The sequence below is a fragment of the Panthera leo genome, chromosome D4 (genome assembly GCF_018350215.1).
Source record: "Panthera leo isolate Ple1 chromosome D4, P.leo_Ple1_pat1.1, whole genome shotgun sequence".
Classification (NCBI taxonomy): domain Eukaryota; kingdom Metazoa; phylum Chordata; class Mammalia; order Carnivora; family Felidae; genus Panthera; species Panthera leo.
In genome coordinates, this window is record NC_056691.1 from 4998413 (window position 1) to 5112500 (window position 114088).

A 114088-nucleotide genomic window follows, 5' to 3' on the forward strand; every position below is an offset into this window, starting at 1 on the left:
CACCTGGGGAGACCATGAGGCTGGACTCTTCCCAAAAGGCAACTGATAGGAGTTACAACTCGGATGGAATGCATGGGAGGCCTGGTGAAGTCCGCGTGTCTGCATTTTGATGCAGGAACTTTTACACGCTTGCTGCTTGGTGGTACGTCCCTTAGAGGTGGCACCCCTCTGTGAGTCCCAAATGAGAAAGAAGGAGTTAGAATCCGATGCCATCACTGTGCGTCATCTCTGACTCTGACGTGAATGAGAGAGGCAGAGGCTCCGCCTGCAGGTCAGGCTTGTGGACACACACCTGCCTCTTTGTCTACTTGTCTCGGGAGGGGCGGGTGGTCGCTCTTTCTGTGAAGCCATTCAAGGAAAGGAACCTCACCAGAGATATATCTGATTATTATTTAACGTGAGTGGAAAAATGAAATGAACGTGGCTGGAAAAAATTTTTATTGAAAATGTTTGTTTATTTTTGAGAGAGACAGAGCACAAGCTGGGGACGGGTACAGAGAGGGAGAGACACAGAACCCAAAGCAGGCTCCAGGCTCCGAGCTGTCAGCACAGAATCCAACTCGGGGCTTGAACCCACCAACCACTAGATCATGACGCCCAATGTGGGGCTCGAACTCATGAACCGTGAGATCATGACCTGAGCCAAAGTTGGACAGTTAATTGACTGAGCCACCCAGGGGCCACGTGAAAAATTCTTTTGACAAAAATTCTTTTGATTATATTTCTTATAATCTTTAAGAACAGTCAAAATGGGGGATACTTCCACAAGGCTAAAGGAAACCCCCAAATAAGAATTTTCTAGCCTCTAGTGGCCAAATATGAGATGACTTCATGAGCCTGAAATGAATGAAATGGAAAATGATTCCAAGCTTACCCACAACTGTAGGGAAAAAAAAGTTTTAAGAATTCAGAGGCACACCAGCACAAAACGCACATCAGATGAACTGCCTTTGAAGAATCCTTGTGTTTCTGGGCTACCACTTAATTTGCAGTGTTTAATTTTATTTAAAAATTTTACAAACAGTAAGTCAATTTTCTCTTGGATATACAGTCGTAGGAGTCTTAACACATGTACAGATTACCCTATAAATGCAATCATACAGCACGTAACATTTTGAGATTGGCTTTTTGCAGTCGGTAATGTGTCAAACTTTATCAAGTTCATGATAAATGATCAGCATGTGATTACAACGATTTATGAAGAGAGCTGCTACAAACATTTGTACAAAGCAGTGAAAGTCACTGCTTTCACTTACCTAGACGGAATGCATGGAATTGGGATTGATGGGTCCAGTGGCGTGTGTGTGTATTTAACTTCTCGAACTTGCCAAGTTATTTTCCAGAGTGGCTGTCTCATTTTCCATTCTTACCAACAATGTGCGAGAGTTCTAGGTACGCTGTACCCTTGCCAGACATGGTGCTGACTTTTTAAAAAAGATTTAAGCCATTCTGATAGATGCGAAATTATGTCTCCTTGTAATTTAATTTGCATTTCCCAAATATCTCAGAGATTTGTCCGTGCGGTAATATTTTCTTTCTCTTCACTGTGGTTTCTCATTTGAATATATCACACTTATAAAAATGTTTTCTGCTTTTGGTCGATGTCTGGATTGTTTCTAGTTGGGGGCTGTTATGAAAGAATTTGCTATGAACATCTGTGCCCGTGTTTTGTCTCCAGACCCCGATATTTATATAAGAGGAGGCCTTGCTGGATCACAAGCTTTGTGTACGTTCAGCTTCAGAAGATTCTGCTCAAGAGTGTACCAAAGTAGTTTTATCTACACTCTCACTAACAGTGTGTGAAAGCTCCAAATCTTTCATGTCCTCGCCAACTCTTGGCAGGTCATGTCTTTTTAAATTTAGCCATTTTGGTGATTTTGTAGTGGTTTCGCACCATGGTTCCCATTTGTATTTCTCTGACGCGTATAAAGTCGATGTTGTGTTGTGTCGTGTCGTCTGCCTTTTTCCGTCGACTCTACACACACACACGCGCGTGCACACACAATTTATATTATATATAAAATGCACAGAACTGATATAGGTGCATAGAGATCGGAGGTATGTATTAGAGATCGGATAGGAGACCTCGGACAGACACATCGGTTACTAGTATCTTCCCCCATGCTGAGGCTTGCCTCTTGGCTCTCGTCTTGGTGTCCTTGGACAGACAGCAATCCTTAGTTTGAACATGGTCCGACTTAACCATGTTTTTCTTTACAGTTGCCATTTTCTGTGTCTCATCTGGGGACACTTTGCCCACCGCAAATGAGTCATCATAATTTCGTAATTTTAAGTGTTTCACTGTTTTACATTTCACATTTAGGCTTATAATCTGTACGAGTTTTAGAATTTATTGACAGTGTGAGGACCTTGAAACACCAACTCCATTTAACCCCTTCCTGCCGCTCCCGGCACTGTCATTTATTTTACTTCCCCATGTATTTTAAAGCCCATATGAGTGTTGCTGTTTAAACAGCCAAGGTTTACTTAGATTTACCCACAGGTGATCCTTTCTGCTTCTCTTCTTTCTTTCCTGCATTAATTACCATATTCCCCTTACGACTCGCAAATTCCCTTTAGCATTTCTCTTATTTTTTTCATTCTTATTTTTTAATTCATTTTAGCTATTTGTCTTTGGGAGAATGCGAGCGGGGCAGGGTACAGAGAGAGAGGGCGAGAGGATCTGAGGTGGGCCCTGCGCTGACAATCTGAGAGCAGCGAGCCCGACGTGGGGCTCGAACTCACAAACCGCGAGATCATCGCCTGAGCCGAAGTCGGATGCTCAACCCACGGATCCACCCAGGTGCCCCTGGCATTTCTTTTAGTATGGATCCGTGGAAATAAATTCTCTGATTTTTTTTGTCTGAGGGAAACATCTCGCCACCGTCAGTTCCCCCCCCCCCCCCAGTTTTATTTAGAACTGACACGCAGTGCCGTAGGGATCTCAGGGGTGCAGCACGAGGACCTGACTTCCATGCGTTGTGAAGTGATGTCTACAGCACGTTCAGTTAACACATCACCTGTTTCTTCCTTGTCACGAGAACCGTTAGGGTCTGGTCTCCTGACAACTTTCTAATCACCACCCAGCAGTGGCACACGATCATCCGGCCTCACTCTGGTCCCCAGTATGACCGCCTTCGTTTCTCAAGTATGTCCTTTACCGGGTGGGTGTGGAATGCTCACCGGGCACTCTGAAGACGTTCCATTATTTTCTCAATTCCGTCACTGTTGGGAAAAATCCTACTGTTACTCCTCTGAAAGCAAAACGTCTCCCCGCCCTCTTTGTCAGGGACTTAGTGAATGGTGTGTCGATGTCGAATTTCCAGGTTATTATCCTTGTACTGTGGTTACACAGGAAGTGTCCTTATTCTTAAATATTTTGTGTCTGCAACTTATTTTCACGTGGTTCAGAAAACACATGTATGTATTATATGTATGGAGAGAGAGGTAAGGGAAATGGGGCAAAATGTTTAAAATGGTAATTTTGATAAAGAATTTATAGGAGCTCTTTGTCCATTCTTAAACTTTTCTGCAAGTTTGAAATTATGTCAAAATTAAAGGGCACCAAAAGAAAATACCTGAATAAAACAAAAAACTTATTAAAAACTTATGATTCCTCTTCTCCTATATACATATATGTGTATATATGTATATATACATATACACATACGCACACATATTCATATATATGGACATGTATTGGGATATACAGATTCATATACATCTGAAGGTTCACAATTCAAAGGCTGTGTTGAACAGTCCACTATCTCAATGTCATCACCCGAGTGCCCTCCCTGATTTCTCCCACCCCATCACCCAGGGAAGGATGTCCTCCTTCCCCGTGGCCTACACCATTACACGTGGACGCCCCTCAAGTCCGCACAGTGGAGCCTTCATGTGTAACTGCCGCTGGGGCAGGAGCCGGCCTTGGGACCCTGGGGCAGGACCCTTCCGGCCCCCCGGCAGCAGCAGTTGGCCTGTGGGTAGCGGTTTTTTTGGGCTGCTGGGAGCGCTAGGAGCTAGGCTTCAGGACCCCCTGCTCCAGCGAGATCTCCAGGAGGGGAAGTCCTGGGGGTGCATGCATCGCTATGAGCGAAGAGAGAGCTCCCTCGGTTTAGAGACCCCCGCAGAATGCCTCAGGAAGGTACGCAGTCCTACGACTGCACTTCTTTCCCTGTTAATTCACCGCCAAGAACCCAAGCACCCTTTCTTATATATCTAATAAATAGTGCCTGCACTCAGCTGAATATCAGGGCTTCTGTCTTCAACTGCATGTTTCTCTTTTTGAGATAAATTTCGATTTGCTTCTCTTAACAAATTCTAACAGGAAATCGTGCTTGGAAATACAGGTACTCCTATGTTTAAAATACATCATGAAATTAATGAATTTGGAAATCAACTGAATTTATAATTCCTAAACATTCTTCAGTTCGCTTTCCTGATTCATCAAGTCTAAGGTTTTGACTAAGGTTTAAAAGTATTAAGATTTCTGTAAGCTATCTCTTTTTAGGTCTGTATTTAACAATACAGAGTAAAAAGCTGTGTGTCCCAATGTGCAGGCATCAGAAGGCATCTATATCTATTTATATCTATCTATATCTATATCCCGTTGTACACACACACACACACTATATATATATATATATATATATATATATATATATATATGTATGTATATATATACACACACACACACATATGTAGGATGTGTATGTATATATATAACACACACACTATATATATATATATACACACACACACACACACACACACACACACATATGTAGGATGTAGGATGTGTATGTATATATATAACACACACACTATATATATGTATATATATATATACACACAGATATATATATATATATACTTCTAATAATATATATACATATACATATAGGATACTTCTAGTAACAATGCCCATCATATGTGCATTAACACCCCATTTCAGCGTTTAGGTCTGAGATGTTTTGGACCATGTCTAGGCTCTAACTCCTTGGGGCTCGACCCAGTTGGTGCTCAGGTCTACATGACCTAATGCCTGCACTATTTTCGCTATTATGTTTCTTACCTGCACAGACCTTGGTTTGTGTCTGAATTGTCTAACCTCTTATAATTGTGATTTGTTCATGGGCACTTATTTCCTTTTAATTCCCCCAAGAATTTGGTCATGTGTTGTGCCCAGTTTGATTCTCTGATTATTAACGCACAGGAAAGCCTACACCAGGAAGAATTTTCTCTCTTAAGAGCCCTTCATATCATGTATCACACGTAAGTATATTTGAGATGCAGCCGTATTTCAACAAGTTTCAATTTAATTACACGTTGAGCCCAACAAAGTCTCCGTAGATGAGATTTGAAGAAATGTATTTTCCAAGCACATCAAGTTCCATTATACGAGAAGCTGTGACATTTCCTTTTACGGTAAGGGTACGAGATGCTCGTGTTCTCATCAGTAATAAAGATCTTCAAAATTGGGTATCTGGTTTCCATCGGGCACATCTTCTTTAGGAGGCTCGAGAAATGTGCTTATTTCCAGCTGGGTGCTGATTGTGATGTTGAAGCAGCACTGATCTGTGAAAACTGCTACCTTCACAGAAATCACGCGGCCGCCGCAGATGTTGAGAACAGGCTGTATTCGACCTGTGTTTGCTCGAGAACTCTGACAGTTCCACTCCAGCCCTAGTGTTGGGACTTTTTGCGGTGTCAGATCCAGATAATTATTCACTGACAGTATTTTAGACTCAACGTAAGTTACTCGTTAGGCTGCCACCATTCTTGGGTCCTTTGTTTTCTTCTTTTTTTTCTTTAATGTTTACTTATTTATTTTGGGAGAGGGTGTGCACACACGCACATGCGTACAAGTGGGGGAGAGGCAGAGGAGAGAGAGAGAGAGAGAGAGAGAGAGAGAGAGAGAGAGAATCCCAAGCAGGCTCTCCACCATCAACACAGAGCCCGACGTGGGGCTCGAACCCATTAACCATGAGATCATGACCTGAGCCATGAGACAGACGCTTAACCAACTGAGCCACTCAGGAGCCCCTGTTTGCTGCTTTCTTGAATCTGGTTGTTTTGCACTCAAGAGCCTCCTGGAGGAATTTCAGGAAAGTCTGTGTGTAGTAAACTTTCTGTCTCTTTCCATGTCCAAAGTGTCTTTAGTTTTTTTCACACCCGAATTGTCACATGACAGGCTCAGAACTTGCCATGGAGTGATGGGACCAGCCAGTGACTGGGCCATCATTCTGGGACTGAGAGGCTTAATGCTGTGACCTTACCAAGTTGAGTGAACTGTATATACTGCTTAGAGGTAAACTTTCACAGATGGGCATACTGTAGAATTTCAATGCCTACACTAACAGTTAAGCTGATATCGAAGAATAAAAAGTTTGGAATACTGACCTTTCTTAATCTGGTCAGTAAAACCGTCTTTGCCTTGAAAGAATGAATGGTTTCTCCAACCACACGATCTGAGCCCAGGAAGTAGTCTGCTTCTGCCCAGTGTGTCTTAAGTTGACGTGGCCACCTCACCTCCTGAGAGCTCTGTCAAAATCCACGGCTCTACATTTGTATTGGTAGCATCTCTAGGTTTTTCCTCTTTTTCATTGGTAATGAAAAAGTCCTTTATGACTCCTTCAACAGTGTTATGTTAGAATTTACTGTCGTGTATCTTTTCTCATACACTTATCTATGCTGATTTTCTTTTTTCACGTTAGCATTTTGTATCTTTTATTTTCCACATTCCAGCATCAGAGATGAAAGGGATGCTCAGGGCTTGACCTTAGAAATAACCGAACAAGTGGAGTCTAAGAAATTCCAAGTCGGTCACAGGAGAGAGGGTGGGTGTTACTCACGGCCCAGCAAGGCTCCCAGGGTGGAAAAGAGCAAAGCTGGAAACCACGATGTTGAAGTTGCTGAACTACATTGAGATGTGCAGATCTCAACCTACAAAAAGCCTTTTCATATGAAATCTGCCCTGTTCTTTGCTGGGGGCGGGGGGGTGGCGCAGGGAGGGGGCAGGTACTGTGGTGATAAGTATGAAAATGAGACTGTTCATAGAGAGAGAGTGGGCGTGAGTGAGTGGGGGAGGGACAGAGGGAGAGAGAGAGAGAGAGAGAGAGAGAGAGAGAATCTCAAGCAGGCTCCGTCCAGAGCTGGGCAGGGGTCTCCAACTCACGAACTTCGAGACTATGACCTGAGCCAAAACCGAGAGCCAGACGCCTAACTTACTGAGCCACCCAGGTGCCCCTATGAATCTTTAATCCCATGCCCAAACTATGCCCCCAAATAGTATATTTTAATAATCACATTAAATAATGTAATTTATAAAGTTATATGTAATTTAAACGTAAAGTTATATGTAAAGTTAAATGGAGTTTAATAATAAGCCATTTTCCTGTTTACTATTCAAGGAAAGCAATAGTTCTGAGCGCCTTCTCAATTTACTCTGCAAATAGTAAATTTACTCTAGTAAATAGAGGAGACGGAAATGGAAACCTACTCACCTGACTTTGCAGGAAACGCCAGGGCGATGCAGCGATTCGATGCACTGGACGTGGCGGCCGTGCTTACGTCGGAGTCGGCTCTGGACGGGGAGCGAGCTTCCAACAGGCGCTCCCGGGGGCGGGGGGGCGGGGGGGGTCCTGGCACCCGAGACTGGGAAGCCTGACTGTGCTGTTCTCAGAACAATGTGTGGTCTGGTTTGCAAAGTCCTTACAGCCAAGTCCCATGTTCAGCCTCTTCCTATGATATAAAGTTCATTTAAAAAAAGAAAGCACAGATTTCTTCTACGCAATGAAAAGTTATGAAAACTTTGAAAGCGGTTAGGTACTTTGAACAAACGTGCTCGCAACAGGCTTTCGTTGATTCCGGCATCTCCGCAAAATCCTCTCAGCACTGCTGAAGACAGACACATTTGTGAATGAGGTTTCTGTTGGTTTTTTCCCCCTTATTTGGAAGATTTCCTTAATTCACAAGCACCCAAATCCTCTTGCAACAATACCGTGTATATGTAGAAAAATATTTTGCGGTGAAAATAGAACGAAGGCAACTACAAATTGTTGCGTATTTCCCAGAGATCTTTAGCTTGGGAAGGGCCCAGTGATGTCGGTTTCCACATATTTTTAATTATAGCTTATAATTTACCTTGTGTATTGTCACCTGTGTGTGTGTTTTTAAAAGATGCCTCTCCCCATCCTGTCTGCTGGTTAGTGGAGAATTTTGTTCCATTCCTCTCACAAAAATAGGGCAAATGAAACTCCAACACGGTGAATGATAACACAATAATCCTACAAATAGACATAGTTGTAGCTAATGATACATCAGCGTAGGTGAGACAGTGTAATAGTGCAGAGTAAAGGAAAAAAATTCAAGCCACTGTAAAAATATAAGTATGGCATCTGTTGCCTACATAAACGTGCTCTAAGGGGATCGTGTAGCGGGCTGAGAAGACATCCTGGCTCTGAGGGCCATCTTTTGTGCCTAAAACCCTTATGCACCTGACTGGAGTCATTAACATTTGGATCAACTTCAATGCCAGAAGTAGGCAGGACCTACGGCACTTCCCTCCCACGGGCCCAGGTGGCCACATGAGAGCCAGCTTAACGCTCAGGCAGGAGAACAGTAGCCTGAAACCCAAGGATAGTGTGTGTGTGTGTGTGTGTGTGTGTGTGTGTGTGTGTGTCTACTCTTGATAAAATGTTGCAGGAGCTATTTTGTTTGGTCTTATTTTACACATTGTAGAGGTCTTTCTCGCACACTAAAAGCTTGAAGCGGAACTATCTTTTTTCAGTGCCATGAAATGGTTCATAGAAATGCTTTTGTAATCGGTCAAACTTTTTAATTTTGTAAACCCATCCCTTCCCGGTGTCGGAAGGCTGCTGGGTGCGGCAACTCGGGGCAGGGCCGCTCGGGCCATCTGGAAGTTGCTAGGGCTCAGGCTGGGTAGGGTTGAGGCAACACGTGTCTGCACGTTCCAAGCCGTGTGAGGTAATGTGGGGCAACCACGTGCAGCTGGGGGGACACCAGGGAGGCCACTCAGACTTGCATCGGGATGCTAGGCATCGTCCTCCACTTCTGATTCTTGGGGAACCTGCTGTGAGCCATTTTCAACGATTTATTAACCTTTTTTTCCGTTAAGATTTCCTGGACATTTTCCCATGAATCAGGAAGCTAAGAATGTGTCATAGTCTCTAATATATGAGTTCCTTAAATCTTCTTTCACTATGACAGTATTGATGATACAAGAATTTAATAAAAATAAGCAGTGAATGTGACCTTTAATGAAGGGATATTCTGTGTTCTTAACAGAGGCCATTTCTTATACAAATCACTTAGAGGACCTTCTATGTGTCCGAACTCCCCTTTCTGTTCATTGCACGGTTCTGTGGCTCATGCTGGACTGCATCAGGATGGGCTCGCACCAGCTGATGGATATTCTGGAAGGCAGGGAGCAGGCTGGTAAGGAACTCGACATAGGCAAACTCTGGAAAGCAGTGGCTGTTCAATAAATATTTGTGGGTTGGCTTTTTTTTTTAGAAAAAAAAATTGCACATTTAGAAAGTAGATGAAGCATTCACAAAGAACTCGAGTGCCCTTGTGAAAATGAGAAACAGGATAGGTTCTAGTTCAAGAGAGGTGTAGGGAGGCACTGAATGTAGGGCAAGAGACGTGGAGTACGCAGGTGGTGGTCGCCCAGGGGCAGATGCTCCAGCAAAGTCAAGGCCGTGGTCTTGCCCGCTGCACATCACCACTAGGTGGGGAGTTTGGGGCGCCAAAGCGTTGATTAGTGGGGGTCCTGATGGGCCTGACATTTTTTAGAAGGAATCTAAAAAGGAAAGGCCATTTATTATCATCCTGCTGTATGAAGTTAACATTTTAACTTAGAGTTTTATTTTTACCATTATTTTGTCTCTGAATGCTGCAGAGAAATAAAAGCCAGTTCAGTGTTCTGTGACATTTCTGAACTCACCTCCTTGTTTGACTACTAAGCAATCGTGTTGAGGATTTACAGCTGAAAAGTACACCTCTGGCAATGTCAGTTGCTAAAAGGTATGCTTGGTAGAGGAAGTCTAAATCTGTGCTTTCTCGTCTCTGATGTTTCAATGGAACTATAATCCTACTTCAAGACTTCATTTTGAATACATTATACTTGAAATTAGTACAATTGGTAGATGGTAAGTATGGAATTTCTTTAAGATTCCTTTGAGGAGGGGCATCTGGCTGGCTCAGTTGGTAGACCGTGTGACTCTTGATCTCAGCGTCATGAGTTCAAACCCCGCTTTGGGTATGCAGTCTGCTTAAAAAAAAAAAAAAAATTTCTTTGAGGAAAAAGCCTCGTAGTTGGATAATGTATTCTGTGTAAGTAAATAATACCGTGATACGATGATAGAGGTTTTAAGTATAACTAATGTTTGTACTATGCCTGCCCATGTTCTTACCACAGATAACTCAGGTTGAGAACTGCGCACTGGGTTCCGGGAGGAGGTACGGGAGGCTGGTTTCTGGAGAGGGAACGAGCTGGCACAGAAAAGCAGCCACCCTCAGCACGACCGCATTTCTGAAATCCCCCGGGGCCTCCCAAAAATGTGCTAAGTTGTATTTAGATGTAATATTTTTGGGAAAAAGAAAGCGATCATCTGACACAGGAGATAAATTCGTGAAAACTTACATAATTTATTTCTGGACTTTCATCGGAATTTTACCACGAATTTGCTAAAAAATTATTGTTTCGTTTGAGATGCAGGATTCTTAGATATAGATTACATGTGTTTAATTTCTACGCGAATCAATATAAACATACTTTGAGATCACCTCTGAAAAAATACAGTCTGAGAATGATTGTAGGTAGATCAAGGCCGAACAAGGCATGAATATTAGTTTTCATTTTCTAGGATAACACACGTTTGCCATGGTCTTCCAGGGGCGGTGCCAGAAGACCCGAGGTCATGCCCCATGGCTCTGGGTGACCCAACCAGCGACGCGGGGGAGGGGGGGGGGGGTGGCTCGGGGCGAGGCAGGTGCTAAGCGCCCGGGCTGTGTTCTGCAGCCTCCGCGGAAGTTCTGATGTTCCCAAGACCGCACTTCCCGCTTGCACTGAAACCGTTCTAACATCCTTTCCCGCGAGAGACACGTGGGAAGGACGCGGGTGTGGCGGGAAACAAGGCTGCGCGTCCCTGGAAGGTGTCGGGTCATCCGGGTTAGGCCTGAAATCACCAACAAAATCCTTTCCAGGGGGAACTCTGCCACGTGTACGGAGAAGGGCACCCAACGCAGACGGAAGCCTGGCTGGGTGGCGAGCCCTCCCTCTCCGCGGGGTACGGGCTCCCTCACCGTCTGTGATGGTTTCACGCCCCACACGGGGCCCGACTGCACAGTGCACGGAAGTGGAACCATGCTGCACGGGACGGTTCGGGCCAGGGTGTTGCGGTTGTGAGTTTCGTGCACGCGGAGCACCGCGTGTTCAGTTGTATTTCTGCACAGTGGTCATTCCGTTCACCTACTGGAGTTTACCTACTCACTCTAGCGTTGGGGAAGCTTCGGATATGTGCCTGGGCACCAGTCAGGAAAACAGGAACTGTATCAGTTATTTTTAACAGAGACATTTTATTTTCTTAATTTATTTTTATATTAAAATTTTTTTTAATCTTTATTTTTGAGCGAGAGAGAGAGAGAGAGAGCAGGGGAGGGGGCAGAGAGAGGGAGACACAGGATCTGAAGCTCCAGGCTCCAAGATGTCAGCACAGAGCCCGACGCGGGGCTCGAACCCACAAACCGCGAGATCATGACCTGAGCCGAAGTCGCATGCTTAACCGACAGAGCCACCCAGGTGCCCCTTTATTAATCTATTTTTAAACAGCTTTATTTAGGTACAGTTGATATACAACTGATATACGTATTTAATGTATACAATCTAATGACTTGGGACACAGGTACACCTGTGAAACCACAATCAAGGGAACTGATATATATCCATTACCTCCAGAAGCTTCCTTGTGCCTCTTTTTTGTTCTTGTGGTAAGAACACTAAATATGAGATAAACCCTTCTAACAATTTTTAGGTGCACAATACGATGCTGTTCACTACAGGCACAATGTTGTACAACAAATCTCTAGAACTTACTCATCTTGCCTAACTGACACTTGATGTCCATTGGCTGACATCTCCCCATTTCCCCTCCCCTCCCCACCCCTGGCAACCACATTTCACTCTCTGCTTCTGTCAGTGTGACTGTTTTAGTTATTTATTTTTTTTAAGTTTATTTATTTTGAAAGAAAGAGGGTGCACGAGGAGGGGAGGGAAGGAGGGAGGGAGAGAAAGAGAGACAGAGAGAGAATCCCAAGCAGGCTCTGTGCCCAGTGTGGAGCCCGATGCAGGGCTTGGTCCCACGACTGTGAGATCATGACCTGAGCCACAACCAAGAGTCGGATGCTTAAACGACTGAGCCACCCAGGCGCCCCTCTCAGTTTGACCATTTTGGATTCCTCGTATGAATAGAATCATGCAGTATTTGTCCTTCTGTGACTGGTGAATTTTACTTAGCACACTGTCCTCTGGGGTCATGCATGTGGTAAAGCTATTTTAAAACAGAGAATTGATTACACAGACATCAGACGACTAAAAAGGCAAAAGCAGACAGTGAGGTACCCCAGAGGCAGCAACTGCAAGGAGCAGCTACCGCTTGAGACAAATGGGAGGGTTGTGGTTTCGGAACCTGGAAGTCTGGAAGACAGGGCTGGACCACAGAGCGCAGGAGGAAATCACAGCCTGGGCCGATCGGCGCTGGGAGGCAGGGCTGGGAACACCTGAAGTCAGACGTTGTCGCTGCTGATTCTCAGGAACCACTATGGTCCCCCCACCTCGGCCCCCCAGTCAGCATGGAGCTGTGGCACACTGGGTGGCAAATGACGTGTTGACCTGGGACCGTCTCTGAGTGGACCCAGCGGTCCATGCATCTAAACTGTGGTTAGCTCCGCAGTTAGCACGTATACAATGGGAATAAACATACTCAAAACCTGCGTGGGCACGACCCATGCACGAGCTCCACGGCCTGGGGAGTGAGGGTAGGAAGAGCCAAATGGAAGCTTGAGATGTTCCTTCTAGGACAGTCTTGATGGCAAAATTCTAAGCGATCCTTAAGATCCTTGCCGCCTGGTGTCAACATCCTGTAAAACCCCCTCCCCTGAGAATGGGCAGGACCCGTGAAAGTGAGATAGACTATCACCCCCATGGTTAAGTGACTAATCAGTTGACTGAATGAATGAAACGAGATTATCCTAGGTGGGCCTGAACTCATCTAGTGAAGTCTTTACAAAAGTTTGTGTCAGCGAGGCATTCTCCCCTTGACCTTGAAGATACAGCCTCCAGGAGGTTTTTTTTTATTTTTTTAATGTTTATTTCTTTTTGAGAGAGACAGAGACACAGTGTGAGGGGGGGAGGGGCAGAGAGAGAGGAAGACACAGAATCAGAAGCAGGCTCCAGGCTCCCAGCTGTCAGCACAGACCCCGACGCGGGGCCCAAACCCATGGACCCCGAGATCATGACCTGAGCGGACGTCGGACGCTCAACTGGCTGAGCTGCCCAGGCGCCCTAGCAGGCTCCACGAGTTTTAGAGTGGCAAGGATATAAATTCTGCTAACAATCATGAGGGCCACAAAGGGGGTCCCAAGCCTCAGGTGAGACTCCAGCACCTTGATTTCAGCATCATGAGACCCTCAACACAGAATCTAGCTGTGCCACGCCCAGACTCCTGACACACGGCCCTGCGACAGAACGGATGGGTATGGTTCCAGGGTGCCGAGTCTGTGTTAATTTGTTAGTCAGCGAGAGGAAACTAAGACCCGTAGGGAAGCCAGAGCAGTGCCGTCTCCTGGGGCAGCTGCGGAGCGTGGTGCGAAGCTGTGAAACGTGCGGGGCCACCTGTGGTCATCAATCCTCCTTCAGTCCCCCACGCGTTCTGTGCGGAAGCACGTCGATCTTGGAGAACGCAGTGGTTTATTGGGACTTAATCAAATGCCGCTTCCAATCGCAACTTCTATTCCGTACCTGGTACCTTTACTGGGGAAAAAAGTCTCCCACGCCTGCTTTATAGCGATCTATCTTACAAATGCTTTTTTCCCTTTTATACCAATTTCTTAGTTCCATTTGGGGCACATATCAATGATCTCTCTATGGGTGCTTTTTGGCTGATAGTAATTATAACAACACTGGTTTTCGCACACACAACTATTTCAAAGACGTAAAACTGTAAAAGAAAGTGCATCTTATAGTTCGTAAACTATGGCCAGTGACAAACCCGAGCATACTGTAGGGAAAAGGCAAGAAAATGTGGCATGCCATATTCAGAAAATAATCAAACAGAACTTCTGGAGATGGAAATCATATGGATATAATTGAACAGGAAAATGAACAGAACAGAAGCGAGAATTCGTGAATTGTAAGGACAAGTCAGAACATGATGGAGAGAGAAAATAATAGAAAACGCAGCAGAAAGGATAAACATGGAAGGAGTGAGGTGAGAAGTATTTGGTCCAAGTTCTGAGAGCTGAGTGAAGAGAACAGAGCGATAGTTGAAAATATAATAGTGAGACCTTTTCAGACTCAGGAATAGACCCACAGACTCAAGAAGCTTAGCAAATCCCAAGCATGACTGATGAGAATAGATTCACATCTAGATACGTAGTAAAGCTGCAGACTTAACATCTTAAGTCATCCAGGGTGAAAAAAAAAAAAAAAAGACAGATTACCTAAACACGATAGCAGATGGAATGATATCTGACTTCTAACAATATCAACAGAAGCCAGAAGAAGAAAGACATATTCACATGCTATAAGAAAATCTCGTCAGCCTAGAAATATACGCACAGCAGAAGTATCTTTCAGAAATGAGGGTGAATTTCTTTCACTTACAGGCAAATGAGAACTAAGAGAAGAGAATCTGTCAGCAACACGATCTCAGTAAAGGAAATGCTAAAGAATGTACTTTAGGCAGAGAGAAACTGGTCAGGAAGGATAAGTTTAAGAGAAGAATAGAGAACAAAGAAAGTGGTAAACATATAAGCAAATGTAAATTACTACTGACTAAATAAAACGGTGGTAACAATGTCAAGAGGATTAAAAAACAAAACAAGGTGAACTTAAAAACGGAGACAATAACATTTAATTCAGGAGAGAGGTAAGCAAATATAAAATCTTCCAAGATCCAGGGATTGCCCAGGAGGAGAAGAAAGATTTGATCACATTCGGATTTCTGGAGTTGACGATGCATGCTTACATTTCTAGGGCAAGTACAAATAGAATAGAGACAGTATGAAGAAGTTCAAAGTCAAAAACAGCAATCATAAACAGTCTGCTAACGTAACAAGACAAGAGAGGTGAGGCAAAGAAATAGCGAGTAGACGGGACAAATGGCGGGCACAAGCCAAGGTGGCGGAAAGAAGTCTCAGCACCCACCAACCAAACTGATCACAAGGGAAGAAAATACTCCAGTGACAAAATAAACATTGTCAGTCTAGATAAAAATAAAATATAACATATACTTGTTCATGAAGGAAACCTCTAAACTTCAGCCACAGAAAGCATTTTTCATTTTTTAAAATTAAAAAAAAAAATTAGAGAGAGAGAGACAGACAGAGGGAGAGAGAAAGAATCTTCAGTAGGCTCCACGCTCAACATGGAGTCCAACAAGGGCCCCATCCCGCGACCCTGGGATCATGACCAGAGCCAAAATCAAGAGTCAGACGCTCGATCCACTGAGCCATCCAGGTGTCCCAAACTATAGAAGGCTTTAATGTCAGTCACTATGAGGTCACTATGTAAATACCAGATACAACCTAACACACAAAAAAATATTACTGGAGGTAAAGAAGGTCAATTATATAAGGAAAGCCTACTTTTACCTAGACATCATACTAGTTTTAAACACATATAGACCAAAGAGTGCGCCTGAAAAATGTATCATATGGGACTGACATAAGTACAAGGAGAGAGAGACAAATCCTCAGTGAGAGGGCATTATTCAGTAACTGGTAGGAAATACGTGAATAAAATGATAACAGAATTGACCTAATGGACAAATACAGAACAGGACACATAACAAATGCTGAAAGCACGTCCTTCTTAAAATCACAAAAATATTTTTTAAAAATGAGCAGACGGACCACAAACTAAGTCTCAACAAATGCCAATGGGTTGGACTCATGGAGAGTTAGCTACGTTAGAGCCACGTTAGAAGTAAGTACTTTAAAAACAGATGTTAAATTCTTATATGTAAATTAAGGAATACATCTTTAAGAAAACCGTGAGTCAAAGGAGAAATTCTAATGGAGATTAGAAAATAGTACGGACTGAATAATAACAAAAACATCACACACCAGTATTTGTGGAAGGCAGCCAAAGCAGTATTTAAAAAAATGCATATGGCCTTATGTACATAAAATATAACAGAAGCAAGCCTGAAAATGAGCTAAGCATCCATTTCTAGAAGTTACAGAAAAAGAGCAATTTAAACTTGAAGAAGGTGGAAGGCAAAAAATAATAAATTTAAAAGCAAAAATTCATGATGTAGAAAAAGTAACAAAATCAAAAGGATCAGTAAAGTCAATAGTTTCAACTTGATAAAACTAATAAAAGTCACAAACGTGTGTGATGGTTCATGAAGAAACAAAAATAGGAAGAAAAGGCACATAAGGCCAATATCAAAAATGATAAAAAGGACACCCTGAGGCAGGTAATTAAAGATAATATAGTACAGGGGCGCCTGGGTGGCTCAGTCGGTTAAGCGTGCAACCTCGGCTCAGGTCACGGTCTCGCGGTCTGTGGGTTCGAGCTCTGCATCGGGTTCTGTGCTGACAGCTCAGAGCCTGGAGCCTGCTTTGGATTCTGTGTCTGCCTTTCTCTCTGTTCCTCCCCAGCTCACACTCTGTCTCTGTCTCTGTCTCTCTCTCAAAAATAAACATTAAAAAAAATTTAAAAAAAGATCATTTAGTACAACAGTAACTTTGGACCATTTCAAAACATAAAAAATTTCATATCGATAGATAAAAATTTGGACAATTATTAGAAAATATCACTCATTCAAATCAATTCAAGACAAATATGAAAAACCTGAATATTCCTATAATAATTATTATTTTTAACGTTTATTTATTATTTTGAGAGAGAGAGACAGAGCATGAGTGGGATGAGGGGCAGAGAGGGAGAGGGAGACACAGAACCCGAAGCAGGCTCCAGGCTCCGAGCTGTCAGCTCAGAGCCCGATGTGGGGCTGGAACCCACAGAATGTGAGATCATGACCGACTGAGCCACCCAGGCGCCCCTCTGTAATTATGAAAGAAATTGAATCTGTAGTTAAATATCTTTCCACAAATAAAACTCCTGGGTGGCTCAGTTGGTTAAGCCTCCGACTCCTGGTTTCAGCTCAGGTCACGATCTCAAGGGTTTGTGAGTTTCAGTGCCGCGTCGGGCTCCGGGCCAACCGTGCAGAGCCTGCTTGGGATTCTCTCTTCCCCTATCCCGCTCACGCTCTCTCTGTCTCTCTCAAAATAAATAAATAAACTTAAAAACAAAAACACCTCTAGGCCCAGACAGTTTCTATGAAACACTCCAGAAGAAATCATTCCAATCTTATTGGAAACCTTCCAGAGAATAGAAAAAGAAGAAACAGTCCGTACGATGGCTAATTTTGTGTGTCGGCTTGAGCGGGCCACGGGGTGCCCAGACATTCAGTGAAAACATGATGTGCGTGAGGGTGTTTTTTGCTGAGAGGAGTACTTGAATGGGCGCAGTGAGGCACTTGCCCTAGAATTCTAGCATCACCAACAGGTCGCTTCCACTTTCCCTGTTAGGCTTTGCCCCAAGCCCCGCTACACTTTGCAGACATTGCTGAGTCTTCCAGCAACAGACAGCGTCGGCCCTTGCGGAAAGAAAGCCTGTGGCGGCCGAGAGGCCGTGACTCATGAGAGCGGCCTGCTGGCCCCGGAGCCAGGGGAACGAGAATTAATTACGAAGTGAGTGAAACGCTGAAGGAAATCTCATCACGGTGACGTTGAATGGAAAGTATGATGGGGTTGCCGTTGCCTGTTCGCGGTTCTATTCCGATGAGTAGATAAAAAGCCTTTTCTTCCCGATCCATCTCCAACCCCGTATTTAATAGACTGCTTTTGCAAACTGAGATAAAATGCTTTTTATTTTTTTATCTTGATTAACATTTTTTTTAACGTTTATTTATTTTTGGAGAGAGAGACAGAGCATGAGCTGGGAAAGGGCAGAGAGAGAGGGAGACCCAGAATCTGAAGCAGGCTCCAGGCTCTGAGCCTGAGAACCGAAAGATCCTGACCTGAGCCAAAGTCCAATGTTAACGTAGTGAGCTACCCAGGTGCCCCTAAAATACTTAAAAAAAAAAAAAAAAAAAAAAGGAACTTGAAATTGGAAAGGGAGAAAATGCTATCCACACCGCAAAGGAGAGAACACCAAGGGTGTGCCTGAGCCACCTGCTGATAAGAGATCACGTGACTCAGGACTTGGCAGAGCCCTCTCAGCCCAGGCCAGGAACAGAGACGGCATTAAACCCTCAGAGATGCTGCCACTTGGGAGGGAAGGGGGCAGAGAAAGCCGGCGGAATGAGGGACTGGGTTCTCCGGGGCCGGAGCACGGAGCTACGAGGCTGTGAAGACGCACTGTTTCTCAAGGAAAGGGAAGAAGGACCCCGAAGGCAATTCAGAGACCAGAAGGGGGGCCCTCTCACCAGAGGCTCAGGGGGTGAAACTCTCTCCTCCCTGGTTTCGGAGGGCAGAGTGGCTGCGGAGTAGCAGGTGGGCCGCAGGGTGGTGCCGGCACCTCGCTGGGCCTGGATGGGGGGACATGAAGGCCAACCGGGATATTCCCCAATCTCAGGATCTACTGGGTCTTGCCTGGGACCTGCCCCTCCTTCCTTCTCCCCTATCTCTCCCTTTTGGCATGGCACCGCCTCCCGCGGGCCTGTCCCACCGGTGTATTTTGGAAGCACGTAACTTGTGCACTTTCACAGATCAGCATCGAAAGGGGAGGGCTGCGTCGAGATGAATCTGCCTCCAGTGCCTCGCAGACCTGGTGATGGTGATCCTGAGACGGGACCCTGGACTTCAGACTTAGAGGTGGTGCTGGAATGAGGGAAGACTTCTGGGATGTTAGGGGGAAATGAAAATATTCTGTATGTGAGAAGACCATGAATTTGCAGGGGGGGGGTGGGGAGGACCAGAGACTGAAACTGAGACATGAATTTTGTCCCTCACGCTCCAAAACTTATGTCCAAACCCTGATCCTTAATGTCACTGTGTTCGGAGACAGGGTTTTTATATGGTAGGAGACGGGCTTCTCTGCCCCCTTCCCCCCAACCCTCCCGTCAAGTGGGGGTGAAGCGAGAGGCCAGCCATCTGCAAACCAGGAGAGGCTCTTGCCAGAACCCCACCTTGCTGGCACCCTGGTCTGGAGAAATAAACTCCTGCTGGATGAGCCCCCACTCCATGGTGTTTTGTTTTGGCAGTCGCCCCAGTTAACTAAGACGCTCCCCGAATCATTTTAAGCGGCTCCTGTAACTTGAGAAGGACACTGTTAGAAGGATCGATTACAGTCCAATTTTACTATGGACAAAAAGACCTATTATTTTTTCATTAGTATTTTATTGTTTTTACATCTACTGTGAAAAGCACAAGTTTTTGTCTTAACTGAGAGCACAGCCTTAAGTTTGAGCCACACATTTAAAAGATGGTTGAGGGCTAGGCGCCTGGGTGGCTCAGTCAGTTGGGTGTCCGACTTCGGCTCAGGTCATGATCTCATGGCTCATGGGTTCGAGCCCCGCGTCAGGGTCTGTGCTGACAGCTCGGAGCCTGGAGCCTGCTTCGGATTCTGTGTCTCCCTCTCTCTCTGCCCCTCCCCGTCTCATGCTCTCTCTCTCTCTCTCTCTCTGTGTGTGTGTCAAAAATAAACATTAAAAAAAAACCCCAAACTGTATACAACCCAGAATTTTGGCTGAAAACACAGAAGCATCTTTGAGCTGTAGTTCTGAATTTTAACAAGGACACGTATGGTTTCATGTTGCTGATAGCAATGGTGTTCCTTGGAACACTTCAAAGATTACATACGTTGTTTTCAATATATTTCATTGTTAGCGCGCAAAGGTGAAACATCTTTGTGAAACACTGAATCTGACCCTTGGAATCTTAGTTGTACAATGAGAATTCCCATGAAATGCTGAACACGAAGAAGTCTATAAAAAAACTGCTGAACTGAATCCTGTTATATACATAAAAAAATAATACAGCGTGACTGATTTGGTATTACCCTAGTAATGCAACGTTTGACACTAAAAAATGAATCAGCATAACATATTAGATTAATAAATAAAATCATATCATTTCAATAAAACCATAAAAATATCTGGTAAAATTCAGTATCTTTTTAACATACAAAAACAGAACGCCTCAACCCAAGCTGGAAGCAGAAAAGAACCATCTAAATCTCATAGAAGGTACCAGCAACAGCCACAGAATTTACAACAAAACACCACTTTTACTGGTGAAATATTGAGACATTTCAATTTTTACACTTAGGAGAAAGATAAAGATGTTTGCTCTACTATTTCTATTCGATATAATATGGAAGGCCTTTTCAACATTAATTAAAATTTCAACTTATTTTAAAAAGCTTAGCAAGATGGCTGACTTGCTAATATATACACAATATAGAGAAATGTTTGTGGAAATCATTAAAAAAATCAATATGTGAAATATATTTTATATACAGAATATACTGAGACTACCATGTCAATACACAGAAATCTAGTGGATTTCTATACACTATTGAGAAATATAATTACCTTTTTTTAAACAGACATCAAGATAGCCTAAGAAATCAAGTATTCAGAAATAAATCTAATAGTAGCTAAAAAACTTATAGGAAGAAATATTATTAAGTTGTAAAGAGGGACATTTAAAAAGGCCTAAATTAAATAGGGAGCAACACTATATTCCTAGATGAAATGCCTTGACACTATAAGGATCTCAATTATCCCTTAACTAATTAGATGTCAGTTCAACCAACATTCTGTCAAGACTGAGGATTCAATAGAATATATCAAGATTCAATATAATCTTGATAAAAATCCCAATTTTATTCCCTTGGAACTTGGAATGTATATGGAAATGCAAAAGGTCAAGAAAGTAAACATGTTTTTGAAGCGAATTAGCTGAGCTTTCTCTATAAAATGTCACGACAGGGGCACCCGGTTGTCTCAGTCGGTTGAGCATCAGACTCCTGATGTCGACTCAGGTCATGATCTCATGGTCGTGGGATCAAACCTGGCGTTGGGCTCCACTCCTGCTTGGGATTCTCTCTCTCTCTCTCTCTCTCTCTCTCTCTGCCCCTCCCCCACTCATGCTCTCTCATAAAATAAAATAAAATAATAAAATTTCATGACATTAAAAGCTACAGTAATTAAAACGGTATAGTATTGGCAAACGCATAGACATATAGATCTATAGAACAGAACAATATCCAGAAAAAAAAGGTATTTATGGATACTTGACTTCTTATAAAGCTAGCACTGTAGAGCAGTGGGAAAAGACTGCTAAAACACAAGTCTCAGAGTGCAGAAAGATACTTGTGACACAAGTATCCAGGCTCATATCCAGAACATACAAAGAACCTTAGGTCTAACGAAGGCTCATATCCAGAATATACAAAGAACCTTAGGTCAATAAGAAAAAGTCAGCTCAGGAGGGACGTGGCAAGAAACTTAACAGGCAATTCATCAAAGAGGAAATCCAAATAGACAATAAGCATATTAAAAGCCTCATGAGATAACACTACACAGTTACTGAAATGCTTGAAATAAAACACCGCAAGGCAAGGACTGGTGAGTTATTGGGGCAATGAGAGCTGCATAGATCGTAAGTCCATTCCTAGAAATACACTCTAGGAATCTTGCACACCCATGCCCAGGAAATACATGTAAGAATGTTTTGTTTTGTTTTGTTTTGTTTTGTGTGTGTGGTTTTTTTTTTTTTTGAAAGACAGAGAGACAGAGAGAGTGTGAGCAGGGGAGGGGCAGAGAGAGGGAAATCCCAAGCAGGTTCCGAGCTGTGGTGCAGAGCCCGATGCAGGGCTTGAAGCCATAAAACGGTGAGATCATGACCTGAGCTGAAATCGACAGTCAGATGCTCAACCGACAGAGCCACCCAGGCGCCCCACATATAAGATTGGTCTAACCGCTCAGACGGGAACAAACCCAAATGTTCATCGACCTGGGAGCGAGTGAGGAAATCCTGGTGTGTTAGCGTAATCAGATACCGCACAGCAATAAAGTGGAAGAAGCCGCACCTGAACACAACACCGCGGATGGATCTCAGCAGCACGACGTTGAGCGGGCAAAGCCGGGTCGGAGGAGGGCACACGAGGAACAAATGAAACTCTAGCTGCACCCGTGTCACCCTGTCCGCTGGGCTGCTTTTGGCCGGGACCGCCTGGCGGGGAACCCGGCAGCCAGTGCTGCGGTTGGACGGGCCCCTGGGGTTCTTCCTATGCTGACTGCGGGATGCACCCCAGCAACAGCCTGCAGAGAGCTCTAAGGAGGTGTACCACGGGCAGTCCTGGACAAGGCCGGCGTGCCAGCGGCCGCTAAAGCAGAAGCACGCGAGTCAGGGTGCGGAAGGCAGAAGCAGGGTCACTCCGGTGGTCCGGTGTCTAGCTCACCCAGGGCTTTCTGAAAGAGAAACCCGGCCCCGACCCCGTGGGGGCCCCCTAATTCCTCCTCTGGCTGTTCTGCCGGCAGCTGTGCCAGGCAGCGGGCAGGGTGCTTATTCAGGACAGGTGTATTTAGCGATGGATGCCTCGGCAATCAAAAGCTTCATGTCAAGCGTTTAAATTACCATCAGAAGTTTAAGGGCAGGCACTTAAGGCACAGTAGCGTTTACAGCTGCTTACTGGATGTGGTAAACTTCTACACAAATGCCCAGGGGTGATTACTGGATGGAGGACGGTTTCCTTTAGGGAGGAAGGATGCAGGAGGGGCTTCCGGGCGCTCCCACTGTCCCGTTTTTATTAAAAAAAAATTTTTTTTAACATTTATTTATTTTTGACAGACAGGGCACGAGCAGGGGAGGGGCAGAGAGAGGGAGACACAGAATCCCAAGCAGGCTCCAGGCTCTGAGCCATCAGCACAGAGCCTGACGCGGGGCTCGAACTCAACCAACTGTGAGATCATGACCTGAGCCTAAGTCAGAGGCTTAACCGACTGAGCCATCCAGGTGTGCCTCACTGTCCCATTTTTACATTCATTTATTTTTGAGAGACAGAGAGAGACAGAGCACAAGTGGGGGAGTGGCAGAGAGAGAAGGAGACACAGAGTCAGAATCAAGTTCCAGGCTCTGAGCTGTCAGCATAGGGCCCCACACAGTGCTCGAACTCACAAGCTGCGATATCATGACCTGAGCTGAAGTCAGATGCCCAACCAACTGAGCCACCCAGGCGCCCCCCATTTAAAAAAAAATTTTTTTAACATTTATTCATTTTTGAAAGGCAGAGAGAGACAGAACGTGAATGGGGGAGAGGCAGAGAGAGAGGGAGAGGGAGACACAGAAATAGAAGCTGGCTCCAGGCTCTGAGCTGTCAGCACAGAGCCCCATGCGGGGCTCGAACTCACAGACTGCGAGATCATGACCTGAGCCGAACGAAGTCAGACGCTCAACCAATTTTTAAATGTCAGTGGTACTTTCTTGTGCATTACAATCATGAATTAACACAATGTGACTTATGCCTTCTTCCCTGCATTTGCTACATCTCATACTAAAGAGAGAGAGAGAGCGAGAGCCAGAGCGAGAGCGAGAGCGAGAGAGAGAGACAGAACCAGTGTAAATGGAATGGCTGGTGAGGCAGAGGAGTATGAGCAGTGACTATGAGCAGAGGTCGGGAGGGTGGAGCAGAGGGACAGCAGGAGGACGTGAGTTTCAGCTGTGCACTGGGCAAGGTGATGAGGGCGGGGTAAGCCCGATGCACAAGGGCTCCCTCTCCCGGCGGCTCTTGCCCTACCAGGGAATACATCGTTACAGTAGTAAGTGACTGGCAGGCAGTGCTGGGTTTTGAGTTCCAACCTCCAAGCCTAACGCTTTAGGCTTAATGACCGTTGGGAGCCTCGCTGATTTCCTAAATATTAACCACCTAGAAAATGGAATTAAATAATAGGAATGAATCCAAAAGCCGACTTTCAAATTCTCCACACCAAAAAAAGGCATCGATCAAATATCACATAAAAAGTGTCTGCATGAAAGTAGCAGAACACGCTATTTTTATTCCCCAGGACCATCAACCGCCGTGTGCTTGTAACTCCAAGGCTGCTCTACAGGTTTTCCCCTTGTCTCCCGACCCACCCTCTTCTCTACAGAAACCCCGGAGCTGCCTCCGCCTTTCTCTCAAGACATTTTATAACTTTGGAAATCACTAAATTATGTTTGTTTTAAGTTTATTTGTTTATTTTGAGAGAGAGAGAGAGAGAGAGAGAGAGAGCATAAGCAGGGGAGGAGCGGAGACAGACAGAGGGAGCCTGACACAGGGCGCGAATTCACAAACTATGGGATCATGACCTGAGCGGCAACCAAGATTGGATGCCTAACCGACTGAACCGCCCGGATGCTCCTACACTATGTATTACATAATCTTTTTTTTTTTTTTCTAATTTTTTAAAATGTTTATTTATTTTTGAGAGCAAGAGAGACAGAGCGTGAGCGGGGGAGGGGCAGAGAGAGAGGGAGACACAGAATCCGAAGCAGGTTCCAGGCTCTGAGCTGTCAGCACAGAGCCCGACGCGGGGCCGGAACTCATGAACCGCAAGATCATGACCTGAGCCGAAGTCAGATGCTCAACCGACTGAGCCACCCAGGCGCCCCTATATGATCTTCTAAAGTCAATTTTAAACATTTCTTAACATAAAAGATGCCTACTCTGAGTGCCACGGTTTCTGGGCTGCTAAATAAGCAGGAGTTTGGATTTGTACCGTAAGTTATGAGTTTGAATCGCTTCCTTTGCTTTCAAATAATGCCTAATACAGTGTACGGGACCAACAATTCTCCCCTCCTCCCTCTGGGTCTGGGTCTGGGCAAGAATTAAACTGACATGAGACATTAACAAGAGAAAAATATACAGATTTTTAACTGAAGTTTGACTTGTACATGGGGAAAAAGTGACCAGAGCAGGAAGCTTTTATACCGTTCAGACAAAGAAACAAATCACATGCGGGGAACGGACGTGATAAAGGGTTTGGGCTGTGGGCACTGAATGCTGAAGAATCTCTAGGAAGATGTGGGCTCGTTAAACAAGGTTTGTTTATACAGCCTTCCTGGCCCCAAATACCCCACATCTCTGGTGAGAGGAAGGTCTTCCCTCGTCCTGGTACAGGGAGGGCACCCCTCACGGGGGACATTTATCGCCTGCTTTCAGGAAGACAAAGGAGGGTCAGCTGACTGCTTCTCAGGTAACTTTAATTCAAAATAATCAATATGCCAAAGTGCCAGAACCTTCGTCAGGTACTGTCAGGGACAGAATTCTTCTCTTGAGTTTCTAGTTCATTTCTCAGTTACCCACTCTGCATCGAATCCTCCTGCTCGTTTTCTTGTGGGTCCTGACACTTTGCAGTGGAAGGGATGAGACGCGCTCAGTGGTGTGGCGGGAGCGGGCTGCTCGGTGCTGCAGCGTTCCGGCACCTGCTCCTCTGCCGGGATACTTCTAACAAAAATGCTAGAGTCATGGTTTGTTACCGAGAAATACCGTAATGTTGATGACTTACGTAGAACTGTGTGTTCCAGGGGCCCCTGGGTGGCTCAGTCGGTTGAGCATCCGACTTCGGCTCCGGTCATGATCTCACAGCTTGTGAGTTTGAGCCCCGAGTCGGGCTCTGTGCTGACAGCTCGGAGCCTGGAGCCTGATCCGGATCCTGCGTCTCCCTCTCTCTCTCTGCCCCTTCCCCACTCGCACTCTGTCTCTCTCTCTCTCTCTCTCAAAAATAAACATTAAAAAAAAGCGTGTTCTATACTATGATCTCTTGAATTTTTGTTTTCCCTAACTTGTTTTTCTAGACAGATCCAGCTGAGAACATATTTCAGTGGAACCTCAAGATCAAGTTTTACATCAGTCCTGGGTCCGCATCTCTGTCCTCACCCAGCACAGAGGAAGCCAACCCAGTTAAGGTCCCCCCCCCCCCCCGGGGCAGCTTTGCTGGCAAACTCTTCATGTGTAACAAAACAGAGGGAGCATGAACCCTATTCAGAAACAGAGGGGGCATTTCTTTTCTAATCAAATACCCTGCGTGGCTGGCACAGTCCATCCGAGAGTATCAAATGTCACTGATAACACGGGAAGACTGGAAACTCATCCGAGCATGCCATTCCTGAAAATCAGTACAAATGACAGAGCTTCCACTGGCTCTGGAAAAACAAGCTTTGTGACTGTGTCCACTCTGAAGCTAGGGTTTAACAGAGCAGACAACACAGTTATGTGAATTGTGAGACGGTTGGTACAGCCGTGGCGCGAACCCCAAGGGGACACGTCCCGCAGCGGCAATGGCCCTGGTTATTTGCACTGCTTTATTAGCGTTAAGGAGTCACCATATAGCGGGAACGTAGCACATCGTAACATCAAGTCTGGTATTATGTATTATTCGTAAGGTATAAAAATATCCTCGTGACGTCACATGTTAAAATTTGAGGTATTTTCTTAACTTCTCTACAACGGTGCGTAAAACACCTCTTCCTTGGTCCTTCCTTCGTGTTAATCAGAGACTGTGTTTCTCTGCAAAAGGAAATCTTTCCTCCAGAGGTCAAAGGGTTTGGTGTCTCTCAGCTCACTCCTCCTCCTGCTCTGCGTCTCCGACACCCTCGGTAACCCCAGTAACCGGGGCAGGGACTCTGCTGCCCCTGTGGAATCCTGGGGGCTGGGCCACCTGCTGTAAGGGGAGGGTGTGGTGTCCTTGGGGAAGTTTCAGTGTGGCTTTTAGCCAGGCCAGACATTATCTGCAAATTCTGCTCAGAGCCTCTGAACTTTTGATAACGATTTAATTTTATCGTACTGTTTTAAACTTTTAGTAACGAAATATTTCCATCGACGAGGAATAACCTATCACAAATCCATACACCCACTACCCACAAATTTAGCAAGACGGTGGCATTTTTGTGTCAGATCAAAGGAATTGAGATGTGGTTGGGAGAGCTGCGCTCACGTGACTGCCTTCTCCCCCTGCCCCTGGGAGGTTACCGGCCATCGGAGGAGGTGTGCCCTCTTCCGGCCACCTTCTTATCCTCTGCGTCACTTGCATGTGTCCTTCAAGGGCGGGGGATCGCTTGGCTTGCTTAAAACACTCCTGCAGATAGTATCCCTATCATTCTACAACTAGTCACGCTGAGACACTTCATTTGTGTTGACTGCTGTGTAGTTTTCCAGTGTATCAATGTACTTAGATTTACAGAACAGCGCTCCTTTTGATGGACATTTGGGTTGATGTCATTTGTCACTACTACAATGTCTTTATCATAATGAGCCTGTTGGTACCTGCTACTCCCACGAAAGTACCAACCCACACCCCCCCCCCCCCCCCCCCCCCCCGCCCCTGCCTGCAATCCATGGTTTTCGTTATCGGCACTCAACCAGAGTCTAGAAGCAGATGCTTCTCCTTCTGACACACACTCAGAAGGTCAATAGTCCCCTAACACTCTGTCACAGGGCCTACGTCATTCACCTCGATTCGTCTCATCACACACGCGTTTTATCAGCTCGTAGCATCACAAGGAGAAGGGTGAGTACAGTACAGGAAAATATTTTGGGAGAGAGAGAGAGAGAGAGACCACACTCACATAACTTTTATCGCAATATAGTGTTACAATTGTCCAATTTTGTTATTAGTAATCTCTTACTGCTCCTAATTTATAAAGTAAACTTTTCATAGGTTATATGTGGATTTTCAATGTAAAATTTTGGCAACAGAGTGGTTCCATTTTTTGGGGAAGAGCCACAGATTTTATGGAAACTTTGCAGATACAGTATGGATTTATTTTTCCTAGACTACCGAAGGCTGCCGCCCGGTTTTCCATCACCTCGAATACTTCAGAATGTATATCTTACAATGAAGAATATTCTCTTATGTGTGTGTATGTATACACAGCACAGCCATCATCCCTTGCGGTGACGCATTACTACCACCTGAACCTAAGGCCCCATCCAGGTCTCACCTGTTGTCCCCGTGGCGTCCGTCACGGCAAATGGAGCCGGTTCCAAATGCTGCTTTGCCTGGCCTTGTCATGTCTCTTCAGTCTCTTCCCACCTGCCACAGTTCCTTAGCCTTGGTTTGATTTTGTGACCTTGAGGCTCTCAAAAGCCACAGGCCAGGGTAGAGTAGAATGCCCCTCATTAAAAAAAAAAAAAGTTTCCTCGTGGCTTTATGCAGGTTATGCGTCATGGACGAGAGTATCACAGATGCCGTGGGTTTCTCACCGCATCCCATCTGGCGGGATGTTCGCTTTGACCATTGTACTATGGTGGGATTTTCCAGGCCTCTCCTTTCCTTCGTTATTGGTAAGTATTTTGTAGAGAGGTACTCCGAAACCGTTTCAGTAGCCTGTTTCTCACCAAACTTTCAATTTATTTACATTTGTATGGACTCATGATTTCCTCTTTGATTCAGTGGCTTATAATCCACTAGTGTCATTATTTATTCCGATATTCAAATGGTCACAGATGTGGTCCGTGTGAGCCCCTTCTTTGGCACCGTGTCCTTCTGATACGTCTTCATCATGCATGGGACACCTTCTTTCTCTCTGGCAGAACAAGAGGCCCCAGCCCTGCATTCAGCCATTTCTTCAAAGAACACCGATTGCTTTTAGTGGAGAATGGCATTTAGAATGCCATTGTTAGGTACCTAGGCACCTACCTCGGAATGTTTATACATGCATGTTTGTGAGATTTATATCTCCAATGATTTGTGAGATTTAGATCTAAGTATTTACTTTTTTTTAAAGCAATTGTAGATGGTACTATAATCTAAACTTCAATTTTCATGTATTTGTTGCTAGTATTGTTGAAGTAAAATTGATTTTTGTATGTTGATTTTGTAACTTGAGAACTTGCTAAGCTCACTTATTAATTTCCAGGAGGTTTTTTTTGTGTAGATTCCTTGGAATTTCATACATAAACAGCCATGTCCTCTGAAAATAGGTATCGTTTTGTTCCTTCTTTCCTAATCTGTGTGATTTTATTTCCTTTTCTTACCTTATTGCCCTGGATAGAACTTCTACTACTATGCGACAAGAATGAACATCTCTTGTACTTACCTTAAGGGAAAATAATTCAATCTTTCACAATTAATTATGATGTTAGCTGTAAGATTTTTGTAGGAGCTTTTCATCAAGTTGAAGAAGTGCATCCCTGTTCCTAGTTTGCTGAGAGTTTTTATCACAAATGGATGTTAAATTTTGGCAAATGCTTTTTCTGCATTAATGTACTATATCATGAATTTTTTGTTCCTTAGCTTGTTAATATGATAGATTACACTGGTTGATTTTCAAAATTGAATTACCTTTACTTCCCTGAAATAAACATTTGCTATTCCAATAAAGGTACTCTGGGTCCTTCTTTTTGGGAGTTTTTAAGTTATAAATTTAATTTCTTTATCAGGCTATTCAAATTACTTATCTCAGATCGGATGCGTTGTGGTAGTGTGTACTTTTGGAGAAATTGGTCCACTTCACCTAAGATATTCTATTATGTATATATAATTCACTACTATGCTGTGTCAACAACCTTTTTCCTGATCAAATGAAGGGTGGAAACCTCACCTCCCTTTTTTTCCCTTTCTACTCTTCCCCATTTGTAACGTAACTGTGTTACATATTTCTCTACATACACTGAGGAACATTAGACAGTGTTACAATTTTTGCTCCAACCATCTAATATAATTTCAAAAACTCTATTGTATTTTTCCATATTTTCACTCTTCCCATGTTCCTCCTTCATTTGGATTCCTTCATTTCCTTTCTGTGTAGAGAACTTATTGTAGCTATCCTGGGTATACTGTAGGCAAATTCTCTCAGAGTTTCTGAGACTGTCTTGATTTTCCAATCACTTAAAAATGTAGTGGACTTTACTTTGGGATAGTTTTCCATTCACAGAAACGCTTAGTGGCAAGTACAAAGTTCTCGCTTACCTGTCTCACCCTTCCCACCCCCTAGTTTCCTCCGTTATTAGCAACTTACATTAGTGTGGTGCATTTGTTACTATTAATGAGCCATGATCATTAACTAAAGTCCATAGTTAAGGTTCCCATTTTACATTATACATTTTATAGATGTACAACTCAGATAGACAATGGACGATGAGGTGTATCTACAATTACAGTACCATGTCAGTGCAGTTTCACTGTCCTAAAAATTCCTGTCTCCGTCTATTTTTCCTTTTGTCCCTCTCTCTACTTGAAATGCTGGAAACCACTGATCTTTTTACTATCTTCAGACTTTTGCTTTTTCCCCCGGTGTCATACAGTTGGAATCACACAGCTGTTCCAGATTGGCTTCATTTAGCAATATACATTTAGGGTTCCACTTTACTTTTTTTTTGGGGGGGGTGTTCCACTTTATCATTATTTTTTAAAGTAGGCTCCACGCTGGGAGTAGAGCCCAATGCAGGGCTTGAACTCATGACATGGAGATCGAAACCTGAGTTGAGATCAAAAATCAGATGCTTGGGGTGCCTGGGGGGCTCAGTAGGTTAAGCATCTGACTTCGGCTCAGGTCATGATCTCACGGTTCGAGCCCCACATCGGGCTCTGTGCTGACAGCTCAGAGCCTGAAGCCTGCTTCTGATTCTGTGTCTCTTCTCTTTCTGCCCCTCCCCTGCTTGTACTCTCTCTCTCTCTCTCTGTCTCTCAAAAATAAACATTAACTTTTTTTTTTTTTTTTACAAAAAGTCAGATGCTTAACCAACTGAGCCCCCCAGGCACCTCCTGGGAGGTTCCACTTTAATACGTTGTTTGTCTCTGGCTGCTTTCATGATGACGACGATGGTGATGACGGTTTGCCTTTAGTTTTCAGAAGTTTTACTACACTGGGTCTTGGCTTGCATTTCTTTGGGTTTATCCTATTTGGAATTCAATTTAGCTTCTTGAATCTATTGTCTTTTGTCAAGCTTAGGAAATTTCTAGCCATTATTTTTCTGAGTAGTTTCTCAGCCTCATTCTCTTTATACTTTCCTTCTGGGACGCTGATGTTAGATCTTTTGAAACAGTCCCATCTTTCCTGTCTGTTTTCTCTCTGATGTTCATATGGGATAATTTATGTTATTCTATCTAGACACAGGCTTTAGTCTTCCAAAAATTAACTCAAAATGGGTCACAGATATACATGTAAATGCAAAACTATAAAATTCATAGAAGATATTCTAGAAGAAAGTCTAGAAATCTAGATGACTGTGAGTTTGGCAATGACTTTTTAGACACGACGAGAAAGGCACAATCCACAAAATAAATTATTGATAAGCTGGACTCCATTAAAATTAAAAACTTTTCTGTAAAAGACAGCATCAAGAGAATGCAAAGACAATGTACAGACTGGGAGAAAATACTTGCCAGGGACACATTTAAACTGGTATCCAAAATACACGAAGAATCCTTAAGAAATCAACAATGAGAAAACAAACACAAAAAAATCGGCCAGAGACCGAAACAGGTACTTCAACGAAGAAGATACACAGGTTGCAAATAAGCATGTGAAAAGATGTTTCCTACAATATGTCATCAGAGGAGTGCGAATTAACACGAGACGCCGCCACTCACGTATCCGAATGGCCCCAATCTGGAACACTCTGACGATACCAGATGCTGGGGAGGACGGTGCAGCAGCCAGAACTCTCGTCCCTGCTGGTGAGAATGCGAAGAGGGTACAGCCACTTTGGAGGACAGCCCGGCAGTTACTCACCACGCTGAGCATATTCTTACCACTCAAGCTTGCAATTGCACCCCTCCATATTCACCTAGACAAAATGAAAACTTAGCTCCAAATCCAATTATGTACCTGTATGTTTACAGCCGCTTTATTCACAACTGCCAAGACTCGGAAGCAACCAAGATGTCCTTCCGTAGGTGACGGATAAACTGTGGTCCATCCAGACAGTGGAACAGTATTTACTACTAACAAGAAATGGGTTATCAAGCCATGAAAAGGCATGAAGAGGCATTACATTATTAATAAGACAGTTAATCTGAAAAGGCTACATACTGTATGATTCCAACCGTACGACATTTGAAAAAGGCAAAACCATGGGTATAGTGAAAAGATCAGTGGTTGCCATGGCTTGGGGGAGAAGGGATGAACAGACGAAGGCTGTGAAAATATTCTATATGATGTCATGATGGTGGATACACGCCTACACGTGTGTCCAAAACCACAGAATGTACAACACCAAGAGTGAACCCTAATGCGGACTATGAGTGATTGTGATGTGTCAGTGTTTCATCGATTATAATTCTGATGGGGGATGTTGATAATTGGGGAGGCTTTGCAAATATGGGGACAGGGAATGGATGGGAAATCTCTGTACTTTCCCCTCAGTTTTTCTGTGAACCATAAACTGTTCTGAAAAATTGTCTCAGAAAAAAATCAGCTTCTAATTATTCATTAGTGCTACGTAGAAATGTGATTAATTTTATGTTGACTTTGTGCCACGTGACATTACCAAACGTAGTAGTTCAAAATTGCTTTCCTTTGATCTTCCTTGGAATTTTCTATGCAGATAATCATGTCACTGGAAAATAGGCCAGTTTGATTTTTTCCGAGTCTGGATACCTATCTTTTCTTCTTCTGCCTGGCACATTGGCTAGGATTTTCAGTTTAATGTTGAATAGAACAGCGGTAGTGGTCATCCTTGCCTTGTTTTTATTCTTAGGTGAAAGCATTTAGTTTTTTATCCTTAGTGGTAATGCTTGCCTTTGTGTTTTTCGGAGATGCCTTTCATCACCTTAAGGGAGTCCTTTCTATTTCTAGTCCAATGAGAGTTTTGTCGTGAATGCATGTTGGATGTTGCCAAATGCTTGTGCATCAACTGATACGATGTGGTTTCTCTTCTCTAGACTGAAGACAGTCTCTTCTTAAACAAAAGAAAGCTAAAATAAGGCTAATTCATCGATGCATGTAATCTAAAATTTTTAAGAGGGAATCTTTTATATTCGTTTTTATAAGTTCCTATGAGGAGCGCCTGGGTGGCTCAGTCGGTTAAGCGGCCGACTTCGGCTCAGGTCATGATCTCGAGGTCCATGAGTTCGAGCCCCGCGTCGGGCTCTGTGCTGACCGCTCGGAGCCTGGAGCCTGTTTCGGATTCTGTGTCTCCCTCTCTCTGACCCTTCCCTGTTCATGCTCTGTCTCTCCCTGTCTCAAAAAAAAAAAAAAAAAAGTTAAAAAAAATAAGTTCATATGAAAAGTTTATTTATTTTTAAACTTTTTAATGTTTATGTACATTTTAGAGAGAGAGAGAGAGAGACAGAAAGTTTGTATGAGCGGCGGAGTGGCAGAGAGAGAGGGAGACACATGTTATGTTTTGACTTCCCCCACCCCAAATAAAAGTATGTACACAAGGCAATTCTCGCTCCATCCATTGTTAAGGGATCATTCGAAGAATTTATCAGTCTAGAAAGCACCTTTCCAAGGTTCAGGATATACGGGCACAAATCAAAGACAGGCCTGATCTACTTGGTTGCAAACAGTGTTAATGAACATGTGATCACGGATGAAATAACTCCCTCTCCTCCTTCCCATCTTCCTCTTCTTGGTAATGTTTCTGATCTCTTGCTCAGTATTTCCTAATTCTGAAGTAATTAGGGGGCAAGAATCTTAAATTCTGGTGAGCAGGTGGGGGAGCTGCTTTTCTTTGTACATAAAATGGTATTTTGGGCAAGGAGGGAGGAAGGAGTCAGTGGATTCCCCTCTTCGAAGTGATTCAAACTTTAGTGCATGTCCGCTCTCTGTTTTGCAGAGTAAGAGCCACCGGTTTTTCATACGTCCTTCACTGCTCCCACCAAGTGTCACCAGCGCAGGTCTCTGATGGAGGGCTTGACAGGACAAGGCTGTGCCTGTGGCGGTAAGCCCCGAGGAAGGGCTATGCGGGGCCAGGGCTGGGATCCTCACGTTTAAGGGTGTTAGTCGCAGTGGCTTCCCCCGCACGGCACGCAGACCGGGTGGCTTATAAACACAGATGTATTTCTCCCAGGCTGGCAGTGCGAGATGAGGGCGTCGGCCACGGTCGGGTTCTGGTGAGAGCTCCCTTCAGGGGGGCAGACTGCTGACTTTTGGGTGTGCCCTCACAGGCCCGGGGCCTGTGTTATAAGGGGCCTCCATTATAAGGGCACTAATCCCGCTCCCGAGGGCTCCACCCTCGAGACCTGAGCTGTCCCAAAGGCCCCACCTCCTAACGCCCCCAACACAGGAATTTGGGGCGGGGGGAGGGACACAGACATTCAGTCCATTGCAGTAAGTTATTTGGCAAAAAATGTGTTCTCTTTGCATCGTAGAAGCATGGCAGTAAAGCGATCCCTTCACTCAACAGCTCTGACTCTGTTGCAATTGGAAAGATTGGCCCATGGCTAGCGGGCATGTTTGGGGGGAACGTGGCACCGTGTAACTCCGAAGGACGTCAGCCCCTGACAGCCTGTGTGAATGCTGTCCTTGGGAGTCCTGCTCCCAAGCGTGTTTACTAAGAAGCACTAGGAGAGCAGGAGGACCCAGGTCACTAGCTTATGCGACCGGAATGGAATGCTGGGGCGCTGGCTGCCTTTCTGTACTCATTTCATCCACCGTGTGACTGTTCCTGGAGGGGAGCAACGTACTTCTGGAAACATCACCCGTGGGTCCCTGCGCCCACCGACCCCTCACTCTTCGCCCTAGAGAGCGGACTCTGTGCTTGCCGGCTTCCTAGCCAGTCCCGTGGAGTGCTCACCCCGGACGCAGCGCTGAGCGGGACAGCTTTCCTGCCCTCAGCGCGGCCACAGTCAGGGCCACCTTAACCATAAACGCAACCCAGTGCATTAAACCAAATGGGGCTAAAAGTGGAGCATTCGGTGCTCAGGGGATCCTTCCGGGGCTGCAGAGGCAGGCTCTGGGCTGAGCGCTCGGGGTGGCTGGGGCTCTGCTGAGCCCGGGTCGGAAAAAGACAACAAATCAGGAAGCGGCCACCGCTGCTGTCGCTCCCAGGACCTGCTCCTTCTGTGGGGGTCAGAAAGCCCCCGCGACTGCAGAGTCTGCAGAATCCGGCCACCACCCACGGAACAAAGAAGGCTCCCGCGGGATCCGGGAAGCCACCCCGGCAGCTGTGACCTCAAGGTCCTGCAGCAAAGCGGGTACTCCGCATCCCGCACCGCTCAGCTCGGTCCCACAGAAAGCCCTCTGGTTGGTGCGACTTCCATCACGACCAACACTCAGTTGCAAGGGAGTCTGGGAAATGTAGTTTTTAGCATTGTGACCTCTACAAGAGCAGAGAGCACTGCAGCGGAGGGCCAGGGGGTACAACCGTTCTACCCACCGCTGTCATGTCTCTTGATTCCCTTCCAAAAGCATGCGGGTCTCCTGTCACACAACCTGTGTAGCAAAAGCTCCACAGGCCCGTCCAGTGCCTTCTCAGCAGAAGAAAGGGGCTCTCTGTCTAGACCCACAGGAAGGCATGGCAACAGAAGGCCACGTCTGGGTAGGCGTCAATATTTTGGGTTTAGATGAACTCTTAAAAAAATCATTAATCATCTCGCACTGTGAGCACATTTGTAAGAAATATATATATTATATAATATTTATCGCAGTTATACGATATAAATTATATGCACTTGAACATACTTGTACCATCTTGAGAAGATAGTTTCAGAACAAAATTTAGCTGTCCCCAATAGGATACTTTTGTTATTTTTTTAAACGTTTGTTTATTTTGAGAGAGTGCGTGCACGCACGAGCGAGGGGGGCAGGGGCAGAGAGAGAGGGGGAGAGAGGGAGGGAGAGAGAGAGGATCCCAATCAGGCTTCCCACTGTCAGCACAGAGCCTGACTCGGGGCTCGATCTCACCAACTGTGACATCATGACCTGAGCAGAGATCGAGAGTCAGACGCTTAGCTGACTGAGCCACCCAGGTGTCGCTCCAGTTGGATATTTTTAAATGCACCAAAGTTTACTGTTCAAACCTTACTTTGTGATGAACAAATGTTGAAATCCCTACTAATGAAGTAACTTTGAATTCCAGTCAGCAATAACCAACTATGAGAGCAAAAAGGAAATAATCTTTTTGAGAAATATTGAAAATCTGAGTTGAATTTGAGGCACAGAGTTACCGTATTTGAATTTCATGTTACCGGAGAGGAAGAAATTATTTGAGTAAATTGCTAGTGTTAGTTGAAATGGTGTCAATCTTATTCTCACAAGAGATTTTGAATCTTCGAAGGAATTGCCTTGTTTTTTAAAATTTCAATTATGTTACACAACTTTGCTCCCCATCTTTAATAGGTGACAGATTTATAACACAGGTTTATTTTTTAATTTTACGTGTAATAACTGGATAGTATTTGATGTTTCAACTTAGATTGTTTTTATTTGTTTGTTTATTTTAAATCAAAACTAAATATCCCAAAGAAAACAGGGGTGAAAAAAGGATGGCAGAGAGCACTGACCATAGTTTGTGACTTCAAACTTTCTGTATAACACGGATGAAGAAAAAGACTCAAAACCCAACGTTGTCGTGAGTCAAGTGACTGACATGAGGTAAGCTTTGAAAGAGAATTCTTTTTTATAAAAAAATGTGAATAAAAGTGAATTCTGATATTTTCTTAAACAGTGTTGTTAGTTACATTGCTTTACATTAAAGCTGCTGATTTTCTCCATTGCCATGTAAACTTCAAAATAGAAGATTTTGCCTAAAGTTTGCATCACCACCTCTAAGGCATGGACTATAATTCAATGCATACCTGTAAGACGTTTGTTTTGTTGTTGTTGTTGTTTTAACGTTTATTTTTGAAGGAGAGACAGACAGAGCATGAGCGGGGTAGGAGCAGAGAGACAGGGAGACACAGAATCCAAAGCAGGTTCCAGACCCTGAGCTGTCAGCACAGAGCCTGACGTAAGAGGTTTTTTAGTCAAACGTTATTTTCTGTGTGTGTGTGTGTGTGTGTGTGTGCGCGCGCGCGTGCGCGTGCGCCAAGAAAAGAAATAGAATCTCAAAACCAGTCTTTCTAGCGAGATGTAATTCACATGCCATAAATTTCACCATTTTAAAGTGTGCAATTCACTTGTGTATATTCACAAGGTTGTACAACCATCGCCACAATCTAATTTAGAATATTTTCATCATGCCAAAAAGAAACCATACGTGCGTTCGCAGTCATTCCACGTTCTCCCTTGCCCCGAGCCCCTGGCAACCACTAATCTGCGTCTGTCTCTACGGACTTGCTGCTCTGGTTCTTTACATAAGTGGAATCACATGTTTCGTTTTGTCTATTGAGGGGATCACATAGTTTTTTCCCCTTTACTAAATGTATTAAATTGAGTGATCTTTTTATAAAGAACTTACCTGGGACAAATTTTCTATAGAACCTATTCCTGGGATAAATCCCACTTGGTTATGGTGCATAATCCTTTTTACTTTCTGCTGGATTGGATTTGCTAGAATTTATTGAAGAGTTTTGCATCCGTGTTAATACAGAATATTGGTCTGTAGTTTTCTTTTATTGGGGTATTTTTGCCTGGTTTTGGTATTAGAGTAATAATGGCCTCCAAATGAGCTGGAAAGTACTCTTTCTTCTTATTTTTTGGGAAGAGTTCATGAAGGATTGGTATTAAATATGTTTGGTAGAATTCACTAATGAAGCCATCTGGTCTTGAGCTTTTATTTATGGGAATTTTTTTTGGGGGGGGGAGAGCAGTGCAAGTGATCAAGGGGCAGAGAGAGAGAGAAGTGGGGCTCACCCAGGGCTCATGTTTTACCCAAAGCGGGGCACAAGTTCATCTGAAGCAGGGCTCGAGTTCACCTGATATGGGACTCGAACTCACGAACTGTGAGATCACGACCTGAGCTGAAGTCAGATGTTTAATGACTGAGCCACCCAGGTGCCCGGGAAAGTTATTGGTTACTACCTCCATCTCTACTTGTTATAAATCTATTCAGATTTTCCGTATCTTGAGTTACCATTAATACTTTGTGTTTTCTAGGAATTTTTCTATTCTTTTAGATTTTCTTTTCTTTCCTTTTTTTTTTTCTTTGAAAGTGATTGTTCATAGTATTCCCTTATACTTCTTTTAGTTTCTGAAAGGTCAGTTGGTTATGTTCTCTCTTTAATTTCTGGTTTTAGTAACTTAAATCTTCTCGCATTTTTTTCTTGGTTTAGCTAAAGGTTTGTCAATTTTGTTAATCCTTTAAAGAAACAACTTTTGGTTTTCTTGATTTTCTTCCTTTTCTATTTTATTTTACTGATTTTAGCTCTATTCTTTGTTATTTCCTTCCTTCTGCTTATTCCAGGTTCAATTTTTTCTTCTTTTACTAGTTTATTAAGGTGGAGAGTTAGGTTATTGAATTGAGATATACATCCAATTATGCTTCCTGTCCCCTTTTGTCTCTCCTCTTACACTGGGATTCCCATTATGTGTATCCTAGTATTGTATTTGGTGTCCCACAGGCCTCTGAGAACCTGTTCATTATTCTTCATTCTTTTCTTCTTAGATTGGATGGTATGAATTGGCCTATCTTCAAGTTCAGTGATTTTGTCTTCCACCTACTCAAATCTATTTTTGAGCCCCTCTAGTGAATTTTTCTTTGAGTTATTTTATTCTTCAACTTCAGAATTTCTATTTGTTTTTTTTTTTTGTAATTTTGAATTTCTTATTGATATTTTCTATTTGGTAAGACATCATTCTCATAATTTTCTTTAGTTCTTTAGACATGGTTTCCTTTAGGTCATCAAACACATTTAAAATAGTTGAATTAAATCTCTGTCTGGTAAATTCAACATCTGAATTTCCTGGGGGACGGTTTCCACTGGTTGTGTTTTTCCCTTGTATTGGGTCCCACTTTTGTGTTTCTTTGCATGTCTTGTATTTTTTTTTTCTTAAAAACTGGACATTTCAGATAATTAAACTGGCAACTCTGGTAATCAAATTCCACCTCCTCTCCAGGATTTGCTGTTGTTACTTGTAATTTTTGTTTGTTTCTGTAGTGACTTCTGAACCAATCTGCGCTACTTTGCAGATTGGTTCAGAAAAGTCTATATTCTCTGTTCTATATTCTTTGTCACATGTGGTCACTGAAGTCTATATTCTCTTTGTGGTCACAAAGTCTATATTCTTTGTCACGTGTGGTCACTGAAGTCTCTAGTCTCTAGACTAGCAAAGCTAAGCTTTGTTAGCTTAGTAGTCAGCTAGTGATTGTACAGAGATTTTTTAATAAACACCCGGATCCCAGACTTTGCTGAAAGATTCTGTGTGCAAACTGGGGCACTCCTTCAATACTCAGCCAGGCAGTTGGCAACACTGTCTTAGCCTTCACTTTTACTTGTGCAAGTGCTCAAGAACCATGGAAGACATAACGGCTGAAAACTTCCCAAATATGATGTACAATTAATCTACATACCAAAGTCAGCCAGCAGTGAGACCTTATGGCCTTCTCAGGTCTTTCCTGAGTATATGCACAGCGCTAGGAATGATCACAGCCCTGTACATGTGCATGTACATCTAGATTCCTAGCAGTACGTCAGAACTTTTCAAAGACCTTTATGGACATCTCAGTTCTTATTTTTTTGTTCTAGGGCTTTTGGTTAATCTCCCCCCACCCCAACCCCGCAATTGTTAAACAGTGCCTAGGCAGTTGTGCAGTTAAAACGCTTCCATGCAGTTGTTTTCTGTAGGTGGCCCTTGGCGATAGATTTTTCAAACTTGGAGAGCTCTGAATTAAGTCGGATACACCAGTTTCTTTCTCATTCCTCCTCCTCTTTTCTGCTCCCTCAAGTCCACTGGTTTCTAGGACGCTCCATCAATGCAGAATGCTATCGTTCAAGGCTACTGAGGCGTTGGAATATGGAGCATGGGACTAGGGCAAGTTAAACCACCACAAAATTCCTGATTCCTACCAAGATTTAGCTGTATTCCTTGAGGAAAGCCTCTTCAGATTGACACAAATTTTAGTTAATTTACAGTTATGAAAAAGTTGATTTTGATGAATTTTACCAGTTTTACCTCTCTCTCTTTTTTCTTAATGTTTATTTTTGAGAGAGAGAGAGAGAGAGAGAGCGAGCTGGGAGGGGCAGAAAGAGAGGGAGACACAGAATCTGAAGCAGGCTCCAGGCTCTGAACTGTCAGCACAGCACAGACCTGACGCGGGGCTCGAACTCACGAACTGCGAGATCATGACCTGAGCTGAAGCCAGACGCTTAACCGACTGAGCCACCCAGGCGCCCTGTTTTTCCTTTTTTATGAATAAGACAATCTTCAGAGATCCCTTCTCTGCCATTTTTTGCAGATGTCTCTTTAAGTGTTTATTATTAAATAATACTGAATCAGTGAACTTGTCGCAAGTATACCTTGTTGAAAGAAATGCAATAAATTGTTCTCTCCTCCTTCCTTCCTGTTCTGAATCTTTTAAGCCCCTCTACGCACTCCTCTTAGTGTATCCGATGATCTGTCCTTGGCCTTTTCTCCTCCCGCTCTGCATGCACCCCAGATGATGCCATCACTTCCTGTGGCTGCAGGTGTCACTTGCACCATGATGACAATGCTCAGCCTGAATGCTCCCCTTATCACAGATTGTGCGGGTCTCTATGTTCGTCCTGTCTGATTTTGATTCCTTACTCAGAAACTCTGGTCTATATTCTTCACACTAGTTAATGTCACCCTTGTCAGAAACTTGATAGTACCTTGAATAACTGGCGCAGAAAACCAGATAATCTTGAAAGTGACTTTAGGAAGATTAGTCTGGCAGATTTTTATATATATATATGTATATAGATATACGTATATACATATGTATATGTATATAGATATACGTATATATACGTATATATACTGTATCTATATACATACATATACATATGTATATGTATATACGTATATATACGTATATATACACACATATATACATATATATACACATATATACGTATACACACACACACACACACACACACACACATATATATAGGATTGTGTGTGTGTGTGTGTGTGTGTGTGTGTGTGTGGTGTTGGGGACGGGAAGTGAAAGCAGTGCTGGAGTTGACAAGTCCACCTTGCAACTGTCCAGTGTTCAGATTGAGTGAGTGTCTGCACGAAGGTGGCGGCTGCAGGAATACAAAAGGAGAGACGGGTACACGAAATACTACGAAGGCGATCTCACAGGACACAGTGAGTGACAGGAAAAGGAAAACGAAGAGAAGAGTAACAATGACAGATGGTACTGGGCTTTTAAGTCAACAAGAATAAGAAAGGGCGACGGCAGTAAGGTTACAATGGAGAATGAGCACGTGGGGGAAGAGACCTAAGTCCGTTGCCGATGTCGAAGAAGTAGAATATCATCAAGTGAGCTGGATCAAACGGACTTCTACTTTCAACCCAAATGTAGTAACAGGGGCTCGGGACGCCTGGCTGGCTCAGTCGGAAGAGCATGTGACTCAGTCTCGGGATGGGGAGTTTGAGCCCATATTGGGTGTAGACATCACTTAAAAAAAAAAAAAATGAATGGAGTAGCAGGGACCACTTTTAACTTTCGCTCTGAAATAACCAAGAAACTGATTTAAGGTGCTGGACATCAGACAGCAAAAGGCAGCGATCCCTGAAAAAATGGAAACCAACGAAGCAATCTGTATATTTGCCTCAAGTTACTGCCTTGTGAGAGTTTCTAGTACCTAACACAGGAAGTGGAATCCCGGGCAGAGCCAGGTAGACTCCTAGAGTTGAAGACATGGGGTTGAAAAAGAGAGAGACAGAGAGAGAGAAATCTCCAGGGATCTATAGAGGATCTCATTCAAGGAGTCAGCAGATTGCTGATCAGTACATGCTTGTGAGGAAACTATTAGAGGCCAGTGAAAGGACTACCTGAAGAATTCGAGAAAACAGCACCTGTTCCAACCAGCCATACTGGAAGCCTGGTCTATTAAGTAACTGAATTTTTTTAAAGTATACTTTATTTATTTATTTATTTTAATTTAATTTAATTTTAGTTTAATTTTTTTTTTTTTTGAGAGAGAGAGGGCACACACATGAGCCAGGGAGGGACAGAGAGAGAGAGAGAGAGAGAGAGGGAGAGAGAGAGAATCCCAAGCAGGCTCCATGCTGTCAGCGCAGAGCCCGATGTGGGGCTCAAACCCATGAACTGTGAGATCATGACCTGAGCTGAGATCAAGAGTTGGATGCATAACTGACTGAGCCACCCAGGCACTGCAGTAATTGAGTTTTAATTAAACACTGTCCCACAAAGAAAAAATTCCAACTCCAAACAGTTTTACTGAGGTATTTTATTAAAAAAAATTTTTAATGTTACTTTTGAGAGAGAGACATCGAGCATGAGCAGGGGAAGGGCAGAGAGAGAGGAAGACGCAGAATTCAAAGCAGGCTCCAGGTTCCAAGCTGTCAGGACAGAGCCTGATGCAGGGCTCAAACCCACAAATTGTGAGATCATGACCTGAGCCAAAGTCAGACGCTTAACTGACTAAGCCACCCAGGCACACTATGAGGTATTGTCAAAAAATCAAATATACAAGAAACATATAATGCCAATACTACATGAGATTTTCCAGGAACCTGAAGAGCAGGAACCACTTCCCAGCTCATTCTATGGGTTCTGCACTACCTTGATTTCAAAGCCAGACAAGAAAAGCACAAACCTTTCTTCTCAAACTATTCCAAAAAATACAAGAGGAAGGAAAACTTTCAAATTCATTATGAGGCCAGCATCACCCTGATACCAAAACCAGATAAAGACACCACGAGAAAGAGAATTGCAGGCCAGTATCTCTCATGAATATAGATGCAAAATCCTTCAACAAAATGTTAGCACACCAAATCCAGTAATCCATTAAAAAAAATCACACACCACGATCAATAGGATTTATTTCCTGGATGCAAGGGTGGTTCAATATTTGCAAAACAATCAATGTGAATTGTCACATCACTAACAGAAAGAATAAAAACCATATGATCATTTTAATAGATGCAGAGAAAGCATTTGACAAAGTACAATGCCCATTCATGATAAAAACCTTCTGCAAAGTAGACCTAGAGGGAACATATCTCAACAGAATAAAGGCCTTACATGAAAAACCCACAGCCAACACCATACTCAGTGGTAAAAACTGAAAGCCTGTCCCTGAAGGTCATGAACAAGACAAGGATGTCCACTCTCACCACTTTTATTCCACACACTACTGGAATTTCTAGCCACAGCAATTAGACAGCATAAAGAAATAAAAGGCATCCAAACTGGGAAGGAAGAAGTGAAACTCTCACTATTTCCAGAAGACAAGATACTATATATAGAAAACCCTAAAGACTCCACCAGAAAACTACTAGAACCGATAAATGAATCCAGTAAAGTCAAAGGATACAAAATTAATAAACAGAAATCTGTTGCATTCCTACACACTATTAACGAAGCAGTAGAAAGTGAAATTAAGAAAGCAATTTACAATTTACAATTGCACTAAACCAATAAAATTTACAATTTACAATTTACAATTGCACTAAAACCAATAAATTGCACTAAAACCAATAAATTTACAATTTATTTACAATTTACAATTGCACTAAAACCAATAAAATATCTAGGAATAAAGTTAACCAAAGAGGTAAAATACTTGTACTCTTATAAAACGCTGAGGAAAGAAATTCAAGACAATGCAAAAAAATGGAAAGATAATCAATGCTCTTGGATTGAAGAACAAATATGGTTAATGTCTATACTGCCCAAAGCAATCTACAGATTTAACACAATCCCTATCAAAATACCAACAGCATTTTTCACAGAACTAGAACAAATAATCCTACAATTTGTATGGAACCACAGAAGACCTCAAATAGCCCAAGAAATCTTGAAAAAGAAAAAACTGGGAAGTATCACAATTCCAGATTTCAAGTTTTATTACAAAGCAACAGTAATTCAAACAGTATGGTACTGGCATACAAACAGACACATAAGACAATAGAACAGAAAACCCCCAAATAAACCTATAATTATATGGCAAATTAATCTATGACAAAGGAGGAATGAGTATACAACAGGAAAAAGACTATCTCTTCCACAAATGGTGTTGGGAAAACTGGACAGCCACATGCTAAAGAATGAAAGCGGATCACTTTCTTTCACCATCTGTAAAAATAAACTCAAAATGAATTAAAGTCCTCAATGTGAGACCTGAAACCATAAAAGTCCTTGAAGAGAGCATAGGCAATAATTTCTCTATCAGCTATAGTTAACTTTTTTCTAGAAATATCTCCCGAGGCAAAGGAAATAGAGGCAAAAATAAACTATTGGGACTACATCAAAATAAAGTTTGGGCATAGCTAAGGAAACAATCAACAAAACTAAAAGGCGACTTACTGAATAGAAGATATTTGCGAATGACACATCCAATAAAGGGTTAGTGTCCAAAATATATAAAGAGTTGATACAACTCAATACCCCTAAGTCAAATAATCCAATTAAAAATGGGCAGAAGACATGAACAGACATTTCTCCAAAGAAGACATCCAGATGGCCAACAGACACATGAAAAGATGGCTCAACATCACTCATCATCAGGGAAATGCAAATCAAAACTATCTCACACCTGTGAGAATGGCTAAAATAAAAAACACAAGAGACAACAAATGTTGGTGAGGAGGTGGGAAAAAGGAACTGTCTTACGCTGTTGATGGGAATGCAAACTAGTGCAGCCACTGTGGAAAACAGTTTGGAGGGTCCTCAAAATTGTAAAATAGAGCTACCCTACAATCCAGTAATTTCAGTAGTGGGTATTTACCCAAAAATACTTATTGAAAGGGCTACATGCACCCCTATGTTTATTGCAGCATTATTTACAATTAGCCAAACTATGGAAGCAGTGCAAGTATCCACTGACAGATAAATAGATAAAGAAGATGTGGGGGATATATATATTTATGTACATATACATATATTTATATACATACATTTATATATATGTATTTATATACATATATTTATATACATATATATTTAACGGAATAATATATAATATATTTTAATATAAATATAAATAAAGAATATAAAGAAGATGTGATACATATAAATATATGTAATACATATATATAAATATATATAATACATATATATATAAATATATGTAAGTGGAATATTATTGACCCATAAAAGGAATGGAATCTTGCCATTTGCAACACGGATAGAGCTAGAGAGTATAATGTGAAGCAAAATAAGTTCAGTCCCATAAAGACAAATAGCATATGATCTAACTCATATGTGGAATTTAAGAAACAAAACAATGAGCAAAGGAAAAACAAGAGACAGAGAAACCAAGAAACTGACTCTTAACTATAGAGAACACACTGATGGTAATCAGAGGGGTTGTGGGTGGGGGGATTGGGGAAATAGGTGATGGGGATTAAAGACTACATCATGATGAAATAAAATTTAAAAAATAAGAAAAAAGCACAAACCAATATTCTTTGTGAACTTAGTTGCAAAAAGTCTTTCCAAAATGTTAGTAAATCAAATCCAATGTTATGTAAAAATTACATCTCATCATGAGCAAGTGTGGTATATCTCAGGAAGGCTGGGTTAACATTCCAAAATCAATGTAATTTACTATGTCCACAAATGAAAAAAGGTCACGTCAATAGACACAGTGAACACAACTGACAAAATCACATACTTATTCTTGATGAACTCTTAGAAGGGAGCTTCCTCATCCTGATAAAGGGCATCTATGAAAATCCTACTGTTAACATCATAATTAGTGGCAAAAGACTCAATGCTTTCTCTCTAAGATCAGAAGGAAGACAAGGACGTTTGCTTCCACGACCCTGATTTAACCTTGTGCTGGAAATCCTAGCCAGGGAAGAAAAAGAAATAAAACACATCCGTGTTGGAAAGAAGGATGCAATGTTATTCATAGACAAAATGAACACGTAGGAAGAAAATCCAATGCAATTTACAAAAAAAGCTATTGGAATAAATGAATTTAGCCAGTCTGCAGGATATATGATCAACACATAAAAAGGAATTGTTCTTCTTTATACTAGCAACAAGTAATCAGAAATTGAAATTAAATACGCAATACCATTTGCAAAAGCATCAAAACAGATTAAAAGTTAGGAATCAATGTGACAAAAGATGTGCGAGACTTGTACACTGAAACTATAAAATATTGATTAAAAAACTAACAAAGACCTAAATAAATGGAGAGTCACTGTGTTCGTGCATTGGAAAAGTCAGTATTTTAAAATGGGTGTTTCCGAAACTGATCCATAGTTTCGACACAGTCTTTTATAAAAAATTTTTAATTGAATTTTATTTTTTAACTTAATTTTAATTTTTTGTAATGTCTATTTGTTTTTGAGAGAGACACAGAGCATGAGCCAGGGAAGGGCACAGAGAGAGGGGGACGAGGAATCCCAGGCTGCCCCAGGCTCTGAGCTGTCAGCCCAGAGCCCCACGTGGGGCTCGAACGCACTAATGGTGAGATCATGACCTGAGCCGAAGTCGGATGCTTAACCGACTGAGCCACCCAGGCGCCCCTAGTTTCAACAGAATCTTAATCAAAATCCCAGCAGGCTTTTTCATTTTTTGTAGAAATTGACAAGTTAATTCTAAAAGTCACAGGGAAATGCAAAAGGGTTAGAAGAGACAAAACAACTTTGACAAAAAGAACAAATCCAAAAATATATACATATATAAAATATTTATAACGTCTATACAAAATATATTTGCAAATACACAAAAAGTATGTACACATATATACGTAATAGATTTGTGTATATATTTCTGGATTTTCTAATCTATTAACAGACAACTGATCTCATAACAACATGGGTTTGAACTGCACAGGTCCACTCATAGGCAATTTTTTTTTGATGAACACAGTACAGTATACTATAAATGTATCTCCTTTTCCTTATGATTTTCTTAACATTTTCTTTTCTCTGGCTTATTTTACTGTACAAGTATAGTATATAATACATGTAAAATACAAAATATGTATTAATCTACTGTTTAAGTTATCAGTTAAGGCTTCCAATCAACAGCAGGCGACTCATAATTAAGTTTTGAGGAAGTTAAAAGTTACACATGGATTTCTTTTTTTTTTTAACGTTTATTTATTTTTGAGACAGAGAGAGATAGAGCATGAACGGGGGAGGAGCAGAGAGAGAGGGAGACACAGAATCGGAAGCAGGCTCCAGGCTCTGAGCCATCAGCCCAGAGCCCCACGCGGGGCTCGAACTCACGGACTGTGAGATCGTGACCTGAGCTGAAGTCGGACACTTAACCAACTGAGCCACCCAGGCACCCCAAAAGTTACACATGGACCTCTGACTGCAGAGGGATGGTCAGTGCCCCAACCCCCACATTGTTCAAGGGTCAACTATATACAACATTTGTACAAGTTGTAATTGCCCACTTTAAATATGTACAGTTTAGGGGTGCTTTGGGTGGCTCAGTTGGTTGAATGTCCGACTTGAGCTCAGGTCATGATCTTGTGGTTCGTGGGTTCGAGCCCCGCATCAGGCTCTGTTCTGATGGCTCAGAGTCTGGAGCCTGCTTCAGATTCTGTGTCTCCCTCTCTCTCTGCCCCTCCCCTGCTCTCTCTCTCTCTCTCTCTCTCTCTCAAAAATAAAAACATTAAAAAATTAAATACGTGCAGCTTATTATACGTCAAGTATACCTTAGTAACATTTTAAAAAATCTATCAAATGAGCTGCTTTGAGGGCACCTGGCCTTTATTCTAGCAGTGGCTTTGGAGTCAGTCAGGTGGTCCTAGTCCAGTCCATGGTACTGGAATTGTAGATATTTGTATGCAAAAAAATCAACCTCAGTCCATATGTTTTACCATATACAAAAGTTAACTCAAAATAGATCATAGAGCCAAGTGTAACACCTAAAACTATCAAGTACCAGAAGCCAACATAGGAGAAAACCCTTCTGATCTTGGATAAGACAAAGAATTCTCGGATATGACACCAAAGCACAACACAGAAAACAATTGATAAACTGGACTTTATCAAAATTCAAAGCTGTAGCTCCCTGAAATACACTGTTAGGAGCGTCACAGAAGCTGCCGAGTGGGGGCAAATCAAATACCAGACCGGGACTTAATGCAAAATGCAGAAAGAATTCTTAAAACCCAATAAGAAGAGAACAAATAGCTCCATTTTCAGAAGATGGGCAAAAGATCTGAGAAGGTCCTTCAACAAGGAAGATACACGTATGGCAAGTAAGCACGCGAACAGATGCTCAACACCATTAATAGATAGGGAAATCCAAATGAAACAACCATGAGATAGCACTACACAGCCACAAGAAAGGCTAAAATTCCCATTTCCAGTGTTGGGAGGATGTGAGGACATAGAACGTTCATACGCTGCTTTGTAAACCGAGTAACCACTTTGGAAAAGAGTTTGGCAGTTCCTTGGAAATTAAATGCACACTTACTGTATCTTCCAGTTTCTTTGCTGCCAGGCGTTTCCCCAACGGAAATCATACATCCATGAAAGATATACATACACATGCATAGCAGCTTTCGGTAAAATAGCCCCAACTTGAAACAACCCAAATTCATCCATTACTGGGTGAATGGATACGCTGTGGCATATCCACACAATGGAATATTATTCACCAATGGAAAGAAATGTATTTATCTATGCAACAACACAAATGAATCTCAAGATAATGATGCTGAGAAAAAGCAACCAGACAGAAAAAAATACATATCGTATGTTTCCATTTATACAAAATGCTAGGAAATTCGAACTCATCTAATGTGGTTACTTGGGGAAGGGGAGGGATTGATTACAAAGCAGTCCCAGGAAACATTTTTAGGTGATGGACACGTTCATTATGTCCATTGTGATGGTTTCACGGGTGTATACGTAGATCAAAACTTTTCTAATACGTCCGTTTTAAATATGTGCCGTTTATTCTATGTCAAGTGTACCTTAGTAACATTTAAAAGATCTATCATAGGATAGATGATAGCTGATCCGAGGACACGTGGCCCTTATTCTAGGCTGTGGCTTTGGAATCAGTCGGGCACTCCAATTCTAGTCCACGAGGACTGCCTGAACTTGGTCAGCCTGCAGTTTACTTGGGTTTTTTAATAATATGCTGCTGGCCAAGCCCTGCTGATACAATATTCTGATTACTTTGTTACTACAGAAAAGAATATAGAAAATCGATGAAATTACAATTGATGATTATGTTTATATATTGTCTTACTCACTTTCAGGAGATTCTATTCACTTTCAGCGTCCTGCTTTTCTTTCAGGGATGGAGTGTTTTCTGTCAGTTCTGTCTGGCCTTCCGATTTTATTCCTGTAAGGAGAAAGGAAATGCCCCGCATCGTTAAAGTAAACACGCATGCTGCCATCGGATCTCTTGACTGTGCATTTGGTTTCACTCCCTTCTTGCCTGTTGTCCATAGGGGGCAAACCTCCTTGTGCTGCTCAAGGTCACTGGAGGCTGGGATTTCAGAAGTGCTGGGGAACCACGGCCCCTTTCCTACCTTCCACCTGCCACAATAAACCTATCCCCCTATTTCTATTTGGGGTTAATGTAAAGAGCTTTTTACATAAGCCACAGTCTTTTCACCCTACAGTTAAATCTGTGCCTTAAAACGCAAATGTTCCCGAGGGGCCCATTCATTCTATTGGAAGGTAACAGGACAGATGTCAGGTTTATAGCTGAAAACAGGAGAAGCTTACAAAGCAGGGTGGTATTGAGAGTGTGAGTGAAGAGGGAAAGAATAGTGACAGAGAAAGAAGGATGACCTTGACCAACAACAGTTCATCGTGCAGTAGCATGAATGCATGGCTTCTGAAACCAGAGGCACTTTGTAAGATAGTTTCCTCTGAGGCAACCTTTTGAAGTCAATTCAAATTCAAACCAAGAGTACAAAATTAAAAAAATCAAGGAGGAATGCGTTTTTGCAATCTCTTAAAAAATAAACACCCCGCTGCTTAAAATTCACATAAAAAAATTCAAGTGATTCTGGAAGTGATTCTTTACCTATAAAGTGACAGCGGAAGCAAAGGCCTGCTGTCCCCTTGTGACCCCAGTGGTTACAGTCAGCCCGTGACTCTTGTAGTTAACAAAGGCTGCACAAAGATGTTCCTAGTTCCTTCGTCGGGGGGTAGAAATCTATCTAGACTCTACCCCGCCACCCGGAAACCCTACAAACACCTGATAGTTGGGCACTGACCTATGACGTGGGAATGATGCCACTGCTGCTTAATTAATGCTTACAAAAGAAATTCTACCTATAAGTTTTGAGTTCTGCTAGGCTAAGTATACATTTTTAAATTTAAATTTTCCTTGCCATTTGCTAGTAATGATGTAAGTCATGGGCACATAGCAGCCAGGAAAGCAAAGTACTTCTGAGTATTTGTGACTTAACAACAAAGGATCCCTGAATGCTGCATAATGTCAACATTGATTATGATGACTGCAATTAAGACCCATTGCCTGATTGCAATTAAGACACTTATCAAAAGGTGCAAAGCTGTGTCTAGAATTGAAGCAGCAGAGAGGCTCAGAGCCGGGGTTCTGGCAGCAGACTGCCAGCAATTTCCCCTGCGGGGGCCGTCTTCTCACCTGTGAAATGGACAGAAGGGTGGTGTCTACCTGCTGAGTTTTCCGTGGGGATTAAATCAATTAACATATGTCCATTTCTTCGAGCAGTTCCTGGTACAGAATCAACACTCAGTAAACGGTAACTATTTTCACTGCTGAAGCCCAGTATTATTCAGACGGATTCCTGAGTATTTTTGGGAGGATCACAATAGCAGTGACTCTGACATTTCGCTGTCGGCCTGGGTGCTGATGCTCACATCATTTATTCCACTAACCAGGAAGAGGGTAACGGTAGTGGAAGTGTCATCACCAGTGGTGAGTTTGATGAAAGATGCTCAACAGCTGGCATCCGGAGTTCTGCTTCCTCATAACTGAGACATCCCTCGAATCATTGTGGGTCACAGCTTCTCAGCTGTCGGCGCCCAGCAGTAGGTACTCCGTGCCAACCCCAGCGGGCAGCGGGCGTGACAAGTGTGAGTGGGCGGGGGGGTTGGGTGCCTTGCACGGGACGCTCAGAAGAAGTCACTCAGTCTACGTTCTGAAGGAGGCTTAGGACAGCGGGCTGCCCCCGACCCAATCCGCCCAGACAGCTGCACTCATAGGTATGGGTTTACGGCGTTCTTGCCGAGCGTCCGCACGCCTCACCGCCATCTCCAGATGGAGACCCGAAACCACAACTTTATTCCCGGCCCACTGGTCGGCAAAACCTGGCTGACCGAGGCTGCTGGAGGCCTTTCCCCCAACCCACCTGCCCATTACGACTCTGCAAGTACATTAGTGCACTTGGTTGTATGATGGTTCCCCAGGTCCTGTGTAAGATGATGTTTCTGTAATATACAGGGACACCTCTCTCGAGTCTGATCGGTTCTGAGTTCCCAAACCCATCTGGCTCCAAGGGTAGCATACCAGCAGCGTGGCCCTGGGTAGCAGCCGCGAACCGCCTCCCTCGAGGGCGGAGACCGTCTTTCGTATCTGTATTCCCAGTACTCAATAAATAAATGAAAAATAAGTGAATCAATGAATGAACTGCCAAGATCAATACTCAATAAACAAGAATACTTTCGTTTCCCAAACATCATTTCTTGTGAACTAGAGCCACTTGGCTATTTAGTGCTGCGTAACGTGGAACCCGTTACTACTGTACTCGCGTTAAATGCAGATAATGCCTGCTTTTCAGTTCCGAAGAGTATCAGGTGAGCTAATATATGCCAAGTTCTGTGCTTTGTATTCAAGGCATTCGCTCCCAGTGCTATCTTTGCACTAGGGGTTTGAGTGCTGTGTTCTTACATACGCCCGGTTCCGGCCAAGAGCACCAACAAATTCAATTACAAAATTTTTCCATGCATGAGACAATTACTTGTAGCGAGTTATAAAATGTATCAGTACTTAAATATTACCCTTTATTCAAGTATTCATAAACATTATAGTGACCTTTCTACTGAGAAAAAGTCATTTTATTTTTACTTCTATAATCTGAAAGGAAAATAATGCAAATTAATTATTCTTATCATGTTTCATTTTTATATATGCTGAATATGTATCTAATTTGACTTTTAAACTTTTCAATATTGATAAATTTGTCCAGTTTATTTTAATAGCTTTACCTAATGTTCACCCCTCAAAATCCTTGATGTTTATATTTGTGCCTCAAATATAGATCACAAAAGAATTGCCCTGGGAAATGAAGAAGGTTTATTTGTTGTGCACGTTACTATAGATGGTAAGGAGAACTTTTACTGTTCTGCTATAACTCTAATAATAATAACAATATCAGATTTATTCTCTTTTTTCTGTAAAATAAATGTTCCAGATCTGGTTTGATGCGTTTTCAAAGGATTTTTTTTTATGTTTATTTATTTTTGAGAGAGAGACAGAACAGAAGCAGGGGAGGGGCAGAGAGAGAGGGAGACACAGAATCCAAATCAGGATCCAGGCTCTGAGCTGTCAGCACAGAGACTGATGTGGGGCTCGAACTCACAAGCCATGACATCATGACCTGAGCCAAAGTCAGACACTTAACCGACTGAGCCACCCGGGCGCCCCTGGTTCGATGTGATTTTAAGTCAAACGATGACTCTTCTAATATCCAGAGATCCATAATCCCCCAGAGTCTAAATATCATCACGGGTGATTTTATATAATAAGTCCACCGCAAGAACTCAGTTTACTGTCTTCAGATTGGAACACGAAAGAAAACACAGTATATTCTGCTTGGTTCCCCTTCCCCCCCGCTATTACATGGGCAGCACAATGAGTAATAACACGTAATTGAGTATTTCCTGGAGGAGATGGCAGAGTTCTTTGTTTTGTTTGGGTGCTTGCGGTTGTTGAAGGGAGAAGTGGGGGACCAGATGAAGTCAAACAAAGCCGTTCCCCACCGCCGTCCTCCCGAATGTCTGGCACCCGAATCATGGCTTAGCTGAAGGAGAACCCACATGTCCATCAGCTGTGCTCCGAACCGAAGGCCTCCCGCGCTGTGTGGGTGACACAGCCCTGCTGAGGAGGCCCAGGAAGTACCTGCCAGGTGTCCAGCATGAGAGCAGGAACTTGTCTCTGTGTGTGGCACCACGCTCCATGCACTTAAACAGTGCCTGGCACATAGTAGCCACTCAACACGGATTTGTGTAATGAAGGATCAACTGAATGCCAGGAAAAAGGATCTTTTTTCCCCTGAGAAAGTAGCATGTTTCCATTTGTTGGACAGTGAGTGGTATTTGCCCTGATGCCTAGAATCTTGGGTTTGTTATGTTAACTTATTTAATAAAATAAGTAAATAAATAACAATTTAACTTATTTACATTTATTATGCTTAATACGTTAATTTTATTATTCAGGTAATTATATTGTTTTTGGAATAACTACTTTCTTTTTTACCTAAATGATTTTTGATCTCTTATCCTTTCCCTCCTCTCCTCCCTCACAAACCTACCCACCCTGAGATTATGACTGTGGTTTTACTAGAACCGGACTTAGATCCATTGGAGTAATAATTGGGAAAGAGTTTGAAAATAAGAAAACATTCTTGGGGCATCTGAGTGGCTCAGTGGGTTATGATCTCAGTACAGGTTATGATCTCACGGTTCGTGGGTTCAAGGCCCGCATCGGGCTCTGTGCTGATGGCTCCGAGCCTGGAGCCTGCTTCAGATTCTATGTCTCCCTCTCTGCCTCTCTCCCCTGCTTGTGTTCTCTCTCTCTCTCAAAAATAAATAAAAACATTAAAAAATAAAAAAAAAATAAATTCTTCTCATAGTGAAGGAAACCATTTTTCAAATGGCTTCATTTTCAAGAAAATTAAAAGGCAACTTAGCGCATAAGAAAAAATATTTGCAAAGTCATATTTGGTTAGGGGTTAATATTTAAAATATGTAAAAAATCATACATCTCAATAGCACAAAGACCTCCAATCTGATTCAAAAATGGTCAGAGAATTTGAATAGACATTTTTTCCCAGAAAAGACATAGAGATGGCCAACAGGAACATGAAATGGTGCTTAGCATCCCTGATCATCAGGGAAATGCAAATAAAAACTACAATGAGGGGGCGCCTGGGGGGCTCAGTCGGTTAAGCGGCCGACTTCGGCTCAGGTCGTGATCTCGCCGTCCGTGGGTTTGAGCCCCGCGTCGGGCTCTGTGCTGACAGCTCAGAGCCTGGAGCCTGTTTCAGATTCTGTGTCTCCCTCTCTCTGACCCTCTCCTGTTCATACTCTGTCTCTTCCTGTCTCAAAAATAAATAAAACGTTAAAAAAATTTAAAAAAAAAAACAAAAAAACCCCAAAAAACTACAATGAGTTATCACTTCCTAAATATTAGGAGGCCTGTCATCAGAAAGACAAGGAGTAACAAGCGATGGCAAGATGTGGAGAAGAGAGAACTCTTGTGCACTGTTGCCTGGAATGTTATTTGGTTCAGCCACTATGGAGAACAGAATGGAAGTTCCTCAAAAAAATTAAAAATAGAACTATCATATAACCTAGCAATTCCAGTTCCAGCCATTTATCCAAAGAAAACAAAAACACTAATTAGAAAAGATATCTGCACCCCATGTTCACTGCAGAATTATTTAGAATAACCAAGATATGCAACCATTTGTGAACATGGATGGACCTTGAGGGTTCTATGCTAAGTGAAATAAATCAGACAGAGACAAATACTGTACGATGGCACTTACATGTGGAATCTAAACAAACAAAAAAAACAAGCAAAAACCACCCAGGAAACCACACACACACACACACACACACACACACACACAGAGGCTCACAGAAAACAGAACAGAAAGGTGTTAGCCAGAGGTGGGGGAGGGAGGGTGCAAAATGGATGAATGAGGTCAAAAGGCACAAACTTCCAGTTAAAGTAAGAAAAATGAGTCTTGGGGGTATAATGTACAGCACGGTAACTATAGTTAATAATACCGTATTGCAAATTTGGAAGATGCCAAGCAGGTAGGAGAGTAGGTCTTAAAAATTCTCATCATAAGAACAAAAATTCTGTTAACTATATAGGGTGCTGGATGCTAAGTAGGCTTATTGTGGTGATCCTTTTGCAGTATATATGCATATTGAATCCTGTTGTGCACCTGAAATTAAGATAATGGCATACCTCAATGATACCTCATTTACAAAAATCTTCAAATAAGGCATTGCCAATTTGAAGGTGACTGGCCATTTTATTTGTAAAGAATTTATTCAAGCTAATGACATTGAGATTTCTGAGATCACTTTTATTGGCTCTTTTTCAACTGCTTTTGGGGAAAATTGAGAGAACGTTCAAAACAGAGAGAGATTATTTTGAATTTAAAAATGACTTCTATTTACTTGTGTAGAAATTATTCGTGTTGGTGACGTGAAGAAGATTCATCAGCTTGAACTCATCCCCCAAGGCCAGATGGTTGCAGTGATCCCTGGGAGAAGTCACCGTGCGCAACTGTTCCCCATGCAGCTTTGGGTGGACGGAAGACTGACATTCACAAGCTGGCAGAAACCAAAGGGTGCCAAACAATGACTTCTGGAACAGTGTGCCAAGGGGCCCATACATGCCTCTCTGTAGCAAGGAAAAGCCAAGTCTTTTGTTATGAGCTGTTCCAGAGCAAGAAACTATCTCACAGAAAATTTAAAGAGCTCCAAATCCCAAGCAAGGTCCAGTGGATGGCCATCTTCAGTGAGCAGCTTTGCGTGGGATTCCAGGCAGGATGCCTGAGACACCCCTTGAGGAGAGAAGGAATTCCATACACGATGCTTCACTCACATGACCCTACACTGTCATTTATTGCACACCAACCAGAGGATGCTCTCTGCGCAACTGAGATCTCCAGTATTGAATGTCTGCTGTGTTTTAAGAGCATTAGAATTTACACTGACAGCAGGGGCCTCCGATCCAGGCCAGTTGAGCTGATGTGGCTGGCAATGCCAACCTATTGCCGGAAGGCGACCTTACGATTTGTTCCCTTCTCTTTCTGTCTCTTTCCCGCCTTTTACAATTACATTTCTATATCCTCTACTGTTAAAGACAGGCTTTATTTTTGGAAACAGCATCACTGACGATTTTCCCTGATTTTTCTGTCTTTTAAGTAGAATAGCTGTAATGGAGTTATACCTAAGTCATACATGTGATAACTTAGCCTTCGACTTTTACTATATTCATAAGAGAAATTTACCTTGAATATATCCTCAATCCAAATGGTTGCTTTTTGTAGGCTCCTAAATAGGTTTTCTTCATGGTCACTGAAAATCATATACACATTAGTTAACTATAAGAAATAGTTACTATATATATATATATATATATATATATATATATATATATATAACCTTTTAGGCTTAGTTTATGTATACATATAATGTATACATAATGTTCATAATGTATAAAGTATAAAGTCCATAATGTATAAAGTATACATATAATGTTCCTAAGTAACTTTAGCTCATATTTTATTGATGCAGGCCATCATTTCATAAATTAAATACAGCCTTTTTTATTCACTTAGAGAATAGTATTGAGCACTTAATATGAACAACTTACTCTGCCAAGGGTTGAGTCACAATATTAAACATAAGACTAGTCTGTGTCCATATGGAGGTTATAATCATGAGATAAGACCAACAATCAAGCAAGTACTATGATAGGGGGAGCACCATTTTCCACAGGAAGATACAAGAAGGATGCTTAATCTAAACCAGTGGGTCAGGGAAGGTCAGCTAAAGAATGAGAAGTGTTTTTGTCTTTGAACCCATATTTAAAAACGTCATTCTATTGCTTTCTGACTTCCATTGTTTCTGATGAGAAATCTCATGAGAAATCTGTGTCTTTTCTATTTAGCCTCTTTTAAGATCTTCTCATTATTTTTGGTTTTCAGCAATTTGACTATGACGGGCTTACAGGTAGTTTCCTTTGTATGTATTCTGCTTGGGGTTTTCAAAATTTTTTGGATCTGAAGATTGATAATCTAATTTTGGAAAAATTTTGGGATATTTTCACAAGTTTTTCCAACCCTATTTTCTCTTTTCTGGGGATCAAATTACATGTTTATTGGACCTCTTGATTCTGTTCCACAGGTCATTGAGGGTTGTTTTTTTAATTTTTTTAAATCCTCCCCCACCTTCAGTTTGGATAATTTCTATGGACCCCATCTTCAATTTCTCTGATCTTTTTTCCCCTGGTTTATCCAGGAATTAAGTATTTCAGATACTGTATTCTTCCATTTATAATTTCATTTTTTGAAATTTCCAGTTATTTAGTGAAATGTCCTCCCAATATGTTTATATTTTTCACAAAGTCCTGAACTATTTATAATAATTATTTATAATTATTCCAATATATGGCTCATCTGTAGGTCTATTTCTATTGATTTTTTTCTGGATTAAGGATGATATTTTCCTGCTTTTTTACATCTTATTATTTTGTCATCCTCTGTTGGACATTTTGAATGCTATGACATAGGGACTCTGGACTATATTATGTATTTCTCTAGAGAGTGTGGTGTGTTTTGTTCTGACAAGCAGTCAATCTACTGATGGACCGTCTTGGTTTTGCGGAGGCATGGCTTTAGACTTTGCTAGGGTGGGCCTATTTTAGCTTTTCTTTTAGTCCTTGTTCCTCAAGAATGGCCTTTCTGGGGTCTCAGCTCAATGCTCAGGGTTTTCACCAACGTCTGTCTGGGTCAGAAATCTAGTATCTTTCCAGCACTGTAATACCCATGAAATTGTGTTCACCACTCAGTGCTCTGAGCAAGTTTCATGGAGTTTTGCTCTGTCCATGAGCAGCTTTGGTCAGGGACTTTGAGGGAACTGGTGTGCAGGTGTCTGGGACATCTTTTTTGGGGCTCTTCCCTCTGTGTACTCTGCCTTGCAAATTCCAGACACATTAGCATGTTTCCCGTACCTAGAAAAACTTTCACTCTCTGCTGGGGCTCTGTGTGGGGTCTACCTCACGTCTTTCTCCTTTTTTAGGGATGACAGTCCTGCACTGTATACTAATACCTAAAAATAGTTACGTCATACATTTTTTTCCAGTTTTATACTTATTGATGGTGGCAGGGCATGCCCATCAGCTGCTCTGTCCTAACTGGAACAGGCCATCCATACTGCCCTCTGTGAGGAACTATAATAAGGTTCAGTGTTTCAGGCGTGGACTTCAAGATGACAGGTCAAGAGATGGGGCTGGAGGGTGCCCATGAGCCAGACTACAGAAGGTGTTTTGTAGGCACTGACATGGTTAGATTTGCATTTCAGAAACATCCCTAGGTTCCAATGGTTAGGTTAAAGATTATGCAAGGTGAGACTGGAGGCCAAGATACCTACTTGGAAGTCACTGTAGAAACTGTGGATTAAAACTGTGTGAGGTAGAAGGAGTTTGGGTGGAGAGGAAAGAATCTGAGGAATATTGAAGAGATATAACTGACAAAACTTTACATTTGATTGCAAGTGGAAGCTGAGATACAGAGAATCCGTAATGATTCTTGGATGTCCAACTTGAGCACATGTGTGGATGCCACTGATATTTACTGATAAAACACAAGGCAGGGTGGGCTTGCCCAAGGGATGAAGGATGTCATCATTTAACTTCTTACTTTTTTGTTGTGTTGTTGAAATATTTTAAATCAAATCCTAGAAGTCATTGTTGTTCCACCTGAATACATGTTACACTGTATCTAAAAATATGGACATTTTCTCATAAAACCACATTGCCATTTATCACCCCTGGAGAAGTTACCAATGATTTTTACCATCCAGTACACAGTCCATACTTAAATATTCCTGATTATCACAAAGATGCCTCTTTTGACAATGTATTTCTTGGAATCAAAATGTGAAGAAGGTCCACATGTTGCATATTATTTTTAGATCATAAATATCATCTAATCTTGAATGGACTTCCATGCCGCTGATTTGTTGTCCTACAGGATGTTCCACAAGCTGGATGTTTCCTCCTGGTGCTTTTTAGCTTCTTCCTTTATATCCTAAATTTTCTGTAACTGAGAATGAGCTCTAAAGACTTTTACCAAAGAATACATCATGAATAATGCTGTGTACGTCATACTGAAGCACACTGGGGCACATGATGTCTAGTCATCTACTTGTGGCAACGCTAAAATGGATTACAAGTTTCTGATGTTGTCAGCCTGATTCCTTGGACTTGCTGGGTTTGTACTGCCAGCGGGAGAGTAAATAGAAAAGAGGACACAGGTCAGAGAGCCAAGAAACACCAATATTAGAGGGATGGTCAAGGGGCGAGAAGCCCACAAAGGAGAATTCTGGGAGTCGAGTGTCACGGAGCAAATAAGACAGGCTGAAATGTGCCTGTTGGTTTCAGCAACTATCGGTGGTTGAAGACTTGCAGTGAGAGCAGTTTTAATGAAGGACTTGAGGCACAAGGTGTGCCTGGACTGAGATGTGAGTAGGCTGAGAAGCGGGGGCACTCAAGGTGGATGACACTCTTAAGGGCTTGGCTGTAAGGAAAGGGAGGATGGCAAAACAGTAGCATAGGAAGGGTTGTTGGTTATATTGCTGTTGTTTTAATGGGGAGACATTCATGTTGAGAGGTGAGAACTCTAAATTGTTATTAATAAAGTGGAGAGTTCCAGAAATGTGACTGGCTGCAAGTTTTCACTGCTTTGTTAGTTTCACTCTCCACATATACTTTTCTAATCTTCTGCTCTACTCTGCTGTGAACTGAATTAGTTTAGGAGCCAGATTTTGAAATGTTGTGCAATTATTTAAAGCTGCTATTAGATGAAAACGTTAGAAAGCTTTTTGTTAGACTTTTACTGTTTGTGTTGTACTCTGAAATGTGACCGATGTACATCATTTATTTATTTTTTAACCACGGTAAAAAAATACTCGAGGCAGCAACTATATAATCACAATACTGTAACTGGATTCTCTTGGGTTTCCAATCTGAAGTTTTTTTTTTTTTTTTTTTTTTAATGGATCAGGGCTTAGCGACTACAATTTATCATGAATTCTGTATGATTCCATTTACACACATTTTTGAAATGACAGAATTTTAGAAATGGAGGACATATTATTGATTCCCAGGAGTTAGGGAAGGAGGAGGAAGTGGGTGGGATTGTAAAAGGGACCCCTGAGGGATCCTTGTGGTGGCATAAATATTCTGTATTTTGACTGTGGTGGTGGATACATGAACCTATACAGGCGATAACACTGTACAGACCAACACACACACACACACACACACACACACTAGTAAACTGGGGAAATCTGCCTAAGATGGGTGGGTTGAGTTGATCTATGTCAGTGTCCTAATTTTGCAAACTCTTACATTGAATGCAACTGGGCAGAGTATGCAAGAGATCTGTCTGTATTATTTATCAAAACTGCATGTGAATTTATAATTACTTTAATAAAAATTCCAGTTAAAAAAGGAATCCTAAAGCCCAACTTGCTGTCACCTCCTCCCCATCTCCCAGGCTACAATGCCCCGTATCTCTCCTTGTACAGTGAAAATGCAGTGGATGTCTTTGATGGGAACTCCAGGGAATGGATCCCCCTCAAGAAGGTGATCTGACATTGAGATCATGTGACTAATGAATTACTGATAGAAAGCGGAAACAGGAATATTCACTTATGCATTTACTGTACTTGCCAATGTGCATGTACTAATTTGGAGCCTAAACTAGAGTAAAAAAATCCACACCAAACCCAAATTGGTTCATTTTATTAGTAGTACAAAAGCTATCTTGTGATACATTTTTGCATTATATAAAGTCGGGCTGTCACGACATGAATAAATAGGGCACTTATATGTATTTATAAACGTAATATAAATATAATGTCCCACTTTCAAGTTACTTTTGTTTGTTACTAATTTTCACTTAGTATTACTGCATCCCATGAAAAATTTTACAGGCTTAAAAAAAAAAAGTAAATAACCAAAGCTGTGTTTAAGATTCTCAATTAGGGTTCTACAGAGTCACAATAGAACAAAGATTTTGTATCTCTACTACAAATAATTTTAAACATAGATAAAAATTTGGAAGTGAAAAACTGCCATTTTGTACGAAAAGGTCTTTTTTAAAAAGATTCAACAATGATTAAATTTGGGGATGTTTATATATAGTATGAACTGTATATCAAAAAAAGTTTATACAGGAATAGGATGAAGAAAGTAGTCACCATTATGTGACATTTTGCCCAACTTTAAACAATATCAGCAGCTGGAAAAGCTTTTGCAAGGGCTGCCCGACTACATAAAACATGAAAATCTTCCAGCATTCTAAATGTGAATCAGTAACATTAACTGTTTGACAAAACGGATTTATGAGGCAGATGAATCTTCTGAAATTAACCTTTTCTTTCTAGCAACTTTTTAAAAGGTTAATTTAAAAATTGAATGTATGTCTATTTGTTAGCAATTCTCAGGTTTCTTTAACCTATGATATTCATGTTTCTGAAATTTTATTCATGTGACTTTGTAACACCAGCCATTCCCTTTGGTATCTTTCTGTTGTGTGCTGTTTTTGTTTTTGTTTTGTTTTGTTTTGTTTTTTGAGACTCTAGTATTTTGAGGGAGGAGCTTAGATGGAAGATTTTAATAATTAATACTTGATATATAAGCAAATAGGCTTATAACTTAATTTTTAAAAGTATTCGTTGAAATGGTAATCTTACTTTTTATTATTTTAAGTTTGACCCTTGGACAGTGAAGGGTCCCTAAATATTTTACTTGCGGAGACAGTTAAGATTAATACATTTCAAAAATAAAATGGCAAGTAAGAAACAACTTCTTAGAACTACTTCTAAGAGACCATGTCTTTAGCTGACTGCCTGACGTCACAGAGTGAGCGAGTGGAGGATGTGATGTTGATTCAACGCGCTGGTGGCCAAGAGTGGCTCTCCTTCACCCTTGCCTATCTGTATAGATAAAACCCTTGTTTCTGGCACTCTCCAGTTATTTTTCAGCAGCACTGATCCAGGCATGGTTGGACATGAGCACCTGTAGACACAAATCACCATGTACAAGGTTCACTGTGAAGACGCATTCCCTTGCCAGCACACGGAGGGTCTAGAAGGTGCTGACAGCAGATGCAGCCCCCCCCCCCAGCCCTAATTCAACTTCCCCCACCTCTAATTTTAGACTCTAGCAGATTTGGGGTATGAAAAAGCCACATGGATTCATTTCTCTTTTTTTCTTATTTTATTTGATAGGACGGGATGCATAGTGTAGCTAAGTATTGATCTGCGAGAGCCGCCATGACAAAGTACCACAGACTAGGGCATTTACACCCCAGAAATCTGCCCCGCAGTCTTGGAGGCTACAAGTCTGAGACCAGGGTCTCAGTTTGCTCCTTTTGAAGGCTGTGAGAGACAAGCCCCAATGACTTCATCTTAACTTGATCATCTATAAAAACCCTACTTCCAAATAAGGTCACATTCACAGGTACTGGAGATTAGGACATCGGTATCTTTCAGGAGGAGACACAATTCAACCTGTAACAAGCTGTCTTATTTCCTTTTTAAAGTCTAAGACAGTTTTGAGGGTTTCTGGGTGACAGTTTAAAATAGAGTGGGCGTTGGGACTCCTAGGGGTCTAAAGAAGAGTTGTATCCTCCTCTAACATCAGAAGCAGCAGAGAGTAGGGGCTGATTCTTTCCTCCAAAAGAGGGGAGTTGGGGAGGGGTCACTCTACCCCACCTCTGCACCTCTTTCTCCTATAGTGGGCCTCAGAAATGCTGTGCTTTGTTACAATAATTGTAATTTTTTTATTTATAGAAAGACTCACCCTTTACATTTTTCTCTGCTGCATCAACAAAACATTCTAATGCCCTTATGCCACAAAAATCTGGTAGGAGGAAAGCAGTATAGACATATGAGGGCCAAACAAAGGGGAAAGACACCAATGCAATTGCTCTCTCCTTCTCAAGAAAGGATGTTGTTTTATAGCTCTAAGTCAGCACAGATTTATTTTTCAAGTACTGCTTAAATTGAACATTAAATTCTGTTCATGAATGCTCCATTCCTATTCTTGACAATGGATAATGGATGCCATAAGCATGGAGTTTTAACTTTTAAAAACTGGAGCAGTATGGTATTTGTGCAGTTCCTTTATTGTGAGATTAATGTGAAATTAATGGATGAGGAGGCATTTTAACAGTTTAAAGGATGCTATTGCTTTATTTGTTTAAAAACATGTATAGATGGAGATGAGCTGGTATTTCCTGAAACATCAGATGATCATCAGAAGCAAATGGTCCGACACCGCCACAGCAAGTGTCGCCGTTCCTTCAGAGTTCCCAAATGGAAGGGGAAGCCGCCCACAGGGCTGTGATCACCGACCCTCACGTGTGGGCCAGAAGGACCACTCCAGAAGCATGTGTTATTTGATGCAATTTGGAAGAAAAAGAAATAAATCTCTGAAACTCGGGCAGAAACCTCTGTTCACATCAGTGATATGTTTATTTCTCTGTGCAACTTCAAAGAAAACCTTTCTGTGGTAAGTACAAATGGAAGTGTAAAGTCAACTCATATCTCTGTGAATGTGGAATTGAAATTCAGTATGTAAGTCTCCATGTCACAAATACAGAACAGACGTGTATACATATCATAATGTATGTCCCATAACCATTTTGTGAACAAATAAATTATACTGTGTGTGCATGTGGATTGATTACTCTCTGACTCTGGACGTGTTTTGCTTTGTCTTTAGGACAACCTTCAGTAATGAGCCATTACTTGGTAATAATGTCTATAACTGAATAGGCAGAGAAAAATAGGCTGATCTCCTTTGGATAACAAATAACAACATTGCTGAAGTGGTGCAAATTCTTTGAAAAGAGGCATAATCATATGAAACATATCTAATGGCAGTGCTTCTCTGATGTCTGTGGCTGTTAAGGTAATGATTTCTACCAAAACTTTGAAGTTTTTCAAGTTTCAAATTTTCAAGTCTTTTTGAAAGAAGAGAACTGTTAAAATCTTCCATTAGAATTGTGTATTTCTCTGGGGGGGCGGCCGCGTGGCCCCCCCCTTTCCCAGAGGGGGATGCGCGCGGAAAAAAAAAAAAAAAGAATTGTGTATTTCTCTATTTTTTCCTTTCACACCCAACAATTTTGGCCTCGTATATTTTTGAAGCTTTCTTATTGGATTCACATGCATTTAGGATAGTTATGTTAGAGAAGTGATCTTATCATTATGAAAATTTCATCTTTCTCATTAGTAGTGTTCCTTATCCACGAATCTCCACTCTAGCATATCTTACTTTAGAATTTGCACAGTTTACCTTTTTTCCCCATCCTTCACTCTTAACCTACGTGTGTCTTTGGATTTAAAAAGCATTTCTTATATATAGCATATGATTAAGTCTTGGTTTTCATTAAGTTTCATAATGTCCATGTTTTAATTGGGAGTATTTAGAACATTTACAAGTAATATAAATATAGTGGCATGTTTGGCTTTAAATATATCATCTTTCTTATTTGTCGTATCTCTTCTTTTTCTTTCTTCTTTGTTCCTGTATTCTTTTGGATTAATTCTCTATTTTACGATCTCATTTTTCTCTGATGTAGTTTTTATTTGTACCACTTTCATTTTCAGTGGTTGCTCTCCAATTTATATTATTACAATTCTAATTCCAATTAAGATGTGTGAGTTTTCCAACACCACCAAGCAATCCTCTGACACCAGGGCAGTGTCCTACAACGCAAGTCAATTATGACACAATCTACCTGGAGACACTGCCAGATCACACAGTCACTCAGCTCCACAAGACTGCCCACTCCCCTCCACTTCAGACAGGAGCACTTCAGACGTAAGTTGCAATGCAAGCCCAGGCTGTCACCTGTGCTTCTGACCTATAGGGTGTAGATCAGAGGCTCCAACAACTCTCTCCTTGGGTTCAATTAACTTGCTAAAGTTGCTCACAGAGCTCAGAGAGACATTTTACTTATTACTGGTTTATTCTAAAAGGAACTCGGAAACAGCTAGATGGGAAAAATGCACTGGACAAGTTCTAGGGAAAGGACATAGGTTTCCATGCCCTCTTCTAGCCCACCATCTCCTTGAACCTGTATTCACCAAGCTGGAAGCTCTCTGAACCTTGTCCTTCTGGGTGTTTATGGAGGTGTTCATGACATAGGCATGACTGATTACATCAAGTGGCCATTAGTAATGGATTCAACCTCCAGCCCCTTTCCCCTCTCCAGAGGTTGAAGAGAGTGGGACTGAAAGTTCCAACTTTCCAATCACATTTTAATCACGTGGCTGGGTTTCCTGGAGACCAGGCCCCATTCTTGGTGCTTTCCAAAGTCACCTGATTTAACATAACAAAAGACATCTTTATTACTCTCATCCCTTAGGAAATTCCAAGGGTTTTAGAAGGTCTGTGTCAGAAATGTAATGAAGACCAAATACGTATTTATTATAAATTACAGTATCACAATTATGCATCTTTAACTTATTGCTATTTATCCTGAAATAACGGTACCAGTTCACCTATATCATAAAATCCTCATAATATATTTCCATTTAATGCTTCAATCTTTTGTGCTATTATCATACATTTTGTTTCTGTTATATTTTTTATTATACCGTTGTACTTGGGTACTATTTTTGCTTAAACAGTAAATTATCAAGAATTTATTTACTTATTTTTTGTTTCTTTTTGAGAGCAAGAGAGACAGAGCATGTGCAGGGGAGGGGCAGAGAGAGAGGGAGACACAGAATCCGAACCAGGCTCCAGGCTCAGAGCTGTCAGCACAGAGCCTGACATGGGGCTTGAAGTCATGAACTGTGAGATCATGACCTGAGCTGAAATCAGACGCCCAACTGACTGAGCCACCCAGGCGCCCCAAGAATTTACTCTAAAAAGGTAAAAAAATGTATACTTATCCACATATCTACCACTTTCGGCACTCTTCATTTTTAATGATTTGTTCTATATGGTAACTGACATTGATTTTTTGAAGAGATAAGATCAGTTGTCTTGCAACATGCCCCACTCTCTGGGTTTGTTTTATTTTTATTGTCATTCCTTCAACTAAATATTTTCAAATTGGGATGATCTATCAGACGTCTACTGTACATAGGCGAAACGAACAGCATCTGTAAACGCATATACCAGTTGTTCTCAACTGGGGGCTATTTTTCAGGGGACTTTTGATAAAATCTAGGTAGGGTGGGTGTGCTGCTGGCATCTAATGGGTAGAGGCCAAGTGCGGGGCGAAAGAGCGGCCACCTCACGGGTCAGTCCCCTACAACAAAGAACTATCTGGTCCAAGACGTAAATAGCGTGGAGGTTGAGAAACACTGATGGTGACGCCCGGAGCCCTGTGGCTAGTTCAGAAGACTCTGTTTTTGTGTGGTTAGAATGAAGTGTGCAATACTGGTGAGAGTCCAATCCAAGGAGAAATGGAGGGCAAGGGGTCAAACAGACCAGGGTCCTAAGGACAACACAACAAGGTTTGGATTTCATCCTGCAGGAAAGAAAACTGGATTATTAACTGAGGAATTAACATCAATAACACTCACGGTTTGAAAAGATGGCCCCGGTGGTAATACAGATGGATTGCAGTGCAATGGGGCAGCTGCGGTAATTTAGGGATGCGATGCGGAGAAGATAAATGACTTAATAACCTCTTAGGAACGCGAAGAGGACGAACTGAAGCAGGACGCCTAGGTTTGGAGCCTGACAGCTGGGTGAACGTTATCCTTCGGTGAGGTCAGGAGCACAGGAGGAAGGTGCAACCTTGTGGTGGAAGGTGTGCAGTCTGAGATCACTGCAGGGCTTGCAAGGGGCCGTGTCCGCGAAGCAGGTGGCCTGGTGCTCGGGAGGGAGCTGTGCCCTCAAGGAATTGAGGCATTTAGGCGATGGCTGAAGTTACCAGTTGAAGGAACGCAGAGGACAGGAACACCGGAGAAGGGTCTGATCCGAGAAGGAAACCCACACACGGGAAAGGAAGCACGACTACCATCACGGAAACGAATACCAGGCGGAAATCTCAACAGACGTTCCAATGCTGCCGCAGACGGCCCGTACCTTAAGTGAAGGCCCGAAACATGTCCCCTAAGAAGCTCAGAAATCTCCGAAGCGCCGGCGGGGCAGAAGCCGGAGGGTTACGGGCGGAGGAGCGAGCGCCGGGGGAGAAGGCCGGGGCAAAACCATATCGCACTCTTGGGAGGGGTTGGTGGAGACGGCTCTCACGTTGACTAGGTCAGTGTTAGTTATTCTCTACCAGACAACTCGTGCCCCCTCCCACGGGGCAGCGGTGCCCTAGGAAGGCCCCCTGCACCGTGTTCTCACTCCCCATCACCCTGCCAAGCAATCGGGACCCTACCCGCTCATCAGGAGTTCGGGAGGATCCCGGCAGGCGGCGCCTGGCGGGCCGGAGGGTCTCCCGGAGCCAGCGCGGCCTGGCCCGGAGCGGGGCAGCACGCGGGGAGAAGCTGACCCATCGCCCCACAACCCTGCGGGGACCTCCCGCGACAGACACCGTCACTTCCACGCGTCCCCTCCCCGGCGTCGACTACGCCGAGGCGTGGAGCCTCGCGGGAGCTCACCGCACAGCATCTTGGGAATGAACCCCCCCCCCTTTCCCCCGCCGTGCCTTGTGCGCATGCGCAGCCCCGCCTCCGGCCGCGGGGAGCCGCCCCCGGAAGTCGACTCGGCTGTGGAGGGGGCTGGTAGGTGCTTGCGCGTCTCTGCGGAGTCGGGTGGGCGCGGGGACAGGAAAACTCGGGCCGTGGGTGTGCAGGGGAGGCTGGCAGCCGGAGGGCCCAGGGCAGATTCTAGCTGCCGCTGAGTCACCAGGGGCGGGGTGAGAGGCTACGGAGACTCAGTGTCCCCCTCTGCCCGTGGGCATGGCCAGCGACGGCTGCTTGTTCCGACCATCAAATAAGATGCCACCTGTGAAGAATGAGCCACATGCCAAGCGATAAGCACTGGTTAAGTGTACCCTTCTGGATTCAGAAGACCATTCACTCCCCTTTGTATTCGATTCTACCTTAAAACACACACACACACACACACACACACACACACACACCAGCAGCAGCAACAGCAGCAACCATTGAGATGGTTGATATACCATCTCAGAGAGGTGATGGGATATACTCGGTGTCACAAGCTTTTTGGTGAGGGAGTTCAAGTTCAGAGGCAGATTTGGTTTCCTCCCAGTCTTCTGCGCCTTCTGAAATCCTTTCTACCGCTCAGCATTGCAGTGTTTACAGCCCTAGGTGCGTAGTTGGGGATGTGACGATGAAGGCAGCATGGAGTGGATCCTACCCTGTGGTAAATCTATTTCTCGCGTTCTGGAATCTCTAATCTCTTAACACGGAGACTCCTGGTTCCTTGTGTGGTTTCCAGACTTTCCACAGATGGCACAGCCTACTACCCTAGGAAATTGCAGGGAAGTCAGGTGTGGGGCATGGATGAAGGTTCCAGCTGAGATGAATTTGTTTTGCAGGACCTGGTCCCAACATTCCTGGAACAAAGCAATTCTTGGGAGCTAGGTAGGGGCCCCTGGCATAGAAATCCTACCTGCAGGGAGCAAACACTCCTCTGCTTCTCATCAGAGCTGCAGAGCAGAGATGGAAGAACAGGGAGAGAAGGGTCTAGATTTGAATGATCATAAGCAATTCTTGATCTTCCTGGCCAGAGTGGACCAGACGATGATGGTGTTTGCCACATCAAGAAGCCATCTCAGCCTGTGACAAGGAACTCCCACGACTCTGCTATTAACCAATGGGCAGAAGATCCGACTAGACATTTTTCCGAAGAAGACATCCAGATGGCCACCAGGTCCATGAGAAAATGCTCAACATCACTCATCGTCAGGGAAATGCAATGAAATGTCACTGCACACCTGTCAGACTGGCTATTATCAAAAAGACAAGAGGGGCACCTGGGTGGCTCAGTCGGTTAAGCGTCCGGCTTCGGCTCAGGTCATGATCTCACGGTCCGTGAGTTTGAGCCCCGCGTCGGGCTCGGTGCTGACAGCTCAGAGCCTGGAGCCTGTTTCGGATTCTGTGTCTCCCTCTCTCTCTGCCCCTCCCCTGTTCATGCTCTGTCTCTCTCTGTCTCAAAAATAAATAAACGTTAAAAAAAAAATTCAAAAAGACAAGAAATAACAAGTGTTGGCAAGGATGTGGAGAAAAGGGAAACGTCGTATGCTGTTGGTGAGAATGGAACCTGGTGCAGCCCATGTGTGCAGAACATACGGAAAAGCCGCCGTGGAGGTTCCTCGAAATATAAAAAAATAGATCTACCGTATGATCCAGCAATTTCACTGCTGTACATTTATGAGAAGAAGACAAGAGCACTAACTTGAAAAGATATCTGCACTCTCACATTGGTTGCATCGTTATTTATAATGGCCAAGATGTGGAAACAGCCTAAGTATCCATCAACACATGAATGAAAAAAGAAATGTCTCACACACACACACTGAAAAATTAAAATATTATTCAGCCATAAACAAATTCAGCCACAAACTCTTGCCACGTGTGACAACAGAGATGCACCTAGAGAGTATTATGCTAAATGCAATAAGTCAGATGGGGAAAGACAAATACCATATGATTTCACTTACATGCGGAATCTAACCCCTCCCTGAATGCCCCCCAAACCACCACCATAACAGAGACGGGCTCTTTTTTAGTGGAGAGCAGATTGGGTGGGTGGTTGTCAGAGGCCAGGGAAATGGGTGAACTGCCTTTTTTTTTTTTTTTTTAAGTTAAATTAGGGGAGAAAAACCAACTTCCTCGCTGGGATCTACGAGGTTGCACATGGCCTGCTCGCCATCCCCCCCCCCCCCAATTCAATGCCCTTCCTCCTACCCCCACTCAGCCCTCAGCCTCCAGGCCAACTTCCTATTCCTGAGAACCCTGCTGTGAGGCTTTATTCCAGTCCTGACCTCTGCCTGGCACATCCTTTCCCTGGACTTCACTCTTTTTCCTTACTCGCCTAGGACTTTTGCCCAGATGTCAGTTTTTCAGCAACCTTTCCTGACCTTTCTATCTTGACTCCCGGTGCTCTCGCCATCTCCACTGCACTGCCCCTCCCTGGCTTTTTTCCTCCATAGAACTTACCACCAACGTGCTGTGTGCTTTACTTACTCGTTTGCTTTTCTGTGTCCATGCTGGCAAGAATTTTGTGCTCAGCAAAGGTCTGTGTGGTCACGTGCTAACCATCTTCTGCTGTCTGGGTGGGACGTCTCCCTTTGCTGTCTTTCCAGCTCAGTCGTGTTTTCAAAAGATTGCTATTCATGCGCTATGAATGTAAGAAGGTAAGAAGTCATAAGTAATCATAAGTTATCAGTAAGAAGGTCATAAATCACTGAGTCATATTACTTTGCACAGATAAACGGGGAACTTACATTTCTTTTGTTACATGTGGGTGCTCCTTTTATCTCTGATGGCTTGGGGTTAATTATCATAGAGTCACTTTAGAGAAGACAAGCATTGACCCCAAGCTGCTTAAGGGCAGGGATCGTCTCATTCATGTGTATCAACCACACAGTGCCTGGCATTTGGCTGGAACTCCGCACGAATTTGTTGAATGAATGAATCTCATTTTGGCTTTTTGCCAGCCCAGGTCTGGGTGGTTAACAGATAGTTAGTTCATACTTTCCTGTGTGACTTAATTAACGTTCTTTAAAATATCTTCGGGAATTTAACCCCAGGAAATGGAACATTTTAGGTTGTTCAGAAAGGTAATGATTCTCAGCTTACAAAATGTTAAGATGTATTTGATGTGTGCTGCGTGTTAAATATCCTGGTTTGGTGTCTTTGCTTATGGGTTGTATAAATGTATACATTTAATTGTTTTAACGGTTGTTACTATTTGAAAAAAGACTTTCTCTAAATAAATACAGAAATAAATACGAGTCTCGAAATGAAATAAATAAAATTAAAAAAAGATTTCTCTTGAATGCGGTGAATTTTTTTTGGCTGCTGTGTAATGAAGCCATAAGGTCACTAGGTGGAGATGTTGCACAGTGTAGAGTAGACCCAGGTTCTGATGAGACTTCATTTTTTAAAATTTATTTAAGGGGCGCCTGGGTGGCTCAGTCAGTTGGGCGGCCGACTTCGGCTCAGGTCACGATCTCACGGTCCGTGAGTTTGAGGCCCGCGTCGGGCTCTGGGCTGATGGCTCAGGGCCTGGAGCCTGTTTCGGATTCTGGGTCTCCCTCTCTCTGACCCTCCCCCATTCATGCTCTGTCTCTCTCTGTCTCAAAAATAAATAAACATTAAAAAAAAAAAAGTTTATAAAATGTATTTAAATCCAAGTTAGTCAACGTACAGTGAGATGATGGTTTCGGGGGTAGAATTTAGGGATTCATCACTTACATATAACACCCAGTGCTCATCCCAACAAGTGCCCTCCTTAATGCCCACCCCCCACTCAACACCCTGCCAGCACCCTCCGTTGGTACTTAACCGTGTCTTATGGTTTGCCTCCCTATCTGTTTTTAGAGACTGGTACTTTTTAAACGGAAAATCAAATGGGAATTCTGTAGAAGTGGGCACTTTTGAGTATGTCCACGTTAAAGTTTCAAAGCAGTAAATATGACCCAAACAGTCAAGACAAAAATTACAAACATAAATTATCCCGGTAGTGTTATTATTCATTTTTTTCTTTTTTAAGGGTTTAGTGTTCCTTTTATATATCAATGCTTAATATTTTTAGTTTCAAATTCACGTGTAGCATATTAACAGGAGAATGAAGCGCTATCTAAAATCAAAGAGCACACACACATATATGCATAGACACGTACATATATGACTTTACTGTATTATTTATAGGCGAAAGCATTTTGCTGTGAAAGAACGTTTGATTTTTCTCTCTTTTTCCCAGCTGCTGAAATAGTAGCAATAAAGTTTAATTTTTTTTTTTATGTCTAGACAATTGCTGATGACAAAATTGATAACTTTTGTCAGGAAAGATAAAATTACATGTCAAAATGGCTTTTGAGGGTTCTGACATGTTTGTTATTCCGCCATGAGACAAAACTCAAAAGGCCTTTGCTTTTAATGGATTTTGTCACCATGTACTCGTGCTTTTATTTTTAAACACCCCCAAAAATCAAACACATTTTTGTAGTGCTTATTTTTACTTTTTTATTTTTATTTATTTAAAATATTTGTTTTGGGGAGCGTGCAAGCGGGGGAGGGGCAAAGTAGGGGGACAGAGGATCTGAAGAGGGCTCTGGGCTGACAGGCGTACAGCAGCAAGCCCGATGGGGGGGGGGGGGGCCTCGAACTCATGAACCTCATGAGATCATGACCTGAGCTGAATCAAGAGTCAGATTCTTTAACTGACTGAGCCACTCAGGTGCCCCTGTGGTGTTTATTTATTTATTTTTTTTAACGTTTATTTATTTTTGAGACAGAGAGAGACAGAGCATGAACGGGGGAGGGTCAGAGAGAGGGAGACACAGAATCTGAAACAGGCTCCGGGCTCTGAGCTGTCAGCATAGGGGCCCGATGTGGGGCTCGAACTCATGGACCGCGAGATCGTGACCTGAGCCGAAGTCGGCGCTCAACCGACTGAGCCACCCAGGCGCCCCTCTGTGGTGTTGATTTTTAAAGAACGCATTGTTGTTTGTGATTTGTCCGTGGAAATTCAATGTACTTATTTCACTCATAGCATATTAAAGTAGTCGACCCAAATCAGGTTCTCAGGTGCTGTTTCTCGGAACAGGGAATAAGCTTTGGGTGCCTGGCTTCCCCAGCTGTGGGGACCACTGGCATCATTGCTATGACACCTGTCTGGGGCCAGCTCACAAAGCTGTGATAATTACATGGGAAAGGATCGTTTTCCAAACCGGGACATTTGCACCATCAGTGGGCGGATAAAGGAACATGGCGGGGAGAACGGTTCTCTGCAAGTACCCAGGAAACACAGAATTCCGGGGGACGAGCCCGCCTTCACCATCCCACCTCTGCAACGATGTACAGGTTCAGAAAGGATTGGGAGGCGGTCCTGGCCAGCTGCGGCAAAGCCATGCCCTGGGGAGCTCCCTGGTGGGGTGTCCTGAGTGGTCCTGCAGAGGTCAATGCCAGCCAGGCTTGGAAGGAGTTACTTAAGAGTGCTGGCGTGCTCACTCCACCCTGGCAGCTCATTCATTCATTCATTCATTCATCAGCACACGTACTGAGTGACCGTGTGTATCGTGTCTTCTTACATAGATGAGGGAAGCAGGCAAAGGTGTGGATGGAGGGTAGGAGAGGGGAACGCCCAGGACTGAGTTCTGCAGGACTCGCATGCTCAGTAGTCAGAGGGAGTTGGGACCTTCTGGGAGGCAGGAAGGAAAGCGGGAAGATACGGTGGCACTGAGCTGGCGATAAGGAGGTGTGAGCTGTCACAATTGTCCCCCGCTGCTGAGAGGTCAGGTACAGTGGTGCCTGGGATCTACTAGGAATGGCAACAACAAGGCTGGGGGAACATGAGGGGGGCTGTTTGGTGGGGTGAGGGGCCCAGAAGTCCAACAGGGTGAGGGGGAGATGGGGAATTGAAGAATCCTTCACGCCGCTTTGCCTTTGAGGAGTGGGAGCGAGATGGGCACTGCACAGGAAGGTAACGCAGGTTAGAGCAGGATGGTACCTGAGCCAGGGACTCCCCCACCCTGGAGGAGAGCCCCTCAGCCTGCGCTCTCCACATATCACCCATGCCAGGGTCCTGCTATCCAAACCACACTCGCTTCCAGGGAAGAGGGTTTTCACCTGGGTTCAGGAGGTACACACCAGCTCCCGGTCATGGCAGCTCCTGAACATGAGCAGGTAAATAAGAGACACCAACACATGCAGAAAACAAGGGAAGAGTTACTGCAGAAAACAGAAGAAAAATGCCGCTAATGCGAGGAAGGCAGGAATGGAGAGGGTAAGACCTGATCCAAGATATTGTTGGTACCTTGGATACAGCTGGACCTGAAGCCTGCTCTTGAGCATCTTGATTACATAAAGCCAAGATGCCTCTCCTGCTACAGCAGGTTTGAATTGCCTCTGTCATCCACACCCAAGATAGCCCTGGCTGTGTTCGTTGATGTATCCCGTCTTGGGAAATTCAGGAACGTTTTTATGGTGACCTGACACTTGTTATCAATTTCAGGAAAAAGAAACATTGATTCCAAATGGCATTATTTCTCTTGAAAGTTACTTCCAACACAAAGAAATGAAAGAACCAAACAGGAGAGTAAATTAAGCTTAGGGCGATATCAAACAGAGTCTTCAGAATGGAAAAACGTAATTGCTTTATAACCTGTTTAATAAGTTCTTAGCATCAACGATGACCTATAGGTTTTCATGCTTTTCTCCAGATAAATCGGTCCACTGTCAATCTGCTACCAAGTTTTGCCATGTGTCTGTATTTCATTATCCCCTATTTTGCTTTTCCTTAAAACTTCACCTGTTATTAACTGTTAGCCTTTAGTTTCAGCCTAAACTAAACTTGGAGCATTTTATCTATACAGCTACTAACGCCTTGCATACCAAAGCTGGCTTTCTCCCATTCCATTTTTTGTGCCTCAGAGACTGTTGTGGTCACATGGTCTCAATGATGAAAGTGATCTGAGAAGGACTGTTTCTTTACTTGTCTCCATGGACACAAAACACCAGATCTTCAAAGCAATTTGTCTCTGTCTTCAGCCCTGTGTTTATTATTACTTCCATTGTTAGCTCTGGGATTCCAGACCCCACAAGGTCCGGGATAAGAGCAGAAATCCCCGTGGAGAGCTCCCATGGCCACCGGGCTCCCTGCAATTGGGTGCCTTCGCTTCCTCTTCCGCAGCAGCACACGTTTATTTATTTTATTTCCTTTGAAACGATACCACTTTTCCCTTCCAGGGAAATAACGATCTTGCGGCTGACTGTCCACATGTAAATCATCTGATGGGTACGGGTTGTGAATCTAGTGCTGAATTTCAAAAGATGAAGTTTCTACCTAGGCTTTAGATTTTATTCTGTTTTTTTCCCATTAATTTTTGGAAGCCTGCATTGACAAAACCTTTGCCGAATTACGTCAAAGAGAAGACCGAGGGTGGAAAAGGGAACCTTGAAGGTTTGCCTTCAAAAAGCCAGTGTGTTGGATTTGTTTACCACATGGTGGAAGGAGAGGGGTTATAGTGACCCTGCCATGGCCTCCCTCACTTGACTGGGCCAATGGATCACCTGCTATTTGTACACTAACCCCAGACACATTTGTTTATTTATTTAAATTCTAAAGTCCGTGAACAGGGTGAGCTTTCTAATTAGCCATCTGTGAGGACCATAGATGTGAAATGATGGTTAATTTTTGTTCTGTCTGAGAGATAAGGACTCTTAATATTTTTCAGTTGATATTGCTACCAATTCCCCCCCCCCAAAAAAAAAATAAAGTAGGAGACAGAGTGGAATTAGATAATTGTAGTAAATACTTTTGGTATGTTGGCTCTGTTTTCTCTCTATTTTTAATCTCTTGGTATGTATTCTTACACCCATAGGGTGGCTTTGTGTCTGTTACTTAATCCTGTGTCAGCCTGTGGGTGTGTGTGTGTGGGGGGGGGGCGAGAGGAGACCTGGTCCCAAACGGGGCCAACCACATCCTATCTCCAACACCTGGGAGCTGGAAGTGAGGGATGCCGCTCTGTACACGCAGATCATTTTAATTGAGGATATTTAAGTTTGGGACGTCTGGTGCGGCCATATTTACCAAGGGCTCAGCAAAAGCAGACAGATCAGTCTGGAACAGGAGAAAAAGTAAAGCAAGGTGGAGTGAGAAGCTGGGGGTGGCGAGGGGAGAGGCGGGAGAGCCTGAGGGGAGGTTTACCCAGAGTGGGTGGCTCTGATCTGGAGCCCTTCTGGGAGCTTCCGTGCCATTAGCACGATCCCTCTGGGTTTGGAGTAAATGACTCTGAGCAGACGCGTCTTACTGGAAAACAAAATAGCCCTGAATAGACCAGCAGTATGGTTAGAACATTCCACAAAACGGAAAAGGAATTGAGAGACACCCGTGTGCGGACGTGGTTTTTACCCCACTTTCCGCTGCTCCTGTCTACGAGGACAGCTTCAGGAGCCGCACTAGAACGTCCACCCTCACGATGAAGGTCAACCAGCCATTTCAAAGGAAAGCATGGGCTGTTCACTGCTGATTAAAATGTGTTTAGGGGCGCCTGCGTGGCTCAGTCGGTTAAGCGTCCGACTTCGGCTCAGGTCACGATCTCGCGGTCTGTGAGTTCGAGCCCCGCGTCGGGCTCTGGGCTGATGGCTCAGAGCCTGGAGCCTGCTTCTGGTTCTGTGTCTCCCACTCTCTCTGACCCTCCCCCGTTCATGCTCTGTCTCTCTCTGTCTCAAAAATAAACTTAAAAAAAATTTTTTAAATGTGTTTAAAAGGACCAGCAGTTAGATCTTGAGAGACATCAGGAAAAGATTAGGAGAGCATAGAATCTTGGTGTCATTGGGGGCGCCTGGGTGGCTCAGCTCAGTCAGTTAGGCGTCGGACTTCGGCTCAGGTCACGATCTCACGGTTGGTGGGTTCAAGGCCTGGGTCAGGCTCTGTGCTGCCGGCTCGGAGCCTGGAGCCTGCTTTGCATTCTGTGTCTCCCTCTCTCTCTGCCCCTACCCAGACACACTGTCTCTCTCTCTCTCAAAAATAAATAAAACATTTAAAAAAAATTTTTAAAAAGGAATCTTAGCACTGAATGTTCCATATTGTCGCCTATGCACAAATCCCTCTGCAGTGTCCCCCCCCCTGCCCCGTGCTCCTTCACCTCCATGGGGTGAGCCCCATGCAACATCCCCTCCGTCCCAGTGCCCTGGCATCCATGTGGGAGAGCCCCCACAATGTCCCCAGGAATGCTCTAGCGATGGGAGGGGACAAGTGACGCCCTTGCCCGTTAGGAACAGAGGAAACCCATGTATCTGCCCCCCGCAAGGGGCGAGCCTGCTGCTTGCCCAGGACGGGTTTCCATCTGTGACTCTCTACAGAGCAACTCGCATAGGGGACCCAAGCCACTGCTACTCGGGGCTTGGAACAGCAGCGAGCACAGAAGCAGCCCGGCCCCGACCCAAGGCCTCCGGTGTGATGGCAGCACTAAGTTAATAAAGATGAGCACAGAAACCTGCCACCTGCACCCTGAAATCCGGGAATCCAGGTTCCAGCCTTCCCTGCGGCCTTGGGAGTGTGAAGCTGGGGCTGCTCAGACTCTGGGGAGGGGTGATATCACCCCGCTCCTCTCGGGGGATTCCTTATTCCGCTAACACCGAAGGGATGCACATGGCAGGTGTAGAACAAAAGTTCCACGCAGTGAAACCTCTGAAGAACTGCCCCAAAGGCTCAGATTCAAGGACAGCTTTCACCTAAGGCACTTGCAGGTTGGAAGGCAGTGGGAGGAGAGCAATGCTTTGTGTGGCTGAACCCACGGCCCCGCTGGCCATTCATGTCTACTTAAAAAAATAAAAATAAAAAGTGAGGGCCATAAATCCAGGAGGTGGAACTAGATGCCTCACACGATGGCCCCGGGATTTTTATTTCATTTGCTCTTTCTCAGACGAGGAACAGTCAATCAGCTGCGAGCCACTGTGTAGAACTGCCTGCCATCACCCTTGGACGGGTCACCTGTGAGCTCACATGCAGCGTCCCGAAGGCTGGAACCTCCCCAACGTGATGCAGGAGGCAAAGGGGAGGCTCGGGGTGCACAGCAGACGTCCACCCCTTTCATCCAGCTCCGTCCTCTTGAGGGGCTCCTGTCCCTGAGGAATTCCTGATATCCAAACTCCCACTGGCCCCCCACACCCAGGTGTAAGATACGTGGTCAGCTCTAAAATCCGGCTTGGGTCAGACGCGACTTCGAGTCAAGCCAGAAGGCAAAAGGCTCGTAATTATTTGCAAAAATGTCTCTAGTTTCTGCAGATTCCTTCAATCCTGCCCCCGCAGCAAACCATCCTAGACCCAGGATTTGCTAAAGTGGGTTTTACAACCTTGTTGTTCTTTATCTAAGCTCCTCTGCCCTTCTGCAATACACATTATGGACGATAGAAAAAATTCTAAACTGGCCTGCTTTGCACACGTATAATGGTGACAAGCTTTTCAAGCCAACAAACTTGGAGATTTTTAAATCGAGTGTTTCAAAATTCGGAAACATTTAGGGGCGCCTGGGTGGCTCAGGAAGTTGAATGTCCAACTCCGGCTCGGGTCATGATCTCGCGATTCGTGAGTTCAAGCCCCGCGTTGGGCTCTGTGCTGACAGCTCAGAGCCTGGAGCCTGCTTCAGATTCTGTGTCTCCCTCTCTCTCTGCCCCTCCCTAGCGTGCACTCTGTCTCTCTCTGAAAAATAAATAAACATTAAAAAAAATTAAAAAACATAAAACTCAGAAACATTTAAAAATTTTTTGAAGTTTATTTATTTTGGGGGGGGAGGGGCAGAGAGGGAAGGAGAGAGAGAATCCCAAGCAGGCTCCACACCTGATGCAGGGCTCGATCCATGAACGGCGAGATCATGACCTGAACCGAAATCAAGAGTCACACCCCTCCCCGCCATCCGGGCGCCCCCATTTTAAATTTTTAATTGAGACAGGAATGAAAACAAATTGTACTAGGTGTAATAAAAGCATTTGGCAATCTAGTATCATATTAAGCTTGAATCCTTCAATAGCGACACTAATAATGAATTATGCATTGATGTAGCTGGTTCTTTTATGAGAAAAATCTAAAGATTCTTCAGAAAAAAGATAAGTTTGAGTCTTTGGAGCGGGGGGAATCTGAAACAAATTGGACCTCTGAGTGACATCGGAGTAAATTACCTGTCATGGCTCCTGGAAGACTGTATAAACCACGCGGATCTATGCATGTGTGGAGATTTAGCACACAGAGGAGGCTATCATATAAGGAGCGTAATAAAATACCGCTATTCCTTTGATTTGACAAATGCCACGATTTGGCCACAGGAGATTTCTCTGGATTCACGCCCTGTTATGGGCTGGGTTGCGTGTCCCCCTCCGAATTCACACGTTGGCGTGCTAACCTCCAGGAACTCAGAATGTGACCCTATTTAGAGAGGGCTTTGACACAGGTAGCCAGGTTCAAATGAGGTCTTTAGGCTCTTACGTAGACAGCAGAGTCCTCAGAAAAGGGAGGACTTCGGACGGAGACGCACATCGAGGGAACACCATGTAAACACACAAAGAGGGATGTCTACAAGCCAGAGACTGAAGCCCGGAGCAGATCCTTCCCCTGTGGCCCCCAGAAGGAATCAGTTCTGTCTCACCTTGACTTTGCACTTCTGGACTCCGGAACCGGGAGACAGCAAAGTTTGCTATTTAAGCCCCGCAGTCTGTGATGCTCTGTTACGGCAGCCGGAGCAGGTTGAGACATGTCCTGGTGCAATAGGGCAGTGGAACGGGGGGCCGCCAGGGCTTTGAGGGTCCTGGGGCTCTGCTGAGACCACGACTGTGCAGGAAGGACACAACGCCAGCCTTGACTGTGAGCACGAATGTCATTTTAAATGTCCTAGTAGCCATATAAAAAAAAAAAAACAGGCGAAATTAATTTTAATAATATATTTTATTTGATCCAGTATATCAAATATCACTTCAGTGACATATTTGAATGTAAACAAGGCATTTTATCTTCTCTTTGTTGTCCTCATCTTTCAAAGCCGATGTGTGTATTTTACAGAGCATCTAAATGGTCAACAGGGACATTTTGACCAATGAAAATTCTTTCTTTAAAAAAAAAACCCTTTCTTTAATGTTTGTTTATTTTTGAAGGAGAGAGAGACAGAGTGTGAGCAGGGGAGGGGCAGAAGAGAGGGAGACACAGCATCCGAAGCAGCCTCCAAGTTGTGAACTGTCAGCACAGAGCCTGATGTGGGGCTCGAACCCATAAGCTGTGAGATCATGACCTGAGCTGAAGTCAGGTGCCTAACTGACTGAGCCACCCAGGAGCCCCCAGTGCAAATCATTTCTGAAGGGCGGTTGAGGACGACATACTTTCTCATCCTTCCGTTCTGTGTTTTCAACATTTGCTGTGGAATCATCTAGACGGTCCTTTGTGCTCTGATTCCTCACCTTGGTGAATATAATCCTTCGCGACAGGGATGTGATGTTGGGGGGGAGGGGTCTCACTAGACATTCAGAAGCACACGGCCGGCTATGGTCTTTTAACTTTCTGCGTGTGGTGAAGCCAGGAAGCTGATCAGACCTCAGCATCGGTCACAGTGAGGACCCCAGTCCTTTTACACCCCCCCCCCCCTACTCCCCTGCCCTTTTCTTTCTTGTTCAGGTGGATTCCTGGCATGCTGGCCCTGGGAGGCACAGTGGGGTCGTAGGGTAAGCAGCAGAGGGAACCAGGGGCTGAGAAGGCTTTACTTTCTGCCATGTGCCTTTGAGCCTTAAGAAAAAGGGGGAAAGAAACAGCACCCTTGCTGTTCTGATACTTTGCTCCCCCCCCCAGCCCCGCCCCCCAGTCTGATCATCTGACTTTGTTTCCTAAATATCACAGCAGTGGTTGGAAACTGCCCTGTGGTTCAAGGGCTCTTCAGCAGTGAGAAAACATTCCTTTTTCTTCATTGCCATATTCAAATGAAGGCACAGATGTGTTGATAGCTAGTTCTGCCATGAGTTTGCTCATTGTTGAGCCAAACTTAAGTCAGTGTTTGTTAAAGGCCATATTAGGGAATTGTAATCTATTTCTTTCCTTTGGGAATCTTTACCTATGGTTTTATTCCTTTTAAATTTCTGTGTTTTTAAGAGAAGTATGTTCTGGCAAAGTGAGGTTTGGTAGTAAGTGAGTGGCTTGGAAAACACTTATTTTCTGGGGTGCCTGGGTGGCTCAGTCCGTTGAGCGGCTGACTCTTGATATCAGCTCAGGTCATGATCTCACAGTGTAGGAGTTCAAGCCCCGAGTGGGGCTGTGTGAAACCTGCTTGGGATTCTCTCTCCCCTTCTCTCACTGCCTCTCCCCAGTTGTGCTCTCTGTCTCTCTCTCAAAATAAAACCTTTAAAAAATTTTTTTAACACATTCATTTTTGAGAGACAGAGAGAGACACACAGAAAGAGCATGAGTGGGGGAGGGGCGAAGAAAGAAGGAGACACAGAATCGGAAGCAGGCTCCAGGCTCTGATCTGTCAGCACAGAGCCCGAGGTGGGGCTCAAACTCATGAACTGCGAGATCATCCACGAGCCGGAGTCAGATGCTTAACCGAGTGAGCCACCCAGGCGCCCCTAGAGTAATATTTATATTCAATCAATGAGATGGGCAGGATGAGACAATAGTAAGCATGTGATGTTGTATTTTATTGTCATTATTATACGGCTTTCCTCCTGCTTTCTATGCTGTGAGAATGGCCCCTGAGAATCCTACATTGTGAAGAGTGTTTTAGAAAAGACTCGAGTTCACATTCAGGGATGAGTGGGTTGAAAGGGCTCAATGGAGAGATAAATAAATATACTCGGGTTGAGAAGAGTTTCCACGTCTGCTTCTGTTCCTTCCCTTAAGTTGAAGGAGGTGAATACAGAACATCTCAGCCCTGAGGTGTTTAAGTAGCCCCTGAGCTGTTAGAAAAATGAGCAACCAGCAGGAAGCTGCCTAGCCTGTTACCTCAAACGGGCAACGGGAACTCTCTGTCTCTCCTCTTAGCAAGTGAAGCTTTCATCATTTTACCGTCACATGCCTGTATTAGTGCCTGATGGCTGCTGTAACAAGTTACCGCCAACTCAGTGGCTTGAAACAGTGCCAGTTTCCTCTCTTACGGTCTGGAAGTCAGACTTTCTGGGATGGGTTGGTAGGGCCGCGGGATAACCTGTTCCCTTGCCTTTTGCAGCTTCCGGAACCCACCCGTATCCTTTGCCCGTGGTCTCCTTCATCTGTCTTCAAAGCCAGCGGGGGAGCGTCTCCAAACCGCTCCCTCTGTCCTTCTGTCCCTTGGTCACATGGCTGCTCTGTCTGGAGTCACATCCCCTGTGCCTCCCCCTTATGAAAACCCTAATGATTATACCAAGCCCACCCAGCTACTACAGGATAATCTCCCCACAGGGTCCTCTACTTACATCAGCGAAGTCTTTTTGGCCACCTAAAGTAACATATCCCCAGGCTTCAGGGATGAGGACATCTTTGGGATCACTATCAGGCCTTACAAAATCCCAGGGCCTACGTGCTCTGACGGACTTGGATTTCACCGTGGCCTGATATGGGCATCACCCCCACCTCGCCGCTCCAAGCAGACCCAGCAGTTTGGGCCGGGTGAGCAGGTGTGAGGACAGGCCCTTTGCTGATGTCTGTCTCGTTGGCTTCTATACAGACAAAGAAAAAATGTGGGTCCTGGGCTTCAAGTTTTGAGCTGAAGCTTCATAGTATGGTTGCAATTAGGAATGTAAGTTGAAATATGTTTTTTGGCTCTCTTTTTGGGACAGTGCAGACAACTCTCTGAACTTCCGTGGAGAGAAGGATACAGCTGAAGGAACCAGTCTGCACTCCCCACACTCAGGCTGCTGATTGACGGAGCTTGTCCCTTTGAGGGGTCACTCCCAAGGGTGTCAGAGCCAGGATTACGGCAGACTGCTACCGGTAATAAGCGTTCGGTTTCGGTCTCCGTGTAACAGACTCGTCCGTGTGTTCAGGAAATGGCAGCTGGGAGGTAGATCATCCAGAAGAGGGGGCCAAAGTCTTGCAAAAATGCCAGGAGCTCTGTAGTGAATCAAGGCCACGAAAGGCAGAGGCTTGCTCAGGGGACTCGAGCGAGCTGGCCTCCCTTGTGCTCGTGGGTCCCTGCTGGTCTGATGCCCGATGCTCGGCCGGAGCCCGGTGCCTCCCTGTGAACCAATCACGCAGGACCCGGGGACCCTGGGACCCTACACCTCATCATTTAAGGACTCTTGGGCCCACCAGGATAGCATTAATTATGAATACCTGCTTTGTTTGTTTTTCTGTGTTTGGTTTTTGGTTACCTGTAAAAGGAATGCTTGACACTTTGAAAATTCCAAACAGAAATTCGTAGTGTCGAAAGCTCAAAATCTCCTTCTCTCTCCATAGACATGAATACTAGCACCAGTCGGCCCAATAGATTTTTAAACATGACATATTTATAGTCTTTGTTTGAATGGCTCCCATTCCCCATTGGTTGGGGACTTGTGTGTTGACACGCTCAGAGATGTCTCCTTGTACCGCCCCGCCCATGCATCCTGTTTCCACAATGGGATCGTTTGATTACAGGATTCTGGCTGTGGGATGTGGAAAATTGGGAAGGAGAAATGGACCCAAAAGGCTGATGGGAAAAAGAACTAAAACGAATCCCGGTTCTCGGGACAATAAAATGCGACAATAGAAACAGCCCCTTTTGAAGAACTCTTGTGACCACAATACCAGCCACGTTGCGGGCAGAGGGTTGGCAAAGCCCTCTCTCCTTCTCCAAGGGCACACTTGACCTCATGTTGACTTTCTAGCTCTGAAGGGGGCTGTCAGCCGTGCTGCTGGGCAAATGTGATTGTGGTAAGAATAACCCGATCAGCAAGTTGCACCTGAGGGCACCTCCATGGGAGCTGAGTTGGAATAACTAAAGCACTGCCCCACCTGATGCAATTGTTAGGGGCCGAGTTGTGTCCCCCTGCCCCCCAAAATTCATATGTTAAAGTCCAACCCCACTACCTCAGGACGTTACTGTATTTGGAGATAAGGTCATTACAGAGGTGACTAAATTAAAATGAGGTCATGAGGGTGGCCCCACTCCAATCTGACTGGTGCCCATATAAGAAGAAGAGATCAGGGGGCACCTGGGTGGCTCAGCTGGTTAAGCAGCCAACTTCAGCTCAGGTCACAATCGCGAGGTTCATGGGTTTGAGCCCCATGTTGGTCTCTGGGCTGACAGCTCAGAGCCTGTAGCCTGCTACAGATTCTGTGTCTCCCTCTCTCTCCACCTCTCCCCCACTCGCGTTCTGTCCCTCTCTGTCTCTCAAAAATAAATACAAATTAAAAAAAAAAAAAAAGGAAGAAGAGATCAGGACACAGACACGCACAGGAACAGGACAATACGTGAGGTGGGGGACGGCCGTCTACACGCGAAGGAAAGAGGCCCCCCGGGAACCAGCCGTGCCCACACCTCGATCGCGGCCTTCCAGCCTCCAGAACTGCGACAAAACAAAGGTATGTCGTTGAAACTGCCCAGAGCTTGGTGTTTTGTGATGCCGGCCCCAGTGGATTAAGGCAGCACCCATCTCCAGGAGCCCAGTCCCTGTTCTAAAAAGCGTTGTCTGTGAGTTATTTTGTGCAGACCCTGACACACCCAACAGAGAATGCCAGCAGCTTCCGGCGAAAGGTGAGCCTGTGCAGCCCCCGGATCTCACCTTTCGCCAGGTGACCGATCTCACCTGTCACCTGTGTGACAGGTCTTGATCTAGCATCTCTGAGTCCAGCTCCCCTGGCTGAGCCGACGCCTGTAGAGAAGTCGACCCTAACGGCTTCATCTGCTGACTTTGCCTGCAAGCGGGTTGGAGTTCGGTTCTGAGTTTCAGGCTGTGATCTGAGCTCTGTCTGTATTCGGCACGGCGGCTCTAACCACTAAGCGTGTAGCTGAGACGCTGGGCAGGCAGGGTTTGTGATGTTGCATCAGTGCTGAGAGGAGAGGGACCCTCTGGGTGCACCTGCCGCCGTCCCTTCTCTTCTGCCTCCGTGGGAGCCAGTTTCCGCGTAAACAAGGGTCTGCGGTCAATTGCTGGGCTTCTCACTGGATCTCACGTTTCTTTGCTGGTGCCATCTTTGCGTTTAGGTTAATACAAACTAACATATTTTGGATCATTTTAATTTATACATGAGTACCGGCTCAGTGTCTGTCACAGAACCACAGTGAGTCTTCCATTCTGGAAATTGCTTATAGCAACTCAGGCCAGGCTCGAATGCTGTGCTTTGCGCATTGTAGCATCGCCTTTTCAGCAACCCCCTTCCTCAGGCGAACTCCCGCTCCTGCTATGTGTCTCCAGCACAGAATCCACCTCCCCTGGGAAGCCCTCCGTGCCTCCACCCGGGCTCGATTTGATGGCAAATCATCGACATCATTTTTGTAACATCTCTCTTCTTATCTCTGCAGGATTTTCTTCAGGACCTTCATGAACTTCATGAAAACAGTGTGGCAATTTCATTAAAATTTCACTCTACGATCATATGCTTTGACATTCGCTCTTAGGTGCGTCCACGCAAAGGGTTGTGCGTGGTGTTCTTAGGAGCTTTAATTGTCCTAGTCAAAAACAAGAGGCGATGCAGATTTCCATCAACAGGTGAGTGGGGACAAAGTGTGGCCTGTCCGCACAGTGAAAGGCTACTAACTAACCAAAGGGATGATCCGATGTGTGCAGAAGCATGGAGACTTCTCGGGCACCTTTGGATGAGCGAAGGAAGCCGGACACAGAAGAATTGATGGCACGTGATTCCATTTATATGCAATTCTAGAAGAGGCGACTCTAACTTGTAGCACAGAAAAAGCAGAGGTCACCTAGGGCTAGGGGACAGGCAAGGGTGGCTGCTGGGATGGGGGTGGGGGGGGTCACTAGTGGAATATCCTGGCCTCAGAGGTGGCTCCAAAGAGGCTAGCCTAGTGTCCAAATCAATGTCCATGGGGGTAGGGAGGGCAAGATCGGATCTGGATTGGTTTTGCAACCCAGGGTGGCTGCTTTATAGGGGATGGGACCTCTGGGCGGTGGAAAGACTGCTAGAAAATGTGGTGGGGGACAGCGTCCCCTGAGACGGTGGCTGGTGTTAAAGGCACTGGGGAGGAAGCTGGTTAGTCAATTACGGGGACATGAGCCGAGTGAATCCGGGAGGGTGAAGGACCTCGATTCCCCAAACGGAAGACGTAGAAAGACCAAGGATCCATAACATGAAATCTCTCCTACAGATGAAATCAGCATGGCAGCCATGGGAGGCAGGCTCTGAAGTGTAGGGCGTAGAAAGGCTGTCCCAGATGGGGGCTCGCAGACAGGGGGCTAGTGGGGCACACGTATACATCCGGGCTCAGTTAGATCTGGCTCAGGGAATGGGTGAGGTAGTCTGCCCTGGCCTCCAGGACTCACTCAGGAGGTTGGCGGGCAGGATGGACCTGACACGTTAGTGGCCCAGCCCATTTCAGTGTCTCCCTGCAGATTTCCATATCCTCTGGCAATACCAGGATGCAGGAAGATGGACTTATGTCCCCCAACTCTTTTCCCTTGTCACTAGGGAGGTAGCGACGTTAATTAGCTGAGAAATGACTCAGAGGCAGAGAAGGAAGATCAAAGTCAAAAGAGAAGCAGGGGTGTGAGGGACCCCAGCGTGAGGGAGCCCTTAAGCTAGCATATACACGGAAAGCGTGAAAAGCCACACCAGTGTGGGAGCAGGTCATGTCACCGTCACGTCACCGTGAAGCTGTGGGTCTTCAGGAGTTGTTTGCACACATCTGACGGGGTCAGCTTGATTTGAAACACTGCGCGCACCAAGACCGGCTGCAGTGATTGGAGTGGAAAATCATCGCCGAGCAGAGGACAAGCCGCTGGCACCCGAGGAAAGTCAGCATGACACCATTTCAGGGACTGCAGCTGGCTGCCACAGAGGACTCGCTCCTTCCCGTGTACAGCTGGTGATGTGGGCTCAGACACGTTAGAAAGGCTTAAGCTAAACCAGCCCTGATTTATTTTTCACATTCACCGTGTTACTTACAACTGGCTGTATTTTAAAAGCAAAGCAAATCAGAGCACAACGTTAACAGAACCATTTATTATGAACGGCTACTTACTGGATCAAATTAAAGCATTTGGTCTGTTTTGCCCAAAACACTGCTGTTCAAATTTGTTGAACGATCAACCCCTATCTCCTATTTCTTCTAGCCTGTTCCCTGGTGGACCTTCCCCCTCTTTGATATGGAAGAAGTCCTGCCACAATTTGTTTGTGAGACAGGCTTTACCTGCACAGGATCCGATGGAGGTCAGCCAGCAGGGATGTGCTTGGAGACGGGGAAACTTTCCCAGGTGGAGACAGGTTGGCCTGGAGATCCAGTTCATAATTTGAATAGATGCTCTGTTTCTCTTTTCTTTTTCTTTTTTTAAAGTTTATTTATTTGTTTTGAGAAAGAGAGAGTGAGCACAAGCAGGGGAGGGAGTTGAGAGAGAGGGAGAGAGAGAGAATCCCAAGCAGGCTCTGCACTGTCCACATAGAGTCTGATGCGGGACTCGAACCCACAAACCATGAGATCGTGATCTGAGCTGAAATGAAGAGTCGGATGCTTAACCAGCTAAGCCACCCAGGTGCCCCGTAGATGCTCTGTTTCTAACCCACGTTTCCTTTTCCCTCCAAGGTCACGTTGCTGTGAGACCTGACCGCGAAGCTCGCTATTATGTGCGGCCTTGACCTTGGGTTAAAGCCAGAGGGCCCCAGATGTCCTCAACACATGCTCCCCCCAACTCTGCCCCCACAGGTAGGGTCCCCCAGCCCAGCAGCCCTGCCGATCCCCGGGGCCAGGTGCCCTCCTTCCCCGGGCTGTGAGTACACGCGACTAGTAAATTACCGTAATCTCATCTGTCCTGTGTCGGGCGCTGTGTGTTCAGCCCTCCCGGGAAAGCGAGGCGGGATGAATGGGGGCAGTTGAAGAGTCACGCTCAAAGCGCACGTCTCAGTGACTTCTTGTTCCTTCGCGCACGGTGAGCGTCAGCAGGGAGACACCAAGCTCGGGGCCATGACCGTGCAGCTGTCACTGGGCACCGGTGCCCCCGCCCCTTGCCCCTGTCTCACGAACTCACCTCTTCTCAGGGCTGGCGGCTGCCTCTCCACCCTCACTCTGGGCTTATGAACACCTCTCCGCTTCCCTTCGGCCACATGCCCTCTCCCCAGAGCGCCCCCGTTCTCACAAGCTGGCTGGCATTCTGCCGCTTCTGGGTTTATCAGTCTATACCTTCAGCGAAGCTCCCGTTTCGGGTCCCCAGCTGACTACGGGATGCGTCTGTGTTCACCACCAGGCATCTCTTCAAACTAAACAAGCCTGGACCCCGGTCAGCACCGTTGTCCTCGCTGACGCCCTGGCCCACCCCCCGGCAGAGGGACGACTCCCCCTGCTTCCCTTTTCTGGCCCTTCCACACCCTCCGCTCCTGTTGGGGTTTCCGCCCCGGGAAAGGCGGTTCATCGAGCAAACTGGAGACGCAGCATTTATCCGACTCCCAGCAGGCGTCATCCGCCGTCCACCTGCGGGGTGAATGAGGTCCCTGTCCTCAGCGCGAGGCTTCGGAGTAACCAGGGAGGCAGAAGGGAGGCAGCATCCAAGCAGCGCTGTCTGCGTTGCTCGGACGGGGCAGGTGTAGGTGCAGGAAGGTGGTCGGCTCGGCGAAGGCCAAGCCGTGAGATGGTTTGGCTTGTTTTCAAGCTCTCAGCTGTCGCCATGTTAGGACCCTGAGGTCAGAGCTCGGCTTTCGTTTAGGCGAGCCTTTCGGACTCCCGCGGTTGTGTGTTGCCGAAGCGTAGACGGGAGGCGCACACGGTGGCAGCTGAAGCATGCCGGACCTGATGGCCGCCAGGCGGCTTGTTGAGGGGCTTCAGACTCAGATGTGGATGCTAGTTCCGATGTGTGGTTTCCGGCCCCCTTCCGCCACCCCCCCCTGCCCCCCCCCCAGCGCTGCCCTGACACCAAGCAAATGAACTGAATTCTGACAGCATCGACCTGGAGACAACAGCAGATCCTGCGGGGGAAGGACTCAATCCTGCAGAACTGGCCCTCGCCCCACATCAGATGTCAGTCCTGAGTCCAGGTTTTCACCTGTGCCTCCGATTGCTTCTGGCTGCAGGTTGGTTCCCCTGATCCTGTCCCCCACCCCAACCCTGGGCTTGATGAATTTGCCAGAGAGCCTCACAGAACTCGGAGGAACATTTTACTTAGTGGAGTACAGGTTTATTGTAAAAGGATATAACTCAGGAACAGACAGAAGAAAGAGATGGCCAGGGCCTGCTTCCATACACCCTCCAGAGTCCAGCTTTCCAAACCTCTTACTCCCCACCCCCTTCCTTTGGGGTTTTATTTATATATTTATTTATTTATTTATTTATTTATTTATTTATTTATTTATTTTTGCCATCACCATTTCCTGAAATAACACTCTTCTCAAAGTTACTTGAAGAAAACACTCCTAGCCATCCTAGATAGAGGTTTTTAACGCTTACCTTCGTGCATTACAGAATGTCAAACACGTCTCTTCACATAAAAAAAAAAAAAATACAGCTTACTTTGTACTATGTGGCGAGCGCTTTTAAAATATTGTGATTCCAAGTGTTTATAAACACTTCTCCAAATGCATTACAGATGATCTATCACCTCCGCTCCCTGTGAAAACAACACTTCTGGGTTTTTATGGAGGCTTCTTTACATAGGCACGATTGGCCGCATCATTGGCCACGGGTGATGGACTCGACTTCCAGCCCCTCTTCCCCGCTCCAGGTTCAGGGGCTGGGGCTGAGAGTTCTGATCTTCTAGCCACGGAGCGGTTTTCCCTGGCAACCGGCGCTCACCCTTCCGTGCTTTCTAAAAGTCGCCGCGTTAACGTAAACTCGGGGGTGGTCAAAAGGGGTTTGTTATCAATATCAAGACACCTTTACTGCTCGCATCACTTAGGAAATTCCTAGGGTCTTACGAGCTTTGTGCCAGAAATGGGGACAAAGACCCAATAGATATAATATATAATATACAACATAATATTCATACAAATATACAATACATTAATATAATAAAATATTGTAATATATAAAAGGCTTTCTGCATACTTCAAGCATGCAGCAAACAGCTCACTGACCTTGTTAAGCTACTGGAGCCTTCGGTTTGTGCTTTCGTTTTGCCGTCTGGTATTAACCATCCCACCCTGGTGTCATCTTAACTATGACTCCTGCGGCCGGCGTCCCGACTTCCCTATCTCACGCTGCATTTGCGTTTTGTGTTCGTGAACACTGTTTCTCTGACGCAGGTTCCTTTCGGAAGTGCTACCTACATTCTGGTAGAAAGGAATTCTGCGTCAGCTGAACAGGCCCTGACTTGTTCCTTTTCTAAAACTCACTCTTGTGCCAAGGCCCCATTGATCATCGCAAAAGTAGAACGCAAGGTCCCGGTTGAACACCTGTCACTTAATCTCTTTCAAAACCCAATGAGGAGAAACCAAACCATGTGGTAAGATGAGCCAGGCTTGGCTCTGAGCAAATTGGCAGTCGCTTAAAAAATGATTTGGGCTTGAACTGGGGGCATGAGGGAAACACACTGGGAGGCTCATTTTTCCTGCCTCAGCCTTGGTTCCCGAGGTGATGTTGCCTCTTTTGGCTAAAACCAAATAATTCGTGGTAACTTATGCTATTTTCAAAGAAAAAAAAAACACAACTGCAAGATACCTTCTTCTCGAAGTGGTTTTTGAAACAGGAGCCCACGTTCCTATGATCTGTACCTAAAGACAGAGAACCTGGAGGGCTGAGGGTAGAGTTTGCAGCCCTGGGAAGTCCATTCGAACACAGTTGTCTGCCTCCTATCAGACCTGGTTAGCCCAAGGCATTCCTGTGCCTTTCCATCTATTACTGGCCCAGGAAAACAGACGTTTTTATGTATTTATTTGGAGGGTGTGGGAGGGGGTAAGGAGACAGGGAGAGAGAGAATCCCAAGCACACTCCGCAGTGTCAGCACAGAGTCCGATGTGTGGCTCAAGCTCCCGTACCATGAGATCGTGACCCGAGCTGAAGTCGCATGCTTAACCGACTGAGCCACCCAGGCGCCCCAAGGCTCAGCGATTTGCAAACGCAGTTCAAGTCTGTGAAGGAGGTAAACTCAACTAGGGGAAAACCACTGTGTGCTTCCTCGTGGATTCCTGGATTGCATGGTTGACTCAGTTCGACGCATCCACAAATTATTCACGTTTTTGGATAGTATTATGACCTCATTTCAGTTCAGTGCAACACTCGTGTCTTGAGTTGGTGAACGTAGGGGAAGGTGAAGAGGGCTGAACGGAGTCAGGCTTCAGAGCCCAGCTGCGGGGCCCAGTGTGGAATCTTGGCCTCACACTTCGCCTCTTGAATTACCAGTGCTGCATTTCTTCATGCGTAAAGTGGGGTAACAATACTTCCTGCTTCATAGGTTTACGAAGAAGATTAGAAGGTGTCTGTAAAGCGCTTGGGACTTGCCTGTGTGTCTGGAAACCCTTTGTAAAGGTTAGTCAACAAGATGAACATGATCCCCCCGGCCAACTGTCCAAGCTTTTCCGGACGACTCCATGTTGGAAAGTTAGGAGTTCCTCCGCAAAGTAAAGCACTTCAGTTATTGACAAACGCACAGACCCAGGAAAGGGATAAGACAGAGCCTTGCTGACAGAGCTCCCGCGTGCTCCTTGCACCATGATGCTGGAAGATCTGCGTATTTTCTGTGGACAAGCTGGAAAGAAAAGAAACGGGGGCTGGGAGGACATGAGGAGGTGCCAGACCGTTGGCTGCAAGCCTGCAAAGGGCAGCAAGGTGGGAGGGGTGGTGCTGCTGAACAGGAAGGTCCCCCGGGGGCTGAGGAAACACAGCCAGGAAATGTGATGCGTCCTCAAGCCCTGAGCTCCTGTCTCAGGTCTCCGGTCACACTTGTCAGCCCCCTTCAGAGAGGGGACTCACACTCTGGGTGGATGACGATGTCTCCACTTCTTTCCAGTTCTGAGGCTGTAACTCCAAGCGATCCGGTGTAGTCATAACGCACCTTGTTTTCCTCTTTCCCCGGAGTGTTGGAGGTCCTGCTTAATGAGGGCCCAACTAGGAGACAGAAACCAGCTCAACTTTATTTTTATTTATTTATTTATTTTATTTTTTTGTTAATTTATCTTGAGAGGCAGAGAGAGAGGGAGAGAGAGAGAAAATCCCAAGCAGTTTCACACTGTCAGCACAGAGCCTGACTCGGGGCTTCATGAAATGAATCATGAGATCACGACCTGAGCTGAAACCAAGGGTCAGATGCCTAACCAACTGAGTCACCCAGGTGCCCCTCAACGTTAAAGCAGAAGGACTTTGGGGCATCTGGCTGGCTCAGTCAGTAGAGCGTGCGACTCTTGATCTCTGGGTTGTGGGTTTGAGCCCCACGTTGGGGGTAGAGTTTCCTAAGCAAAAAAGAAGTAAAACAGAAGGACTTTAAGTTATTGGGGAAGATGACAGTATTGTGTGTGATTCCCCAAACACAAACAAAAGCCAACATACGGCATGAGGTCCAGAAGACAAATTTTGTCAACATGCCAAGGGATAGGGTACATGTGAATAAGAGAGGAGCTGATGGGCCAGATGGAAAACTAAGGCCACCTACAGATGGGTACCTGGGGATTGCCATACCCACGTCATAGGGCCCCGGCAGGAGGGAGTGTTCCCTGGCTTCCAGGAAGCAGGGGCCGTGGCCAGGAGCTGGTGCCACGAATGGACCTATTTCCCCAGGACCCAGAGCAGCACGATAGTCAAGAGCAGAGGACCAGGCTTCTCCTTTCCTTCTGCTTCCCAATCTCCCACCAATGCATCCCCTGGTAGAACCATCCAGAAACCAACCCTGGGTGCTGGGAAATGCAGCCTGCAGGAGCCAGTCCCCTGCCATACAGAGGAAGAGCAGAGAAAGTTGCGGGATGACCAGAGGGCAGTCTGGCCAAGGACTGGCACAGTCTACCTTACGTCAGCTTGTGGCCGCCAAAAATACGCCAGGATCAGTCAACCACCAGCTCTCAGGGAAGACAAGAAGTACTCTGTGCCCACGGATTGGCCGGAGACCAGCGTGGGTAGGCTGGGCTGGGCTGGGTAGCTCAAGCTCTGATGGACCACTCGTGTGCCTTGATGTCTCCTCCAAGAATCTAGTACCTTCTTTTGATGAGCGGGCAGCTCTGGGTGTGTTCTTTGCCTGGCAATCGCAGAGACACGAGAGGGCAAGCTAAAATGGGGGACCCCGTGAGTCCATACTGAGAAGGGACATACTCACTCTTCTCCCAAAACAAGTCACCTGGCTGAGCCCACTGTCAGAGGACGGGAAGTACATGCCACCTTTCGTGGGTGGAAAAGGGAAAAGGGCATGGACACAAAGAGGGTTGAAGAATTGGGGCCAACAATTCCATCCAGAAGACTCCTTTCGTAGTGCAGGATTACAGCACGCTTAGGTCTAATCACCAATGCGTGGTCACTACTGCGAAGCATGAACGTAACTGCCAACATCAGCCATCGGTCAAGGGATAACCTTTACCACAACCTTTTGACACCAAACCTGGTGTTGCTTTCGACCTCACTCTTTTGGGGCTAGGTATGAGCTTTGCAATTTCCGCCGCACTCTGCACCAACCCATCACCGAAAACCAGGACTTTTTGCATCCCGGGGAGGGATGCAAGGGCTCTCCGTGCTAAGACGAGGACAGTCTCAGGCACCCGGACCAATGGCGCCTGACCCGCTTGCCAAAATAAATACATAAATAAATAAAGGACAGACCCTTTTGCCTCAAAATGACCACCACGACTTTTGCTCATCAAGTGGGCAACTCTTATACCTCGGAAATAAAAATTGGGAATTAAGTCAGGATGGCGGATGAGCCCTATTCACAGGCACCGCCTAGAGACGCAAAAATGGGCTCGCAAATTAGGGGTGCAAAAGGACATCGTCCAGCTGACCTTCTCGGAAGATCTCCAACGCTCCCTGCACATGAAGTTGGAGCACCCTGGGCTCGCATCACAATTCATTAGTTCTGATCTTCGATATTTGGAAGCTGTGATCATTTGCACCAGGTTAAGGAAATTGACCTTGTGATCAATACTGCAATGGGAATAGTTTACCTAACCAGAATCCAAATATTTTAGCCCTGTAGAAGCATTCAGCGCACGTCGATGCGTATTAATTATGGACCATTTACTATTATTCTTTAAAGAGTGGCCTTTGTGGAGAAGTGCAATTGCTTAGTCGAAGTTAATGTGGGTGTCTGAAATAAACGATTTATTTGGAGACATCCATTCACATCAGGCTTTCCCACGCCAGGCTGGTAGGAACTCTCTCCTCAGTGAGCCCCAGCACTAAGGGGCTGGGGCTCACCTAAACCACGGGTTTGGAGATCCACTCTGCCCCATGAGAGAAAATGCCACGAGTAAGTCACTGCCGTGTTCCCGCGGAGTCTCACGGAAAGGAGGCCCTCACGTGTCCCTCCTCATGGATTCCAAGTTTCTTCCTTGTCACCCTGGTTTTACTTTTGGGGGGCATATGAGTAAGTTACTACACTTTCCCGTCTCCCGACCACCGATGAATGACGTGCTGGGGATGTCAGATCTGAGCCTTTAAAAAAGTGGTTCATTTATTTTTTTTTATTAGCAATACAGGCTCCTGCTTTAAATTTTTGAAAAGATGGGAGCGTGAAATAAAGAAAACGGTTCGTTGCAATCATCCTTTTCCCAAGCACCATCCACACACGATAACATTGAAAAAAATATATTTACTGATTTTGGAGAGAGCTCAAGCAGGGGAGGGGCAGAGGGAGGGGACAAAAGAATCCAAATCGGGCTCTGCGCTGACAGGCTGTCCGCACAGGGCCCAACGCGGGGCTCAAACCCACGAACCGTGAAATCACGACCTGAGCCCAAGTCGGACGCTCAACTGACTGAGCCACCCAGGCGCCACGTCACAATAGCATTTTTTTTTAAATAAACGTTTGTTTTGGAATAATTTCCATTTATCAGAAAGTGGCAAAGTTGGTGCCCAGTTTCCCCTGCCGTTGACATCTTCCCGCAGACCAAACAATTGACATCGGTCGGTGGTCACGCTTAAAGACATGAAGCTCAAGCTTTATTTTATGTGTTCGTTTGTTTTGCGTCTGAGCGCAGCTGATCACAACGTTACCTTAGTTTCAGCTGTGACATAACACACTGACCCTGCACCTGTATGTCGGGACTCTTTTTTTATTAAAAATTTTTTTAAAGTCTTTATTTTTGAGAGAGAGAGACAGAGACAGAGTGTGAGGCAGGGAGGGGCAGGGATTGATGGAGACACGGAATCCGAAGCAGGGTCCCAGCAGCACAGAGCCTGTGTCACCGCCTGGCACGCATCAGTACAGCCTACGAGGAGGGGACACTCATGCCAGTTATCCAGTGAGGGACTGCGAGAGTGTTCTTAAAGCCACACCCGTCCTCCTTCCCCTCCCGGCTCCGGCACCCCCGAAACGGACCACGGTGATAGCTGGTCACATCACTGGCTTGGCCGCTGGAACTCAACTTGCTCGTCAACGTTCACGCATGATTTTGACAAGATCGGAAACAGCTTGTGCCTCGATGCATAGCTCGTGTTGTAGTGCCCCGGTGTGCCTGTAACACTCAAATGGACACAGGTACCAGGAAGTTTTCTTTCTTTGTCTCTGACTTTGTCCTACTTAAAATAAAGCCTTCCCCCCACCGCCCAAAAATGTTACGTTGCATTTCCTCTGTTTCTTCGCCTTTTCTCATTGTGATATTTTCTTTTTATTAAAAAACTTTTTAATATTATTTATTTATTTATGTTTTTGAGACAGAGAGAGAGAGAGAGTGGGAAAGGGACAGAGGATCTGAGGCAGCCTCTGCCATGCCCGACGCGGGCCTCGAACTCACGAACCATGAGATCATGACCTGAGCTGAAGCCGGACGCTCAACCAACTGAGCCACCCAGGCGCCCCCCATCGTGGTAGTTTCTACCTGGTACCAGTCTCACTGTCCTGGAGCTTAGAAGCGACCAACTGACAAGAAGGGGCCATGGGCCAAGGGACAAGTAAGCTATGTTTTTAGTTGGCAAACGTGTTGACTTTGATGCAGTTTGCAGAATCTGGGGCTTGAAGCTGTGATTTTGGTGTGTGTGTAAATGCTGGCTTCCTGCGCACATCTTGACGGCGGTAATGACCCTGGCTGTCTGGGAGGGAGGGCTCTAGCTAACGGGCAGGTGCCCCTCGAATGGCATTCTCTCCTGGTAAACGCACCAAATAAAGTGTGTCTGCAATTCACCACCACTCTCCCTGCGTCTCAAATGGACCAATGAATACATTTGTGTCTTTCCTGCGTTAGTCTGATTTACCTCCTAAGAGATTGTAAAAAGTAATTTTCGTGTGGATTTATTTTCTTCTCACCCTTAAGTAATGAACACTGATTTTCCTCTCCCCCCCCCCCCCCCCGCCACTCCACGCCCAACTCCAGTGAGGATATGCATTGCCCAGAGTTGAGCAAGCCGATCCCACAGGCTTGGGGGGGAAGCGCATTATTAAAATAACAACATGTGGTAGACACAAGAGTGAGGACGTATATTCTTGTTAAACCTCCGTGCTCCAGAGGAAGAGTCAGCGTGGAAAGTCAGCTTGCCAGGGGAATATCTACCCGGCCCAGCGTGGCCGTAGGTGCGGAATTACGGGAGAAAATTTCTTTCTTGGCCGGTGGTCCAGGCTGGCTTCGAGGAAGGGCAGAACATGGAATGAGCTAGGATCACCTGGCCATCCCAGACGAAAAGACTCACGGGCTCAGATCTCCCCAAAGACACTCTCCTGCCGAAACCCTTCCGGGCTGAGACGCTCATCTGTCTACAGGTTTAGATGGGCAGGGGCTATGGACTGAATGTTTTGTCCCTCCCCCACCCCAGTTCATATGTGGAAGCCTTAATCCCCAGGGCAGTGATATTCTTTGGGAGGTCTTTAGGGTTAGATCAGGTCCCAAGGGTGGACCCCTCATGACAGGATCAATGGCCTTACAAAGGCGAAAGAGACAAGAGTGTCTATTCCCCATGTAAGGATACAGCGAGGAGACAGCAGTCCCTGAACCGGGCAGTGGGCTCTCACCAGACACCAGACCCGTGAACACCTTGATCTTGGGACTCCCAACTTCCAGAACTGTGATAGATACGAGTTTGCCGTATAAGCCACCAGTTTATGGCATTTTGTTACAGCCTGAACTAAGACAGCCGGGATTTTCGTGTCCACTTAGACGTTTTGCCCCCCGATTTCATACATTGACTCCTGGCGAATGACGGTCACTTATTAAGTCCTCGCAGGGCTGACAGCCAGCCTCCTGGGGCTTGCAGAGATTACCCCTGCTCCAATCCAACGCCCCTCTTCAAAAGTAAGTGAATAAGGCCTCTCCACTAAAATATAGAGTGTAATACTTTGTGGTCTTGTTACCACTGAGTTTTCTGTCTCTGCCCAGTGTCCACACGGTCGCGTTGGCAGAGGACAGAGGCCAGCGCTCAATGCGCAGGGAACCCGTCCCAAAGCTGCAGTCTGTCCCTCCTCCCTGCACATTAGGTTCCTGCTTAAATAACTCTCCAGCTCCACAAATCCAGTAGTGAAGGAAATGCATTTCACTGGAAATGCATTTCATGAAAAGCAAGAGGGGCTGGGGGAGGGGCGCCTGGGTGCTCCAGTGGGTCGAGGGTCCAGCTCTTGATTTTGGCTCAGGTCAAGATCTCATGGCTCATGGGATCAAGCCCCCCGTCTGGCTTTGTGCTGACGGTGAGGAGCCTGCTTGGGATTCTCTCTCTCTCTCCCTCCCTCTCTTTCTCTCTCTGCCCCTCCCCTCCTCAAAATTAATAAACCTTGAAAAAAAGATGGGAGGGCTGGGGGTTATTTTTTAATTAGTTAAGCTGCCTGTGGATAAATACCACTTACGGCATTTCGGCCCAGGTTCCGTTCGTGGTTTCCGATCCAGTACCTTTAAGGACAGCAGACTCGGAGTCACTTAAAACAGCCTGAAGGAGACAGAGGACTTCTGTTATGACAACAGCCCTTCACTGTTTTAACTCCTTCCAAATTCCGTGCTGAAAATCACGGCGTGATCTGAAACAGACATGTTTTTAACGACCTATCAACCAACATTTGGTGAACATAAAAGAATTGTGGGAGGGTGTGATGCCCAGTCCCTAGAGTCGTAAACTTTTATGATTTCTGGGAAGTTCACCAAGTGACAATAAATCATACCTTTTTCTCTCTCGCATCCGTTTCTTAGTAACCCGATAAACTCAGAATTAGGCATGTTATGGGTTACAATACCTCGTGCGTATTCACAGAATATAACATGGATAGTACATCCTTGGGGGAAGCAGGGACTTCCGCCCCCTTACATCACAAAAAGTCCCATTTAGATGGAGCCATCAAGAGACATAAAGGGAAAAAAAAAAATCTACCCATTTCAGAAACGCGTGCGGGCATTTCTGGTGAAAATCATTTAAGTGCTATGTGAATTTTGCCAAAAGAAAATGAGCTGTGCCTTTTTTCCTAATATTCTCTCTTTTTTTTAGTTTATTTATTTATTTTGAGAGAGACAGAGACAGCACAAGAGGGGAAAGAGCAAAGAGAGAGGGAGAGCGAGAACCCCAAGCAGGCTCTGTCCTCAGTGCAGAGCCTGATGAGGGGCTGGAACCCACAAACCATGAGATCACGACCTGAGTCGAAACCAAGAGTTGACGCTTAACCCACTGGGCCACCCAGGTGCCTTCCCCCCCCCCCTTTTTTGAATGTTCATTTATTTTTGAGAGAGAAAGGGAGACAGAGGATCCAACATGGGCTCTGAACTGATTGCAGAGAGCCCAATGTGGGGCTTGAACTCATGAACCATGAGAGCAAAGCCACCTGAGTCAAAATCAGATATTTAACCGACTCAGCCACCCAGGCAAAACTGGGCTGTGCTTTCCAAGTTCAGAGAGCACTGACATTAATGAGTTGTCATCATATCCAGCATGGCAATGATAGGTCGTCGCTATTCTCCAAAGAGTAAATGTGTCCGGAAAGGGAGATAACCGAATGTTTGACCGAATAACCAAAATGAAAAGAAAACAACCAGACCAGCAAGCTGCCAGGCTGGAGATCACGCCTTCGCCACCAGAGAGCTGTCTTCACCCTGGGGTATTGCAACTCGTAATTTAACAGACACAAATATTTCTGATGCACTTTAAGATTGCTCGTGACCAAAGTGAACAAAGAGACAAAAATCATAAAACGTGCCGAAAGCTTTTAAACAGCCTGAATTATTAAATCTTCAGCAGTAGTCAGACCTTTTCTTTTTGTTGTTTTTTCTTGCTTTGAGAAATCCCCAAGCCCGCAGGAACCCACTCCACCCAGCACAGCACTGCCTGCTCAGCAGCGGGGCGTCGGGCCATGAAATCTCACTCCGGGACTCCCGGATGGCTGGATATTCAGATGTTTTTTTTTTTTTTTTTTTTTTAATTTTTTTTTTTCAACGTTTTTTATTTATTTTTGGGACAGAGAGAGACAGAGCATGAACGGGGGAGGGTCAGAGAGAGAGGGAGACACAGAATCGGAAACAGGCTCCAGGCTCCGAGCCATCAGCCCAGAGCCTGACGCGGGGCTCGAACTCACGGACCGCGAGATCGTGACCTGGCTGAAGTCGGACGCTTAACCGACTGCGCCACCCAGGCGCCCCCAGATGTTTACCCACTGGTGCACCTGTGCTCGCAGAATTCTCCATGCAACATTTCACTTTTCACTTGTTTACTTGTATGTGTTTGCTTTTAAGGGTCTCAAAGGAGCCCAAAGTTTTGGGAGCTCTTGCGGTATTTTAAACGCGTTCTAGAGTATTTAATGATCCTTCACGTAGTGGCAATCATGGGGTAATGAGCACAGGAAGCCATTTGCAAAAATTATACTTTTTCTGCTTTAGGTTTTTAGTGGACTTTCCAAACGTCTAGAAGCCTATTCACAAAACTAGTTTCTCATGAGAATGCATGAGTCTGAAATGGGAGTAAGAACGATTTCCAAAGGAAAGACATCTTTGGAGCAGGATAAAAACACTTGGATAAACGTCTATAAACTTGATAGAATGAGGCCACCGTTAGAGGACTGGATTCCTTATCAGCTGTATTTTACAAGAGGTGCTGGGTGTGGGGCGCCTGGGTGGCTCAGTCGGTTGAGCATCTGACTTCGGCTCAGGTCATGATCTCACGGTTCGTGGGTTCCAGCCCCACGTCGGGCTCTGTGCTGACAGCTCAGAGCCTGCAGCCTGCTTCGGATTCTGTGTCTCCCTCTTGCTCCGTCCCTGCCCCACTCATGCTCTGTCGTGCTCTCTCTCAAGAATAAATAAACATTTTTTAAAAACACAAGAGACGTTGGGTGTTTCTACGATGAAATGACACAGTGAATGGTCTAGGAACAAAGAAACGGGATCGTGAAAACATAGAAAAAAGTGTAACACTACTACGTGTCAGAAAAGAAAATTAGATTCCTTCGATGTGGAAAATGAAAAATTATTGGGAGCAAATGTCATCATAGTGTCTCTTGCTTTTTCATCATCGGATCAGTCAAAAAGTGAGATAATGTATTTTCTATCACCAGATGTATTTAGACGAAAGATCTCTCCACGTGCAGGATTTATGCTTTAGTTGAAAAGCTAAACCTGTATTTTCCAAGTTCCCCTTCAGTGCTGGCATTCTGTGATTCTGACGTGGGTCTGGGAAGGGCTCCTAGGTTCCACACTAAGACCCAGAATCCTGAGCACGGTGACATAACCCTGTGTGATCATGCTGTAAGGCACACTTGACCTGAAGACACGGAAATTATCTGGGTTGGTCTCATGCAATTACACGAGCCCTCGAAGGCAGAGAACTTTCTCTGCGGAAGAGAAAGGCAAAAAAAAAAAAAAAAAAAAAAAGCCGGAGATTCCAAGCAACGGAAGGATTCGACTCACCATCGCTGGCCTTGTACGTGGAGGATGCCGGGCGAGAAGGAATATGGGTGACCTCCAGACGGCAGCCAGCGAGGTATCGGCGACCTCAGGCCTGCAACCACAAGGAAGCAGATTCTGCCAAGGATCTGAATAAGCCTGGAGGCCGTTTCTTACACTTCGGGGTAAGCACTTTTCCACCAATACCTTGATTTCAGCCCATGAGACCCAGCACAGAGTCCAGTCAAGCCCTCCTGAGCACCTGACCTACAAAACTAAGGTAACCAATGAATGCTGTGTTAGCCACTCAGTGTGTGTGCGGTGCTTGTCAATAGAAAACGAATGCAGTTGGCCGTGACGTTTATCAGACTCCTAATTAGTGCCCTTTGAGTGACTTAGCTCTGAAACAGGGGCTATTTATCCATTGTGGGTAATGTAGCATCTATCACGTAGGCGGTCTGGATTTTTGCCTTTGTTTCATCTGCCGCAAGCAAACTCATAGATAACGTATTTTTAAAGAGGGAGAATAAGGCGATCGTGTCGACTGGATTTTTTCTCTCACTCGTTGTGAATTCGGGGTATATTATTTCCATCACAGGCAACACAAGAACAGAAACATGCTAATGCATAATCCTCCGAGATTTAGTTCTGTCTGAAATGACAAAGGACCGTTATTTCTTTGCATAGAGTCGGAGCGTATTCAAACATGCTGAGGTCGTGTGTCACATCGCGGTATCATTCATTTTGGACGTTTGGGGTTGGGATGGCTTATCCAGTTTTTCCTGCCTTCAGTTCACCGACTCTTGATGTGTTGTTCGTGCCGGTTGTGAATTGACTCTGCTGTGCGTACCACGATCTTCTAAAAAAAAAAAAAAATCAAACCTATTTTAAGGTGTATTCCACCCCCCCCCACCCCCCGCCCCCCAGCCCCATTAAGTTTTTACAATGTTCTTGCAAAGTTCCAGCTCGGGTTGTGACTCAGGCCAACTCAGAACCATCAGAGAGTTACTAGCGAGTGACAGGCACAGTGATGCTATTCTGAGTTGGGGACCAACAGCACCATTCAGGGTCTTTGATGCCAATTAAGAGCAAGGCCAAAGATGAGCTGAGCAGGGAGTCTACGTCCTTTCACGGGGTGAGAAGAGACGGGAAAGAGCTATTTTGATTGAGCGCGAAATATACGATCGTAGGAGGGATCCGTGACCGCATTCGTGTCCCTTCCTTCTCTTATTGCTGCATTTAGTGCAAATTTAACGAGTGTCTGTCCCTTGCCCGACCCGTGTCAGGTGCTGAGATGATGAAAAGTGGTAACAAAGGGAAACCGGGGCTTCAGGAACAGACAAAGTGCCAAGGAAGGTCGCAGAGCGGCCGGAGATGTTCTGAGGGCCCCTGAAGGGGTGGCCACTCGTTCTGACCAGGAGTTGGGGAAGGCATCTGGGGTGGCACATTTGAACGTGGTCGTGAAGGATGCAGTGGGAGGGCCCGGGTGGAAGAGGCATTTCAGGAACGAGGACACAAAGACAGGGGAGTGGTGAGAGAGCAAAACAGGACACCAGGCAGCTAGTGTGCCCGGAGGTACTTCCAGGGGCCGAGCATAGGATTTCTGGGAAGGACGGTGGACAGAGGGACCAGAGAGACAGGTGGGCCTGGTTCTGTGAGAGTTCGATGACATTGTAAGAAGACAAGGAGTCCCTGAAAGGTCTGAAACGGGTAATAAAATCCAAATATATTAGCACAGTGCTCACTTCGGCAACATACATCTTCGACACAGAGAAGATTAGCGTGGTCCCTGCCCGAGGACGACACACACATTCATGAAAGGCTCCATATTTTTTCTAAACAAGCAAGAAGGACAACAAAACCAAATGGTAGCACAGCTATAGTCTAAGACGTTTTGGAAGCCATGTTGCTTCCTGCTCCAAAATTCATAAAGAAAATATCAGCGATAGTAAGAGTAAGACGTGGGACAGCATACCTGTATCTCTTGGATAAATACCTAGTAGTCAACTTCTGGGTATTAAGACAGTTCTATTTTTAAATTAAAAAAAAAATTAATTAAATTAAAATAAAAAATAAAATGAAATGTAAAAAAAAGAAGAGTAAAACGTGGGGTGCCTGGGGGGTTCAGTCGGTTAAGCGTCTGACTTCGGCTCAGGTCACGATCTTACGGTTTGTGAGTTTGAGCCCCGCATCGGGCTCTGTGCTGACAGCTCAGAGCCTGGAGCCTGCTTCCCATTCTGTGTCCCCCTCTCTCTGTCTGCTTCTCCACCACTCATGCTCTCTCTCTCTCTCTCTCTCTGTCTGTGTGTGTCTCTCTCTGTCAAAAATAACTAAACATTAAAAAAAAAGAGTAAAACTTAATGTTCAGAGTCAACAGAGAGTCTCTGGACAGAAGGAGAAGTGCAGGGTCCCTGTGTCCGGGGACATTCCGCCTCTATTTTCTTTTCCTTTCCTCCTTTCCCTCCCATTGGACGATCAATATCCTTATTTTCCCGTTGATTTGGCTCTTTTGGAAATACCCAGCAAAGCTAATTCAAGCTAGGGCTTAGAAGCCCACGAGAGGCCAATGCCAAGAACGGAGACATGACATAAAGTTATAAAAATGTGAGTATTAGGGAACTAGGCAAAGAAGAGAAATAACTCCCACCTGCACAGACCGTCTTTGTGGTCACAACGCTCTCGTGGATGGCCTAGAGACAGCTCCCAGGGCAAGCCGGAGAGACACAGACATGTGAGCCGTGGCTTTCTCCTTCAGGGACCGCCTGTAGCCACCTGTCTTCACAACAAAAGTGATGCCAGGCCACCGAGCTCATGTTCCGTCTCCTCTGTGAACACTCTCTTATCTCTCCAAGGGCGTCTGTTGCCGCTTTGAACTTCTGGAGTACTTTCTGGCTATTCTGCTTTTCCGTAAACAACATTATTTTGTGTTTACGGCACAAATAATTTCTTAGCTTGGGAGCGATAATAACTATATCTTGCACTCTGTGCTTCTCCTGTTTCTATTACTGCTGAGGGGCAAGCGTAAGAAGAGCATGTGTTTGGGCGAAAGTCGAAGAACGTATCAGGGTGGGTTTGCAGCAGCAGAAAATATAACTTAATGATTCAAGGACACACGCAGGTTAGGCGTATAGGTCCTGAGCGGATGGCAGGAGGTCAGCCGCTGCCGAGATCTATCCAGGCTGTTGCGTCACGTTCCTGATTGGCCACAAAAACAAAAGAGTCCGGCCCTTCGGTAGCACCCTCTTCCTTGTAGTTCTGATTTTCTAGAACATTCTCCCGACCTGCACGTCGTCCCCGGTTGTACCGATTTATCGTGGTCTATCATTACCAACTGACCTGGATAATTGTTCCTTCTCACCAATGCTTCCCACTCAACAATTATTTGGGAGACAATGGAGCCAATTACTTCACTTCGAACACATTTAAGACAATCAGTAATTTTAGACAGCAAATTAGACAGCGTTTTCTCGCAGTAAGAGTTTGTGATTGAACTACAACTTTTCATTTCATTGGCAAATTCTACTATCCCAGTTCCTGTTCTTTTTAAAGTAAACCGCCAAGGAAACTTTCTGAAAACTAGAGACTCTGGAAAAGAAGCCGTTTGCTTCCTTCATGTAGTCTGTCCTCGGTAATGTCTCTTGGGCAGGGATGGAAAATTGCTTTTATTCTTTTTATAACATCTGATTGATTGGTTGTGGCTGCCTGGAGTCTCCTCTCCGCTCTGGGGAGAAGAAGGCAGTGGTTGATTAATCAGGTCTGCCAGGAATGGAAGAGGGGCAACTATGTAAGAACTTTGGATAGTGGGGGTCTTTACCATCAGTGCCTGAAAATGTGGCTGCAATCTATTTCTTCTTCTTCTTCTTCTTCTTCTTCTTCTTCTTCTTCTTCTTCTTCGGTTTATTTATTTCTTTTGAGACAGACAGAGAGAGCATGAGTGGGAGGGGGCAGAGAGAGGGAGAGGGAGAATCCCAAGCTGACAGCACAGAGCCCGATGCCAGGATCGATCTCACGAACTGTGAGATCGTGACCTGAGCCCATCAAGAGTCAGACGCTTAACCGACTGAGCCACCCAACTGCCCCTGCAATCTATTTATTCTGTGACCATCCCTGCTTAGAGATTTAGGAGACTATCCTAATATCTAGTGGAAAAAAGAGGAAAGAAGCGGCATGAACTCAAATCTTAATTTTTTAATAGAAATGTCTTGTATAATAACATTTGGCTAAGTGTAAGACAGCAGTAACCCCTACCATACATGGAGAGAGCACTACATGCCAGAAATTGTTCTAGATGTTTCCCTGTGTCTAGCCATGTGATACATATACTCAGAGATACTGTCTTAAATATTTTCTAAAACACGAGAGACAGAAAAGGTTCAAGGGAGGTTCTTGCAAAATAAACATAGAGAAGCCCTTTTATATCATTATATGATGTGCAGTTTTTATAATCAAAGCAACTCACTGAGAACTTTTCAGGAAGGTGATGACTGTAATCATAGTTGTTTTTTTTTAAGAAAGTTTAAGGGGAATTCCAATAAAAATGAATCAGTAGATTAACACGTGGAGGACCCCCCTCTGCTCCAAATATACAACTCTGAGGGATAAAATGATAAGAGTATAGCCAAGATAAGTAGGCATGCTCTTCAGCCAAATCCTCAAGGCCGTGGACAGGAAGGGGGGTGGGGAGAGCAGTGAACGAGACCGAAGTCATAGAGTTAATGCTGTCAGGTTGTGGTCATCAGGTTACTGCATGCAGGGAACAGATTCCAAGTGTTTTACGAGACAACGGTAAGCATGTGAAGCCAGGGCTAAAGGGGAGACTTTTCACCCCTGAAACGAGACAGAGGGGCCAGCTGCAATGACAGCTGAATCCATGACTTGTACGGAAAAACAGACATGAGCAGCAGGGATTCAGAGACCCCCAAGTTAAACTTACTAAACGCATAAAAAAAATCTCATGCTAGAAATAATAGCAAAATTAATACCAGAGGATTCGCTGAAGGCATAGGATTTAAATTTATAGAACAGTTTGACAAAGATTTTAACATTAGGAGGCATAAGAGCCTCCAGAAGATAAATAACCCAGTAATATCCATTAAAATAAAAAAAAATGTGAAACATAAACAGGCAGATGTGATATAAGAACAGGCTGCCGTAGAAAGTACCGGTTAGGGAGTTGGCCACCCTGCCAGACGGACGCACTGGGAGAAGGCGACCCTTTTACAAAGGGATTTTTTTTTTTATTTTTTTTTTTAACGTTTTATTTATTTTTGAGACAGAGAGAGACACAGCATGAACGGGGGAGGGGCAGAGAGAGAGAGGGAGACACAGAATCGGAAGCAGGCTCCAGGCTCTGAGCCATCAGCCCAGAGCCCGACGCGGGGCTCGAACTCACGGACCGTGAGATCGTGACCTGAGCCGAAGTCGGACGCCCAACCGACTGAGCCACCCAGGCGCCCCCTTTTTTTTTTTTTAAATAAAAAAAAAGCCATGCATTTAAAATCATTCCCTTAATCAATTGAGTAGGAACCCGTTGGGTGCCCCGTATGGAATGCTGTGGAAGATGAATCTTTCCAGGCCTCTGTATGAGTTTGAATGTTTTCAGCTGTAAGAAAGAGAAAGTCCGGTTGCAAACGCCTTTAAACAATAGGCAAGCTCAGCTTACATAACAAGAAGTCTGGGGCCGGGCAGCTCCAGAAGCGGTTCGTCCAGAAACTCAGCAATGTCATCAAGGATCCAGCTTGCGGGGAGCCTGAGGTGGCTCGGTAGGTGAGGCCCCAGGCTCTTGGTTTCGCCTCACGTCATGATCTCATGGCTCGTGAGACCGGGTCCTGCGTTGGGCTCTATACTGACAGTGCAGAGCCTGCTTGGGATTCTCTCTCTCCCTGTCTCTCAGCCCCTCTCCTGCTCACTCACGCACATGTGCACGCATGCGCCCACTCTCTTTCTCTCAAGATAAATAAATAGAGAAACCTTTAAAAAATGCTTAAAAAAAAAAAAAAAAAAGGATTCAGGTTGCTTCCACCTTTCTTAGCATATCCTGCCCAGACTAACTCTCCTCGTGGTCCCAACATGGCTGCTACGGTTCCGGGCATTCACATGTAGGCACCAACAAGCATATAGGACACCAGAAGGAGGAAAGGGACCATTTCTTTCAGATCTACGTCTTGCGTTAGACTATTCACGGTTTACCTGGTGGGGCTGGACATGGGGCCCAGCCGACTCTAAAGACAAGGAAGGTGGGCATCAGGAAGTAAGACATAGCAAATATTAGCACCGGGATGCCTGTTAGTGATTCCTGGGTCATCTTAGATGCCACAGGTCCTCATGGCAAGACCCCGGAAACCAGGGCACCGTAGACTGATTTCTCCTCACACCCTCACCACAGCAGCCAGAAAATATCGGGCACCTGGAATATTCTGGCAAGAGTCTTGGGTATGAGATTTCTACAGATGTCCCGTAAAGGAACAAAGGGGGGCACTCCGCATCCACCTATCTGCCAGCCCATCTCCTGGGTGATGGTTTCCTTGATGAAATGCTCCTCTCTGTCTTGTGACCGGTTTTGATCCTAAATATGAACTTACCTCGTTTTATTTTTGTTACCGTTTTAATTTTGTTCTCTTTGGGGTTTCCATTTGTCCCTACTTCTCCCCATTTGTCACACTAGTTCGAAGCCTTTTATCTTTGACCTCTTCCAACTCACACCGTTTTTAGAGTTTTCTTCAGGCGTAGTTGGGTTTTGCTCTGTGATCTCTTGTGAGGAACTTTTCTCTTAAGAGGCGAACTTACCCTGTTTTCATCTAGTAATGTGACAGATGTGTTTGTTCGTATCCCTGTGATCTGTTTATTTCTGTTTAAAGTCTTCCTTTGTTTCCTACATGTTTCCATAGTGTTTTCCCTTCTTTGTTTTCATAATTTATTCCAGTAATTGTAAGATTTAGTAAACATATCTTTGGCTACTCTGGAGGTTAACTTTTATAATGGTAAAATATGTACATTTTAAGTATATATAGTAGAATATGGACACAAAACTCTATTTCCTGATTTTTTTTTTTTTTTACCTCTTCCTTCCTTTAGGTTCAGAAAAAATTATGACATTAACGACATGGTATTTGACCAAGGACTATGGAAACTAACAGATTGTGAAAAGAAAATTGTCTTTGAGGTAGACAGACCTCTCCATCAGGGCTGATGGCAGACGGCCATCTTTCTGTGGGTATATTCTATACCAGTGAAGTTCATCTTATTGGTTATATTTTGCAGCATGCATCATTTGACTCTCCTGATAATTTTGATTTCTACAGAATACGGTTGAAATTAGACGAATTAACTTTTTTTTCCTTTAAATTAAAGGACACCTAGGTGGCTCAGTCGGTTAAGCATCCGACTCTTGATTTCAGCTCAGATCATGATCTCACGGTTCCTGAGACTGAACCCACGTCGGGGTCCTCGCTGACAGCATGAAGCCTGGTTGGGATTCTCTCTCTCCCTTGCTTTCTGCCCCTCTCCCACTCATCCTTTCTCTCTCTCTGTCAAAACAAATTTAAAAAAATTAATAGAGGCTTTAAAAAAGCTCAGTAAAGGCGAGGACCTGCTAAAGGAAAGCCTAAAGGAAAACAACTCAGATATAAAAAAAAAAAAAAAGAATCTTTTCTATTCCTCTAGTGAAAAACTATTCTCCGGTTCTAAGTCAGAAAATTGAAAAGACCTGTTTGGGTTTAGAAGCCACTGGGGTGCCATTTAATGCAACAGCAATTGTGCATGAAATACCGTAAACATGAATGTATCAGAGAACGCAACGACTATAAAACAGTATAACAAGCAGTTTTGGAGGTGACGTAGGGAGGGTATTAAAATGATAACTTATCAAAGGTGCTTAGCTGCTGGCCACAAGAAACAGAAAACAGTTAAAAATTCACAGGCAACCATGTAACTGAGTGTAAGTTTTAATAGATGACGCTTGATAATAATTTAGATTGAGCCAAATACGCACTTTCAGAGGAAGATCTTTATTATGGGCGAAGCACGGTGATCAAAAAGGAACAAAATATTTAGATGCTGAAGGGCCGTTTCGTGGACTCAAGAAATTGGGTCCAAATCGCATGCAGAGACGGGGACTTCTTGAATTTTGAAAGGGTATTATTTCCAAATTTTGTGAGGAAGCACTTCTTTTTCTTATTCTCAACTATGTGAATCCCATTCCACAGGGTGCAGAATAGCGGGTGCGTGTAGAATACGTAGTTTTCTATAATGCATAGTTTTCTAAAATGCATTTGGTTCCTTATAGTTTAATTGAGAAGACACATCTACGAAGTGATGATGTGCTTTCGTGTTCCCAACCCCTCAAAGATGTTCACATGCTGATCCTTAGAACCTGTGAATACGTACCTTGCGTGACAATGGGATTGCGGCTTTGAGTAAGTTACAAATTTTTAGATGAGGTGATTGTCCTGGATTGTTTGGGTGGGCCCAGCGTAATCACAAGGGTCATCGTAAGTGAAAAGAAGAGGGATGGTCAGGTATCAGAGTCAGAGAGATACTGTGCTGCGTCTTTGGAGGTGGATGAGGGGCCACAAACCAAGAAATACAAACACCTCTGTGACTTGTAAAAGGCGAGGAAACAAGTTTCCCTTTAGAGCCTCTAAAAGGAACACGGCCCTGCCAACATCTTGATTTCAGTCTAGAAAGATCTGTTTTGGACTTCTGACCCAAGAGGATCCTTTTGTGCTGTTTTTTACGGAGTGTTCGTGATATTTTGTTACAGCAGCAAATAAGAAACACATACACCAAGAAAGTGTAAACAAGCAATCGCATTTTCAGCTGGAACAATAGAGATAGAAGGAAGGAGCATTTTTTGACCTTGGATAGGATTGTAATATCCAAGGGAGAGCGTGCCATGAACCCGGGGGCAGAGCAGCCGCCATGAGGCATGCGTGGCGGTTCTTGTGAATGGTCCAGTTGGCCGTCCTGGGGATGTGGGGAGAAGAGCTTGAAGGGACAGCAGGACCTGGACGCTGGAGCCTGGGTTCAAGGTGGAGTGACCCTGGAAGATTCCGAGCACAACGGTGACCTAGTGTGTTCTAGGAAACTCATCTGCCATAATGTGTAGGGGGAGAGGGTAAGAGGGAGAGCAGTTAAGAGGAGGAGGAGGATGAGGTGGCCATGGGAATTGAAAAGTGGGGGGTATGCCCAAGCAGGAGGCCTGACGTGTCATGGTTCATTTATTCATTACAGAAAAGTCTTTATGAAGTCCTTTCTGATGCCTGGTGCCTAGCAGAAGCCGATACATTAGAACATGGTGGGGAGACAGAAACTAGCAAAATATCCCCACGCATCCAGGCAAAAGCACAACAGTGGGAGAGGCCAGACAGGGGGATCTCATGCTGCGCATAATAATGGTGATAAGGTGAGCTAACCTCAGCTGAGAGCTAACATTATTGGAGAATGATTGAAACCAACTATAGATCAAGGCCCAGATGATGCCACATTGAGAATTTGGATTTATCCTTATTCAAATGTCTTTGGACAGCTTCCAAATGCTCCCATCCCTTCTTTCTAGGGACCAGGAGCCACATTACAGAGCTGTGATGCTCTCCTTAGTGACCCACTCTGAGAACCAGAGTGACGCTGATGGCCTTCCTGCCTCAGGACCCAGGAGGGGCCTGCTTTCTTCATCCGAGCCTTCCTTAATGGAGCATCTATGGATTGCTTCTTCCAGAAAGGCTTAGAAGCAACTAAAAAATAATCCAGATGGATCCCGGTTCCTGCCTCTCCTACCTTAAAGTATTTGCCTTACTTGAGCTCCCTTCTCCTAGGGTGACATTGAGTCCAATTGACTGATCGCCCTCAGGTAAAGAAAAATAAGTAAATGTCAAGGAGACATTGAGAAACGTATCCTCGAAAAATGTCTTCATGACGTTTAGGAAGCTGCATTCAAGTTGTTGTCCATTATGCTATGCATTTTCTACCGTTAGGTTCTACGTAAATCCTTCCCTTAAAATTTAACCCAAAGAAAACTCTTCTCTCAATTAATGTATTTTTTGTGTTTTCATTTCTAAAATAATAGCTTCTAATTTTTTTTCTGTGTATGTTAAAATTTTAAAGACGATAAAAAATGGAGGGTTTTATGATAAAGTATAGTTGCTCTTCTGGGCACATTTTCTTCCTTATGTTAGAAGAAGATCCGAGTTTCTGCTTTGTTAAACTTAAGGTGTGTACGTCCTGTTTGGGGTGTTAACAGGGCATTTTCATCGACCGAAACTCACCACTTTAGCTTTCTGGTCAGTTGGCGTTTACATCATACTCTCAGTCTATGGCTCAATTGTCCACACTCTTCTGTACTGACCGTGCTGGCTGTAAAATAGCTTAGGGGTACGACATCATTTATGAGATAGGACCTTCGCTCTGTTCTGACTGCTCACATCTATTGTTAAAGAAATGAATGTCTTCTGGAAGCAATCAGCTTCGAAAAAGAGTTCTTTTGGAGATTACCTCCGCGGTTGAAAACGGGTAGGTAAATCTACTTTTCAGTGTGAACGATGAGAAGCTCAGAATGGAAATGAGTGCCTGTGACTTTTTGAATTAAGCGCTCCAAGGAACAGAATATTTTGTGGGAAATCTCCGAGAAGGTGATAAAAATTCTAGAGGAATTTTTGTCAATGTGAATGAAGATTTCTGTGGATCACAGGACATGCTGGAGCTTGCAGACGTAAAAGCACTGTGCAGGCACAGGGAGCCAGGAATGACACCGAGCACTTTGTAAAAACCCTTGAGAACACTAGCTCGCACAGACGCAGGGGACCTGTCGTGGGTTTTGGGGGGCATCAGCGGAGCCCAGGCACCTATCGAGTGTGCTGTGCGTGTGCGGTGAATCTATTCCTTGGGCTCCAGGCACCTCATCTATAAAATTTGGTTGTCAGATGAGCTTTCTCTAAAGTCCCTCCCAGCCCTGCTTCCTCGCTCCTCCTGCATCATCTTCTATCTCTGCCTGTATCAGAAGATCCTGCGAATAGCGTCCCCGCCCAGCGGCCACCCTGACCTGCAGAAAGGGACTCATGGGAGCCCGTATGCATACAGGAGTCAAAGCCCGCTCTTGTAAGCTCCAGCCTTTTGTACTGGACCAGTGTCTCTGAGTAATGTTAGTTTCTCTCCCATATGACACCCAGGTCTCATAGTTCCACCCGCTCAGACGAATTGCCTTCACTACTTCTGAGGACATAGATTTCACACTGTCTCTTCTGTTTCCTTTCCTCTGGAGCTACCCATGGTCGTCAACGTCCTACCAGAAATATGGAGCCCACTCTGCTTTGGGGCTACTATGATAGTCCCAGTTTTGTTTGGTTGGTTGGGCCCATTCCAATATTCCCTCCGCGGCCAGGCATGTGTTTTACACTATTTTCTATAGCCCTTAAGAGCCTTAAGACTGAAGGGTATACTTAACCTAACGCTTCTTTCTTCTCCTTTAACCTTGTTATGAAATCGATTGCCGTAAAATTGACAGGTTCTTAGAATCGAAGACACAGAGTGCATTCCTCTGGTATTTTCTCCATATTTTCATGGGGTGCAGGAAACATTTCACACGTGCCACTCTTGCCACAGTTAGTTCTGACAAATTTGAATCTGTTCTGTGATGAGTAGGGGAGATGATTCATTTTCAGAAACACCAAATAAAAGCTGTGCTGTCTAGTTAACGGTAGGTTTACAACCAACTGGAAATATGTATGAACCAACCCCCCCCCCCCCGCTCCGCCCCAGACCTCAATGGAGTCCCAGACCCTTAGGCACTTCACTTCCTGGTTCTTCTTCCCTTCTCTGTTTCGAGGGCTTATTTCCCTGGGCTTTGCAATGAGCACGCACCAAAGAACAGAGAGAGGAGGGACTGAAAGTCTCAGGGAACGTACGTTTGTTCCGATCAGACTACTTTTCACCCTCCATGGGCATAGGCGCCATCCGGGTAAGGCTGCAACGTCTGTGGTACTCAGCTAATGAGGAACCAGGGGAGGGTCGTGCATGCTGGGAGATAAGTTGTGCACTGTAACTGCCCTGAGTGTTCCTGTCCATCAAGTACCTGCTCTTGCAAGAATGTTGATCGAAGCCTCGCTTGACCGGGCTCTGAGTCTCTGTGTCCCTCCTTTGACTGGGTCGGCGGACTTATTCCTCACACGTTCTGCAGAGTCTTCCAAAAAGGAAGAAAAGGAGAACAGTGATGATTGCCCAGCCTCTAGACCAGAACAGCATCCCACTGGTAAGGGATAACCAGCATATTTGAGGACCACCAGCGCTGGAAGAATGGATGGGTGCAGGAGTGATGACTCCCCCAGCCCAGCCAAGCTCTGAGGGGTAATGCCTGTGTGGTGACGTAAGTCCCCTGCTCCCTGGGAACTCCTGCCTCCTCTGCAAGGCCCGCTCATCCACAAGCACAGGGCAGCAGCTGCTGGGATCCGGGAAGAGGAGCCCATTCAGCTGGAAGCCCACGGTGAGAACTCGAATGTGATCTTGAGTGCGACGGTTACCTTTATGTGTCAACTTGAAGGGTGTTTTTGGACGAGACAGACATTTAAATCAGTGAAATTTGGGTAAAGCAGATTGCTCTCTATGGTGTTGGGCCTCATTCAGTCAGTCGAAGGTCTCGGTAGAGCAAAAACACTGGCTTCCCCAAGCAAGAGGGAATACTCCAGCAGACCGCCTTCAGATTCGCCTGCACCCCTGGCTCTCTTGAGTTTCCAGCAGATGACCTTGGGACTGGAGCTGAAACACCGACTTTCTTGGATCCCAAGCTTACCGGCCAACACAGCAGATTTTGGACTCATTAACCTCCATGATTACATGAGCCAATTCCTTATAATAAATCTCTCTGCAGATGCCCATGCTATTGGTTCTGCTTCTCTGGAGCACTCTAGCACACTGGGTCACGCAAGGTGGTTTCTGCCTGGAGCTGTGGATGTCAGAGACACAGGGGAGGCACAACCTGGCCAAGACATTGGCAGTGCTGTCCCCCCCTCCCCCCAGACACGACCACAGGAGACCACCACTGCCAGCATCGACAAGGCAGAGATATCAGTGGAAGAGCTGCTGGACGGAGCATGGGTCCAGGCTGTCTGGGAGCTGGAAGAAGGGCAAACACCAGGAGGGGACAGGCAGCTCCAGGAACCATGTGCCGTGGGACTCTGGACCTCGTACTTTCCCTGTTCGTATAGCATGGAGCTCTTTGCGGACTGCCGCTGA

General features: G+C 44.7%; 1 long non-coding RNA gene and 1 pseudogene across 2 annotated transcripts; one reads left to right on the forward strand and one right to left on the reverse strand.

The window, feature by feature from the left end:
* Window positions 1–7697: 7697 nt before the first annotated feature.
* On the reverse strand, window positions 7698–67780 carry LOC122204668. Of its 2 annotated transcripts, XR_006195732.1 has the most exons (5): window positions 67608–67780; window positions 66802–67309; window positions 56475–56541; window positions 49473–49564; window positions 7698–7743 (listed from the first exon to the last, which is right to left on the reverse strand). It is a non-coding gene; the product is annotated as an uncharacterized LOC122204668 (long non-coding RNA). The 2 variants fall into 2 exon arrangements; XR_006195733.1 differs by lacking the exons at window positions 7698–7743; window positions 49473–49564 and adding an exon at window positions 55521–55861.
* A 34824-nt stretch (window positions 67781–102604) lies between these two features.
* On the forward strand, window positions 102605–102701 carry LOC122205714 (annotated as a pseudogene).
* The last annotated feature ends 11387 nt before the right edge of the window (window positions 102702–114088 follow it).